The sequence below is a fragment of the Schistocerca serialis genome, chromosome 8, assembly GCF_023864345.2.
Source record: "Schistocerca serialis cubense isolate TAMUIC-IGC-003099 chromosome 8, iqSchSeri2.2, whole genome shotgun sequence".
NCBI classification, from domain to species: Eukaryota; Metazoa; Arthropoda; class Insecta; order Orthoptera; family Acrididae; genus Schistocerca; species Schistocerca serialis.
The window spans coordinates 544,558,641-544,702,819 of NC_064645.1; positions in this window are offsets into that span (position 1 = coordinate 544,558,641).

Consider the following 144,179-nt stretch of genomic DNA (forward strand, 5'->3'; position numbering starts at 1 on the left):
CGTATTCTTTAGAGAGCTTTAAGAGTTTTCACATAAGAAATTCGGAGGCATTAATTTTCATCACACTCTCGAAAGACTGGCATGAAAATGTCACTATCAGTTAGCTAGATTAGAAGTTCCTCATGGACGGGAAACATAAAAGTCAAGGAAATGTTTATTGGCTTAATGGGAACTGGGCTAAAATCATAAAACGAATTAATACGGCCATTTCGTATAGCGTTCCCAAACATAGTAATTGACGGTTCCAAGGATGGTAAAATAGTATGTACATAATATCAGAACGAAATAGGTCAAATATTTCCGAAACAGAGTGAGAGAACTGATCCTTTAACAATGACTACAAAAAATATGTTGAAATATGTGTAAATTCCTAAGGGACCAAACTGATGAGGTAATCGATCCCTAGACTTGCACACTACTTAAACTAACTTATGCTAAGAACAACACCCACAGCCATGCCCGAGAGAGAACTCGAGCCTCTGGCGGAACGGGAGATGCAGTCCGTGACATGGCGCCTCATACCACGCGGCCACTCCGCGCGGAAAATGACTACAGTGTTGTAGCACCTTATAGCGAAAAAAATTGGATTTAATCACGTGTTATATCCATACTGATGCCGTGTATAATACTAACATATGTTGACAACGATAAACCAAACCAATATTGTATCACTTGTACAAAATATTTGAAAGAATGTTGTCGAAACGCTTATAGCACGTGACTCTTCATAACTTCACAGGTATACAGAATCCAGACTAGCAACAGTCCTATATCTCAGGCTCTTAATCAAACCCGACTGATAGTGAGTTCAGACACGCAATATTACAGTCGACAAAAGCTAAGCCGGCCGTTGTGGCCGAACGGTTCTAGGCACTTCAATCTGGAACCGCGTGACCACTACGGTCGCAGGTTTAAATCCAGCCTCGGGCATAGTTGTGTGTGATATCCTTAGGTTAGTTAGGTTTAAGTAGTTCTAAGTTCTAGGGGACTGATGACCTGAGATGTTAAGTCTGCTTAGAGCTATTTCAACCATTTGAACAAAGGCAAGTAACACTGTCAATCACCGTAAAAATATATCACCCCCGCCTCAAACCATGAGACGTACAAACATACGCTTTCCATCTTAAAAGGAGACACCACCAAAAAATTGAAGTTTACTTCTGCTTCTACGAATTTCATCCGAATTTTAAATTCGAGGTCTCTTACGTCAAGATGAAGCACTGCTGTACGCTGGAAGCCCAGACTTTCATTTGCTTCGAGTTCTGAATTTTTAGCGTGATTGGGGACTCAGACCACAATTTTCGCATTTCAGATTTTTAGGTACATTCGAAAGACCTTCTTCAACAGTAACGCATTCATTTTATGAGAAATATTATAAACGGACTAATTAGTGTTTTTTCAATTTCAAAATTAAATATTCTTTAATTTTCGTTACATAAAGGGGCAAATAACCAGACAAAGGTTCATGGCACTCTCTTGCCCTTCGGCAAAGTGAAAGACTCAGCAATGACCAACTGCATGAGAATGCATAATACAATTAAAACTGTTGAATGAAAGACACAGGAAGTGTATCTACAGCACATGGAGCCTGTAACTGAAAAAGTGTACTTATCTCCCCATTTGCCAAGGATTCGGGATTAGTCCTCCATTCGGATCTCCTGTAGAGGACTGCCGAGGCGGAAATGACCATTAGAAAACACTTAAATAAACAACGAAAGGATAACATCCTACGCGTCTGGGCGTGGAATGTCAGAAGGCTCACTTCAGATGTAATAGCATCAGTGAAGTGAAATGGAAAGAAGATATAGATTTCCGGTCATAAGAGTACAGTGTAATGTCGACAGTAGCAGAAATGATGTATTGGGAGTGGGAATCGTTATGGATAAGAAGGTAGGATGGAGAGTGAGCCACTGCGAACAGTCCAGGGATAGGATTGTTCTCATCAGAATCTATAGCAAACCAACACCATCAAAAGTAGTTCAGCTTATCACCACGCAGTCGCATGCAGAAGATGAATAGAGAGTTAAGACTCTCTAGAAAGGCTGAAGTTTAAGAGAGTAGTCAGGATGAATCTACGCACAAAGGAATGCGATATGGTAGAACTGAGGAATTAAGAAATACGCTTGTTATTCTAGGAGGCTATAGATATTGCGATAATGAAGAACTCTGTAGGCAGTTCAGATGAAAAGGAATGGATATCTCTAAAAAGGCCAATCACAGAAGTTTGAGAGTAAAACGTAGGTACAAGGAGATTCACTGTGAAGAAACCATAAGTAACAGAAGAAACGCTTCAGTTGATCGACGAAAGATGGCACTACAAAAATGTTCAGGGAAATGCTGGAACACAGGAACACAAATCATTACGGAATAGAATAAATATGAAGTGCAGTGAAGCTACGACGAATTGGGTACAAGGAAAACGTGATGAAGTGATCGGCGGAAGGACTAACTCAGCGTATAGAAAAGTCAAAATAATTTTCGGTGAAATTAAAAGCATAGGCGGTAACACTAAGAGTGCAATGGAAACTCCATTGTGAAATGCAGAGGAGGGAATGGACAGGTGGAAAGAGTAAACTGAGTGCCTCTACGAGTGGAAGAGCATGTCTGAAAGCGTGATAGAAGAAGAAACAGAAGTCGATAGGGTACAGATAGAGATTTAAGTATTAGAATCTGTATGTAGAAGAGCTTGGGAGGACCTAAAGTTAAATAAGACAGAAGGGATTGACAACTTTCCATTGGAATTCCTAAAATCTTCGGGGGAAGTGGTAGCAAGAAGATTATACACGTTCGTGTGTAGAATGAATGAGACTGGCATATATTATCTGACTTTCGAAAAAAAACGTTATATAAACTATTTCGAAGACTGCATGGGCCGACAAGTGAAAGAATTATCATACGATCAGCTTATCAGCTGATGCATCCAAGTTGCTGGCAAGAATAATGAGAAACAGATCTGGCGTGCAGTTAATAATGGAAACAAGACTGAAGAAAAATCAAGACACATTTATAGGACTAGTCGACCTGGAGAAAGCGTTCGACAATGTAAAATGGTGCGGGATGTTCTAAATCCTGATAAAAACGGGAGTAAGTTATAGGTAAAGACGAGTAATATACAATATGTACAGGAGCGAAGAGAGAACAATAGAGTAAAAGACGAAGAGCGAAGTTTTCGAACTAAGAAGGGTATAAGACAGGGATATAGTCTCCGCCCCTATTGACCCATTCATCCAAGAAGGAGTGACAGGAATGAAAGTAAGGTACAAGAGTGATATTGTAACTCAAGTTAAAAAGATATCAGTGATAACATTCGCTGATTACATCGGTTAAACTGAAGCATTACGGTTGTAACGTCCCCTTTGAAAAATTATGAATGACTGTGCTGGTAAACTTCTACGTTATTTGATTTTCAAACAACTGACGAAAACTCAAAGTACTCAAACAGTTTTCTCTTTACTTATTTTGATCATCACTAAACTGACACAATATTTTTAGCGCAACGCAAACTGATTTTCAATAATCCCTACAGAAGAATGGCCCTGACTAACAATAACCTACACCTTTCATGAATCACTTACCTCACAAAAATCTTCGTTACTCGAACTACTGCAATACAGCGAGCGCCAGTACTGCCAGCTAAATAAAAGATTCTAGCTACTGAAGGCACCAACTACTGACAGATATAGTAAGCAAATGAAAGATTTTGATAGAGAACAAACAATATACTTACCTTAATAATGTTCAAAAGGCATCATATATAAATTAGATTTATCAATTCATGACATCCATGTTTACAAATTTCCTTTTCCTGGCGGACACACGTCCAGATCGTCCGCTTATAGTAACCTCTCAAAACTCTGGCATATCTCTCCCTACATCCACCACTGCTGGCGGCTTACCTCCAAATGCACAACGCTACGCCCTGTTCACATCCGATTTCCCAGCACTACAATAGCGAATATTCCAACAATGAGGCCAACCAGCCACAGACTGCACACAGGGCGCTACGTGGCGTTACGAACATAAAAACCTAAACAGCCTACTTACACAGTACTTGTTTAATGGAAGGAACAATGTAATGGGTACAGAATATGAGTGAGCCGTGGCTGGCTTGTGTTTTGCTTTGCATTAAACCTTGGTTGCTATTCTGTGATTAGTTTCCCTCTGTTATCGCGATTATGCTTGCTTTCCGCAAGTAGCAGCAGCAGCGTGCATCGATATTCGCACCCACGTACTATCTTTGGCCTCTCGCTTATAGTTTCCGGCTGTGCCGTGTCCGGGAGTAGGTCGGTTGGCGTGGAGCAGCGAGTGCGTGGCTCCTGTTTGGTTGGAGGCCATTGGCGGCGTCCACGCAGAGTCGGAGTGTGAGGGGCTGTTCCCATTGCTACGAGGTCCGTGGCTCACCGATCCCGGACACGAAAGTTGAGTCTTTACTTCATCTACCAGCCAGCCCCAACTGTTCAGATTGTGTCGTTTGAATTTCGTTGTGGTCCTATGGGACATTCCTGTGAGCAACCACGCGTGTTCTCAAGTTGGCGAAATTCCAGTCACCCTCATGTGGAGTTTAACTTGACTAGATTATTTTTGAAGTGCATCAGCGCAGTCTTCTGCCCTGTGCCGTTAACGTTCCGGTTACCTGCCCTGGGCGTTGACGTAAATTCAGGCAGTGTATATTCCCCGTCATGTTGTGCCTGTCCAGCACGGCGTGTAGTTTGACAGCTGAATATGTAACTCGTTGTGGGCGCTGATATCTTTTGTGTTGTTCCATTGAACTCCCTGTTGTGTGCTGGTTGGGTAAAGCGGATGTTATTCTGTTGCTTGGTCCGTTGACTGTCTGTCGGTCGGGTTGCCGTCGGATTGAGAATAGTTGGGCCGACTGCCTGTCTCACCTAAGCGGGCGTTAGTGTCTGAATTCCAGGCCGACCCTTGGAAACTTCTGAGCGCCGTTTGATATGCCGCCTTTTCTTATTTGTCCTTTTTCTTTGTTTATTTATGGCTTCTAGCCAATTTTAAATTAAAGTTGTTTTGCCCTTAAGGCACGAGATTCTTTGGGCCTTCAGCCTAATTTAGTGAAACGTTTTAAGATAAGGCCTTCTGCCTTTTAAATTAAAATTCCTGTTTTTGAGTCTTAAGTTATTGGCCCTCAGCCGATTTTAAATTAAAGTTGTTTTGCCCTTGAAGCATGAGATTGAATGGCGCATTTAGCCGGGAATTACGTTCTAAAATTAATGATTGGCTTGCTCTGTTCTTAATGTTTTCTTTACTGTTGTAATGTTTGTCAAATGACTAAAGAAGTATGTTTGAGTGCAACTGACAGCCACTCATTTTGGCCCCTTTCCACAAATTAAACTATCTGTCCTGTCCTGCGGGTATAGCAGTGGATCCCAATGACTGACAGGACATCGGACGAACGTAATGAGATGTAGCAGGAAAAAGAGCAGTGAGAAACTTACTGTCTAATTGATGAACAAAAAGTAGATGAAGTTAAGGAAGTTAGGCAGCAAAGTAAACCATGACGAAGGGAACAAGGACATAAGAATGAGGATAGGACTCGCAAAAAGTGCATTTCTGGCGAAGAGTAGCCTATCAATCACATATCTTCATTTGTGGTAGAATTTTCTGAGACTGTATGTTTGGGGAGTAGCATTGTATGTCAGTGAGACGTGGACTATGGGAAAATCGCAAAGGAAGAGAACAGAAGCATTTGAGATGTGATGCTACAGAATACTGCTGAAAATTAGATGAACTGATAAGGAATGAACAGGTTTCCCTTAGAATGCGAGGAAAGGGGTATGTTAAAAACACTGTTAAGAAGATGGGAACCGAAGACAGGATATTTGCTTAGACATCAGGAATAACTAAAGGAAACTGTTGCGGGTAAGAACTATATAGGAAGACAGAGGTCGGGTTACATTCATCAGTTAATTCAGGAAGTAGGTTGAAAGTGATATTCTGAAACGAAAAGGTTGGCACAGGTGAGGAATTCGTGGCGAGCTGGATCTAACTAGACATAAGACTGATGGCTCTAACGAAAAAGTGATAACAAAATTAACTTCTTGTTCGATAATATTAATGCATAATAATACGAAAATGACTCAAGGCTATTTCCTAAAAAACTTTCATTGAGTCTGGTTAATATTTAGTATAGAATAGTTGGCGTTGAACTTAGAAAAACCAACTTGCAGGAAAATGGATTTTATAATTTTATGAAAAAATGAAATCTAAGTCACATTGAAATCCACTATCACCTTACAGTTCCTTTCTGCTCCTGTAATACTTATTGTTGATGTAATTTCAAATCCAGGATGGACTTTTCCTTGATTTTTGTTCTCCGGGCAGCAGCCTGTGGAATGTTTGTTCCGTCGCTAACCTCTAGCTAAGCTGATTTTTTTTTAATTCTTTTTTTTTTTTGTTTTTTTTTTTTTTTTTTTTTGAAACATAACAGATGAGTGCTGCGAGTCTTGCTTCCTGCAGTCTTCAAACATCTAATACTGACTTTAGAAACGACTTCCATAGGAGCCATACATATATTTTTTCGGAAGGAATGGACATTTGGACCAAATGATACCCTGCAAACATTCCTTTGCATTTTAAGTCTTGCCATCAGTGCATATTGCTAGTAGTGCACCAGATGTCAGGGTGCCATAGCTCATTACGGAGACCATACCACAAATCTTACTTAGACACGCTTATAATTAGTACACAGCCAAGCCGTTTTGGGATCTAAGAGTAAACACTCCAAACGTGTGAAATAGCCACTAAAGTAAAAATTTTAAATTCTAATCTCGCCATACACACATGAACATCATTTGTTCTAAGTTCCATTACAAACAGTTAAATATGATGTGATGTTACGTCGTACCAAAAATATTTGAATTACAGCTGATCGTTCTTCGACTATCAGCATTAGCAGTGTGTGTAATAAGGAAAGAACCAAGATGAAAGTGAAGTCATGTTTCTGAATATTCAATGCCTACACCATTTGTCACAGTATATCATCTGGCATTAACTGATCCTCCAGAAATCTACTGATAGGTTGTGCCAGTGTGGAAATAATAGCCGAGGTTACCAAACCTAGCCATACGTTATAACGAAACATCTTTGAAACCTTTATGATAACCACTAAGAATTAGCAAAGAACTCCATCCAAAGAAAGGAAAGGAACATAGAAAGAACAGGTGGTAGAAAATATTAGCTGTCTTCAACCATATGAAGAGCTACGTCCTCTGTTGCGAATAGATGTGGACTACGTGGCGCTCCCTCAGTCGCCTACGAATTAGTATCGTAATATACAGTTGAACCGGATGTAACCTCCCAAAACGGGGATACCCAGTCACCATTACCAACTGTGAACGAACAGAAGCGCAATCCCAGGACCAGTAGTTCTGCTGCCGACTTTCTGCTGCACGCTGTTGCGGAAAAGATATACAGGGTGAGGCAAATAAAAGTGGCCCGGAATAGTGGATACGACTGGACGTGAATGTATGCATATAACCACACCCCGTGACTAGCACACCAAGTGCACACCCGTCACGTGATCCACAACGGTTCAGAGTGCAGTGCGAGTTGTTTCAGTGTAAATGTAGCAGTTCAAAGGGGACGAGGATACTCACTTTGGAGCAGCGGGTGTTCGTTATAAAAGTTACGTGACAACAAAGTCGTGGAAATGATGTGGTCAGTTGTGTGTTGACAAGTTAAGTGGTATCAAAAGGCCAGCAAGGAGTGCCATGCAACATTTAGTTTGAAAATGACATCAGGCAGAATCTGCTTTGAACAAGTCAAGAAACTTTCGAAACGACACGCACACCAGAAAATCAGGCTGCAGTTCACCAGAAACTGCTAAAGAGTTCTAACAAATCAGTCCGACGCCTGTCACAAGAGACCGACATATCACGCCGATCAAGCAGACCAGTATTCCACCTTCCGGCGGATTTGTGTCGAAGTCCGGTGAACCGGCCCGTTTGTGGATGGTTTTTAGGCGGTTTGCTATCTGCCTCGGCGAATGCGGGCTTGTTCCCCTTATTCCGCGTCAGTTACACTACGTCGGCGGTTGCTGCGCAAACAAGTTCTCCACGTACGCGTACACCACCATTAGTCTACCACGCAAAAACATATGGGTTACACTCGTCTGGTGTGAGACGTTCCCTAGGGGTCCACCGGGGGCCGAACCGCACAGTAACCCTGGGCTCGGTGTGGGGCGGTGGAGGAGTGAAGTGGACTGCGGTAGTCGTCGTGGGGTTGTGGACCACTGCGGCTGCGGTTAACATAGAATACAATACATACAATACTGCACCTGGACCTTTACGTGCATCCTTGCCGAGTGTCTGTTGTTCATGCATTAAAAACAGTAGACGCTCCTCAGCGCCTCCAGTTTTGTGAGCGACTTACTCTGAGATAACAACGAATGGCTTGGACATAGATCTGTTCTTTGTGTCTGACAAAGCCTGGTTTCTCCTGAGAGGTTATGTCATCCCACAGAATCACAGGTTCTGGGCAGCGGAGAATCCGCGTAACTTCACGAAACACGCGCTGCAAGATCAGAGCGTTGTGGTTATCGTGCAGCGTCTGGACGCCATGTTATTGGTCACGTCTTCTTTCATGAAACGCTAACTTCTGCCCGTTACATTGCTGAGCCGTGGCGCTCGTTACTGGCGCGCCAGTCTCTTGTATGTCTATTATCGATCCTTCGATGTTTCTTATCCTTCCTTGCCTTGTTGTTTTCCGCATTCGCGGGGCGAGTGGCAGTTGACGTTTGCTCGGGCTACCTGCGGAGACGCCGCGAGGTACGAGGTGGGAAGCAACCACGTATATGTGGAGTTGGTAGCACGCGGTCTGCCGGTTCAGCATGGAGGATATGTGTCGGCTGCCTGCCTGTCTGCTCTCCTGATTTTTCTCGCCGTGCCTTGCGACCGCCTAGCTTGGGTTGCTGCCTGGTGTATCCTACACGAGCCATACCGGACGTCCAGCAGAAGTTAAGCAGTCTTGCGTTTCTTTAAAGAAAAGGAGCAAATGTATATGACCTTTTGTAACCAATTTTGGTGGCCTCTTAAGTGTGGCCTTCACGTTTACACTGCCTTTGGGGAGAGCTGATTCTTTTACATTTAAATAGTTGGGATTCCCTGTCCTTTATAATCTTTTGGGGGTTTTATTTGAATTTTATCGTTGGCGTTCCTTCTTTGTGCTTGTTTAAATGTTTACTTGTATAGCGGGAAGTGACTCCTGATTAAAACTCGGAGAAGGTGTTTGATGTTACTGCCGCTTCCGGCATTTTGTCTTTTCAATTAAGTGTTGTCATCCCTTCGAGCGACCTGGTGTCATTCCTCGTTAATTAATGCTGGTTTATGTGTACTTAATTTTGAATTGGCCGTTTGAATTAATATTTTGGAGCGCAGTATATCTCTAAGGCAACCTCATTGTATACCACCTTGTGCCCCGGTCTAGTACCTTAATTTTTAGTGGCACGAGTTAGGTCCACTACCGGTTTTACTGATGTGCTCCCTTCAAAATCTGGTCTTGTATAAGTTTGCCCCATGCGTGTCTGGGAACACAGAGATGAGCTTTAGTGTGACTTCAGTGCTAGTTAGTTAATGGAATCTTCATTTTGGCTTGGCTTCCACTGCAGAGTTTGAGTGGAGCGTAGTGTGTTTGAGTTGTTATTCATTTAATTACTGTAAGTTTGTTTATTTAATGGGGAGAAAGACATTAAAAGACTGTCGGTATTAACTCCCCTAGTTGCGGGGTGTTGCTAATTCGTTCCAAATGGCGTACTACTTATTCAATGGCAAGGCTGTTGATTAGTTGGTTACTTTGAGTACAAATTCACGCTATTTATTTGTTACCGAAATTGTTGAAGTGTCTGTGTCGTGATTCAATCACTAGCTACGTGTTCGAGCTAAATTGATATAAACCTTACATTGCCTCCTTAAAATTTGTTGCCAGCAGAAACCCTTAAGGCAACTAAGTTTTGTCTCTGCTTATGTTAAGCTTTACTGGGAGCAATATGTCATGTGGTTACATTTTGTCTTAAAATGTATGGTGTCACCGCCAGACACCACACTTGCTAGGTGGTAGCCTTTAAATCGGCCGCGGTCCGCTAGGATACGTCGGACCCGCGTGTCGCCACTATCAGTGATTGCAGACCGAGCGCCGCCACACGGCAGGTCTAGAGAGACATTCTAGCACTCGCCCCAGTTGTACAGCCGAATTTGCTAGCGATGGTTCACTAACAAATTACGCTCTCATTTGCCGAGACGATAGTTAGCATAGCCTTCAGCTACGTCATTTGCTACGACCTAGCAAGGCGCCATTATCATTTGCTATTTATCTTGTGACGCATGTACCGTCAGACCGATGTTTACCAATTATGGATTAAAGTTAAGTATCCCAGAAGCTACGTACTTTTTTTACTAGACTCAACTCCTTTAACTGTTCCAGACCTCACGCCAGCCTGCGTGAGCTTAAACGCGTGCCTTTCGGCTATCTCCTAGTGGCTTGGCTGTCTTGCCAAGTCACAACAAAATGTGTATTTCTCTGATGTAATAAAAGAGTGATAAAGGGAAAAAGCAAAGGGGCCTGGTCCTTCCCATTGTGTCCGGTTTGTAACACGTATCAATTGCCAACATTTTGAAACCACTTCTGACAACAATAACGGAGGAGGAAAATTACCTCGAACAGGATGGAGCAACTGACCATTACAGCCAGCCGAACGTTGGATCACAATCTTCATGCCTGGCAGAGTTGTTAGCAGAGCTCAGGCTGGTCGCGGCCACAGCTGGCCACCCAGGTCACCTGATCTGTCAGTGTGCGATTACCTTGCGTGGTTCCCCCTGTAGTCTAATGTGTACCGCAACGACCCTCGTAGTCTTCAAGAACTGCATCAGAACATTTCGGATGATACTGCAGGAATTCCATCAGTCCAGCTTCTATCTGAATTCAGCAACTTGCTGACCGAAGCCCAGAAGTTCCAAGAGGTGCATGGTGGTCACTTTCATCATCTGCTATAATCAGATTAGTACAGTATTTCCTTTCTTGTGCTGTGTTTCCTTATACCACGCAGTTCTGTTCTCTGGGCCACTTTTATTTGCCCCGCCATGGACCACTGTTCAAGCAGCTACAACTGTTCTTAAGTTTGTCCACTTTAGGTCATCGATGAGGCAGTCTTCTTTGCTCTTATACCCCAATATGTTTACTGTAAACTTTTGTAGTTTCTATTTTGTGTTTCTGTGTATTGATGCTTCTTCACTAATATGAAAAATGTGTTGCAGTTCATCAGTGCCCATTTTTTTACTTAAGTATTAGCGAAACCTGTTGAGATAATTGAAGGGCGTCTCGGAAAACAGTATTAATCCAAAATTAAATCTTCTGCGAAACGACACGAAACTGTCTACCATCATAATGCAGCGATATATATATGGAATTTGGTGTCGCATAGGGATGCGTTTACACAGTAAGAATCATAATATCCATTTGCAAATACACAAAGTGTTATATTTCTCAAATTAGAACAAGAACTACGATGGACATATGTCATTTAAGCTTGAAAAATACAGCTATCACAAACTTTTTTTGCTACGATGCAGTCATAAGCATAACAATGTGCCAGAAACATACGAAAATGATATTACACTTAAAGTGCCTATTACATGTAACCCTCTGTGACACCATTAGACCGTACACTCTTAATCAAGGAGTCTTTAATACCATTTCCATGGACTGAACCTGCAATACACGCAGTTTAGATTCGTAGAACAGCGACTGTCAGCTTCTCATTCATCACACCTACTGCTGTTATCACAGTCAGTGTCAGCTTCTTCATTGTAGCATTCAGGTGCCAAGAAAAGTTTGTTATAAGATGTTCTGGTGTCGTGCTCGCCCAAATATTGCATCAAGTTTTGCAGGTCCACAATCTTGGCTGCTGGTATAGGTAAGCTTGCATTTTTTGCTGGTTTTAGTTCAGTTTCCTGTGAAAATGGAACGCTATTGCGAATGACGCTAGTCCTCCACGGACCTGAATATATGTCCCTGAGCCTTACAGCTGGACATAGCTGCTCTATCGTGTACGTTCTCACTGTTTTAATTTGCAATGAAGGTTTGTGACGATTCAGAAGATATGGCGCCGAAGTTGCTCTGAAATCATTAAAATCGCTATATTGAATTTCTTGTACATTAAATGATGATGATGGAGTACGCCGTGATCTTGATGTTACTTCCATACAGTTATTATGTAATTCGGTGGCATTCAGTTTTGTTTTCTGTTTTTCTATGAGGGCAAAGTCTTGATGATTTGGGAGGTAGTTGTGTCACCGCATTGAAAGTAAACATGTTATCCTACGAAACATTTCCAAGGCATGCACTAGGAAATACAAGAAATAGTTAGAAGCAGTTTTATATATTCTACTCTTTTACAAAGTAGAAATTTACGCGTAATTATACAGAGGCAGAAATAATTCGCTTCTTGGTGCAATGTCTTGCTATAGGTGCTCCAGCACGGCTAGTTAGAGACAAGAGAGTATGATAGCTTCGATGAGTTGGTCAAGAAATTCAAAGCAAATTATTTGTCGAAAACTCCACAATGGAGGCAGTTAATATTGTTCCAAGGAGCCCCAGAATGTCGACGAAATTCACTAAATATAATAAAGGAATATTTTGAATGGTTGTCAAGAAATGTTGGTTACACTGAAGTACCCATTTGTGACGAAGATTTGACATAAATCTATACACATAGGGTCCCCGAGAGAAGTACAAAGGCGCTTATGTTTAACGAAAATCGATTTTGATCGTAGAGTCAACGAGGTGGATACTTGGTACAGTAGGGAAAAAGGCTCATTTAAAGAGAAGGAGAAGAACCATGGACGAGAGACCAGGATTACTGAGATGCAAGTTATCATCAACAAGAACTACATTCACAACAGCAGCATACTCATTGCGTTTTATGAAGTGCAAAGGCATAACTTGGGAGTGCAACTCCTCAAAAACCAATACCGTCTGTTTGTGTGCTTTTCCACAACAGATAAGCAGAAGGCGAGGAGAAATAGTCCTTATAATTCTATGTAGTTGCAAAATTCGGTCAGGAATTATTGTTAATGCGTCAACCAAACTCAACAGTAATTTCATTTAGCTGTAGATCAGAAGCTACCGATAAGCAATAATGTAAAAAAAGGGGAAGGAAGATCATACTTAAACTTTCCGTCAACAACGACATCACTAGAGGTGGAGCACAAGGTCGGGTTACGATAGGGTAGGGAAAAAATCGAGAGCGCCTTTCTAAAGGAACATTCCTGCCTTTGCATTGAATGATTTAGGGAAGTCAACGAAAACCGAAATGTGAATGGTCGAGCAGATGTTTGAACTGTCGTCCTTCCGAATGCGAGTACAGTGTGCTACCCAATAACGCAAAGAGGATCTTATAGAACCCAGCAACGTAGAAAATAAAATGATGATCGCCACAGATATGAACTGTTACTGGACCTAAATTTCATTAGAACAATCAGTGCATCAAACATGTTTACGTTTTACAGAATTGAATAAAAGTAATCAGTGATGAAGCATGTTTAGGGATTTCTAATCAACAGCAACAGTTGTCTGCATAACAGGCAAATCTGAAATCCTATAATCCTCTTCGCAAAAATGGCTGATGCTAGGCCTTTATAAAGTATATAAATAGCTGTTTAGCTATGCTGTACAATTTTACGCTCAATTAGGATGAATACCATTGTTGTTTCATTCAAATTTAATTTATATGATACAACTGAATCACTTTGGTTCCACAGTTTTTTTTTTTTTTTCGTTTCTCTTATTTCTGTACTAGTAGTTCATTTAATTTTGTGCACGTGTGGATAGTTCAGGGAAGTACGTCATGCAGTTTTGCTGTAACTTTTCCAGATAGTTCAGTTGTAACAAATTAGCGTGTACAATGGACCAGTTGCAGTATGTGATTTTACACACCTGAGCAAAAATGAAGGAAAGCTTGTTCGAGAGGACGTCAGTAGCGGTATGAGTAAGTCAAGTCTGTGATCTTACAAAAATTTACAGAAGAATGAACGTGTATACTGAAAACAGAAAATTTCAACTAACAGTACAGGGCAGCCAGTTGGGGGATTTACTATGTTGTTTGTACGTGATTTTGAAGGAGTGTGAAAAAAGGATTGGAAAACGAGGAACATGCCTGGGTGAGACAGAGAAAATTACAGAGGTATAATATGCAAAGAGACATCCGTGAAATTATTGTATTTAATTTTCTAGCACAATCGATTTGCAGCACTTGAGTAAAACATAGAAATATAGAAAAATTTTGTTTTATTATAGTTTGATAAACATTAATAGAATCCATATAAGTAAAATGGATCAACATAATTTTTTATTTGTCAGTTTCTTTGTCAGTTGTTACTTTATCCTGACCCTATAAATGAACCAAGGTACTCAGGAATGAAGTTATGAGAGCCTAAGAAAGTTTTGGCGGTTGATATATCTTGTCCCGCGGGGTTATGATTGTAATGATTGTAAAATGTAACTTGTAGATCCTTGTACATAATCAAAGACCTACGGAGAGAGAGCCAAACAGCAGTATGGTAAGTTTTATAGGGTGCTTGAGTAGTTACGCATGGTCCGAAGTACAGGTAGAGGTAGCAGACGAGGCGAAAAGAAATCGTATGTTACTAAGATTCATGAAGACATCTTATAGAGTGAATACCATGTTGATATTAGTATTCTTCTAGCGCTGGAAAACTGTCTTTTGGAACAAGGAAATTTATATCATATTTATTCTGAACATAAATAATTAAAAAAATATAGCACAGTTATTAAATTGTTCTATTTTTATTTTTTTACTATTATTATCAGCAATTTGCAAGATTACATATTTACAGCTGTTCAGTACACATCTTTAGACCCTCAACAGCCTTATTTAGAGAATATAATTCTGTCCGAATAAGGTATTTTCCATAAGTTTTTAATAGCTGTACCCGGTTAGTGGTTATTTCATTGTAACTGTGTGTATCACGAAAAACAGTTTGAAATTTCATTGCTCATATTAAGCAAACCGATTATGTACGTAGTAACTCGCAACGCTCTACAAGATTGAATAAGCAAAGAAAATAAACTGATTAATCCAGGTCTTTCAGACAGACCCACTTTTATAGCAGCAGCCGGGGAATTTCGACACGTGTCCATAATGGAATCATAGCTGTTTTAATTGTGTTGGAGAGCAGCTGATCCGAAACCGCGCCAGATGTGTCCACCTACCACTCGGCCGGAAACCCCGTCGTTACCGGCTGAATACGCAAACCCGCTTTCGTGCTTGCAGAGTGCTTTTCGGTTACTGACTAAATGGTAACAGTTGGGGAGATTAGCAAACGGCCTCGCTAATCCGATGAAAAGCTTTCAGTAGCGCGTGGGAAGAGGAGTGGGCGGAAGCGGCCCTGACGCCCTTCTGATTGAAATTCCTTTCCGCTACGGCGAAAATTCGTCTGGAAATACTCGTAGCCTGCGAACTGTTAATCACAGTCCTCTTAAGATTCGTGGAAACAATTTGGGCTTATACTAATGTGAAATATCTGGTACTTGGAAGTCCTAAAGTTACAGATTTAGACCGCTACCTTGATCATAGAACAGAAAATAAGTTTTGAGCCATGTACTCCTAAATAATTGTCAAGTGTACTCATGATTGTTGAAAGTAAAAGAAATTTCAGTATAAAGTAAGAAATAAAACATGAACTAAGCAGCATTTTCTTCTAATAGCAATACATGTACGTATATTTATGATTGACCCTAGTCTAGTAACACAATATAGTGCTATACTATTCTGTTTACAATGATATTAAGAGGTCCTCTCCCACTCCAAATCTTTCTGTACTATCACAGGAAGCACGGAGTGTATCTTAAACCACATTATTTATAAAAAGAAGTTCAAGATGTTTCGTAAGCTGCATTTCGCAGAAAGATAGTCTGTCTAAATGTTAAAGAAACATACAATAGCGTAAGGTGCCATCAGTTACATGAAATGAGAATGCTGTGCCCAAACTATTAGAATAACGCCAGAGCTCGTAAAATGTAACACAATCCAGAGAAGACACATACACATAATAGAGGAACGAACAGTTACAAGAATGAGAGAGTGACTTCCGCGAAGACTGATGTCATGAAGATTCAATTGGAACTGGACTAAAGAAAATAGCTGTAGTTACGAAACAATATAATTAAAAGCATGATTGCCACAGCAACTCTAACAATGGTGGTTAGTACGTAAGAATACAGAAGGCGATAAGGAGTACACAGAGGATAGTACGTGTTTTATAGGAACAACCCGTCAAAACAATCACAATAATGTGACATGTACTTGTGCATACCTATAGTAAATTACGAACTGTGTAGTTATCAATGGACCAGCTGTGTACAGACAAGACATTAAGGAAACAATACAGACGATAAGACCTGCAGAGAGCGAAAATTAATGACTTACTATGACTGGAGGCTGGTGCCCTTAGGCGAACTGGACAGGGTGGTAATAATTAAAGTGCAACTACTCACAGATGTCCAGTGTGGGCTGTAATTATCGTACAGCAAGGAAACTTGATAGAAATATTAATCAGGAAACGAATTAAGCTTAAAAAAAGTCAGTTCCAGTTTTGCCCTCCATGTAGAAATCTGGCGCTCTGCATGCAAGATAGACGTACAAAAAATTTTCCATATCTAATGGATTACGAGCGGCCCAGCACCTGTTGGACAAAAGTGGATCAGTATTTTCTCCGCGGCGTAAATCGGTTTCGTATTACAGCAGTAGCATGTCTATGAATCTTTGCTGCCATAGGAAAATGACACCCCACAATTATAACCACCCTGTATCTTTCTCGCCTCCTGACCCCCGCTTCCGTTAGAATTTCATACCTCATTCGCACGCGTCCAACGTCTGTGCCACGAATTAACCTTAGCAATACCATGAAATTTTCTGTAACCCGTACTACGAAAGGTTGGAGAAGAAAGGGGAGGAGGGAGCGGCGAGTACTTTATAATTTAAAAAAAAAAAAACGAATTTCGTTAGTTGTTGTTAGTTTTTATCAAAAAGTTTCCTAATAGGTTCTCACGTATAAGTTGCGTTCAAGACCTGACAATATATTTTACGACAACCTTAACAATACCAACGTGTTTTTAAAAAGAATACTGATTTCTGTTTACTATCATATTTGTTAATTGTTTTCTCTGCCTCGTGATGACTGGGTGTTGTGTGAAGTCCTTAAGTTAGTTAGGTTTAAGTAGTTCTAAGTTCTAGGGGACTGATGACCATAGATGTTAAGTCCCATAGTGCTCAGAGCCATTTTTTGTTAATTGTCATCGGCTTTTGTTCACAACATACACTGTGTGATCAAAAGTATCCGGACACCCCCAAAAACATACGTTTTTCATATTAGGTACATTGTGCTGCCATCTACTGCCAGGTACTCCATATAAGCGACCTCAGTAGTTATAAGGCATCGTGAGAGAGCAGAATGGGGCGCTCCGCGGAACTCACGGACTTCGATCGTGGTCAAGTGATTGGGTGTAACGTGTGTCATACGCCTGCACGCGAGATTTCCACACTCCAAAACATCCCTAGGTCCACTGTTTTCAATGTGATAGTGAAATGGAAACGTCAAGGGACAGGTACAGTACAAAGGCGTACAGGCCGACCTCTTCTGCTGACTGACAGAGACCGCCGACAATTGAAGAGGGTCCGCAGCTCGTGGTCTCGAGGTCGTGTTCTCGCTTCCCGATCACGGGGTCCCAGGTTTCGATTGTCGGCGGGGTCAGGGATTTCCACCTGCCTCGAGAGGACTGAGTGTTTGTGATGTCCTCATCATCATTCGTGGAAGTGGCGAGATTGGACTGAGCATAGGTTGGGAATTTGTACGGGCGCTGATAATCTCGCAGTTGAGCGCCCCGCAAACCAATCATCATCATCATCATCATCATCATCATCAGTTGAAGAAGGTCGTAATATGTAACAGACAGACATATATCCAGACCATCACACAGGAATTCAAAACGGCATCAGGATTCATTGGAAGTACTATGAAGTACTATGACAGGCGGGACGTGAAAGAACTTCGATTTTATGGCCGGGCGGCTGCTCATAAGCTACACATCACGCCGCTAAATGCGAAACGACGCCTCGCTTGGTGTAAGGAGCGTAAACATTGGACGATTGAACAGTGGAGTAACGTTGTGTGGAGTGACGAATCAGGATACAGAATATGGCGATCCGATGGCAGGAATAGGTATGGTGATTGCCCATGTATGTCATCTGCCAGCGTGTGTAATGCCAACAGTAAAATTCGGAGGTGTTGGTGTTATGATGTGGTCGTGTTTTTCATGGAGGTCGCTTGTACCCCTTGTTTTGCGTGGTGCTATCGGAACACAGGCTTACATTGATGTTTTAAGCACCTTCTTGCTTCCCACCGTTGAAGAGCGTTTCGGGGACGGCGATTGCGTCTTTCGAAACGATCGAGCACCTGTTCATAATGCACGGTCTGTGGTGGATTGGTTACACAACAATAACATCCCTGTAATGGACTGACCTGCACAGCATCCTAACCAGAACCCTACAGAACACCTTTGGGATATTTTGGAACGCCGACTTCGCGCCAGGCCTCACCGACCGACATTGAGACCTGTCCCCAGTGCAGCACTCCGTGAAGAATGGGCTGCCATTCCAAAAGAAACCTTCCAGCATATGATTCACCGTATGCCTGCGAGAGTGGAAGCTGTAATCAAGGCTAAGGGTGGGCCAACACCATATTGAATTCCAGCTTTACCGATGAAGGGCGCCACAACTTGTAAGTCATTTTCAGCCAGGTGTCCGGATACTTTTGATCACATAGTGTACTTTTTAAAGGTATTTATATGTGGAAGAAGGGCCCTGCACTTGAAGATATGAATATGTCGTTTGTTGCGAAAAGTCGCATTCGCTACTTAGACTTAAATTTTTGGGTTACCATTTAAGGAAAAATTTAAAATAAGTGCGGAATCTGAAAAAGAAATCATTGAACACAATAGATAATTTTTCAAAATTTTAGGAAATAAATTACATGATTACATGACAAGATAGCTGTATTTTCGAAATGTGGGCATTAAGTATTCCTCGCCCCCTCCCTCCACCTTGCTATTGCGAAGTTAAAGCCACGAAATGGTATACAGAGCATATTCTCCCTGACGTGATATGATTCCTGTTCCTGTGTAGTCATTGAGAACCCACAGCAAGTTATTTGCAGTGGTGGGAACGAATCTACTCTCTTGATCCGTGAAAGAATAAGCCCCGAACTTTAAGCTATGCAGTAAGTGTGAACCTTCAAGCACCAGAATGCTGTCTGGAAATGCAGTCTTAAACGTAATGTTTTACACAATAGTCACATACACAGACACACATTTATCTAATTCAAGCGCGACTCAAAGTGGTTTAGCCTTGCCATTATTTCACCAGTAAGTAGCTACTAATGATTCATCAAGAAGCTGTTCAATAATGGAAATTTTGACTTGTGCTTTACGGGTCAGCAGTGCAGCTGAGAATTCCCTCAGATTTTTAATTGCTGAGTCTAGCTTAGAAAAATCACTTAAGTGCTACGATCAGTACACAAGTTAAGCATTAGTAAGGCACCCACTGACCTGTATATCGAGGTGAAATTCAATGACATAATAGATCACTCCGCAGTACATTTATAATGTAGCACTCGTCCTTAACAGCGGCCATATAAAACATACTTTCATGAAAAGGAAAGCTACTTAACGTTAGTCGTAACCAATTTCAAATATAATTCAGTAAATTGTGTCTCACACACCAGAATCTTTACGTGTCCCAACGTGCAGCAGTACCATAAAGAAAGTAACACTAAGGTGACCTGGTTTAATTGGAAATAATTCAGAAAAGGAGCGTATTAATTTTTATGTGTTGTTACCCAAAGGAAGGAACCGAATTACAAATCCACATGCGTTCGCAGAGCATTTAATCCGGAACTGAATCGCACGAAAGTAATTGTAAGACTATGTTGTCTGAAATCTACCTTAAACAAATCAACTACTCTTTCAAAGTTCGGGAGAGTGTTAACTTTGAATCTACAGCACATCCTATTGAAAATGTAATAGTCACCCCGTTAATAAGCTCGCATTTAACCAAAAATGAGCAATTCATGTGTTTCTAATTCACGACGAGTAAGAACACTTCTGCAAGCCGGAACACAGATTAACCAAAAGTAAACTGCATAAAACTTTAGAGGCATTACCAAGCTTCTTCATCACTGTACTATCCCAGACTATGACAGTGTTCGTCCAAGAGCAAAATTGCAACTGAATCTGACAAAACACGGCACCACAAAACCTAATAGGCCAGAGTCAAAACACAATGGTGGAAGCTGTGCCAAGATATAACGGTCTTGGTTTCAAAGCCGCGAAGGTTTCGCGTCAGTTAACAGAAAAACCAGCCCACCAAAGACTCGAAAATGCGAATTGGACGTGCAAAAGGAATTTTCAAAAAACATTATTTTGATGAATCCAAACTGAATAGGATAGACGCACGCCAAATATTGCAAAGTTGAATGTCGCAGTTTATAAAAGCAAAATATATTGAAAGAAAATAAAATATCCGAATGTAAAGGGAACTTTCACAACCCCTCCCCCAAAACATTTAAATAACTTTAACTAGGATTCTATCGCTGTTTGATTGGTTTATAATAACTAAGAGCTTTTTCACTTTCGAACTTGATTTCTCACTTACTGCAAGAGGTAATTGGTACAGCATAAGGCTGCTGAAATTTCCCACTGTTTTAATACAGTAGGGTTTACATGTATTGACTTATTCATACGAGGTTATTCAAGTTTTCTCCTTTCTTTTCCTTTCAAGAAACTTTGCCTAAGTTGCTGACATTCACTGGAAATGGAAATGAGCGTACGGCATTGTGGGATGGGGATGGGGATGAAATGATGATGAGGACAACACGGCACCCAGTCCCTGAGCGGAGAAAATCCTTCATTCACGCCGGGAATCGAACCCGGGCCCCATGGCGTGGCGTTCCACGGCGCTGAGCACTCAGCTAAAGTTGGCGGGCTGCTGACGTTCACTGAGTGTGAGAACAGTTTTTATTCATGCTGTAGGACAGTGTGCATGAGATATTTGTATCAACTCTGACAACGAAAACATCGCAATACTTGGTTTTAGATCTGTATTAGGATCGGGTATTGAACCAGCTGAGATACGTCAATTAAAGAAGGATGTAAAAATCAAGACCTCTGGGACGATAAGATTCTTTCTTACTTAAAACATATATAGAAAAATATCGACATTTCTTATACACGTTATCTCGATAAAAAGCATTTCCAAAAATTAAACTGGCCTGAGGCTAAATTAGAAGTTAATTAACTAAAAATTGAATTATTATTTATGTTGTCATTATGGAGTTCAGTCCAGGTCACACTAGGACAATGTTGACGTCAGCTACATTCTCAACAGCACCACTTTCAGATTAGGTTCAGGGCTGAGACATAATACAAGCAATGAGCATTACTGACGTTGAGTACATGTGACATAATTTTGGAAAAAAACTGGCGTATTCTCAGCTGAGAACAAGTGATCTTCTTACGTGCTTTTATTTTATTGTAATAACAATCACAAAAGAGGTGCAAACTGTGACACAAGAGTTTCCATTGATGGCACAACGGAAATGCAGCACGTGGATTTAAACAGCTTATTGATGTCCGTTGTCTAGCCAAATCCTGTAACTGCATTTTGTTTCTGTTGATGCAAGGAAGTAGAGGTACATGATGCCTCAGAAATTTTGAGATTGTTTTACAATGTTAATGCCATCGCTTACTTTTATATGTAACTGTTAAACAAACATTAGTAGTCAAAATTTGTCCTTTACTTACTCGCTGGACTCATGAACTGAATAACATACAAACATGATACCATAGTCTACAGATGATAATGAGGCTAAAAATTATATAAATATATTGTTCCAGAAAGGCTTTTATGCGTCGAACCACCTTTACATGCATATTTGGGGCTCGAAAAATTTGCTATGAAGTGGATTAATAATGACCGATAACCATTAGCTAAATCTCAGTCAGAGTTTTAGCAGGTCTTACTTTAAAATGTGGCTGAACAAAATACATCCCAACATTGGGGGACGTTGATGATATTGACCGAAATATAATTTTTCAGTTTATTTTTTATTTATTAGTAGAACTCGTAGACAATAATTTCCCAAAACTTTGATGATGAAATCACATCCAACGTGCCTAAAAAATATTTACATGTTTGATTCGACCTTCCTGTGACTTTTTGAAGCAACACTTCAATACTAGTTCGGAGAAGAACGATTTCTTGGATTACTTTCAAGCAAACTTGCACAGGATACATATATACGACTGTGATACATAATGATCATCAACGACTCTTGTCCATATGTTAAAAACAATAACAAACCAGCTGCTTTGTTTATGAAGGAGTTTTTGTTTTACTTCATGCTACTGACGGATTTCATCCAGAATTGCTACTGATGATGCACATTTTGTGTTTAATGATGGGAATAGACGGCGCCTCCCTCCAGCTGAAAAAACAGTTGAAGACCTGGTAAAGGAAAGAAGGCAGAAAAACCCAGAAGAGAAGCCTTGAAGGGAAAGAGGACCCTGAGTACAAATCTGGGGCATCTAAATAGGTAACAAAAGGAAAAAAAACCTTAAGTTAAACTTTAAATTGCATTTTCTGAAATTATTATTTTTCAGTTTATGTATGTTTTTCTTAGAAACTATTAACAATAGAATTATGAAATTTTGTACACTTATTTCGATAAATCCAATAAATGTTGCCTTAAGAGTAAAATTTGAAATTCTGAGTGTGGACTGAGCTAGGGGGCAAATTACTTGGAATTCTGGATTAATTATAAATTATACTTACAAACTTATAATTAAATAATTATTAAAATTCGCCGATTCAGCATACTCAGTAATGCTCATGAGGGAACTTACTATGTTCAAAGAGATTAGAAAGAGAAACTTTTGTAGAAACTCTTGAAAAATGTACATATACTATTTTTTGAAAAGAATATTTTTAAATTTCATCTAAATCATTAAATATACATAATCCAAGAAAGTTAAAAGTAAGTTTGTTAATTTCGTGTAAAGCATGGTACAACATGTCTTTGGAATATCTTCAAAATTGTGGATTTGGTGCCTCTTTTAAAATGTGTGTGTGTGTTCTTTTATGTCCCTCTTAATGTCACGATGCTTTCTCCGCCTATCATACGAATCGTACAAGAGAAGTAAACGGCGAACAGAAAGATATTTTCCAGAGCCGTGCAGACGATGTAAGTGCACGCATTTGTCTGCAGGCGCTCGGCAGCAGGTGGGGAAAGCGCGTCGCGTTTCCAGTCTTGCCAGCTAATCCGCTATGCCGCTTTGTCGCCCGAGGCTCGCAGGCTCCGCTGATGCGTGACACTGCTGCCAAGTTTCCGTCGCCGTTGTAACGCGCCAGCCCCAGTCCGAATACAATTTCTGTGCTCCGTCACCAGCCTAGTCGCAGCTGTAGCGGTTTACGTCTGTAACAGCATCTTGCGGCAACCAGCCTCTCCAGTTACCAGGTTGACGTATCTGCTTTCACCACCAAGTGTTGATACAGAGAAAGATTGAAAGGTGGCAAATCCTTTTAAGTTTTCTTTCTTTCACTCTAATTTTTCAAGTCGTGAAGACGCCTCCAATTACGGTACTTGTTATGATGACACTGTGAGTGATATGTTTACTGACAGGGGTTGCACACTAAGTTCTTTAACAGCTTATTGCATGGAGTAATTAGAGGTGACGGGTCTGCTTTTATGTATTGGTGGACATTACCAGGTGGCTACGTGAAAATAAGCTCGGTGCCTGTAGATAGCGAAAAATTTCGCTTTCTTGCAGTCTCTTCGTGGAGTGAGGGACGTCGACGCGGGTACGAGCCTACCGTCAGGCAGATTGAGGAATAGCGTCCCATCTCTAGGCTGCAATTGCCATCACAATACAGACTGCTGCATTAGGAATACTGCCACGCTCGGAAAACATAGGTAGAAGGCAGCGGCAGTAGCAGAATGCACCACTGACCACAAACATACAAAGTGATAAATAAGATATAAAGTTAAAGTGAACGGTCTTAATCATCAGTGAAAGCCAACTGTCGTGGGCAATATCTATAACGAGTATTGAAAGTGATAACAGTGTTGTAAAGCGTTGTGTGTAACGGCGCAGCCAAGAGCTGCAATATTGGAAAGTCTGTGACGCGAGCTTTAAAGTCTTCTTCATTAAAGCGATTATATTACAAAACGTTGTTAACCTTTAATAACTGGCATCCCGCCATTTCAGCAGGAGCACAAAACTACATTGAACCTGGCGCCTGAGTGCTACTATTGCGACGAGGGACCATCGAAGCACAGTAATAAAGAAACCAGAGAAGGAAGGTAGAGTCGCTTCCTTCTCGCTACAATGCCACACATAAGAAGGAGGGCTTGTAAGATCACTTTTTTCACTACCCTGTACCACGATCGCCAGTATTTATATATGCTGTGAACAGTAATCGTCCCAGAAACGTCTATGGGCTGCTTATATCTTCGTTAACAATGGTAAAAGAGCCACAGCTCTCCAGCGTAAGGCGAAGTGCAGATGAAGCATTTGTCTCGCTACTTCAAACTTCGCCGTTGGTTATCAAAGCAGTCAGTTACCATAAGTTACAACCACTTGCCAAAGCTGACATGGTAGTTTAGTAATAAACACCATATCATATCACCACAGATCTATTACCAGTGGCATATCAGACTGTTATGCAAGGGGACACCAGAAACTACCGATACAGTTGAAACAGGCATCAGCGTAGCCGCATTTTGGTGAGGCTCTGAATACCAATGGGCGACACATAACCCTATCCTTCCAGTCACCCACTCACCCAATGCGATACCATATGGTCTAAAAAATCAGCAATCTTAACATAATCGATAGCAAGCTGTCACGAAACACAAGCCAAATGCGTTGTAATTCTTGTAAAAAGTTTTCTTTTTTAAATTACCTTCTCCAATCGCAATAACATACTCACCCTCTGCATTTATTTGCAGACATGAATGCCTATCGACCATCTCCCTTTGAACTTGTATTTAATAAATCTCGATGTAAGTCTCTAACGCCCTCTCTGAAATCTCTTTTCTTGATTACACCTGCCACTACCTCCTTGATTTCTTTGTTACAGAATATTTGTGTTTAAAATAACTGACGATTATTTGGGATTATAAACTATCAATATCAATTACTTCCGTTATGTAGTGACACAGAAGTTTTGCAGTATCGCTAAGAAGTTTCGCGATTACACCATAAATGGTACTGTTGAGCCGTGTGGGCAAGTTTTAACATCAATAGTTTCTGGTAGAAGCTGACCTCGGGGATTCAATAGAACTGTTGGAACAGGCGAGTCAGTACTGACCCAACGACTTATCTTAGAAGACAGAGTAAGGAAAGGCAAACCTACGTTTCTAGCATTTGTAGACTTAGGGAAAGCTTTTGACAGTGTGGACTGAAATGCTTTCAAATTCTGAAGGTGTCAGGGGCAAGCACAGGCAGCGAAAGGCTATTTACAATTTGTACAGAAACCAGCTATAAGAGTCGAGGGGCAGGAAAGAGAAACAGTGGTTGAGAAGGGAGTGAGACAGGGATGTAGCCTATCCACGGTGTTATTCGATCAGTATATTGCGCAAGCAGTAAAGAAAAGAAAAGAAAATTTTGGAGTAGAAATTAAAATCCATGGAGAAGAAATAAAAACTTTGAGGTGTACCGATGACATTGTAATTCCGTCAGAGACGGCGAAGGACCAGGAAGAGCAGCTGAACGCAATCGACAATGACTTGAAAGGAAGGCATAAGATGAACATTAACAAAAGAAAAACGATGATAATGGAATGTAATCGAATTTAACCAGGTGATACTGAGGGAATTAGATTAGGAAATGAAATTCTTAACTAGCAGATGAGTTTTTCTGTTTGGGGAGCTATTATATCTCTTAAAAAAAAAATAATGTAACTGTTATTTTGAGGAAACACTCTCCTAGTAAATTTGTTTGTCCTTTGATTTATCGTGATCTGTTACTGATTTTTAGTGAAGTTAGTTTTTACGTTTAGCTTTCAAAAAAATACAAAAGAGATATAATAAGCAAAATAATGAATTTCGTAGGTTGCCAATTACGTATTGTATCTGGTTTTACCGAGCGCCAGGCTCCCTACAAATTACTGTAAATGCAATAGCGTAGTATTACTCAGCTCTGAAATTATTACTATCACAGAAAATAGACAAGTTTTGATAAAATTATTTCACTGGATTACTTCAATTAATCTCACTGAATATTTTTACGTAATTTCTTCCGGTCTGGCTATCAGACATTGTGCTGTGAAAAAATATTTTTAAATGTACCACGTAATGGCGGCTACTTGTTAACAGTCAGAGATTACTGTTACTCGCTCCGCAGCAGCTGGAAAGATGCTAAATAATTTTCATTAAATATTCTTTTCATAAGATAAATGTGGCGTAGGTTCTTGAAATAACACACGGAGATCACTTTATACTAATATATTCTTACTAAGACACAGTTTACACCATTAAATATTTGCAATTACGTTACGACAGAAACAAATGCCAGCGCAGCACAATAGCTTGCATACCTTATTCCAGCTAACACCAGAACGAACAGAATAAAACAGACTAGACAGAAGAATGAACATTGCATTGTGTTTTATACTCTTACAGAGATGATAATACTTCTTTTAATTACTTACACATTATAATCTCTTACACCAAAAATAATGTCTTTTCTGCATTTATCGATATAGACTCCTGGAAATTGAAATAAGAACACCGTGAATTCATTGTCCCAGGAAGGGGAAACTTTATTGACACATTCCTGGGGTCAGATACATCACATGATCACACTGACAGAACCACAGGCACATAGACACAGGCAACAGAGCATGCACAATGTCGGCACTAGTACAGTGTATATCCACCTTTCGCAGCAATGCAGGCTGCTATTCTCCCGTGGAGACGATCGTAGAGATGCTGGATGTAGTCCTGTGGAACGGTTTGCCATGCCATTTCCACCTGGCGCCTCAGTTGGACCAGCGTTCGTGCTGGACGTGCAGACCGCGTGAGACGACGCTTCATCCAGTCCCAAACATGCTCAATGGGGGACAGATCCGGAGATCTTGCTGGCCAGGGTAGTTCACTTACACCTTCTAGAGCACGTTGGGTGGCACGGGATACATGCGGACGTGCATTGTCCTGTTGGAACAGCAAGTTCCCTTGCCGGTCTAGGAATAGTAGAACGATGGGTTCGATGACGGTTTGGATGTACCGTGCACTATTCAGTGTCCCCTCGACGATCACCAGTGGTGTACGGCCAGTGTAGGAGATCGCTCCCCACACCATGATGCCGGGTGTTGGCCCTGTGTGCCTCGGTCGTATGCAGTCCTGATTGTGGCGCTCACCTGCACGGCGCCAAACACGCATACGACCATCATTGGCACCAAGGCAGAAGCGACTCTCATCGCTGAAGACGACACGTCTCCATTCGTCCCTCCATTCACGCCTGTCGCGACACCACTGGAGGTGGGCTGCACGATGTTGGGGCGTGAGCGGAAGACGGCCTAACGGTGTGCGGGACCGTAGCCCAGCTTCATGGAGACGGTTGCGAATGGTCCTCGCCGATACCCCAGGAGCAACAGTGTCCCTAATTTGCTGGGAAGTGGCGGTGCGGTCCCCTACGGCACTGCGTAGGATCCTGCGGTCTTGGCGTGCATCCGTGCGTCGCTGCGGTCCGGTCCCAGGTCGACGGGCACGTGCACCTTCCGCCGACCACTGGCGACAACATCGATGTACTGTGGAGACCTCACGCCCCACGTGTTGAGCAATTCGGCGGTACGTCCACCCGGCCTTCCGCATGCCCACTATACGCCCTCGCTCAAAGTCCGTCAACTGCACATACGGTTCACGTCCACGCTGTCGCGGCATGCTACCAGTGTTAAAGACTGCGATGGAGCTCCGTATGCCACGGCAAACTGGCTGACACTGACGGCGGCGGTGCACAAATGCTGCGCAGCTAGCGCCATTCGACGGCCAACACCGCGGTTCCTGGTGTGTCCGCTGTGCCGTGCGTGTGATCATTGCTCGTACAGCCCTCTCACAGTGTCCGGAGCAAGTATGGTGCGTCTGACACACCGGTGTCAATGTGTTCTTTTTTCCATTTCGAGGAGTGTATATTGTATGTTTTTACAGTTAAATCAATGATAAATCAATGTTTGCAATTCATTTTGAGTCACATACAGTCATTTTTATTTATGTTTCACCTCGATAAGGGTGAATATTGCAAAAGGGACACTACACGGCCCCCTGGGCTACAAGGAACACACTACTTAATGTTTCGTCCTTGTAGACCACGAGTGTCACCTTTCTTTCGTTCGTTGGTCACTTTCAGTTCACTTTACCGTGTATTAGTTCATGGATACACATTCATTTTGAGTCTTTTTCCATAACGTGGCTGGGGACAGTTGCAATTTAACAAGCTCTTCCATTTGGACGAGGGCCGCAGGGAAACCCCAGAAAAACCTCGGCAGAGCTGATAGATTTAACCCTTTGTGTTACTTACATAAATTGGTTCTATATGTTTTGGTATTACCAGTATTTGCATCAAATATAAAATTTTCTGATAAAGAAACAAACATATAGTTTTATACGAAAGTGCAAATTTTTTATATTGTGTTGGTAATATTTTGAGGTTTCTTTTATTTTTGTCGGCGAATTTCTCGTCGTGTGGTGTGGATGACGCTGTATGTCGCTACCGCGATGCCTCGTGCCCGTTGCCATGGAGCGTCGGCTGGAAACTGTTGTCTTCTTTCTTGCCCGTAGGCGGTGGTCAGGATATGGAGTACGGAACGACGCTATTTTGTCTGCGTGGTGCGTCTGCATTGTTGCGCACCGCTCGTTAAAGTTTTCAGCATGGGAGAGGATGTTGACTCGTGCAAATCATGAAACAAATGCACATATGTTATAGAACGGATTTTGTAAGATGTTATGGCTGTGGGTAAGAACTGATTAGTCAACATTATTGCATCATCGAGGCACAGGCTCAGTTACTTGGTATTTTCGTGTTCGTTTGCACGTACTGGTGCTGAATGATGCAGCAGATATGATGCTGAAGTAAGCACTGCACATCCCTGTTGTTTTCACTTCGTATGGAATATTTATGTTTCACAATTTTTGTTTGGCGGCGTTCCACCGTAGTTGCCATTGCAGTAACGTCCTACTACGTGGTCCGTGACGTCATATTAATTGTTGGCGCACAGGAGGTAGCGTCCAAACTAAAAATTTTGTCTGTACAGTTTCGAACGCACACTGATCACAGTTTTGTGTTTTCGGTCACTGCACACGGATATGTTTAGTTAATGTTTGTACCTCGGGTTTTTTCAGTTGTACAGCACATAAGTGTTCACTGTCCAAGTTGATCACTAATACAGTTCTCAAAGTTCACACTTCCTCCGCGAATACCAACACACTATTATAGTTCCTGTTAGTATTGCTTACAGCATGACTTTGATACAATTGTATTACATGATTACTGTTTTTATATATATATATATATATATATATCACATAGTGACACAGATGTATGTTCGTTTACACAATATGTTACAATGAAATTTCACAGATCAAAAGCACTTTTGTTCTCTTATTGCATACAATTAAGTGTTACATCATACATGCAACGGATTCTGACCTGACTTGCAATACTTTTATATTTGAGCATTAATAAATTTGTCATAGGGTATATTCATTTGGGGATTAGGACCGCTGCGCATGGGCTTGCTCCATAAGCTGTTAGCGTAATCGCGTATCCTATAAAAGGTTTGCAACTGTCAAAAACAGGCTCTAAGGTAGAGCTCTTATTTAATCTCAAATATTGTGGCTAGATGCTTATACTTTCTCTATTAAGGTCAAAGCACAGCATCACAGATGTCACATGGTATGTGCACAGTCTTTTGCATACACCATTTCTATTCATTTTTCATGTGGCGGATTAGAATATTTAGTGCATTCTTTAAATAAACAATTATCACACAGCATAGTAAGATTTATAGTTACTAACTCTAATAACCACTGAAAAACATCTTACACTTACTGATTATGTTTCTACACAAATTCTTTCATTGGACTGATGGTCCTTTAGCTTCTTTTTACTCATTTTTGAAGGCTGATGTGTAAATCATTCCTTGACATAAAGACAAAATATCTTACATAATAAGCACAAACAAAACATCAAATTCTTACAACTACACACAAATATATATTTAAGTCTGTGCAAAACCTACATATTACACAAAAATACGGTAAACCATTCATGTCCTATTGTCAGGTACCACAAATTTCTTTAAGTCCTTATAGGGATACAATCCTTTGATCTTCCCGCTCGTTACATCAGCTATAAGGTAGCTACAACCGTGCGGTATTTGTATAATTTTAAAAGGTCCATTATACAGCATTTGCCATTTCTTGTTCTTCTTTGTTATGAGTGACGACTTAGGATGGTTTCTTATCAAAACTAAGTCGTTTATCTGATATGGGACTGTCCGTTTTATTGACTTGTCCTATCGACTTTTTCGTTGGGATTCAGTTAGATAACATGATTCTTGTGCTTTGTTGTTAAGGGTTTCGGTCCAGCGAATCGTTTAGTTGTGAGCTACGTCCGAATAATATTCTCCCTGGCCCCTTAAATTGCTGCTTAATTGATATATGGGCATCTCTTTGCTTTTTACTCGTGCGCTCGGGTAATCTTTACCGGGTGTACTTACTGTTCGTGTTAAATACAGTACGATCTGCTTATTTTCATTCAGTAGGGAGATATTCCCGCTGCAGAAATCAATTTTTGCTTTCTTCTCGCTCAGAAAACCTCTCCCCAGGATGCAGGTTACTCTCAATCCTTTAACTACGAGAAAGATAAATTTTACGATATCTCCCCATTAGGCATAAATCTACCAGCACCTGATACTGAACGTTTTGTGCTTGTGCTCCCATGGCTCCAATGACACAGCAATTTTGTGCAGGAAATGTCGGTAAGTTGCGGTTTTGGCTCAAGGTTTTGAATAGATCATAACTCATAACATTAGTAGTGGCACCTGTATCTATATATATTTCTACTGGCAATTCTTTAATTCTAGCTTTTATGATGGTTTGTACTTCAGTTACTTCTTTTTTGTTACATTGGTTTGATTCCATAAGTAAATCATGTTGTGTACTGTTTCCATCTTGGTACCTCAGAAGCAATATATTATCTTGTGTATTGTTTATATTTGTGTCACCTGTTTTTTCGTCGACCATCAATTGGGAGCTTATTGTGGCCGTTGTTCGTTTGACGGTCTTGAACTACGGTGGTTTCCGTCAGTGGGCATTTCTACTATCCTTACGCTGCTATTCGAGTCTGTCCATGTTTGTGGTGTTGCATTAGTATTCTGCATAGAATTCCTATTGTCACACTGGTACTGGTTACCGTTAGGAGGCGGTGGTGGTGGCATAGAAGTTTGCATCCACTGCACCGGGTAAGTGCGGTTGTTGGCACTACTAATTTGTTGTGGCCATTGACCTTTATTTCTACTACCCTTACGCTGCTATTCGAGTCTGTCCATGTTTGTGGTGTTGCATTAGTATTCTGCATAGAATTCCTATTGTCACACTGGTACTGGTTACCGTTAGGAGGCGGTGGTGGTGGCATAGAAGTTTGCATCCACTGCACCGGGTAAGTGCGGTTGTTGGCACTACTAATTTGTTGTGGCCATTGACCTTTATTTCGACGTTTGTTATTGTAACTATTATTACTGTTACTGTAGCCGGGATGTCCTCTATCTTCCCACCTACGTTTTTGATTGTAAGATGGTTGACCGTTTCCGTTCTTCCTGTTTTGTTCTGCGGATTGATCTTCCTTTCCATTTCCGTGGCTTCCAAAATTGGAATTGTTGTTACCATTTTTAAACTTGCATGGTGAACCATTACTGTTCTCCCGGTCTTTATTTATCTTATTTTCTTCCTGGGAGAGATCGATTTCGTCCAGCACAGACAAGTACCGTTCCAGGTCATTTTCAGGTACATTTATTAACTTGTCTCGTATATGACCGGGCAATCGTAATTTTAAGATTCTGATCACATCACGGGCTGATATGCGGTCACCCCAATATCTAGTTTTGTTGATATATTTTTCAAAATATTTACGGAGTGTACCCTGTTTGTGATTATACATTTGTGGGCTGTATACTTCAGTCCTCAGGCGTTCTTGAATAGCCTTAGACCAGTATCTGTCTAGGAAAGATTTTTCAAATTGTGCCAGGCTATGGCAATTTTCTATGACTTCATTTGCCCATAAGGCAGCGTCGCCTTGTAGATGTGCGATTATGAACCGAATTTTTTGGCGTTCAATCCAGGCACTCGGTAATACATTTCGGATTCCTTTCATGAAGATTACCGGATGCACTGTCTTCTTTTCCGCGTTAAATACATGGAATTGTCTGTGTTTTATTAAGCTTTCATCAATGTTATTGCTTGTGGAAGTAGAAGCTGCCCCCAAGGGGTTATGAATAGGAATGCTTCCTGTAAATTGTGTTTTTTCTCCTTCCGAATCGCTTATTTGTTGGTATGAACTGTACGTAATGTTCTCATTACCGTACACGTACCTAACAGGCGTGCCAAAGTTGTTATTAAGTATTAGCAAATGTGCACGCTCGAGTTCAGCAATTCTGTGTGTCATTTCTTGCCGCCACGGCGGTACTGGCAATTTGTATCTCGCTTCGCTTTTTTCACCTGCGAGTGGTAGCGTGTCTACTGTGGGTTGTTTACATACAGCTGCTCCGTTAGTTACTTTTTGCAGAGCAGACTGTATTTTGCTTTCTTCACGTTCTGTGATATGGCTTTCTTTTTCAGTGAGCCAGTCATGGAACTCTTTTTCTACTTTCTGGGTTTGATCATTTAAATGCGTTTCCATGGTTTCTTTTTGTGTCATTTCTAAATTGTCCATTCGGTTCGCAAGCTGTTCTACTTCATCCCGGATGACTGTGTGTGCCGTCTGAAGCGTTTGCACATCTTGTGCTATGTTGCTTACAATGTTCGGCAGTTCGGCTTGGGCTTTCTTTATTTCTGTCATTTCTGAATGTATCTTATAGAACATTGTGCCTATGCTTTCTATTAAGACCTTTTCTCTTTCATCATTTTGTTCCCTTACCTGATTGACTAGCTGTTCGTTCTTTTTCTCTAATTTCCGTAAAAATTCAGCAAATGGATCCGGTATTGGTGAGCATACCGATGTGGTAGTTGTTCTAATCATTGGAAAATTATCACTAGCCCTGCTAGTGGTACCTATCGGTTTTACTGTTTTCGTCTGCTGGCTGCTTCCTGGCATATCATCGGAAACTACATTGTTTACATTTTCTCCCCCTCGATCACTATTAATATTTAGTAAGTCAGTGTCACTATCCATATCACTCAATAATTGCACATTATTTGTAACATTGGACACATTATCTGGTTGCAAATCTAACACGCGTCCAACTTTTCCCATAATGACGATAATTTTCACTGGGCTAACTACAAAAATTGTTCCAAACTACAAATGCGGACTAAGTTCACAAGTCAAACTGCTTATTGTTTCCAAAATCACACAATATTAATATCTACACCACTGTACACCATGTACCATCAATGATACTATACTTCGATGATACGGGCCTATGTAGCAAGCTTTTATGCATAGTGGTCCTTACCTTGATTTCTTTTTTCTTTTCTTTTCTTTTCTTTTTGCTATCTTGTCCTCTCAGGGTCTACACAGTTCTTCTCCGCTTTCCTCGTTCAAGATTATATATGAAATGGAATTTGATAGATGTTAGAATACATACAACACATGTTAACAATTACATACATACAAAGCCTAAAAAAAAATATTTTATCTCTTCGGGCCCCACGTAACAGGGCGTTATTTATTATATCTCTTTAAAAAAAAAATAATGTAACTATGTTATTTTGAGGAAACACTCTCCTAGTAAATTTGTTTGTCCTTTGATTTATCGTGATCTGTTACTGATTTTTAGTGAGGTTAGTTTTTACGTTTAGCTTTCAAAAAAATACAAAAGAGGTATAATAAGCAAAATAAGAATTTCGTAGGTTGCCAATTACGTATTGTATCTGGTTTTACCGAGCGCCAGACTCCCTACAAATTACTGTAAATGCAATAGCGTAGTATTACTCAGCTCTGAAATTATTACTATCACAGAAAATGGACAAGTTTTGATAAAATTATTTCATTGGAGTACTTCAATTAATCTCACTGAATATTTTTACATAATTTCTTCCGCTCCGGCTATCAGACATTGTGCTGTGAAAAAATATTTTTAAATGTACCGCGTAATGGCGGCTAATTGTTAACAGTCAGAGATTACTGTTACTCGTTCCGCAGCAGCTGGAAAGATGCTAAATAATTTTCATTAAATATTCTTTCCATAAGATAAATGTGGCGTAGGTTCCTGAAATAACACACGGAGATCACTTTATACTAATATATTCTTACTAGGACACAGTTTACACCATTAAATATTTGCAATTACGTTACGACAGAAACAAATGCTAGCGCAGCACAATAGCTTGCGTACCTTATTCCAGCTAAAGCCTGGTCCAAACGCAACGATCTGTCTGCGTAGACAACGGCGCAGATGTCTGTACATGCAAAAGATCGCTGCAATTGTGGTGTGTTCACACCACACAAACCCCAATCTACTACTCGCCCGCCATCTGTCGGTGTAGAAAAGGAATAGCAGTGGCAAGCGACTACGCTCCCCGTAAACGTCAAAAATGTAATTCAGTTATTTTGAAATATAGAAGTGGAGGAAGTTCTGTGTTCGCAACTTGTGATACAAAAAACATTCAGTCCAACCGCAGGAAACAGAAAGCAGTCAAAATGGTGTAGACAGTGGCTGCTAAAGCGAAAGCAGTTTTCTCACGTAAATTTACTGCGAGAGTTGCAGGGCGAACCTAACGACTGGCGAAGTTATTTGCGGATGGATGTCGAAACTTATAATTATCCCTTAAAGTTTTTAACCCCTCACATAATGAGAAAAAATACTTGTATGAGAAGGTCAGTTTCTCCTCATGAATGGCTGGGGGTAACATTAAGATTCCTAGCAACAGGAAGGAGCTGCAAGGATTTGGAATTTTCAACTGCAATATCGGAACAAGCGTTGAGTGAAATAATACCCAACACATGTGAAGCTATTTACACTGTCCTGAAGGATGAGTTCATGAAAGCAAGTCAAGTAAATTAAGTCTGTCAAGTTACAGATAATATTTTTGGTGTTGCAGGCGTGTTTAAAACACAGTAGGCCTATATTATTAGAGATTATATACCTACATGGCCAATGAGCTATGGTTTACTTTGTTTCTGAGTAGGCATTTTCAGTTGGCTACTGTATAGAAGCAACCTGTTACAAACTTTTGTTCCAGGATACAAAACTCCTACATCAGATCTTCTAGATTTCTGAACTTTGGATAACTCTTTTCGGTAAACAGTTCGCAACGAATTTATTTTTTTTATTACTGTTTCTCTGTTTGCCGAGGCGTCAACTGTCCGCAGTTTTTCAATTAGAGCATTGTATGCTGCTGTCTTTTTGTCTCGGTCACTATATTCTTTACTGTTAATCTTCCACAAACATGGGTGGTTTCTATATATTTCAATGAATTCACTTATAAACTGACGAGTATCAGCTATTTTAATGCCCTGTGCGCACTAATACAAGCACTAGACTGAGCAAACAGCTGTTTCGCGCCAGATTTGCGGCGATCTCCTGTCCACACGCTCCAACTTGTCTGCACAGATGTGGTTTGAACCCACAAATTTGAGAGGTTTTGCTCAAACCTCCAACTCCAACTTCCAGGTTTGCATACACCTCAGGTTGGTGCAAATCTTCTGTTCACACGCAACGATCTGTCTGCGCAGATGTGATGTGCGCAGACATTTGCGCAGACAGATCGTTGCGTGTGGACGGGCCTTAACACCAGAACGAACAGAACAAACCAGACTAGGCAGAAGAATGAACATTGCACTGTGTTTTATATTCTTACAGAGATGATAATAATTCTTTTAATTACTTAGACATTATAATCTCACACACTAAAAATAATGTCTTTTCTGCATTTATCGATATATATTGTATATTTTTACAGTTAAATCAATGATAAATCAATGTTTGCAATTCATTTTGAGTCACATACAGTCATTTTTATTTATGTTTCACCTCGATAAGGGTGAATATTGCAAAAGGGACACTACAGAGCATAATAACGGATGATGCTCGAAGTAGATAGTATATAAAATGTAGACTAGCAATGACAAAGAAAGCGTTTCTGAAAGAGAAATTTGTTAACATCGGGTATAGATTTAAGTATCAGAGAGTCCTTTCTGAGAGTATTTGTATGGAGTGTAGCCGTGTATGGAAGTGAAACATGAACGATAAATAGTTTGGACAAGAAGAGAATAGAAGCTTTCGAAATGCTGTGCTACAGACGAATGCTGAAGATTAGATGGGTACATCACGTAACTAATGAGGAGGTACTGAATAGAATTGGGAAGAAGAGGAATTTGTGGTACAACTTGAAGAAGGGATTGGCTGGTATGACACGTTCTGAGGCATTTAATATTGGAGAGAGAAACGTGGAGGATTAAAATCGTAGATGGAGACCACGAGATGAACACACAAAGCAGATTCAGAAAGATGTAGGCTGCAGTAGTTACTCGGAGCTGAAGCTTGCACAGGGTAGAGTAGCACGGAGAACTGCATCAAATCAGTCTCTGAACTGAAGACCACAACAACAGCAACAACAACAGTTTACGTTCATTATTGGCACCTCTGACCGCTTCTTGAGCGATCTGTCGCCTGCAGAGGGCTTTCCTGTGGGTCAGCGTTTAAAGCCGGCCGAAGTGGCCGTGCGGTTAAAGGCGCTGCAGTCTGGAGCCGCAAGATCGCTACGGTCGCAGCTTCTAATCCTGCCTCGGGCATGGATGTTTGTTATGTCCTTAGGTTAGTTAGGTTTAACTAGTTCTAAGTTCTAGGGGACTAATGACCTCAGCAGTTGAGTCCCATAGTGCTCAGAGCCATTTGAACCATTTGAACCAGCGTTTAAGAGCTCTCGCGGGCCAGGAGGCGTTCTCGAAGTGACTGGCGTGACTGGCTGTTGAGCGGTGTGTTTGACAGAGGCTGGTGTAAGCGTCATGCTCGATAGTATCTTTGCTGAAAGTTCCGTTCTTGTCGACTACGGCGTCAAGATTGCTTGTTGAAAGAGCTGTCTCTGGACGATGCATACAACCCGATTTGTACTCGGCATTTGAATTTCCAAGACGCCAGTGTGCACTGTGGTGCCTGAGTTGGGTTGCTGTCTGCCAGTTTAAAAAAAGATGGCTCTGAGCACTATGGGACTTAACATCTGAGGCCATCAGTCCCCTAGAACTTAGAACTACTTAAACATAACTAACCTAAGGACATCACACACATGCATGCCCGAGGTAGGATTCGAACCTGCGACCGTAGCGTTCGCGCGGTTCCGGACTGAAGCACCTAGAACCGCTCGGCCACACCGGCCGGCACGCCAGTTTCAAGAACCGGTTGCAGGGACATCTTTGGAATAGCATCCGTTGGGTCCTAAATCTCACCAAATCCGTCGTAACACCTGCCTGATGGCAGCCCTTGGTCGAGCTTATGCTTTGATCTGCAAGAAACTATGGTGAGTGTGCAGTTAGCAAGTGCATGATTATGTTACGTCGCCCAGCAAATATTCTAACTTGCTATCCTCTTTATCCATCGCGACATGCAACCATCGTTCGCGAGTACCTTAAATGACCTCACTCTAGTTACGATTCAGTGAATGTGTGAGACTACGCTAGTAGTGCTTCAGTTGCTTGATCAAATATGGCCCATAATTAAAATTTGTTGTTTATTTTGAAATCAGGTGCCTCATGAGCAACTTCACCTTTTTCCAGTGTATTTACGGTATCTGTTTGTGCTGTAAAGCAGATTGTTGATTAGGACTTAATATGTTACAGGATAACTCTATGTATCTGTTGTTTGTATTGTGGGTCCAGCCGAAGAGGCCTGTGTACAATAAACACCTTTACTGGGAGTGTCTATGTAGTGGCGATCGCCATCAAGAAACAGAACTTGCTTGGCTCTGTATCTCTCAATTGCCTTATACTTTCAATTTAACGTTATTCTACTTGCTTGGAACCCGTGGTCACCCTTCTGATTATCTCACAAAAGTCACGTGACAATGGATGGCTGATGTTAGTGACCTGTTAGCTATTTTCAGTATGTTTCTAAAACTTGTAATGTGGGATACGGAGGTTAATTTTATAGACTTTTGATCTGATTAGACCTCTGTGCTAGGCAACTACAATTTTTTTAACTTAATGTTGTTCTCAATAAATGATTTTCGCCTTTGTTTTATTCAGTAATTATTGAAAGTTGTGTAATAACTACCAATAGTTGGACTTTTGGAAACTGATATAACTTATTTTGCAAGTAGATGATCAGATTGTCTTCCTATGTTTTGACAAATTGGTTTGCATTTTTGTTAAATACGTCAGTAAATTAGTTGCCCAGTATCCTTCCATTCTGCACCAGCTCCCTACCACATGACAACTGTATATTTGATCATCTTTGTTTATGATGTAATGTTGACTGATTCAGTCATTTTTTATTAAAATTTATCAGCACGACGTGTTTCGACAGCACGCTGCCCTCATCAGCTTCATTACAGTTCCTGATGCATCACATTTATGTTGAGTGTGATCAGGTTCATTTCCTGGGTATGCCACTGATATTATTTACTGAAATATAGCCCCATACAGAAAGATACATTTATATTAATGTGTATCATAAGTTCTACTATTGTGCTTCGCATGGTACAAGTTAACACAACAAGAAGCCTGAAGCTACATCACATCTTCTGGGGCAATTACGGTTTTACATCAAAATTAATGAATCAGTATTTAAAGTTATGTCTTTACTTTAAAATTAAAAAAAAATATGCTGTCTCTTTATTGTAGCTCTCAAATGAAGTATGTTTTTATGGACTCAGTCAAGTCTTTCTATTATGACACCTACAGTCATGTATCACTGGTGAAAGGAAAATCAGTTAAAGCGTTTATGAAACATCAGTAAATCATAGAACCTTACATACTACCTCATATATCCAATAAGAAATCTTGTCTGTTATGAGATATGGTTAGATGCGCATGAAAAATTGTTGAATGTTGAGAAGTCCTAGAAGTTTGAAGCATATATTTAGCTTAAGAATACTTCGGAGACGAATGTTTACGAAAGAATAATTTTGTATCAATGACAGGAAACAGGAACATACTGTTTCTTTATTAAATTTTTACATACGGAAGACCTTAGGAACATTAATATGTTATATTTATGTTGGAAAATATTAAATTCAAATATAACTGGTAGCTCAGAAACCGACGAGTTACCAATTTGCTTGAGTGCCTGTTTAAACAGCGTCGCTGTTTGTTTGAGAGACGCGCAGTGACCCCATTGCGGCAAGAGCAGACGAAAAGGATGATCAAAATGACTTGCAAAATGATTTAGATAAGATATCTGTATGGTGGCAATTGACCCTGAATAAAGAAAAGTGAGAAGTTATTCACACGAGTACTAAAAGATATCAGCTAAATTTTGATTACGCGATAAGTCACACAAATCTGAGGGCTGTAAATTCAACTAAATACTTAGGGATTACAATTACAAATAACCTAAATTGGAACCATTACATAGATAATATTGTGGGTAGAGCAAACCAAAGACTGCGATTCATTGCCAGAAGACTTAGAGGGTGCAACAGGTCTACCAAAGAGACGGCTTAGACTACGCTTGTCCGCCCTATTCTGGAGTACTGCTGTGCGGTGTGGGATCCGCATCAGGTGGGACTGACGGATGACATCGAAAAAGTACACAGAAGGGCAGCTCGTTTTGTATTATCGCGAAATAGAGGAGATAGTGTCGCAGACATGATACGTGAATTGGAGTGGCAATCATTAAAAGAAAGGCGTTTTTCGTTGCGATGGGATCTTCTCATGTAATTTCAATCACCAGTTTTCTCCTCCGATAGCGAAAACATTCTGTTGGCACCCACCTACGTAAGGAGAAATGATCATCACGATAAAATAAGAGAAAACAGGGCTCGCATGGAAAAATTGAAGCGCTCGTTTTTCCCGCGTGCCCTTCGAGATGGAACGGTAGAGAGACAACATGAAGGTGGTTCATTGAATCCTCTGCCAGGCACTTTATTGTGAATAGTAGAGTAATCACATAGATGTAGATCATAGGCCAGTGAAACGTTGTGGAAAAGTTTGTAAGGACACGCGAAAGAGAAATAACGAATCAACCATTGATAAAAACATATTTTAATTTCCATGAGAGAGAGTGTTATTTGTTAATTGTCTACCATGTTTACATTCCAGGTTACAAATTTTGTTGAGTATGATCATCTGCATGCACGACAACCTAGAACAGCGCTAGAGATTGCTCGACTGCTGCCAGACGCATCTCAGGTTGTACGAGGGGCTTCCAGAAAGTAAGTTCTGATCGGTCGCGAAATGGAAGCGACTATGAAAATCCTATACAGCTTTGCACAGATGTGTTGGGCAGTGTCTATAGTATGACCCCAGACAGCATCACGTCGCTCTTCTCATTTCTGAACTCAAAGTGAGCGCGTAAAGATGTCTAGAAAATAGTGTCTCCCGCCAAGTAAGAGGTCCTGGTGAGAAATTTCGCCTGAAGCTATGCAGCCAACATTACATAACTGTCGTGCTGTTTCTTCTTCAAGACAATCCTCAGCCGCATTCTGCAGGGGCAACGAAGATGCTCCTGCATCGTTTTCAGTTGGAAATGTTTGATTACCCACAATACAGCCCGTAATGGTCTCCCTCTGAGTTTCATCTCTGCTCACATGAACCGCTGGCTATGCAGACAACATTTTGGCACAGACAACGAGCTGTAGGCCAGCGTGGAGAATTGGTGGAAAGCACTGGCGGCTGCCTTCTATGATGAGGGTTTGGAAAAGTTGGTACAACGCTATGACAAATGTCTAAGTCAGAACGGCGACTACGTGGAGAAGTAGCCAGAAGGTGTAGCTAACTGTTACAAATAAAACAATTCTGATATTCACTGCGGTTTCCATTTAGCGATCAATCGGAACTTACTTTCTGGACAGGCCTCGTATTTAGGACCATGAGATTTTCACCTCTAATGCCATAGCTCGTGCACTGCTAGAAGGCCACACATTGCGTCAAGCATTCTTAGCAAAGACGACTTCTTCAATAGTTTATGGTGTAAGTGGCAGTTGGCCTTTCCCCCTGACGAAGTTTCCCAAATCCTCAGTTAATTTTAACTTTCGAACTATGTTCTTCAACCGCGATGGTGAAAGATGACCTCTCAGTATTCCTTTAATGTGTTTATACTTGTGGAGAGCAGCAGCACTACTGCTGTTGTTTTGGTGAAACACCTTTACGAGTAAAGCTCTGCTCACCTTGTCCAGATCTGTTCCATTGTCTGCTACCGTAATGCACACTAAAGTTTCTGTTTCAGCTCTGTGTCGCCGTACCAGAACCGGCGCCTAATGGCAAGTCTTGGCACTAACACAACTTAAATGCTGCAGCGTACAGTCAACACAATTTCTATAAAGATGGGTACCCATACGGTAAATTGTTTTCTGTCTACACCAGCTCAAAACACGTAAGTTTCATTGTAAACACCCTTCAGTTTAAAAGCTCAAATAAGTAAATCAGACGCTATAGCCTTCCATGGCTGTAAACCCAAGAACTGACAGAATTCCAGTTAAAAGGGTCAAAACAGAATTTATTTGTAATACCAAAACCAAGCTAGTAACTGGGAAGTCAAGGCTTCACCCTGAAAACCTCGTTCAGAAGAAGCTGACATGGATATATTTACAATTAGCACCGGTCCCAGCAGGCCGTCCCACTAGATTCAAACGAGTAAAATAAAAGAATTAAGTTTTAGAGCTCTAAAATAGGCTCTAAGCACTATGGGACTTAACATCTGATGACATCAGTCTCCTAGACTTAGAACTACTTAAACCTAACTAACCTAAGGAAATCACACACACCCATGCCCGAGGCAGTATGCGAACCTGAGACCGTAGCAGCAGCGCGGTTCCGGACTGAAGTGCCTAGAACCGCTCGGCCGCAGTGGCCGGGTCTAAAATAGGGAAAAAAAATATTACCGCACATACTACAACATCTGAAACAGCCGACTTCCGCAAGAAACACACGAGCGTGTAGATCTTCCTGTATACTTAACAATATAATGAATTCAACGCAAAAGGTCTTCCTGACCGTTACAAACAAGTAACAAACTTTATAAGTAGTTCGTAACAGGAAAATAAGTTTACGACCAAACGCAAGTACTTACAATACAAGTCTTGACCGGCCGGAGTGGCCGAGCGGTTCTAGGCTTATCAGTCTGGAACGGCGCGACCGCTACGGTCTCAGGTTCGAATTCTGCCTCAGGCATGGATGTGTGTGATGTCTTTTGGTTAGTTAGGTTTTAGTTCTAAGTCTAGGGGACTGATGACCTCAGAAGTTAAGTACCATAGTGCTCAGAGCCATCTGAACCAGTCTTGGTTGACGAAACAACACAGTGAAAGCTTCTACACTCAGAGTTAGTTCTCTACCAGTTTGACTATCTAATGTTTAAGTCCTGGCTCTCCTTGAGCTACGCACATTTGAAGAGACTAACACGTTACGATCTGTACGAATTCACAATTTCTACTGTCTTGCCAAATGAATCTTACAGAATACCAGTTGGCCCCCGAGCTCGTTGCCGAGATCCCTTGGCGGCGAAGTGTGTGTGCGGTCGAGGCTGTCTGTATCGTAAATGCCGTTATCGGCGCGGCCGCGTTCCTAAATAACCGCAAGGCTTAGGTACACTTCCTCCTGATTGACTTTATGTGACATTGTCAGATGCAGCGAAGGGTTAGTGGCAGCAGCGACCTCTTTTGCTGATTCACACGCCCTCTGTGCTTTGGTGCGGTGTACGCAAATGCCTTACGCGGGTCGCGCTACAAATGGTGGAGTCGCAGAAGCTGAGCTGTCCAATAACACGATGGCGGTGGGTTGCAGCGAGGAGTCGGCGCCTAATAGCTTTTGCGACACGCCAACATCTTGAAACAATAGCATACATTTCAAGAGACGGAGCCAGTTCTGCACCCTTCCCATAATTTAATAGCGTAAAAGACTCTACTAAACAAGTATTCGAGTACTCAGTTAACTATACGCCACTTTGACCAAGAAGCTCATATTTAACCGAGTGCCAGTATAGGCGGTTCAACACTAAAGCACTTTACTGTAGGAAACCACCGAGGGGATTCGGTATGTACAGATAAATTTATACCACAAGAACACACACAACTGACGGCTTTCACTCCGTTTGTAGCCTGCAGTGCAAGATGTCAGATTTACATCTACATCTGGATGGATACTCTGTAAATCACATTTAAGTGCCTGGCAGAGGGTTCATTGAACCACCTTCACAATTCTCTATTATTCCAATCTAGTACAGCGAGCGGGAAGAATGAGCACCTACATGTTTCCGTGCGAGCTCTGATTTCCCTTATTTTATTTTGGTGATCGTTCCTCACTATGTAAGTCGGTGTCAACAAAACATTTTCGCATTCGGAGGAGAAAGTTGGTGATTGGAATTTCGTGAGAAGATTCCTTCGCAACGAAATACGCCTTTCTTTTAATGATGTCCACTCCCAATCCTGTATCATTTCTGTGACTCTCTGTCCTATATTTCGCGATATTACAAAACCTGCTGCCTTTCTTTGAACTTTTTCGATGTACTTCGTCATTCCTATCTCGTAAGGATCCCACACCGCCCAGCAGTATTCTAAAAGAGGACGGACAAGCGTAGTGTAGGTAGTCTCTTTGGTAGGTCTGTTACATTTTCTAAGTGTCCTGTCAGTAAAAACCAGTCTTTGGTTACTCTTACAACATTTTCTATGTGTTCCTTCATATTTAGGTTGTTCGTAATAGTAATACCTAGATATTTAGTTGAATTTACGGCTTTTCGATTAGACTGATTTATCGTTTAACCGAAAATTAACGAGTTCCTTTCAGCATTCATGTGCATGACCTCACACTTTTCGTTAATTATGGTCAACTGCACTTTTCGCACCAATCCGATATTTCTTCTGAATCGTTTTGCAGCTTGTTTTGATCTTCTGATAACTTTATTAGTCGGTAAATGACAGCGTCATCTGCAAACAACCGAAGAGGGCTGCTCAGATTGTCTCCCAAATCGTTTATATAGATAAGGAACGGCAAAGGGCCTATATTACTACCTTGGCGAAGGCCAGAAATAACTTCTGTTTTACTCGATGACTTTCCGTCAATTACTGCGAACTGAGACCTCTCTGACAGGAAATCACAGATCCAGTCACACATCTGACACGATATTCCATAAGCACGCAATTTCACTACGAGCCGTTTGTGTGGTACAGTGTCAAAAGCCTTGCGGAAATCCAGAAATACGGAATCGATCTGAAATCTCTTGTCAATAGGACTGAGCCCTTCATGTGAATAAAGAGCTAGTTGTGTTTCACAAGAACGATGTTTTCTAAACCCATGTTGACAGTGTGTCAATAGACCGTTTTCTTCGAGGTAATTCGAACACAGTATATGTTCCAAAATTCTGCTGCATATCGACGTTAACGATTTGGGCCTGTAGTTTAGTGGATTACTCCTAGTACCTTATTGGTGTGACCTGTGCAACTTCCCAGTCTTTGGGTACGGATCTTTCGTCGAGCGAACGGTTGTATATGACTGTTACGTATGGAGCTAATGCATCAGCATACTCCGGAAGGAACCTAACTGGTATACAGTCTGGACCAGAAGACTCGCTTTTATTTAGTGATTTAAGTTGCTTCACTACTACGAGGATTTACGGGATCCTTGTGATTAAGCTTACACACATACCACATAAATCTGACACATTGTACCGCAATGGTTCGTATCTGATTTCTCAACTAACAATACCAATAGAGATACATAAATGAAGGGGCTGCCCAGATCCATTGAGCACTATGATCACTGAGTCGCGCTAGTAATACATCCATTCGACTTTAATGCAGTTAATCCTCGACATGATGTAATACAGCAGATGGGAGCTCATCAATAACTTTCGTTGTCTGATGATAGTGACTGCCACAACCGTCTCACAATAGCTACACGCTGGTGATGTAGCTTCTTAGTGGAATTAGGACATGGATTTACCGAATGGAAATTCTCCAAACCAGCAAAGGAAATGCAGCAAAGAGCCCGACGATTTGTATGTGGCCACCCATCACATAGCTACCTCGAAGCTTGCCGACATTCGAAGTTGGCCTTGTTACTGTTCTGGCCAATGTTGACGCGCTCGTGGCAACCACGTGATTTCCTGATGCATGTGCTGCTCTAGACCCTCGATCCATACTTCGCCTACGCACAACCGGCGCATGTAAGACTCGCGTCCTGTCGTGGCGTGTCAACGAAAACCCTAAACACGCCAAGTCGGCCACGGCCTCTAACTTAACCAAAAATATCGATATGAACGAATCAATATTTAAGACATTAATATTGGCACTTGTAACATTAAGAAGTCCAGGACCGGAACTATGATTAAATACGCGTTGAACAACATCATGTTTTATTTGGTCATGTGGGTGACGTTGTATTTTGTATCATGAGTGGATTTTTGATCGACACTTGCACTGTTCGGACGCTTTGGTGGAAAGCTCCCGAGCTCAGACTGTCCTTTTGGTAGTATTTGGCATGACCCTTTTGACACCTTTTCAGGATCAGGTCACTTCATTTATGGGAGTCGTATGACCTTAAGGTGCATGTGGTACGTTCCAAGATAAGGCTTGTGAGATTATCACTATTCTAATTAACATATATTACAAAAATAGATATATGTGTGTCTATGTACAGGTGTGTGTGTGTGTCTGTGTGTGTGTGTGTGTGTGTGTGTGTATCTGTGTGTGTGTGTGTGTCTGTGTGTGTGTGTTCGACACCTCCTCCTACACCAGCGAACCGATTTCACCCAAATTCGATCTGTCAGACAAGAATCTCTGCCGGGTAAGTACCTCCCTATCATACTTCAGGATACTTGAGGAGCTATGACGTCATACACAATGAGATGCGTGAAAAACTGCCACATCATGCATGACGCTCCACTTTTTACTTCTTGGCTTTTATGTGTATTCGCAACATATTTCAATAGCAGTTTCCTCATGTATCGCTGAATGTACCTATATAATTACATATGTCATTGTACGACACGTAATTGAAGAGATAGGCAACATAAAAATTGTGATACGTTAAAAAGTTCCGAATCATGCATGAAGTTCTAATACATTTATGCGTGACACACTCTTTACCACTAGGACAGTTGACTCGACTTAAGGAAATACCTGACATTTGGCAAGCACTTTTGATAGTTTTCAATGCGAAGGGCAAACGGCTGTAGGTGGAAACGACAACCGTCTTTATAGCTACGAAGAGGCGTTGCCATAGAAACGTTTCAAAATGGCGTTGTAGACACGGGAAGCAGCTGCGCTCAGCGTACAGAAACAATCCGGGATCATGTTTCTTAATTTGGACACTGTATTTATACATTTGCACATTATGCATATTTCTGTGTACGACTGTTTCACAATTTTAAAGGTGTTTTACTAATATATAAAAATGAAACTTTTTTCGATGCAAATACATTTCATTTTCTTGTTGTTGTTTCTATTATAAAACTGGTAAAATGAATACTGGGCAGGGCCGAGTTTTTGAGCAAGTTGCATACACGGGATGAGTGACTAAAGCCTTCAACACCTACAAGGCAAATAAAAATATTAAATGTTAGAATTACATCTACTCTTATTTTTTCCGGGACATGATTTCAGTAGTGATCCTTTTCAACATACAATCAGTGTCCCACTGATGCTGCAAGTTTCATCATGAAGAGTTCCGTCGGCCACAGTTGTACACACGGGACTGACAATAGTCAGTCACTGATAATAGTACTGGCATTTCTTGAAACTTGTAAAAGCACATTCTAGAGAAGAAAGTTTATTAAATTCTCGATTAACTACCGGGATTTAGGTTTCCTTTAGTGTGTTGTGTTCCGAAATCATCCTGTTACTTGTGAAAAGCGCGCCTGATTTTCTTTCCTATTTTTATCCACAACAGGGTACTTCATCTCTTCCACAGCTATATGACGACTTCCAGTGGACCGACTGGCTTTAACGTGTCACACTGACACAAAGCTTTTGAGTCTCCCTAAGTTCTGAATACAGGTTTCGAGGCTGCAAGTAAAGGTCAAACAATTTCATATCGTGAGAACGCTGATTCAGGCACGCTTTTGGCTCTGCTATTTTAATCAAGATAGAAACCTAAGGTATAGGTCCCCGCAGCATACCGAATGCCTATAGGATCTATGTAGATAGTGTGAGAATCGTAGAACGTAGATCACTAAGGCTGCGAAAAAGGACAGAACCTAGCGACTGGCTGCAGTACTTAGAAAGAAAAAAATAGCCGTTTCTCAATTTCGATTCACTAGCAAAAGGAGGAGATATGGGAACTGTTTTGCAGTTTCCATTGTAGGACCATTAAAAAGTGAAAAACCTTCAGCCGGCGCACAGTGCTAACGCTGCGTGAATATGGATCACCGGAAGATTACAGCTCTGATGCTCTCGTAGAATACACCATTACCTCGAACACCAAAAGTAAAGTCGAATTTTCTGAAAGAATTAATCGTCACAGTCATTCTTTGGGGTCATATGTGTCGTATTTTTGAATATTTCAGTCAAGGTACCCAGCATATTTTCGGCTCTAAAACGTTCCATTTAGTTCCAACAAGGTGTAATTTCATGCAGATCGCTGTTCATGAAGCGTAATTTCCTTACTGTGCCCCCCTCCCTCTTGACGTTTCCGTTCTGACAGTACGAATGTGTTCAGAAGAGGCATCTACATTCATTCAGTGAACACGGCACTCATAAACCAAACCTCATAAACCTCGACATTGTCATTTAATTATTTAATAGTCCTTGTTAGTAACATGCGCTTTCAATTGGTTTCAAGTAAGCACTTAAAGTGCTCAGTGGAGAAATACTTATTTTCAACGCCAAGAATTTTACCCATTTGATGTGTACATGAGATTCATTTAATTGTTGTTGTTGTGGTCTTCAGTCCTGAGAGTGGTTTGATGCAGCTCTCCATGCTACTCTATCCTGTGCAAGCTTCTTCATCTCCCAGTACCTACTGCAACCTACATCCTTCTGAAACTGCTTAGTGTATTCATCTCTTGGTCTCCCTCTACGATTTTTACCCTCCACGCTGCCCTCCAATACTAAATTGGTGATCCCTTGATGCCTCAGAACAAGACCTACCAACCGATCCCTTCTTCTGGTCAAGTTGTGCCACAAACTTCTCTTCTCCCCAATCCTATTCAAAACTTCCTCATTAGTTATCTGATCTACCCATCTAATCTTCAGCATTCTTCTGTAGCATCACATTTCGAAAGCTTCTATTCTCTTCTTGTCCAAACTATATATCATCCATGTTTCACTTCCATACATGGCTACACTCCATACAAATACTGTACTTTCAGAAATGACTTCCTGACACTTAAATCTATACTCGATGTTAACAAATTTCTCTTCTTCACAAACGCTTTCCTTGCTATTGCCAGTCTACATCTTATATCCTCTCTATATCGACCATCATCAGTTATTTTGCTCCCCAAACAGCAAAACTCCTTTACTACTTTAAGTGTCTCATTTCCTAATCTAATTCCCTCAGCATCACCCGACTTAATTAGACTACATTCCATTATCATCGTTTTGCTTTGTTGATGTTCATCTTATATCCTCCTTTCAAAACACTGTCCATTCCACTCAACTGCTCTTCCAAGTCCTTTGCTGTCTCTGACAGAATTACAATCTCATCGGCGAACCTCAAAGTTTTTATTTCTTCTCCATGGATTTTAATACCTACTCCGAATTTATCTTTTGTTTCCTTTACTGCTTGCTCAATATACAGATTGAATAACATCGGGGAGAGGCTACAACCCTGTCTTACTCCCTTCCCAACCACTGCTTCCCTTTCATGTCCCTCGACTCTTATAACTGCCATCTGGTTTCTGTACGAATTGTAAATAGCCTTTCGCTCCCTGTATTTTACGCCCCTTTAGAATTTGAAAGAGAGTATTCCAGTCAACATTGTCAAAAGCTTTCTCTAAGTCTACAAATGCTAGAAACGTAGGTTTGCCTTTCCTTAATCTTTCTTCTAAGATAAGTCGTAAGGTCAGTATTGCCTCACGTGTTCCAGTGTTTCTACGGAATCCAAACTGATCTTCCCCGAGGTCGGCTTCTACTGGTTTTTCCATGCGTCTGTAAGGAATTCGTGATAGTATTTTGCAACTGTGGCTTATTAAACTGATTGTTCTGTAATTTTCACATCTGTCAACACCTGCTTTCTTTGGGATTGGAATTATTGTATTCTTCTTGAAGTCTGAGGGTATTTCGCCTGTTTCATACATCTTGCTCACCATATGGTAGAGATTTGTCAGGACTGGCTCTCCCAAGGCCGTCAGTAGTTACAATGGAATGTTGTCTACTCTGGGGGCCTTGTTTCGACTCAGATCTTTCAGTGCTCTGTCAAACTCTTCACGAAGTATCGTATCTCCCATTTCATCTTCATCTAAATCCTCTTCCATTTCCATAATATTGTCCTCAAGTTCATCGCCCTTGTATAGACCCTCTATATACTCCTTCCACCTTTCTGCTTTCCCTTCTTTGCTTAGGTTTCCGTCTGAGCTCTTGATGTTCATACAAGTGGTTCTCTTATCTCCAAAGGTCTCTTTAATTTTCCCGTAGGCAGTATCTATCTTACCCCTAGTGAGATAAGCCTCTACATCCTTACATTTGTCCTCTAGCCATCCCTGCTTAGCCATTTTCCACTTCCTGTCGATCTCATTTTTGAGACGTTTGTATTCCTTTTTGTCTGCTTCATTTACTGCATTTTTATATTTACTCCTTTCATCAATTAAATTCAATATTTCTTCTGTTACCCAAGGATTTCTACTGGCCCTCGTCTTTTTACCTACTCCTCTGCTGCCTTCACTACTTCATCCCACAAAGCTATGAAACGTCCCCTTAGAAAAGTTATATACGTGACTGGGCTTAAACTGACACACAATGTTTTTAGCGCAACGCAATCTGACTTTCAGTAATCCCTACAAAAGAATGGCCCTGACTAACATTAACCTATACCTTTCACAAATCACTTACCTCACAAAAATCTTTGTTACTCGAACTACTGCAATATAGCGAACGCCACTATTGCCAGCTAAATAAAAGATTCTAACTACTGAAGGCATTAACTACTGATAGGCATAGTTAGCAAATGAAAGATTTTAATAGAGAACAAATGATGTATTTACCTTAATAGTCATAATATATATAGCAGTTCATGACATTCAGTCTTACAAATTTCAAAACTCCGCCATCTCTCTCCCCACATCCACCACCGCTGGCGGCTCACCTCCAACTGCGCAACGCTACGCGCTGTTAACATCCAGCTGCCCAACAGTACAATGGCAGACAACGATGCAAACTAGCCACAGACTGCACACAGCACAGCCAGTGATTTTCATACAGAGCGCTACGTAACGTTGCCAATAAGAAAACTTATACAGTGTACTTACAGCTACACATTCTTCTTCTACTTTATTTCTTTCCCCCATTCCAGTCAATTGTTCCCTTATGCTCTCCCTGAAACTCTGTACAACCTCTGGTTCTTTCAGTTTATCCATGTCCCATCTCCTTAAATTCTCACCTTTTTGCAGTTTTTCAGTTTTAATCTACAGGTCATAACCAATAGATTGTGGTCAGAGTCCACATCTGCCCCTGGAAATGTCTTACAATTTAAAACCTGGTTCCTAAATCTCTGTCTTACCATTATATAATCTATTTGATACCTTTTAGTATCTCCAGGGTTCTTCCATGTATACAACCTTCTTTCATGATTCTTAACCAAGTGTTAGCTATGATTATGTTGTTCTCTGTGCAAAATTCTACCAGGCGGCTTTCTCTTTCATTTCTTAGCCCCAATCCATATTCACCTACTACGTTTCCTTCTCTCCCTTTTCCTACACTCGAATTCCAGTCACCCATGACCATTACATTTTCGTCTCCCTTCACTATCTGAATAATTTCTTTTATTTCATCATACATTTCTTCAATTTGTTCATCATCTGCAGAGCTAGTTGGCATACAAACTTGTACTACTGTAGTAGGTGTGGGATTCGTATCTATCTTGGCCACAATGATGCGTTCACTATGCTGTTTGTAGTAGCTTACCCGCATTCCTATTTTCCTATTCATTATTAAACCTACTACTGCATTACCCCTATTTGATTTTGTGTTTATAACCCTGTAGTCACCTGACCAAAAGTCCTATTCCTCCTGCCACCGAACTTCACTAATTCCCACTATATCTAACTTTAACCTATCCATTTCCCTTTTTAAATTTTCTAACCAACCTGCCCGATTAAGGGATCTGACATTCCACGCTCCGATCCGTAGAACGCCAGTTTTCTTTCTCCTCATAACGACATCCTCTTGAGTAGTCCCCGCCCGGAGATCCGAATGGGGGACTATTTTACCTCCGGAATATTTTACCCAAGAGGACACCACCATCATTTAATCATACAGTAAAGCTGCATGCCCTCGGGAAAAATTATGGCTATAGTTTTCCCTTGCTTTCAGCCGTTCGCAGTACCAGCACATCAAGGCCGTTTTGGTTATTGTTACAAGGCCAGATCAGCCAATCATCAAGACTGCTGCCCCTGCAACTACTGAAAAGGCTGCTGCCCCTCTTCAGGAACCACACGTTTGTCTGGCCTCTCAACAGATACCCCTCCGTTGTGGTTGTACCTACGGTATGGCTATCTGCATCGCTGAGGCACGCAAGCCTCCCCACCAACGGTAAGGCCCATGCTTCATGGGGGGGAGGGGGTGCATTTAATTGAATTTTATTATTTTAATACTTCTTACTGAATGGCATGAACGAAATATTATCTAATAGAAACTCAGTGACGTTAACATAGGATTTATTTCAAGTCAGCCATCTACATACGAAAGCCCTTCGATTACTGTAAATCATTGTAGCCAAATACGAAAATGGTTCGTTACAATATTGCATTTATAAGAAGCTTTTTGTAATTTAAAATTAGTATTATGTAGAGTCACACTATTATTATTGTCACTGTAGTATATATTTAATTATTACGCTATGTCTCATGACCGTGTGATGATATTATAGTGCTCTTACGATGGAGTTTGAAAATATCTTGGCACTTACGTCAGGAATTACTCATAAAAATGTAATGAAGAGTATAAATCCACACGTACTTGCGAAGCGTTCCGAGTTACTAATACCCTCGTTATCTCCATAGAAATTATGGAACTACAGTGGCCACAGGAATTTTATAGATATTACAGTGTGAAAATGTGCAACAACAGATATAATATTAAAATTAACTGTGAAGTTGGTATGAGTCAAAGAACTTTTACGCCAATAAATGCTGCAACAACACTTACATAGTCTGTATCCTTCTATTTCGAAATGTCTCAATGCATATAGGTATCACGACGTAATTCATTCAAAAATTTAATTTATCGCAAAAAACAATAATCGAAGAAAGGCATCGACAGAATATTATACAACAGTAAGCAATATTGATTACATATGTCCGAGAACACAGAAAACATGTAAGTAGGCTGTTTAGGTTTTTATGTTGGTAACGCCATGTAGCGCTCTATATGAAAATCACTGACTGTGCTGTGTGCAGTCTGTGGCTGGTTTGCATTGTTGGAATTTGCTATTGTAGTGTTGGGCAGTTGGCTGTGAACAGCGCGTAGCCTTGCGCAGTTGGAGGTGAGCCGCCAGCAGTGGTGGATGTGGGGGGAGAGATGGCGGAGTTTTGAGAGCGGATGATCTGGACGTGTGTCCATCAGAGACGGTAAATTTGTAAGACGGGATGTCATGAAATGATATATATATTATGGCTTCTGAACACTATTTTGGTATATACATTGTTTGTTCTGTATCAAAGTCTTTCGTTTGATAACTATGCCTTTCAGTAGTTAGTGCCTTCAGTAGTTAGAATCTTTTATTTAGCTGGCAGTATTGGCGCTCGCTGTATTGCAGTAGTTCGAGTAACGAAGATTTTTGTGAAGTAAGTGATTCATGAAAGGTATAGGTTATTGTTAGTCAGGGCCATTCTTTTGTAGGGATTTTTCAAAGTCAGATTGCGTTGCGCTAAAAATATTGTGTGTCAGTTTAGTGTTGATCAGAATAAGTAAAGAGAGTAATGTCTGAGTACGTTCAGTTTTACTCAACTGTTTGAAAAGCAAATAGTGTAAGAGGTTTAGCAGCACAGTAATTCATTAATTTTTCTAAGGGGACGTTTAATATGAATGAATTACTGTGCTGCTAACACTCTTACATTATTTGATTTTCAAACAGCTGAGCAAAACTGAACGTACTCAGACATTACTCTCTTTACTTATTCTGATCAACACTAAACTGACACACAATATTTTTAGCGCAACGCAATCTGACTTTGAAAAATCCCTACAAAAGAATGGCCCTGAGTAACAATAACCTATACCTTTCATGAATCACTTATTTCACAAAAATCTTCGTTACTCGAACTACTGCAATACAGCGAGCGCCAATACTGCCAGCAAAATAAAAGATTCTAACTACTGAAGGCACTAACTACTGATAGGTATAGTTAGCAAATGAAAGATTTTGATAGAGAACAAACAATGTATTTACCAAAGTAGTGTTCAGAAGCCATAATATATATATATCATTTCATGACATCCCGTCTTACAAATTTACCGTCTCTGATGGACACACGTCCAGATCATCCGCTCTCAAAACTGCGCCATCTCTCTCCCCACATCCACCACTGCTGGCGGCTCACCTCCAACTGCGCAATGCTACGCGCTGTTCACAGCCAACTGCCCAACACTACAATAGCAGATTCCAACAATGCAAACCAGCCACAGACTGCTCACAACACAGTCAGTGATTTTCATATAGAGCGCTACATGGCGTTACCAACATAAAAACCTAAACAGCCTACTTACAAGCACTACACGCGTCGTGAATGTAGTATTAAATCAATAAGATGAAACTACGAACAAAGCTACTTCTATGGCGAAATGTATCCTCGAACGACAAAGTGCAGAGCACGGAAGACAAAACCACCCGTGAATGCAATTACGCACAGACGAAGTTATATAGCGGAAAAGCAAAAATTAATCTGTAATCATTTCGTAACCATCGCACGGTAGTAAAATGCACAACCCACAGTAGCAGATAAAGAAATAAGCAATATGTCAACGTATGCTATAACACTAATATCCCCTTAGCCAGCAAGAAGAGGAAGAAATAAGATTAAGACGACCTCCATCTATTACCATCGTGATTCATAGGATGTCTTCTAATAAATCGAAATATTCAGCTAATTCACGTGATTCATGTTTCAGGGTATGTTCGTATTGTGGTGAAACTTTCCCTAACCACATAGCGATTTGATAAAAACTAGTCTGCTTTAAGAATTAGACTTATCCAAGAACAAGACATCAGACGCTATAAAGGGCTACAGCGCAGTTAAAGTAAATGTTATTTGAAACAGGAAGGCAGAGGAAGACGAGACTGGGTTTATCGTCGTAATCTGCTGACGCAAGACGGCTGTTAATCACCGAAGGCATCTTCTGTTCCCTTTTGACGAATTAAATAACTTACAACCTTATACCGGCTGCGTCTGAAGCGCGTGATGAATAATCTTCAGCTATTTACACAACATTAATTAAAAGCTGCCTCATTCATTTCCTGTTGCGCTCGAAATTAAGCCAGCAATTAAGAAAACAGTCTCTCGAGTAATGCTTTCTGTCAGAAATGTTTCCTGTTTCCTAAGTCCCAAAAACAATAAATCACACCATATTTTTTTTATTTGTTCTGAGCACACTTTGTTTTTCGCAAATGTGTCCGTCCATAGGCTACAATAAATGAAAATTTGAACACTGTTCTACATCTCACACTACTTTTGTAATTTTTCAGATGTTTTTATCTCCAAGAATTAGGCTAATAACATTAGGTATTAGTACCAATTGTAATGTCATGTCAGCCTCACTGCCCCTTTTTTTAATTAATTTGCGCCCGATTTTATCCTGAGAAGCTCAGTAATGTATCTAAATACTCAAAATGTGAATGTGATTCAAGAAGTACTTGAAGTGAAGTGAAGCGCAGCTGGGCAGCAAGAAACTCTTTAGCACGCAATCCCCGCAACGATAGTAATTGTGAGTCCTTGAGCATGGACGATTTATTAAAAAAGAAAAGGAGGTCTGTGGATCTGTATCTTGTGGAAAGAGGACGTGTTGCTGGGTCGTCGCTTTAGAACGTATTGTCGCATTTAATGAAAATTGATATTTCAGTGATAAAACCGAGTATAGTATGTGTAAGAGTTGCCAAACATTTATGTATACAAGTTTTCTGGAAGTGAAGAATAGAAATATCTTGTTTTTGGAAAAGGAGGTGAACTTCATTGTCGTCGCCGTCTATCAGTCGAGAGAATTGTAAATGCACAAAGTTCACTAAAATACAGGAAAAGAAATGGATTCTCTATAGTTTTCATTCAATAAGTAACAACCTCTGATAATTTCTTAATTATAGTAATTGGATCATTTTCTTGTACAATAGTTTGGTGCTAAACTCCACTGACCGATTTTGATGTAGCAGGACGTGTAGTCTGAAGGAAGTTTGTGTGCCAAGCAATCTTCTTTTCTCACGAAAATCAGTTTGCTGTTTGATCTTATTTACTTACAACAGTGGTCCTTTACGTATGAAAAGCTACGAAAACTTGGTCTCAAAGCTATCCGCAATACGCCCAAGTAACTAACAGAGTCGTATTTTAAACCTTAAAGATCAATAATTTCCTCCAAATTATAATGCGGCACCATCTGGTGCAGAGGCTGATCATTCAAGGAGGCAGCAACCAAAATTTAGGTACCGGTTACGACTTAAAATGCAGATCTCAATCAAAAATCAATCTCTCTCTCTCTCCAAACACATATATAAATATTCATACTATTAAGATAAATGTCATTATATATTGGCGCCGGAACAGATACTTGAACCCTGGATACAGTGGTTAGAAACTGGTCTATTAATTTCGAAAAAATGTTTTTAATGTTTTTTGGACTGTAACAAAGTTTTAATTCAGTTTACGTATCCTTATAATACTGGGAAAAATTTAATCTCGTTTGTAAACCATTTAGCTGTAACGAATTGGTATGAAATGCAGGCCAGACTGTACCTTCGAGTCCTATTCTAAGAAGTTGACCACGCAACGTGTGGTTTCGCTCTAAATGACATATTCTAATTGTTGTACACTCGCACAGTGACAAAACTAGCACAAGGGGAACAGATTTAAATTTTTACATACGGATTTAACGTTTGAGATAGTCATGTGCGTAACTACAATAGTTACAAGGAACCAACATTAGGAATGTCGTCGGAAGTTTCTTTTTCCACACAAATTATGGAATTCAAGATTCTTAAAAAATTTTAGTCATACAAGAAACAAAGGTAGCTTGAAAATGCTCAGAATAGCTAAATCTCGAAATAAAGTGATTATTTCAAACTAAGACAGATTGTTGTAAATCTACCTGCTGATGCAGTTTGTAGGGTGTATTTGCCCTATGGTATCATCAAACCGATGCCCTGTTGCGACCTTCACTTTGTGTCTGAAGGTACCTCGCACATTTTTCATGGTAGAAGGTAAACCTTTTGTGAACGGAGCGTCGTGATCGAGGAATACACTGAGGTGATACAGGTCGTGGGATACCTCCTAATATCGTGTCTCACAACTCCCTTTTCCCGGCGTAATGCAGCAACCCCACGTAGCACTGACTCAAAAAGCTGTGGGAAGTCCGCTGCAGAAACATTGAGCCTTTCTACTTCTATAACCGTCCATAACAGCGAGAGTGTTGCCTATGCAGGATTTTGCGCACGAACCGGCCTCTCCATTATGTCCCATAAATGTTCGAAGTGATTCATGTCGGGTAATCTAAGTGGCCCACTTGAATTGTTCAGAATGTTCTTCAGACCAGTCGCGAACAATTGTGGCCCAGTGACATAGCGTAGTATCATCGGTAAAAATTCCGTTGTTATTTGATAAAATGAAGTCCGTGAACGGCTGCAAATAGTCTCCAAGTAGATGGAAGAAACCATTTCCAGTCAATGATCGGTTCAGTTGGGCCAGAGGCCCCAGTCTATTCCATGTAGCCAAAGCACATGCCATTATGAACCCATCACCAGCTTCCACAGTGCCTTGTTGACTAACTGAGTCCATGGCTTCGTGAGGTCTGCGCCACATTCAGCCATTACCAACTGAAACCGAGACTCATACGACCAGGCAAAGATTTTCCTGTCGTCTAGGCTCCAACCGACATTGTCACGAACCCAGGAGAGGCGCTGCAGACTACATCGTGTTATTAGCAAAGACACTAGCCTCGCTCGTTTGCTGCCATAGCCCTTAAGCCCAGTTTTTGCCGCAGTTGCCTAACGGATACGTTCGTCGTACGTTCCACGTCGATTTCTGCAATTACTTCACACAGTGTTGTCTATCTGTTACCACTGACCACTCTATGCAAGGACCCTTGCTCTCGGTCGTTAAATGAACGCCATCAGCCACTTCGGTGTCCGTGGTGAGAGGTAATGCCTGATATACTATTCACGCCACACTGTTGACACTGTGATTCTCGGAATATTGAAACCTACACAACGTGTACACTCTAATCAACGAGGACTTAAATTTTGTCTCGACTGGGAGCCACTCGGTGATAAGAAACTTGAAAGGAATGAGATTATTTATAATGTGCAAGAGAGGTTGCTTTTCCAGTTTCAGGTAGACATTGAAGTGATGTCTAAGCATTGATAGAACGTTGCCACGATAGCATACATGCAACATAAATCTCATTGGATTTAGGATTTTCTTTCTGTTTTCCATATTTTGTGGATCGGTAGACTATTTGATACAGTACCACACGTATACTTAGAGAACGGTCTCATGCAACATCGGACCCACTGAATGAAGTTTGCATTGGGATCCTGCCGGATCACGCAGTGATTTTACATTCACTTTTCTAATCTTCATATGGCTCTTATTCTCTCTCGATGAACTACATTTCTTTCTTCATTCCAATGATTCGTGGGTGTTTTGAAAGCTGACTATTCCATGCCATCTATCTGGTTCTTTTTCCCTTGAGGTACTCTTTGACTTGATGTGTAATTGATATGGTTGACGTCGGAAACTCCGCGAAACGAATCGTGGGTAAAGCTATTTTATATAGGGAAGTCATAATGCTAATAAACTTCAGCAAAACGCAGAGAGAGCTGCAGATCATTGATGCTTGGTGCAGGTACTGGAAGTTGACCCAAAAGCACAATAACCTAAACTTATTATTCGCAAACAACTGAACCGACCATACCGCTGGGAGTAGATGTCTTAAAATAGTAACAACAATATAATATGTGGGAATATGCGTACGGAGCCAACGAAGGAGAACGACCACATTAAAAAAATTATGCTTGAATCAGACGACACACATTCATTGGCAGAGTATTGTGTAAATGCAGCTTTTCCACAAAAAAAAAGTTCAAATGTGTGTGAAATCTTATGGGACTTAACTGCTAAGGTCATCAGTCCCTAAGCTTACACACTACGTAACCTAAATTATCGTAAGGACAAACACACACACCCATGCCCGAGGGAGGACTCGAACCTCCATCGGGACCAGGCGCACGCTGGCCTTAGACCGCTCGGCTGCTTTTCCACAGAAAAGGTGCCTAACAAAGATGTTGTGCGACCGATTGAGTATTGTTCGTCAGCTTCTGAAAATTACTGTCTGGGATTAAGAAATCAGATCCAGAGAAGACTGACATGTTTCGTCGCGCATTCCATTAATGAACGCGAGACTGTCACGGAGCTGCTCATCAGTATCCAGCTGCAGACGTTACATGAGAGCTATCGTCCATCACAGAGAATTTCTCTATTCAAAGGAGGAGATCGTATGTTCGGAAAAGTTTAGGCAGTCTATTCGGTCCTCCTAAAAACATTTCGCGGAACGAGCACAAAGGGAAAGAATCGCACTTGTTGCACCCTCTTAGCTGAGTGGTCACTGCGCACTACTGCCATGCAGGGGGGCACGATTTCGTTTCCCGACCAGATCGGAAATTTTCTCCGTTCGGGTACTGGATGTTGTGCTGTACTCATCAACACTTCATCATAATCGACAAGGACGTCGACCAACATGGCATCAATTGAAAAGCTGCGAAACTCGAATGCCAAACTTCCCCAGGTGGGGACTCCCGATGATTATTGCCATACGATCATCGTCGTCATCAGAAATGTGCAGGTTCGTATAGAGATTTACGTACGTCTCGCAGTAGGAACTGGATAGAAGGTGGATGTTCGCATCTAAAAGCAGCCCCTGAACACTAAATTCACTTATTTTCTGCGACTTTTGCGATGAAAGAGTATTTTAAATTCTTCAAATTTTGAACATTGAATCGCTGTGCAATCCACTGTGACTGGGCCACCGACCGTCAAGGATAAATCATGCTGCTAGCTAGAGAACTTCCACCCACACATCTTGGCATGAGATTTGGAGCCCATATGTAGATGTGGATGTGGCGATAGTCAAAGATTCTTCACCTCTGGAAAATAAAGTTAATTTACCAACTGTTTTGTTTTCACGTACAAGTCTGCAGTCCTAGTACACACTGAGATTTCATAGCCACGATAATCTAACGCGCCGCTACAACAGCCACATCAAAATGCACATCCAAATGATAAAGTAAAATATCGTGAGATAGCTCGATTTTAACGTTTGAAGTGGAACAATGGTGCAATTCACTCTAACGTGGATGAAGTGTAGGTGAACAATGCACCACTATATAGCACAGTAGTTAGCTACCTCAGACGCTTCCAGTGACTAAACGTTCAGATAATTTCATTAACAGTTTAAAGGAAATGAGCGTGGGCCTGGATGATATCCTCGTCAGTTTTGATATTGTGTCGTTATTTACCATGATTCCGGTAAACGAAGCCATTTTATGCATAGCGGATATTTTCCCTACTGATTTTGTGGCACTATTCCGACACGGCCTCACCACAACCTACTTTCAGTACAATAGAGACTTTTATTAACAGAGCCGGCCGTTGTGGCAGAGCGGTTCTACGTGCTTCAGTCCGGAACCGCGCGACCGCTACGGTCGCAGGTTCGAATCCTACCTTTGGCATGGATGTGTGTGATGTCCTTAGGTTAGTTAGGTTTAAGTAGTTCTAAGTTCTAGGTGACTGATGACCTCAGATGTTAAGTCCCATAGTGCTCACAGCCATTAATCCGAAAATCCAATTTACTATTGAGACGGAGAGTAATGGGCAATTGAATTTCCTGGATCTGTCTGTGAATAAACGACGGGACAGAACGTTGGGGCATAAGGTGTGTAGAAAAGGCACAAATACTGATCGTTATCTGCATAAAGATTCGAACAACCACCATAGACAAAAAAGAGGTGTAATGAAAACCTTTGTAGACAAGGCGTAAAAAATTTGTGAACCTGTTTATTCAAAAGATGAGACGGAACATCTTCGGTTAACTTTCGTGAGGAACGGCTGTTCTAGCAAGGATATAGATCGAGCACTTCGCTCTAGGCAAAGAATCAGGAGGAACGACGAACAACAGTCGCCCAAGAGCAAGGTTTTTCTTCCGTTCATTAGTAAGGTCACAGATCGCATTGTGAAAGTTTTAAGCAAATAGGGGTTAAAACTATTTTCAAACCCATCAGAAAAATAAAATAATATTCAAGATCGGCAAAAGATTCACGACACCGTTTGGCTACACCGGGGGTATATAAAATTCCTTGTAGTTGTGGACAGGTTTATATCGGTACCACAAAGAGAAATGTGAACACCTGTCTTGTTGAACATAAGAGGAATTGCTGCCTGGGTCACACGGATAAATCGACCGTAGCATGTTTACCAGGAAGGCGGTTATGAAATAAAATTCAGCGAGACAAGCATCATATCTATAACCTCTAATCATTATGCGCGCATGTATAGAGAGGCTATCGAGATTGATAAACATCATAATAATTTTAACAGGAAAGACGAAGGTGTCAAACTGGATAAAATTGGGATGTCAGCGTTGTACCGCAAGCGTGACGATCGGTTACGTTCAATCGAGAATGTTGGCATTACCAGAGACAATCTCATAGCCGACGCCACGTGATCGACAGTGGCGCCCTCTGTACTGCGTATATAATTAGCGCTTCATCAAGTTCTCTTCGCAGTTCGACGCTTTACCTCGGAGGATGTCTCCCGCTGTCGGAGACGAAACGCCAGGGGAGAGTTTTAAACATCGACCAGCCAGGAACTTTTAAGTGAAAACAATACGGGCAGTGAGAGCCTACATTGTATGATCAGGTTCCAGTATAGTTACACAAGTCCCAGTGATGAAGAATGAAGTTGCAGAAACGGCGCTCGAACACGGATGTATCATAATCAAAGCGAGGCCGGAAGCTGTGAAAACCAGTATTAGGGGGTCGGTTTTATATATTTTGTGCGACATTAAGAATTTGAGAAAGCGTTTTTTATAACTTATCTTATGTCTTGACCACATTTTTACTTTTTAATACATTTACGCGTTTCGACTTTCCGTCATTTTCAAAGGCAGTGTTATGTCAGTCATACACACTTTTTCATTAGATACATTGTGTCACGTCAACATTCTCGATCACGAGACAAATGCAAGTATGTGAGTCTAATAACTGACATAACACTGCCTCTGAAAATGTTGGAAAGTCGAAAGACGTAAGGTTGTTAAAAAAATGACTGTGGGGTCAAGACAAAAGAAAAGGTATAAAAAGCGTCCAAATGGCCGCGCCGTCTCACTGCATTTTCATGCAAATCGCAGCTGATATGACAAAGGCCGCCACCCACTGGGTTTCGCGAAATCTCACACTCATTGAGGACGCTCGTCGAATCGATACAGGAGAGTAAATGATGCTCTGTACGGGTGCCACACTTGACTGCTTTATACTCCTAAAGTGCTTCAGGCATCACAATGAACCTCAGATACGGAGGCAAAGCAAACTGTGGAGAGATGCGGGGTGAACAACGTCGGACTGTGTGTCCACTTCGCTACATAGGTTATATCTCAATTTGTATTACAGGCTTCTATCGTTTGTAAAGGGGACTTCCCAGGGGAATGCGCGTAATCGTCATCACCGATTTAACATGAGCTGATGGTATACGCATGACTTGGCCCGAAATGAAAGTTACTGAAGTGGGAGCAATAAATGGCGAATCGTTTAGAAAAAACAGCATTTTTGGCTCTGGTCGGTTTAGACAGTATCAATTTAAGTCAGCGTAGTTCCAGGAGGCGGTAGGCGTAGCGGGGTGAGTACAGTAATCTCATGGGCCTAAGGTCGAGCAACCATACGAAAACATGCTTTATTTTTAATTTTTACGTTACCTTCATTGTAAATAAACCGAGATAATGTTCAGTATACCGTATTTATTTTCTTGCTTTAAACGGCAAAGGAGTACTTGGGATTGCAAATTTTCAAGGAGGGATTGTAAATAAAGAATCCGACCAAACAGGTATGTCAAGAATTCTCGTTACTCGACGTCGGACGATTTATTTTTAATGTTATGCATAAAGAGAGTATTTCTGTTTAATACAAACAATAATCTGAGCAATTTTTCAGTGTAAGCGCAGTGTTAGTAAAGCAAAAAATGAGAAAAAAGGAAAATTCCTCATAGGGACTCGACATCATGACCCTCGGATTACTGTTCGTATTCTTTCCGCTGCACCAGCCGTCTCTTCGAAACTACACTAACATAAATGGTTCAAGCCCGCCCGACTGCCCCAAAAACGCAATTTTTTTCTTAACGCTTGGCCATCTGGAGCTCTCACTTCTGCACTTTAATTTTTGGCCAAACGCAAAAAGTACCATAAATTTGGGCAAAATCGGCGAAAACGAGCAGGTGTGGTCCCCTTCTTAGTAGCTAAGGTTTGGATGGGGAACCCTCGCCCTAAAATGTACCATTTCGACGTAAAATTACTTTGAAGGTCGGACCGATTTCGAAGCTCCGCGCACAGCAGAGCCAATGAGCTCTGGTCGTTGTGCTGTGCAGGAGACCACGGCATAGGCGAGGTCCCTTGTACTCGTCGTTAGTGCAGGGCGTCTGCCGAGCGCCACAGTCAACCAAAAATGTTCAGATGTGTGTGAAATCTTATGGGACTTAACTGCGAAGGTCATCATTCCCTAAGCTCACACACTACTTAACCTAAACTATCCTAAGGACAAACACGCACACCCATGCCCGAGGGAGGACTGGAACCTCCGCCGGGACCACACAGTCAACCCTCACAGTTTCAAACATGCCAGTTCTCTGCAGCTGTCGTTGCAGTCGGATGAAAATGGTATGTTATGTCACAATTACAACAGGCACTGACGAAGGCACTCTATTTTCAGTTGCTGTGTGTAACGTGAACCGAGACATTTGAAAGTGATCCGATCTTCAAGCTTATTTCATTTCCGAACGGTAAATTTCAGGACATTGATTCCATGTCAAGACTGTATCCACAAAGTCCCCTCTGCAACCCTGGAAGCTTCTAACAATACTTGTGAAACATCCTGTATACCACTTTGAAACGTCTGATAAGAATTAGTGGCGCACAGCACGGTAAAGTCACGTACTGTTCGGCAATTGGCACCAGGGCTGATAATGTGTTCCCCTTCCGCCAGGGAGCATCTGACACATCGAAACAACTTCAACACGAGGTTATCAGAGGGCTTGACTGGTAGCAGTTTGCAGTCTCGTGTGGCAGACCGAAACTGCCACAACTTGGATCCAGCGGAACTAGATTTGGGCTGCTGTGCCATTACAACACCTAGAGAGCAGCGTCGGTTCGTGGATGGCGCATCGTACGGTGAAGTTACGTCCCATAGTTACTGGTTCTCAGAGTTGCGGGCGACAAAATGCACCATCTGGTCTTTGAGCCGTCACAAGGCGACACGAGTGACGGCAGCCAGCTGAGAACACAAGACAGAGATGTTGTATTCTAGGAGCATTGGCCCGCCTGTGCTGTTTCGTGGTCCGATAGCTCTTCGGGCAACAGTAGAGCCCTAGGTCCGGTACAGGGTGCTTGGGAGGACGGGTGGCAGGCTGGTAACCTGTGACGGCTCAGGCGTGGATAATCGGGTGGCTGCTGCTATTCCAGGAACTGCCTGGAGACGTCAGCCTGTGGAGAGCTAACAAGGAAGGGCAGCAAGGGAGCAACAGAGAAGGGCATTACCAGTACAAGTGGAGCTGCAAGTTCATTTGGCCTGCCGGATGTTTGGGATCCAGACCTGACCGAGAGGCTAGGGCAACTAGTTATCAACAAGCCAAGATTTGTTCCTGTTCCGGGACGGCGGACGGTGCGTGCTGTCTTGGCTCTAGGGAAACTCGTACTGGCTAATGTTAATAGTAATGTGGCACTTGGATGGTGGTGCACGAGAAGCGAGTCATGCAACTCGTCTGTGTTCCGGCTGTGATTCACCTAAAGCCATCGGCACAAGGAACGTGCATGCGAACGTTGAGCACTGAGGGTGCCGAGTTTCTGGCGTCATGACGTGAAAAAGGGTGTAGCGGCATCTTTCCGAACGTCTAGGGCAACATCTACTATGTCAGACATCCTGAACCTGTGTCTGAATATAGACCAATGAGATGGAAGAACGCCATCTACATCAGAAGATGCCAGTTGTGACATAGGTGAATGACTTCCCTTTGAAACAAGAAGCGAAACTGACACTGTTTGCTGATGATGCAAGCATCAATATTAATCCAGTAAAAGAAACTCCAAAAGAAAATGATACAAATAATGTCTTTGGAAAAAGTGTTGGGTTTTCTGCGAATGGGCTAGCTCTGAACTTCTACTGCAAGGCTCACAGCTCCCTCAATAAATATAACACATCTACAGGTGTCAGTAGCCAGGGTAGAGCATACTAAGTTTTTGGGTGTAATTATAGATCAGAATTTTAATTGGAACATTCATATTTTGGATTCCCTAAAGCGGCTAGGCTCAGCAACTTTTGCAGTCAGAATAATTGCAAATTGTGAGGATATAGAAATTAATAATCTAATACACTTTGCATTCTTTCACTCTCTGATGTCATTCGGAATAATATATTGAGGTAGCACAACACTTAGGCAAAAAACATTCACTTCACAAAAGGAAATGTTTGGAGGCAACCCGGTCAGGTTGAACGCCTTAGACACGCTGTCCAGCGAGTGCAGCAATGTGGAGGTTCCCTGCTGTTTTGGGGTGGCATTATGTGGGGCTGACGTACGCCGCTGGTGCTCATGGAAAGCGCCGCAGCGACTGTACGATACGTGAATGCCATCCTCCGACAGATAGTGCAACCATATCGGCAACATATTGGCGAGGCATTCGTCTCCATCGTCCACATCTTGTGAATGACTTCTTTCAGGATTACGACATCGCTCAATTAGAATGGCCAGCATGTTCTCCAGACATGAACCCTGCTGCACATGTCTGCGATAGATTAAAAAGGGTTGTTTATGTACGACGTGGCCCACCAACTACTCTGAGGAATCTACGCCGAATCGCCGTTGAGAATGGGATAATCTGGACCAACAGTGCCTAGATGAACTTGTGGATAGGATGCCACGACGAATACAGGCATGTATCAATGCAAGTGAACGTGCTACTGGGTATTAGAGGTACCGGTATGTACAGCAATCTAGACCACCACCTCTAAAGGACTCGCTGTATGGTGGTACAACATGCAACGTGTGGTTGTCATGAGTAACAAAAAGGGCGGAAATAATGTTTATGTCGATTTCTGTTCCAGTTTTCTGTACAGGTTCCGGAAGTCTCGGAACCAGAGGTGATGCAAAACTTTTTTGATGTGTGCATATGCTGTTTCTAAGCATCAGCAAATTGCAGATCTCTCGGAAATCCGTCGCTAACTGTGCGGCATATTTTCATAATAAGCAATATCCAATAATTCCTTAACTACCAATATGATGTTTCCCTGCAATTTTGTTACGACAAATTGTTGAGCTTATTATGAAAAATTGTAATAAAATTACAGGGAAATGTCATATTGGTAGTTAAAGAATTATTGGAAATTGCTTATTATGAAAATATTCCATTCCAAAGGCCACCGAATATTGATAATCCACCATTAATGTATTCTTCTTAGTACAATTTCTTGTAAATAAAGATCTATGATTTAAGTTTTCGTGAGACGGAAAATGATTGTAGATCATGTATGGTCGGTGTAGTGTAATGAGTAGCGACGAAAATCACACCCAGGTGGACACAGATATGTTCTTTTTTTTACTAATCTCTACATTTTCTAATGGCTTCTGATAGTTTCTTATTAGTTTAATAGAAGAACTATAATATTCGATGTTATGTAAACGTGAGTTCTTTATGAGCAGTGAGTCTGTTCGATTGGCTTTATGTACAAGATATTTTGCACTACTTGCATTAAGATATTTTGTACTTTCTTGTCTCAGGTTTTGTGTTTAACATTTTATAAAGATTCTACTTCTGAATAAGAACAGTGGTATACTACGAATGACTTTAGGGTCTTACTAAATAGTGAGAATGTTGAAATAACTTTTATCTTATGTGAAGAACTGTTATAAAGTTACATCGAACTATTAGTAATCGAACTTTTATAAGTCCATGTCCCTATTAACTTTATAAGATAGTTTCCATTTTGTCTTATACCACGCTCATCGATACTGAAATTATTGCTGATGTAGCCTACGGGCAGAACAGTAAGACTAGAATATGGACAAGGGAGCAAATGAGCAATTTAACAGAGATAAAGTAGGAAATTTACGTTCCTTCTGTTCACAAAGCAGCGCGATCGCCGACCACTTACAGCTGAAAGCTTATACCACGCTGAGGCACACGAGCCGTATGCACAAGCCGCATCGTTTCTGGGCATTCAGCATCATGTAGAACACGGCACGCTCAGCGTTAACGTTTGAAAGGACAGTCCCTGTGCCGACGGCCTTAAGCCGTACTAGTAGCTGAGCTGCATAGTTCCGTGTTCTTCTGTTTACTGTGTTTATTACTATCATTGCGGCTGGGTCATTGCTTTTCGTAATTGTATTTAGCTGAAGTACGTTTCAGTTGTACGAAAAATTATTCACGTAAAAAAACTTTTGTGTCACCCGTATACATAGAGAGATAAAAGAAAAACGACCCAACACGAATGATTTATCCGAAGGAGTTGGAAGTCGGCAGATGTGACGTACATGTACAGACAAATAAATGATTACGATTTCAGCTGGAAGGAACAATAATAAACAAAGGTTTATGCTTCCAAGCACAGGACACATTTCCCAAAAATATTACAATGATAGCTGACGTAAGACACCCAAAACGTAATACTAATCCTGCCAGTCAACAACAGTTAGGAAGATAGAAAACTTAAATTAAGCCAGCCGCTGTGGCCCAGCGGCTCTAGGCTCTTCAGTCCGGACCCGCGATGCTGCTACGGTCGCAGGTTCGAATCCTGCCTCGGACATGCATGTGTGTGATGTCCTTAGGTTAGTTAGATTTAAGTAGTTCTAGGTCTAGGGGACTGATGACCTCATGTGTTAAGTTCCATAGTGCTTAGAGCCATATGAACCATTTTGAACTTAAATTAATATTAATTTGGAAATCAGAAACAGTTATCAAGTAATAGGCAGTTTAAACAACACAGAGTTAGCCTACACGTTGCCGGAATACAGGATGAGTCACTAATTGCAGGCAACAAGAATAACCCCTAAAGTATGATAGCTGAAACGATTGTCGGACAAATGTTGCATGGGACAACGGGGACCATAATATGACGTTGGTTTTTGGTTGCTAGGTGGGGTCGCATCAGTGATATGAAGGGCAACTTGTGGTTTTTTGTTTTTTTTATGATGCTATAATTTGGTACTTATTTCTGACAGCAGCTATCGAGAGGAATCCAGTGATGTGTAACAGTAGGGTCTATGAAGGTCAACGAAGGCCACAAAGGTAGTATGAACGTCCATTTACAGAATGTCTTCGAAGTGATGACCATTGGTATCAATGTAGTGCTGGAATCTTCTTATCACGGATTGAGTGGTATTCCTTATCACGGCGGCTCTGACAATTCTCTCTCGTATATTGTGCAAATAGTAAATATTCGCCGAATACAGCGTATACATCCAATGTGCGATTGACACTAAACACCATTCGAAGGTTTCGCAATACAACACTAATAGGAATGGCAAGACTAATATTGTCGAATCAAGCGAATTTGAACGATGTATTCCTTCGAAGAACAAGTCGATATGCCTCTCATTTACGGAGTACGCTAACGAAATTCAATGAGAGCTAGAGACTCATACGCTGAAAGATATCCTCAGCGTCCTCACCCTACACGTCGTACATTTAAATATGCGTATGGTAAACCGAGAACAACTGGATCTTTAACGCATCGGAAACATATCCGGCAAAGGAAAGTTACTAACAAGGAATCGGAAATTGGCACTCATGCCACAATGGTTCGAGATCCTTGTGTTAGTTCGCGTCATATCGCAAGGGAATTAGGCATGAGCCAGAGTACTGTTCTGCATCGCCATATCTATCATCCTTAATATATCAGTTTACACCAAGAATTAATTGATACGGATTGTATGTGACGCACTGAATTCTGCCCATGGGCTCAACTTCAGATTCAGAGGGATGACACATTTATTAATTGGCTTTTATTTACTGACGAGGCTACGTTCACGAACCATGGAAATGTTTATTTGCATAACATGCATTATTGGGCAACTGAAAACCCATGTTGGCTGCGGCAAGTTGCACGTCGAAAACCATGGTCGCTGAATATATGATGTGGGATCCTCGAGCACGGAATTATAGACCCCTATTTCATCGAAGGAAATCTTAATGGTAGGAAGTACACCACATTCCAGGAAGAAATACCTTTAGGAACAAGGAACAGAATGTGGTATCAACACGATGGTTGTCCGCCACATTTTTAGCTGATGGCCAGAAGTGAGTTGCAGAGACAATTCCCAAATCGTTGGATTGGACGCGGAGGAGATCTGTTGTGGCCGGCTCGTTCACCAGACTTGACGGCTCTGGATATTTTATTGTGGGGATTCGTAAAAGACATTGTTTATAAAGACGTTCGAACTACACCTGAAGATATACGAGAGAGAACAGTCAGAGCACATGCTTCGATAAGTGCCGATGTGATAAGGAATACCACTCAATCCATGATAAGAAGATTGCAGCACTGCATTGATACCAGTGGTCATCACTTCGAACACCTTCAGTAAATGGACGTTCAGAAAACCTTTGCGACCTTCGTTGACCTTCAAAGACCTTACTGTTACACATCATCGGATTCGTCTCGATTGGCGCTATCAGAAAATAAGTACTAAACTATAGCATACCATTTACAAAAACAAAGTTCACCTTCACATCTCTGAAGCGACCCTGCCTAGCAACAAAAAACCAATGTCATATTATGGCCCTCGTTGTCCCATGCAACTTTTGTCCCACAATCTTTTCAGCTCCTATCATACTTTCGGAGTTATTCTTAGCGGCAATACTTAGTGACTCACCCTGTACAACGTACTTGGATAGAACACAAAGCGAATCGATTACGAAATAAAATAAGTCAACCAGTTAACGTCACATAACCACGCCAAAGAGCAGATACTTCTTATCTAATTCACATACACACATTATACGAAGTTCTGTATCGCCCGCCTTCATTTCGAAATTCGTGGCAAAGAAATAAAAAGTGCCTCTCTGGCGTGCGTATACACTCATTTGCAGTGTGCCCAGATCACGTCCAGATCACTGAATCAAATGGGATTTCTTTTTATGATGAACAATATCGTCCATTTATTATAGGAGATTTCCCACAGAATTCTTGAGAAACATCAGTACGTGGTGGAACGTCACACTTCTCGGATACAGGCTTCAGTCCGCCGTGACATACCATCGATGAGATCCTGAAGTCGACACTGATCCTAATTGTCCCATCCTTCAATGGTGCTTCAGCGTAAGTTGCGCGAAGCACGTACATCTACTCGAAGTCGAAAAACAGATCGTGTCAAGGGTTCCCACACATGTTCAGTTGTCCGGAGAACAGTCAGGTAACTTCATTCTGGTCATCCTATCATTTTGAAGGAACATGATGACGAGAACAGCATGATGAGAACGCAAGTTATCATCTATCAACTTGAAGCTGTCACCAAAATGTTGGCGGTAAGGTACCACTAATATTTGTAGAATGTCGTTCCTGAACCATAGGGAAGTGAGATTGTCCTACATAACCACGAGAACTGTACGCTGCCCCAAGTAATTCCAGCCCAAAACATTACTCCTCGACCACCTTGCTGCACCACGGGAACAAAGTGTTGGAGACATTGGAGATTATGGGGCTGCCTCCAACCACATTTTATGATCGCAGGTTCGAATACTGCCTCGAGCATGGATGTGTGTGACGTCCTTAGGTTACTTAGGTTTAAGTAGTCCTAAGTTCTAGGTGACTGATGACCTCAGAAATTAAGTCCCATAGTGCTCAGAGCCATTTGAACCATAGTGAACCATCCAAACACATTGCCTACGATTATCGCGGTACAAACAGATCTGAATTTCGTTTGTAAAAATATCCGAATGTAGACCTGGGCCGTCCATTCCACCTGAAATCTTGTCTACGTATAACGTAGTCCATGGTGGTGTGGCGTAAGACACGGTGTTCGTATGTTCGTCGGAAATTTGCATAAAGCAATCAGCTCCTAAGACTCTGAATCGATACATGGCGTCCTGTAGCCTCTTCGAACAGCGAATTCATTTCTGGAGCATTCAGTCTACGGTTCCTTCAAATCAGAAGACGAAAATATTGACCATCCTGTGCGTTTGTCCAATGTGAATGACCTTTGCGGTGTACACTACTTGTCAATTGAAAACGGTTCTATGTCCGCACCAATTCACCCTGACTTCAGTGTACATGTCGAGCAGCTTCCCTGATTGCGAAGTCTTCTTCGCGTAACGTGATAATGCATGCCCTATAGTTTACTGCGATTGTTCTGCGTTGTATGATGGATGTTCACTTTACTGTTCCACAGCCGTGAATTTCATTCGAGTGCGGCTTCTACCTGTAGGTAGCATTCAGAGTAAATGCGTTTATATTGTTGACGATAACATCAGGGTGACTTTCCTAATGCTACGGAAGCATCACAACAGCAACACTTCTGCACGACATACACTCCAAGAAAGAAAAAGGAAGCACTACGAACGTATTATTAGAATGGGACGGATATCGAGCTTAAGAAACTGTGCAAGTGAATGAAACGTTGGCCCAGCTCTGACCTTTATCCATGCAGTTATTCGGCTTGGCATCGATTGACAGAGTTGTTCGATGTCCTCCTGAGTGATATCGTACCATATTCTGTCCAACTGGATCCTTAGATCGCCAAAATACCTAGTTGGTTGGAGGGCCCTGCCAATAATGCTCCAGATGTTCTCAACTGGGGACAGATCCCGTGACTTTGTTGGCGAAGGTAGCGTTTGGGAAGCACGGAAACAACAGTGGAAACTCTCGCCATATGCGGTCGGGGTTTATCTTGCTGAAATGTAAGCTCGGATGGCGTAGATCGTAGCTAATCGTCGACGTACCGCTATGCAGTAAGGGAGCAACGGATGACAGCCAAAGAGGGTCCTGCTATCAAATGAAATGGCATCCCATATCATTACTCCTGGTTGTCGCGCCGTATGATGGGCGACGGTCGGGTTAGTATCCTTCTGCCGTCCAGGACGTCTCTGGACACGTCTTTGCCGGTCACTGCGGCCCTTTTCGATGCCGGACTCATCACTGAAGACTATTTTATTCCAGTCAATGAGCCTGCTGGCCGAAGACGTTTGAGCTTAAAGCACAGAAAATGTAAATATATTATAAAGTAAAGTAATATAAAAACATACGTGATGCGTGAGGGGTAGTTATGAGAATGTAATTCATTAATTGAAAAGTTAAATGTATGATACTGCTATACCAGAGCCAAGGTAGCCCCTGAGGGCCGGCAACCCTAATAACACAACAGAGGATGAAGTTGTCTATACCCAAGGCGTACCCAAAAGCACCATGGTAAACACCGGCTATTTACATACAAGATAATGGAAACAGACATTCCGAGCACTACTTCCTGCAGGGGGAAATCGAGCCACGGCCTACAGAAAGTATCACTACGCCGAAACCTGACTGGCTAGTGACAGCTATTTAGGGGCTAGAACAAGGCCTGAAGTTCAGTTCACGCCGGATGCCGACCTCGTGTACTGTGACCGTTGAAGATTACGTCATCGTCTCGAAATTGGACAGTTCCTAATGTGTGACTGTGTTACCAGGAACATTTCTGGAAAATTAGAAGTGAACTTTTGTTTGCCTCAATTAAGAGACTTTTTTCGTTATTGTTACCTTTCGTTTGTATGTTCAGTCATCAACCTTGAGAACTTACATCAATAAATGATGTGTTCGTGAAAAATTGCGAATTATCAGTCACAACAGATACTAATTCTTGTTTTCTTATTCGTTTACGATATCTACTCTACTGTTTGATTTGATGTTGAAAACTCTGTACTTATCTCATCAGGAGTGCTGTTCCTACCGACACTGCACTCGATAAATTCCCACAATACCTAACTTCGATCTATCCATTCCTGTGTCTGAATTGTATAACCTAACTACCAGATAAGACCTCTAACATATTCCGCTCCGAAACGACCGCGTATACGAATGGGTGAGGGGGGAGTATTTCACCTTCAGACTATTCTACAAAAGAAGTTGCCATCAACATCAAGTCATCCAGTAGAGCTAAATGCTCTCTCGATCACAACCACTGCAGTTTCCCCCTGCTTTCAACTTCAAAATGCCTTGTATGTGGGGGATTGAGCATCTTGTCCAGAAATTACCTTTGAAGCATCCCACATCCTTTAATTCCTGCAATCGTTGTACGGAATGCAGCTCAGTAACGATAATCGTAGGCCCCCACAGAAATGTGCAATAAAATCTACTCTAATGTCAGTAATACGTCCTCGTATAAACAGCGAGTAATTACAGATCAATTTATTCATGTGGAAAGTCGATAATCATACGATACGTAAATCAAATTTATAATGAGGAAACAATGAACAATTACAAAGTGGCGCTTTGTTCACTGAGTCAGACGGTTATCCCACTACTGAACAACTAGTCAATAGCAACACAACCCTGAATCACCCCAAACCCTGCTAAATTCAGAAAAGCTGCGCAAGCTATACTGATTAATTATCGAGAAGCAACGTGCAATCAACAGAGCTACCGTGGCTCTGACACAGAAACTCGTGTATGAGATAAAACGCAATGGAATGGTTCAAATGGCTCTAAGCACTGTGGGACTGAGGTCATCAGTCCCCTTGACTTAGAACTACGTAAACCTAACTAATCTAAGGACATCACACACATCCATGCCCGAGGCAGGATTCGAACCTGCGACCGTAGCAACTTCGTGGTCCCGGATGGATGCCCCGAGAACCGTTCGGCCAAAGCGAAAACGCAATGGAAGTTGTTTTCCTAGGAGTCGATGCTGGGAATTGTGCTTTGGGTTTGCAGCAGAAGAGATGGCGTCGTCACTATCCGAACACTGCACGCTTGTGTGGGAGAAGACTTCGGACTTTGTCTCAAACCGATCTCTTAAAACGCGACATGTCTGCAACAAGACACAGCGATACTTACAATCCAACCTCTCTCCATGAACGTGGAGGCCGAATCCCCAATTTACCGGGCACATTCACGGGCTCTACAGATTCCTACCAATGTACGTTATTCCGCCAATCATAAAAAGTGAGGAGATCGCAGCTCTAATGTCTTTAACCCCATGTCTACGAAAATTCTGTCAAGACAATGCGCCTCTAAACAAATCCTGCGGACTTTAGGAATCCACTTCTAAAAATCAAGAGGTTCAGTAGCGTCTATTTGACGTCACTGAACCCTCTACCAATGGGGCCTTCTTGGGACTTTTTTCTAGGTTCGCTGCTGAGGGGCTGAGAATTTACACCAACAGAGATACAAGGCTAGGTCCTTGTAAAACACAGTCGAACGCAGCTCTCCGTTAACGTTAGAAAACTAAACACGTCGTAGTTACGGCCTTCGGCCTGCCCCTTAACATAAACGGGCAGGTGGGCTACGTGACTCGTCACTACCTCGGCGCCAGACTTCCGTTATGCCGAGTCGTTCCGAGGCCGCTCTCCACATCAAATGAAATGAGCGTATGACATAAGTGGTCGGCATGGCCCTTCCGGGGAATCCGGCCGCCTGATGCAAGTCCTTATAGTTGACGCTACGTCGGTGACTTTGTGCTGCTAAATACTGAAAAGTCTGTAGCTCCTCTTCAGGAAAAATCAGTTATTAATTTGCCCCTCTGTGGTCCCTCTGCTCTGACTGCAGCTTTGGAAAGGCTTATTTACGTTGTTGACGCCCCCATATAACCCCACCACGTAAATTTGCGTATTTGGTTAGGGGCCTCCTGTACCCATTCTATGAAGTGACCTAGACGTAAAAATATCACATGTGGTCGAACACATACAAAGACTTAGTGACAGTTTTTTCCCCCTCTCTTCCTTCGTACTATTCGTGACGCCAATAAGAGATGGTGTTAATCGTAGCTCTACTAAACGTATCCTCCGCCACTCACTGTGACTTATCTTGGAGAGTATAAATACTGATTTTTATACTCTCACGTCACGTTCAATTAAACACCATATGAGTTCGATAGAGTTGAAAACTGGTGAGCTGGGAGGGAGGGGATTGTTGGCACATCAATTGGAACTCGCCACTGTGTCCCTCGAACCATTCCATTATACTGCAAGCCTTGTGACATGGCGCATTATGTTGTTGAAAAATGTCGCTGCTGTCGGTAAACAAGACCACCATGAAGTGATATACGTGGTCTGTTACCAGTGTGCGATACTACTTCGCCGTCATGGTGCCATCCCACCAGAAAGGTGTCAACCAGTTGTTCCCCTAGAATAAGACGGATTCGTGCCCTCCCATTATCGTGATAAAGAAAGTACAGGGATTCATCAGACCACGCAGCGGTCTGTCACTACGCCATCGTCCAGTGCTGATGGTCAAGTGCTCATTTCAGTCGTAGTTGCCGATGTCGTGGTGTTAGCATTGGAACATGGTTGGGTCATCGCATGCGGAGGCCCATCGTTAGGAGTGTTCGGTGTGCTGCGTGTTCAGATATACTTGTACTGTGCCCAACATTAAAGTCTGATGTTAGTTCAGACACAGTTCGCCGCCTGTCCTATTTTACCAGTCTGTCCAGCCTACGACGTCCGACATCTGTAATCAGGGGCGGCCGCCCAACCACACGAGGTCTGAACGCTGTTTGATCTTGGTTTCACCACGCGTTGAAGACACTCACCATAACACTCGTCGAATCAACCGACAACTCGTGCAGTTTCCGAAACGCTCGTACCGACCCTCCGAGACATCACAAGCTGCCCTCGGTCAGACTCAGATAGATTGCGCTCATTCCCCATTCTGCTGACGGACAGGCACCGTGATTATGTTTGACTAGCGGTCATTGCTCACCAGGTGAAGCTGCTATCGCCGGGACGAGTTTGTATTGGTAGCAGGTCGGTGCTCATAATGTTCTCGCTGATCAGCGTAAATGTGGGAGTAGAGAAGGTTGTTACCTGCCGATGCTTTGTACGTATGGGCCGTTTTTAATTGACACTGATTAAACATGCCGACTTGCTGTGTCGAAGGCATTCAAGTTAGGTCACCAAAGAGCAAAAGAGACCCGTAGAGGGCTTCTGTTCCGACGTTACTGAGTTAGCTGGCCGCTGTGTCGTTCGCGTTGCAGTGCAACGCGCGACGCTGCACGTTGAACGAGAGAGTGCGTAGCCACTGAATATGTAACAAGCCGCTTAGGGCGTGCAAACACGGGAGCGCGCGCGCTTGCCCCACAGATACACACTCACTCACACACACACATACACGGATTCTCTCACACACACACATACACACGCAAACACACACACAGAGAGAGAGAGAGAGAGAGAGAGAGAGAGAGAGAGAGAGAGAAACACAAGCACACACTCACACGTCCCTATGACAGCTCACCAGGCCTCGAACTCTCTGCTGCAGGCCCCGCGAGACACTCCGCAATAAAATGGCACTACCAGATTTCATTTGCACCGAATAATTGGCAAATACTGAACAGTAATGAGGTTCAAATGTTTGCAAATGGAGCCAGCTGTTTGGGGACTGGCGTCCGCGTCTAACGGCTGACGCGTCGCTCCCACAGTTGTGGCATCACACACACGCACACACACACACACACACACACACACATACACACACGCACACACACACACACAAACGCCGTATATGGCCCCGCACACGTGTTTTGTAAGCTCACCGCCCAGCTGTAATGGGCGCGAATTACAACTTTGCCGCTCTAAATACGGCCCATTCCGTCCCGAATTATTTGCATTGGTGAAAAGTCCCTCTCCTCTCCCCCTCCTTCCATATCAAGCCTGGCGTTTAGAGCTGGCTCTATAGTGGTGACCTGATTCCCGAGGCATTTACTGGTCGCATTGTCAGCCCTTGCCAAATTTAGAGGACGTTTGTCCGATAACTGCAGCGCATTTCGCGTCTAGTCGAAGTCAACTCCGCTAGCAAGCCGTGCCAATTCACCATTTTTAACTTCATATCTGTCACTGCTGCGGTCGCCATATTAGGCAGCCTGCAGTTCTGCTATTCCTTCTGTAACAGCTTTGCAGAATTAACTACAATTCAGTCCGGAACCGCGCTGCTGCTACGGTCGCAGGTTCGAATCCTGCATCGGGCATGGATGTGTTTGATGTCCTTAGGTTGATTAGGTTTAAGTAGTTCTAAGTCTAGGGGACTGATGATCTCAGATGCTAAGTCCCATAGTGCTTAGAGCCATTTGAACCATTAACTAAAACTTTCAGTTACTAAATCTCTACTACGAAGGCTTCTCTTTGTTAAACTATATCTTTGTTATTTTCTTCGATCTGGGAACTACATCACGTATTACAACATTGTGGAGTGAGGTCATAGTTACTTTATTCGTCTTTAATAACTAGACACAAATCTATACATCTTAGGTAGCAGATCTGTGCTGCAATAAACATTTCAAAGATTTCCTACAGTTCAGTCAACACCAGATTATGAGAGTCGCTTTGCTTCTCCTTACTTTATACGCTATCTTGCGAACCATAGATGAAGGACAACACGAAAATTACATACTTCTATAGGTCTGTAAAGTATTTGACGCAGTGCCCTTTTTCAAGAACGTTAAAGAAAATTCGAGCTTAGAGAATAGGTTGCCAGACCTATGAGTGGTTCGAAGATTTCCCAGTACATTGTCCTTATCACAGCCGTAGGTGTCGGCACGAGTGCTCCGGAGATGGATGACAGAATCGCTCTGGTCTCTATCCAAATAAAAGCTCTCACGGAATGGATAAGAAGGAATCAGCCACTGTTTGCTGATGACGCAGTAATGTACGGCAAATGCGGTCGCTGAGTGACTGTGGGAGATTACAGGACGACTTAGACCGAATTTTTGATTTGTGTGATAAATGGTAGCTTACTCTAAACTTACAAAAATCTAAGACAAGTGCCATGGGTAAGAAAAACAATAGAAAAATTTTTGGGTATTGTATTAGCTGTATGCCGCATGACGCAGTCAAGTCGATTAATTGTATAGGCGTAGTGTGGCAAAGTGACATGAAATGGAACGAGGTCGTAACCTCGCTAGTATGGTAGGCGAATTGTCGACTTCCGCTTATTGGAAGAATTCTAGGGAAGTGTAACTGCTCTATGTAGGAGATCGCTAACAGAACACTAATACGAACAATTCTTGAGTATTTGTGATTCCCACCTTGTCGGATTAAAGGAACACATTGAGAGAGTTCACTGGCGCCCTGCTAAATTTCTTTCAGGTACGTTCGATCAACACGCAAGTGTTAAGGAAATGCTGCATGAAGTCCTGTGCGAATCCATTAAGCAAACGCGACGATATTTTCGCAAAACACTAGTGAGAAAATTTAGAAAACCGGCATTTACGACAGACTGCAAAACAACTCTTCTGTCGTTAACCTATATTTCACGTAAGAACTACGAATTTAAGAGAACAGTCCACCCACCCTATTTGGGAGTGGAAAAGAAAGAGAATAATTAGTAGAGGTACAAGGTACCCTCGGCCATCCACCATAATCCTGGCTTTCGGAGTATATATACAGGTACATATGAAGAAATAAATGAAAAGGTGTAAGCTAAGGATCATGTCGTCCTTGCCAGGATAAAAACATCAATAATCTGAAGAGCGTATTAACAACACGGATTAAAAATCACATAAACTCGTTTGTTGTTGTGGTCTTCAGTCCTAAGACTGATCTGATGCTCTCCATGAGAATCTATCCTGTGTAAGCTACTACACCTCCAAGTAACTACTGCAAACTACATCCTTCTGAATCTGCTTAGTGTATTCACCTCTTGGTCTCCCTCTACGATTTTTACCCTCCACGCTGTCCTCCCATACTAAATTGGCTATCCCTTGATGCCTCGAACAAGTTCTACCAACCTATCCCTTCTTCTAGTCAAGTTGTGCCACAAATTTCTCTTCTCCCAAGTTGTATTCCCTACGCGGCGCTCGGGGACCACAGCACAGCTACGACACCTGAGGATGGGCTTATAACAGTCCGAAACCGGTCGTGTGAAAATAAAGTAATTTACAACTGAAGATGTATTTTAAACCTCTGCTTATATACTCTTCTTGAAGTCTGAGGGTATTTCACCTGTCTCATGCATCTTGCTCACCACATGGTAGAGTTTTGTCGCGGCTGACTCTCCGAAGGCTGCCAGTAATTCTAATCGAATGTTGGCTACTCCCAGGGCCTTCTTTCGACTTAGGTCTTCCAGTGCTCCGACAAACTATTCACGTAGTAAAATATACCCCATTTCATGTTGATCTACGTCATCTTCCATTTCCTTAATATTACCCTCAAATACATCACACTCGTATGGGCCCGTTATATACTCTTTCCACTTTTCTGCTTCCCCTTCTTTGCTTAGAATTGATTTTCCAGCTGAGCTCGTGATATTCTTATAAGTGATTCTATTTTCTCCATAGATCTGTTTAATTTTCCAGTAGGCAGTATCTATCTTACCCTAGTTACATGCCTCTACATCCTTACATTTGTCGTCTAGCCATTCCTGCTTAGCCATTTTGCACTTCATGCTGCTCTCAGTTTTTAAACGTTTTTTATTCCTTTTTACATATTTTATTTACTGGATTTTTATATTTTCTCCTTTCATCAATTAAATTCAATATCTCTTCTGTTACCCAAGGATTTTTACTAGCCCTGGTCTTTTTACCTACTTGATCCTCTGCTACCTTCACTATTTCATCTCTCATAACTACCCACTCTTCTTCTACTGTATTTCCTTCCCCTGTTCTTGTCAATCGTTCCCTAATGCTCTCTCTCAAACTCTCTACAACCCCCGTTTCATTGAGTTTATCTAGGTCTCAACTCCTTAAATTTTTCACCTTTTTGCAGTTTCTTCAGTTTTAATGTACAGTTCATAACAAATAGATTGTGGTCAGTGCTCACATCTTGAAATGTCTTACAATTTAAAACCAGGTTTCTAAATCTCTGTCTTATCGTTATATAATCTGCCCGAAACCCTCAAGAGTCTCCAGGCCTCTTCCACGTATACAACGTTCTTTCATGATTCTTAAACCTATGATTAAGTAGCGCTCTGTGCAAAATTCTACCAGGTGGCTTCCTCTTTCTTTCATTATCCCCATTCCATATTCACCTACTACTTCTCCTTTTCTTCCTTTTCCTACTGTCGAACTCCAGTCCCTTATGACTATTAAATATTCATCTCCCTTCAATATCTAAGTAACTTCTTTTATCTCTTCATACAATTCCTCAATCTCTTCGTGGTCTGCGGAGCTATTTTACACATAATCTTGTACTACTGTGGCAGGCGTCTGCTTCGTGTCTATCTTGTCTACAATAATGTGTTCAGCGCGGGGTAACCGCTCGGTCTAGGTCGTCGTGTCACGGCTCGAGCGGCTCCCCCCGTCGGAGGTTGGAGTCCTCCCTCGGACGTGGCTGTGTGTGTGTTGTTCTTAGCGTAAGTAGTGTGTAAGCTTAGGGTCCGATGCCCTCAGCAGTTTGGTCCCATAAGACCTTATCGCAAATTTCAGTGTCAATTTCAATACTGCTTTCACTGTGGTATTCGTAGTAGGTTACCCGCGCTCGTATTTTTTCATTCATTATTAACCCTACTCCTGCACTATCTCTATTTTAGGTTGTATTTATAACCCTGTATTCACCGAACTTCACTAATTCCCACTATATCTAACTGTAACGTGTCCACTTCCCTTTTCAAATTTCCTAACCTACCTGCCCGATTAAGGGATTTGACATTCCACGTTCGTATCCATAGAACGTCAGTTTTGTTTCTCCTGATAACGACGTCCTACTGAGTAGTCCCCACCCGTAGGTCCAAATGGGGGACTGTTTTAACTTCGGAATATTTTACCCAAGAAGACGCTTTAATCATTAACCGTACAGTAAAGCTGCATGCCCTCGGGAAAAATTACGGCTGTAGTTTACACTTGCCTTCAGTCGTTCGCAGTACCAGTACAGCAAGGCCGTTTTGGTTAATGTCACAAGGCCAGATCAGTCAGTCATCCAGACTGTTGCCCCTGCAACTACCGAAAAGACTGCTGCCCCTCTTCAGGAACCACATGTTTGTCTGGCCTCTCAACAGATACCCCTACGTTGTGGTTGCACCTACGGTCCGGCTATCTGTATCGCTGAGGCACGCAAGCCTCCCCACCAACAGCACTGTCCATGGTTTACACTCGTTTAAAGTTCACATATTATCCACTTCTCGCTGTATGTCAGAAGCTGTCACTGATCCATGCGAGTGTGATTATCAGTGGTTACTGTGCTCACATATGTTCGCTCAGGGAATTCTGTGGCTTTTCTGGCCGGCCGAAAGAGGACAATAACCGTGACGTCGATTTAAGCTATTCCGCTGGCGAGGAGAAGCAAGTCCCCGACTCCAGTGACCACCGACTGTTTTCATCGTTGCGGCCGGCTGGTCACAACACGGGGAGTCGGCTTAGCCAGTGACTGTGTGTGAAGATTTACACTGTCGTTCGTTTTCAAGCGGCGCTTATTATGTGACACTGTCGTTCAGAAAGGAAGGCAGCCTGGACTTACTAATGTTGCTCAACGTCTGTAACGAACGCGGATTTGATGTCGCCGAGAAAAGACTTCGTGGTGAGCAGTTTGTAAGCTTTATACTCCCTGTGCTGCTGCAGGTGGTTAACGAGGATGATTTAAATGTTCGGCTTGCCATTTATTTGTAGTTGCTATCACTGATTAATAGCTGATTCGCCTTCTATAACGTGTCGACAAGTTGCTAAAGCAAAAAATAATACGTTAGTTCGCATATCCTGAGAGTTCTATTTTCTTCTGCGCCAGGTTAATAAGACTTATGTGTGGTAATTGGATAAATGTGCTTCCCAGGATTTGGTGTCTTAATTCTATGCAGTTTAACAGTATATAATTAAATCTTGTGTTTACTTGTGTTTTATCTATTGTGGTACTGTTCACTGTTGTCTGGTTTGTGATTAATGTTTTTTCGAGGGCTTTTCTAGCCGGACAGTCAAACCCAGTTAATTTGACGTTACTATAGCGCATAAGCTCGTGAAACGCTATTGGCTGGGTGTCATGTAGTTCACTGTAAATTTTGAATCGTCACGAATAAGCGCAAGCAATCTATGGTGGCTAGATTTTGAACGTCCATGGCGTTGAAATAAAATAATTTTACTATTTGTCCTTTACATAAACCATTCATTATTCAGTTTGCTGAGGCTCGGCATTTCGCCAGCTTTGGTATTTCTGTTTTATTCCTTATCTTCATAACATAATTTGTTAATGCTGTAAATTGGTTTCTGCGCAATTTGAGTAGTCTCATGTTTCAACAAAATTGTCTTTCACGTATATTTCTTTTAAAACAGTATTCCTTATTGTAGCTGAATAGCACTGCCTTTCATTTAATTATAAACATTCAGCTGATCAGTCCATGTGTTTTCATTTAATTTGGTTGCGTGTTCGTTAAATTGTTGTGTTATTATGGACGCAGACCTTCAAAATTTTATAACTTTGTTATCCTCTAAAGACAGTAAGTTGCCTTTTGCGTAGTCTTGGGAAATAGTAATTGTATATGAATTGCACTACCCTCTGACTCCTTTGGTCGCCTTTATGTATTCTATTACTATGTACTGAATTTTCATCAGTATTTTTGAAATCGTTATCTATAGATCTTTTGTATAAGTATTTTTGTAAAGTTATGTTAAAAAATTATCAATAAAGTCTTGTGTAGTATTCCTGGCAAATAAATTTATCCCTGGAACTTTCCACCCTATCTCCCCTCCCTTATGAGTCAGCGAAACCCGATGATTATGTAAAAGATTTCGATCTATGTCTATTTATTACAGCCAATAAAAAGAACATTGGAATCATTCAATAACTCTTCTTGTATTTAGAGTCGCTTAACTGTCCATTGAAACGGGAAACACCAATCATCACCATCAGTAATGTTTTCGAACCTCATGATCGTAAGAAGAGTAAACGGTTGCTTACATGTTGACCTTAAGTTGATTTCAGTTGTACTACAACTAAATGATAACTGGAAGACCTGAAATTTATACCAGTCAATTATTTTTAATATACGTGTTTCAAATTGATGAGGAACAATATTTTTTCCCTCTTAACGCACACACGTAAGCAAATTGACGAAACGTACACGTCACAAGCTAATGTGAGCTCCGTCACAATTGAAACCGTAGGCATACGTACTCCGTCTCTGTTTTGCCGTCATATACTAACTTTTCATTTATAACTGTTTCTCAAAAATGCTTGCTTAATAAATCAAGGCGCTGAATGATTAGGTTAGATTCTGACCGCGCAGATAGTAAGCAGTAAGCTATATAAATGTAGGTGATCTTCAGCTTGTAAGATCTTCGTTGTGGTATTGTCTCGTAACGCGCATTCTTAAGCTGTTACATTGAACAGGTATAATATTGTCGAGAAAAAGACAAACTGCCCAACCCTCTCCCTTCTTCACTCCTTGTCTCCAACCCCCACACACAGCCTTGGCGAGAAACAGGCTGTGTATTAGTGCAGTTAAGCATATGTGTTTACTAGGTTTCCACTGTGATATAACTGCCCCTCCATAACCAAGCCGTATTACACGCTAAGTTTGTTGTCTCTGTGTCAACGTACCAGAACTTCTCTTTTTCATTATAATATATAGGAGAAGGAAACAGGATAATTCACAAGTATTTGTCAAATAACATACTTCTGACGAACTGAATTACGAGAAAGACACCTGAAACAGGATAGCAGCACAGCTGTTTCTACATCTTCATGTTTTCGTGAGTCATGAGCTATCAGTAAAAGAGTAACACATTACATTTCAGAGTGCAGAAAAATTTGTCTCACAGAGCGGCGAAGGGAAGGTTGTGCATTAAAAGAAGGAACGCTGATATTAGAACGATCTGAAAACCTATAGACTCGATATCCTAATGTTCGAAACTTAAGGAAAAAGCATGAACAGAGAAAGAGAGGCGCTGGGAGACAGTAACTGAATGAGTTTTTTAAAAGCACCATCAAGAGCTGTTCATAGATAGGAATTTTGCTATCGATGCAAGAAGAAAGACGTGTCTAGAGCAGACTTGTGTTTCAACGTTCACTAATAGCCGATTGTCTTTGTAACACACATCAACCGGGTTCACAGTTCCGTTCTGAACAAACAGTAATACATTTGTGAAGCCTACAATGTGATGGCAAAAAGAGGGCATTTGGACACTATTTCTCTGTAAAAAAACTGTCATGACATGGTAAGCAATCACGCGCGGAAAGCTGCCTCATTAGAGATGAATGGGGCGAAACTTGACAGTTTAAAGCAATCCGTTAGACTCTTCCAAAGTATTTAATTCATAAATTTTGCGCCTAATGGACTAGAGTACGGGAGCTCTGCAGATCGAATGCCCTTTGAAACTTCCTGGCAGATTAAAAATGCGAATCAGACCGGGACTTGAAATCGAGACCTTCGCCTTTCATGCTTAAGCGCTCCACCGACCGAGCTACCCAAGCAGGACTCGCTACCCGTCCCCATAGCTTTCTGTCCGCCAGTACCCCATTTCCTTCCTTGCGAAAGGCAGACGTCCCGAGCTCGAGAGACGGCCAGGCACACTATTTTAGTGTACCAGAAAGTTTCCTGTCAGCAGACAGTCCGCTGCAGAGGGAAAATTTCGTTCTGGAAACATCCCCCAGGTTGTGGCTAACCCGTGTCTCCGCAATATCCCTTCATCCAGAAATTCTAGTCTTGGAGGAGAACTTCAGTAAAGTGTTGAAGGTAGGGGACGAGGTACTAGCGGAAGTAAAGTTGAGAGGACGGGTTCTGACTCCTGGTTGGATAGCTCAGTCGGTAGAACACTTGTCCGCGAAAGGCAAAGGCACCGAGTTCGAGGGTCAATCTGGAAAGAAAATCTGCAAGAAAGCTTCATATCAGAGCATACTCTACTGCAGAGTGAAAATTTCACTGTTTGAACATCCTTTGTTATAAAATAAAAAAAATGTCACTTCGAAATAATAAGAGTACAAGTCAATATTGCTTCGCTTTATTACCCTTTTGGCACGTAACACACTCGGTAAGAATACTTAACGTCATTCAGGCTTGTATTAACAGTTTAGAGCATTTCGCACTCATACTTAACTAACTGTCCCATGCGCAATATACTCTTTGCTTTAACGCACACTATCGACTGGGGAACCCCAGTCAGTGAGAGGTGAGGAAGGGTAATGACTTATTGGCCGGCGGTACGTTTGGGGAGCAGCTACGTTTAAAACGATAGTCTGTGCTGTTCCTAATTGCCGGTGGTTTCTGTTCAGCCAGTGAGTGTTACACGGTGGAAACTTCCAACGTGACTGTAGAATTTTACTTGTACTGGGCATTTGAGTATCTGGAAGAACCCAATGCTAGCTGTGGCGGTGGGTTTGCTGCCTGTCAGTAAGTTCCGATCATTGGTTGCAAAGCATTGCCTGTGAATTACGTCCTGTTGGTTTCTAAACGACACCTATATGGCGGAAGCTCCCGCTTAATAGAAGCCTTTGTTATTTGAGGCCACTTGATTTATACACCGATTCTCAGAAATTACTGTTAGCATTATTTTCTGTTGTCAATGTTATTTCATTACGTAAACTTGTCATCTGTTTGCTTGCTGTCCTGATTACCCAAATTTTGTCAAAAACATGGTAGAATCAGTGAACCAGTTGTGTCAGATCGGTTATTAAATGAATTCCTAGCGTTGGTTTATGACTGATCTTGCAGTATTAGTGCAGCTGCTTGGCCAAGTGGGGTCGTGTTGGTTCAAGTTCATGTGCTAAATTGTAAAGCCTCGTGTAATTTCATTCCTATAGCGTAGCAGCTTAATTTTTACTTGTAGCTGATTATTGCACCTTCTGATGCGGAGATGCCTCTTTATCTAAAGGTGATATATGCTGTACATTTATAGTTTAATCTGTTGAAACAGGTCAATTGGGAGTTTGCTATTTGCATTTCTGTAATTGGTCAGAGTAGCTGTGCAGCTGGTAGATGTGTCTGTTTTGTCATCGCTGCTTGGCAGCGAGGAGCGCGGGAGTTCTATTGTTAGAAGTGGCAGCGAGACAGACGCAGAGCAGGGGCCTCCTAGCAACGTAGACATAAAATTAAGTAAAAGTAAAATGATTTGTATTTGAATATGGTCAAACAGAGGAGAAGGATTTGCTCAGTGATTTGGAATGAAAATAGCATGGAGGGGAATGAAGATAATTTTGGTTATTGTTGTTGGAACTGCAGTAGCGAATAGTTAGAAATTGTTGAATGAGACATTCATATCAAGAAAGCTTAGATTTTTCATTAAAGATCGAGTAATTTTCACTATAACGTATTTTTCATGTTTATTATTTATTTGCCTAACATTTGTGAGAGTAAGAGATTGGCATCAGTGTTGTCTGTTGTCACTGTTAATGAGTTTTATAACACGAATCTCACACAAGTAATAATATATTAGATAATTTAAAAAGAGTTTGTTAAAGAAATATTTTACCTCAGAGCATTGGCCACATATTCGATCTAAGTCAGTTTTATTTAAAGCGTGTCTCACTGAATGATGGGTATAAAAAATTCCACTTGTTGTTCGGAGAATTGCACTAAGCACTCAACAACTGTATTCAGAAACTTATAACTGGCGTACAGAGAGCAGCAAGCACACCGTTTCCAAGCAATTGCATTAGGAGGTAAGATATTTTCATTTCATGGTCAGTTACAAAAATTATCAGAGGACAGGGACCATTTCAGGAGCAACAATATTAGGCACGTCACTAGAGCATATGACGCACTTTGTTTAATTAGAGAGAAATTAATCGTAAAGATCTGGATTTAATCAGTTGCACATTTTTTTTTAGAAATATTACAAAACAGGACTTCATGACAAAAAAATTATAACCAATTAACCAAGCCATTACGATTTCAAACTAAAATCAAATTACAATTAATTTTTAAAGGAAACTTTCACTGTGACTCGAATGTTACATTAAGGGGACCCTGTAATTCTGTCAGATCATTTTGTATATGTCGTGACCCCCCCCCCCCCTCCCAAACGCAGTAAGCACGTTGTAGTTCTGTCTGCCCGTTTTGTGTACTTCGCGGTCCCCGGAACCGCGGTCAGAACGTTATAATTAACGCCTCCCTCAAACAAGTAGTTGATTAGCACGAAAAAGCCTTATGCTGTCCACCAGCTGTGCTAATGGAGCTACGCTGAGAAATTAATTAGGTTGGACCGCCGTTTAGCCTAGTGCTGCTAATTCAGGTTTCTGTTTTGGTTCCGTTTCCGCAGTCATCTAACGATTCCCTATTAGAGAGAGAATGACTTGCATGGTGCGCACCCAGTGACTCAGTGGTTACCGGGGGAGTGGAAGGACTGCGAAATGGAAATCTAACATCATTCACAATAGCAACACACTTTATTTAATCTCCTGGCGTGACGTACGATTAGAACACCATTAACAATACAACGGCAAATGACTGAATTACAAACAACCAAGTCGATCACGTGTAGCACCTCGGGAGACAGGAATCATGCCCCGACGACGCTCAGGTTGCGCCTCAGTACACAACGGATGAGTAAAGCCAACCCCGAATACTTCAAAAGCAATTACACACCGTCTTTTAAAAAATGAATGTCAGATATGTGAAAAAGACAGAGGTCGACAAGCCCAGTGAAAAATGGTATCGTAAAGACCAGTTTACAAATTATTCCTAAAAAAAAAAAAAAAAAAAAAAAAAAAAAGACCATAACACAGTGCTTACAAATAACGGACGTCCCAAAGTTGGAAATAACTACTGACCAATCAGAAAATTATCAAAAATTGTAAATACTGGACAAAAGTTTGCTACAAGGAATTCTACTCACTAACAAGACGGACACTATCAGCAAAATAAATTGTTAATGTCGTAGAACGTAATCTTCAGCCTTGGGAGAACCATCCCTGACAAAACTCTACCATCTGGTGAGCAAGATGTATGACACAGACAAAATACCCTCAGACTTAAAGAGGAATATAATAATTCCAATCCCAAAGAAAGAAGCTGTTGACAAAATACTAACACGAATTCACTACAGACAGATGGAAAAACTGGTAGAAGCCGACCTCGGGGAAGATCAGTTTGGATTCCGTAGAGATGTTGGAACACGTCAGGTAATACTGACCCTACGAATTACCTTAGAAGATAGATCAAAGACAGGCAAACCTATGTTTCTAGCGTTTGTAGACTTAGAGAACGCTTTTGACAATGTTAACTGAAATACTCTCCTTCAACTTTTGAAGGTGGTAGTGGTCAAATACAGGGAGAGGGAGGCTATTTACACTTTGTACAGAAACCAGATAGCAGGTATAAGAGTCAAATGGCATCAAAGGGAAACATTGGTTGGGAAAGGAATGACACAGGGTATAGCCTATCCCCGATGTTATTCAATCAGTATACTGAGGCAGCAGTAAAGGAAACAAAAGAAAAATTTGGAGTAGGATTTAAAATCCATGGAGAAGAAATAAAAACTTTGAGGTTTGCTGATGGCATTGTAATTCTGTCAGAGACAGCAAAGTATGTGAAACAGCAGCTGAACGGAATGGACAGTGTCTTGAAAAGAGTACATAAGATGAACATCAACAAAAGCAAAACGAGGATAATGGAATGTAGTCGAATTAAATCAAGGGATGCTAAGGTAATTACATTAGGAAATGAGACGCCTAAAGTAGTACATGAGCTGTGCTGTTTGGGGAGCATGGTAACTTATTATGGTCGACGTAGAGAGGATATAAAATGTAGACTGGTAATGGCAAGGAAAGCGTTTCTGAAGAAGAGAAATTTTTTAACATCGAGTGTCAGGAAGTCGTTTCTGAAAATATTTGTATGGAGTGTAGCCATGTATGGAAGTGAAACATTAACGATAAATAGTTTAGACAAGAAGAGAATAGAAGCTTTCGAAATGTCGTGCTGCAGAAGAATGCTGAAGATTAGAGGGGTAGATTACGAAACTAATGAGGAGGTAGTGAATAGAATTGGGGAGAAGAGAAATTTGTGACTCAACTTGACTAGAAGAAGGGATCCGTTGGTAGCACACGTTCTGAGGCATCAAGGGATCACCAATGTATTATTGAAGGGCAGCGTGGAGGGTAAAAATCGTATAGGGAGACCAAGAGATGAATACACTAAGCAGATTCAGAAGGATATAGTTTGCAGGAGTTATTTGAAGATGAAGTGGCATGGAAAGCCGCATCAAACTAGTCTCTGGACTGAAGACCACAACAACAACAATCTTCAGCGTCAGAAAATTTGCAACTGATGATACAGGTTATAAAGCCCCAAAAAGATGATTATTAAATATATAAACAATAACAGATAAACTGGTAGATAGCCAGAAAAGGACACTGGACAGGATGACAGAAGGGAACAGCTCCTTCTTGAACCTTTCCGATTTTAAGGCTGAATCAAAGGCCTCAATAACTACACCATCATAGTGGCTTGGGTGAACAGTACATGAAATAGAACATCAAAAACAGATAATTACGCACATGTCCGTGTAACTGGGACCAGCGAATAATGATTCAAATGCCACACTGTTACAGCAGAATAACAATTTAAACACCCCGATACAGCCTCACATGTTACAATTCCTTAGCGGGGATCTGCCTGCGACGGTAGGCTCTCTTAAGTGTTGTGGGCGTCGTCTCGCGGCGAACGGCTCTCCCTCCCGTGAGTTCTTCTCCACGCAGCCTCCTGTCCACGTCAGGACAGACGGAAAGTAGCTGAAGTGATGTCTTCCAGATGCCGGTGTGCTGACCATGCAGTAGAGCGGCCACAGACTGTTCGCGTGTCGCCCAAACGTATAATTTCCTGGGTTCGCCACTGGAGACAAACAGCTTACGCCGTATGGTTGGCCCCGTTTGCACGGCACAGGCGAACCCCCTCGCTGCACACTGGCTGCGTGCTCGCCCGCAGTCGACAGCGAACCCAGGACGCGGCGGCCCCGGTACAGAAAGCTGGCTTAAGCCAGAGATAAATTCTGCCGAAATTTTTACAAAGGTACAGACGGTGTTTAGAAAGGATAGATTGCATGCAACCGGTGGTGGAGTGTTCGTCGCTGTTAGTAGTAGTTTATCCTGTAGTGAAGTAGAAGTGGATAGTTCCTGTGAATTATTATGGGTGGAGGTTACACTAAACAACCGAACTAGGTTAATAATTGGCTCCTTTTACCGACCTCCCGACTCAGCAGCATTAGTGGCAGAACAACTGAGAGAAAATTTGGAATACATTTCACATAAATTTTCTCAGCATGTTATAGTCTTAGGTGGAGACTTCAATTTACCAGATATAGACTGGGACACTCAGATGTTTAGGATGGGTGGTAGGGACAGAGCATCGAGTGACATTATACTGAGTGCACTATCCGAAAATTACCTCGAGCAATTAAACAGAGAACCGACTCGTGGAGATAACATCTTGGACCTACTGATAACAAACAGACCCGAACTTTTCGACTCTGTATGTACAGAACAGGGAATCAGTGATCATAAGGCCGTTGCAGCATCCCTGAATATGGAAGTTAATAGGAATATAAAAAAAGGGAGGAAGGTTTATCTGTTTAGCAAGAGTAATAGAAGGCAGATTTCAGACTACCTAACAGATCAAAACGAAAATTTCTCTTCCGACACTGACAATGTTGAGTGTTTATGGAAAAAGTTCAAGGCAATCGTAAAATGCGTTTTAGACAGGTAAGTGCCGAGTAAAACTGTGAGGGACGGGAAAAATCCACCGTGGTACAACAACAAAGTTAGGAAACTACTGCGAAAGCAAAGAGAGCTCCACTCCAAGTTTAAACGCAGCCAAAACCTCTCAGACAAACAGAAGCTAAACGATGTCAAAGTTAGCGTAAGGAGGGCTATGCGTGAAGCGTTCATTGAATTCGAAAGTAAAATTCTATGTACCGACTTGACAGAAAATCCTAGGAAGTTCTGGTCTTACGTTAAATCAGTAAGTGGCTCGAAACAGCATATCCAGACACTACGGGATGATGATGGCATTGAAACAGAGGATGACACGCGTAAAGCTGAAATACTAAACACCTTTTTCCAAAGCTGTTTCACAGAGGAAGACCGCACTGCAGTTCCTTCTCTAAATCCTCGCACAAACGAAAAAATGGCTGACATCGAAATAAGTGTCCAAGGAATAGAAAAGCAACTGGAATCACTCAATAGAGGAAAGTCCACTGGACCTGACGGGATACCAATTCGATTCTACATAGAGTACGCGAAAGAACTTGCCCCCCTTCTAACAGCCGTGTACCGCAAGTCCCTAGAGGAACGGAGGGTTCCAAATGATTGGAAAAGAGCACAGATAGTCCCAGTCTTCAAGAAGGGTCGTCGAGCAGATGCGCAAAACTATACACCTATATCTCTTACGTCGATCTCTTGTAGAATTTTAGAACATGTTTTTTGCTCGCGTATCATGTCATTTCTGGAAACCCAGAATCTACTATGTAGGAATCAACATGGATTCCGGAAACAGCGATCGTGTGAGACCCAACTCGCATTATTTGTTCATGAGACCCAGAAAATATTAGATACAGGCTCCCAGGTAGATGCTATTTTTCTTGACTTCCGGAAGGCGTTCGATACAGTTCCGCACTGTCGCCTGATAAACAAAGTAAGAGCCTACGGAATATCAGACCAGCTGTGTGGCTGGATTGAAGAGTTTTTAGCAAACAGAACACAGCATGTTGTTATCAATGGAGAGACGTCTACAGACGTTAAAGTAACCTCTGGCGTGCCACAGGGGAGTGTTATGGGACCATTGCTTTTCACAATATATATAAATGACCTAGTAGATAGTGTCGGAAGTTCCATGCGGCTTTTCGCGGATGATGCTGTAGTATACAGAGAAGTTGCTGCATTAGAAAATTGTAGCGAAATACAGGAAGATCTGCAGCGGATAGGCACTTGGTGCAGGGAGTGGCAACTGACCCTTAACATAGACAAATGTAATGTATTGCGAATACATAGAAAGAAGGATCCTTTATTGTATGATTATATGATAGCGGAACAAACACTGGTAGCAGTTACTTCTGTAAAATATCTGGGAGTGTGCGTACGGAACGATTTGAAGTGGAATGATCATATAAAATTAATTGTTGGTAAGGCGGGTACCAGGTTGAGATTCATTGGGAGAGTGCTTAGAAAATGTAGTCCATCAACAAAGGAGGTGGCTTACAAAACACTCGTTAGACCTATACTTGAGTATTGCTCATCAGTGTGGGATCCGTACCAGGTCGGGTTGACGGAGGAGATAGAGAAGATCCAAAGAAGAGCGGCGCGTTTTGTCACCGGGTTATTTGGTAACCGTGATAGCGTTACGGAGATGTTTAATAAACTCAAGTGGCAGACTCTGCAAGAGAGGCGCTCTGCATCGCGGTGTAGCTTGCTCGCTAGGTTTCGAGAGGGTGCGTTTCTGGATGAGGTATCGAATATATTGCTTCCCCCTACTTATACCTCCCGAGGAGATCACGAATGTAAAATTAGAGAGATTAGAGCGCGCACGGAGGCTTTCAGACAGTCGTTTTTCCCGCGAACCATACGCGACTGGAACAGGAAAGGGAGGTAATGACAGTGGCACGTAAAGTGCCCTCCGCCACACACCGTTGGGTGGCTTGCGGAGTATCAATGTAGATGTAGATGTAGACTGTGGTAGACCCTTCTTTTGAGCAATCGGGTCCTGTCGCCAACTGTCCTCTCCATGGGCGCTCGCCTGCTAAGAGGGCTCGTTCCGGAGGCCACGCGCCTCCTGGCGGTGGAAGCGCTCCGAAATACTGTCTGAGAAGGCAAAATGGGTTGCGCGACCTATCGATTCCAGCGGCACGATTCAGTACTTGGTATACAGCTTTCGTCACGTTGAAATTTGAGTGCCTATTGTGCAATACGATGACTGATTGGTGGTGTGTAACGTTTGCTTTGGCTTTCTTTATTTAAAGGGGCCCTGCTGGTACGGTACTAACAGATATTTTTGCCCTGTAATCAGATGGACTACCCACCCTGAATTAAATTTAATTTTCACTTCAATTATCAGAGGTAGACTGACTTTTTAATTGCACCGGTGTGAGCCGTGCCGTGACCTGTCAATAAATCTTAGCAAGGTTCCACAAATTTGTGGTGAACAGCGGATAAATTGAATAACGTCCATTCCGGAGGTTAACATACGGCGTGAAATGTGCTCCCACTTGCCCTCCAGTGTCTTTAAAGCTCTATAGTTAAAATATACTTTGACAAGCGTTATAGTTTTAAAAAAAAATTATGATCTGATCTATATGATTTGAAAAATTAAAGATAGACATAACAGCGCCATCTTTCAGCCTTCTGCTATATACATAGTTCACTAGTAAGCAACTTCCCTACACCTACACACAATGGGTATAACGGAAGAAGACCCTAAATTCAGGATCTGTGATGAGGGTGAAGAAAGTGCATTAGGGTGAAGAAACTGCATCACACCTAATCTTCGAATGCTTGGCATTGGGGAGCAAAAGATACAGAATCTACAGAACATCTAGACCTGAAGAAACTGTGTCTAACAAAAAAACTGGTAAAGGGTCTCCTTGTTCTAATTGGTTGGTTCTGGTAGATATATACGGAGAGATACCGCACAACATACTCGGTTTCGGTGCGGGCAGTGGCAGGTTAGACCAAAGCTGTTTTAACTTCCCTGTCAAAATCAGTCAAATCAAATCAAGCACCTTCAAAAGTTCAAATGTGTGTGAAAACTTAAGGGACTTAACTGCTAAGGTCATCAGTCCTGAGCTTACACGCTACTTAACCTAAATGATCCTGAGGACAAAGGCACACACCCATGCCCAAGGGAGGACTCGAACCTCCGCTGGGACCAGCCGCACAGTCCATGACTGCAGCGCCCCAGACCGCTCGGCTAATCCCGCGCGGCACAAGCACCTTCCCTTGAAATGCTTCAGACATAGAAAACTTCACGACCTGACAGCATTGACCCAGTTTCGTAAAAGCTGTGGTTTTGAAACAGGAAGCATGCACTTAAATGGTTCAAATGGCTCTGAGCACTATGGGACTTAACTTCTGATGTCATCAGTCCCCTATAACTTAGTACTACTGAAACCTAACTAACCTAAGGACATCACACACATCCATGCCCGAGCCAGGATTCGAACCTGCGACCGTAGTGGTCGAGCGGTTCCAGACTGTAGCGCCTAGAACCTCTCGGCCACCTGCATTTAAATGCACGTTTATTACATTATTACGTCGTCGACACATATATCAGGCTAGTGCATTAACATAAAAAACATCTAAAAACATCGAGAAACCTATGATAGGTAATATTATTCCCTTTATCGAATTTATTTGTTCAAATAAACTGTACACATCACTTCGACACACCTTTTTTTTTCTCCCAAGCAAACTGGAACGTATGGACAGTACAATCACGACCAACAAATGCGGATATATATTCCCAATAAACACATAATGTGTTCTTATAACCCAGAGTACACTTCTACGGAGCACACTCGTACCGCCACAATGGCGTCCAGGCGAAAGTTAAAAATATCCGGCGACAGCAGCACCCTCTAGGAGTCTTTCTATTTATATAAGTTCTTTGATTCTTAGCCCGTCTCTGAGGCAACGATTCTAGTCCGCGAGGCGGCTCAGCGAGAGGGCGCGCGTGGAGTGGCAAAGAAGAATTTAACAGTACGGTGCGGTACGAGGCGGACCGAGTTCCGTGTCGAGTCGCTGACTGAAGGGGTGTGGAGTTAGCCGGAAGGCCTCCTGGCTTCCAAATCTGCCGACCTCTTTGCCGCCGCCACCCGCATCAGCTGTCTTCAGCTCTGACTAACAGTCCAGGGAGGACATACATTTTTTGGGTCTAGTGAAGCAGGGGATACAACCCGTCGACTTTGACCAATGACGTCATACATTACTCATAGATAATAACGTCTGCACTTTCAGCCATAGATAAAAAAAAAACAGTTATTGTGTTCTGGATAAGCGCTGTCATTGTACATTAAAGTAACTGAATGTGATTTTAAAAGAGATCACTACATATTGCTCAAAATATTCTTCGTGTGCATTTATTTAAATAATCGGTTGTTTACAATGTATTCGGTACTTAATTCCATTCTGGATGATATGAGGTAATTTGGACTATTTGTTTCTTATTTTAGGACAATTTTTAGTGTCTCATCTGCGTTTGTAGGTATGGATTTATCTGTTCCGATGATCCTGGATGATTTGAGAGGGGCTATGGGCGTAGACATTTTGGCCACTATTTGTTTTTTATAAATCTGTGGTCTCGTTGTCGAGTTTGTTCGATGCCGTAAATGCGGCGAACATACGACTTATTCGCATGGCGCAGCATAAAATTTCAGTTGGGGTGATGAAGTGTTTAAAGTAGTATCCAATCGAAGGAAGGAAGTGTTGATCAGCTTAATTGAACGTCACGTTCCAAAGGATTCCATTGTAATTTCAAATGGTATTTCTTCATATAGGGATTTAGGGGAAAGGGGTTCTCAGCATCTCGTAGTTAATCATTATCCACAAGGGCTTGCACAAATAGCATAGAGGGTTATTGGTCAGCTGTGAAATCTCTTGTAGGGAAGGGGGCACATTGCCCGATTACATGTTTTGTTAAACGTGTTGGGCAGATGTACCGTCCGAAATATATTAGCTAATTTCACATTAGGAGGGGGTGAATGTGTGTGTCTTTGCGTGTATGTGGGCCTGTGTCTATGTGTGTGTGTGTGTGTGTGTGTGTGTGTGTGTGTGTAATGTTTTGTTTGTTGTGTGTGTAGGTATCATTGTTGTATTACACCTTTACGTATGTTTTCGTGTACTCCAGTACGTAATAGAAATTTCGGAGCTGTCGTTCTTTTTTCGCTTCCCAGCACTAGTATCAATACGATTTTTTCGAATTTGTACTAGCAGTATTAAATGCCGAACGCCCGACATAACTAAAATTTGTATCCCGTCCTTCCGTTAACCTTTACACTGACACTACCTATTCGAAAAGAACGACATACGTAACACTGATGAGATTTACCTACATATGTCAACTGGAGAACAGGATACAAATGTTCTGTATAGCTATATAGCACAACTAAAGAAGGGGATACTTTTGTCACTGCTGTGATCAAAACTATAACTTTCAGTCGATACTATTAGCATCGAAGGCGAAAAAAAACTGTACCGCATAGTGAAGTACGGGATACAGATTGTATATGTGTCGTCTTAGTGCCTCTTCGCGTAGTTCAACTGACGTACAGGTTGCAAATATAACGTACGTCCATTTCCGTGTTTTCGCTAGCATTGCACATATACATAGGTCAACGGAAGTAAGGGATACAAATATTATGTACGTAGCTCCTTCTGCCATCGGTAGTACTACTATCTACGTAAGAACAGACTATTAGTGGTAGCAGAAGCGAAAGAAACAACACATGTAAAATTTGTATCCCGTGCATCAGTTGACCTATATAGTTCAACTGAACAACAGGATATTAATGCTAACGAAAACGAAGAAATCGACAAACGCTAAACTTCTATCCCGTACTGCACTTAACCAATACAGTTACAATTAGGTTCGGGAAATAACCCACATACGTGTGACGTGAGGTATTCTATGCTACCAATACTTCCATTCATTTATTTCCCTTCATTTTCCACAGAAATAATAAGATACAAGCAGGCGATATCCTTAACGTGAAGATACTACTTGCCTTGATATATGTCAACCAAATTTTTTGTCTCTCGTATTTTTTTGGTTCTGAACACTCTTGTCAGGTGTTACATCTGTGTAACAAATGATCTATGGCAAATTCTGACGTCATTGGTCAAAGCCGACGGGTTGTATCCCGTGCTTCACTGGACCCCATTTTTTGGTAATTTACAAGAATGATTACCTATCGAAGTCGCGATCTCCAAACGATACGTATCGAACGTACGATGTAAATCGATCATGTGACTCTGGTGGCGGGCGTTGTGATCAGTTATTTGTGATCGTCATTTTTATCTGTTTTTCCCTCGTTTCCTTAGTTGTTATAATTTACATACATCCGCGATTTGTTTGTGACTTGCTAGGGAATCCCAAACGATTTATGTCGTTAGTGAGTGGGATGTCTGGTGTTCTTGACGTTTCTTCTGCGGATTCTCTCACATGGAAGAATCTAATTCCATGTTTATCCAGCGTAGAAAATTGTTCGACTTTTTGTCGTAAATATGGAGTACTATCGGACGAGGAAAGAATGGACGGTGTAGACAGTCGTGGTGCGAAGTGTGTAAAACTTCTTAAGAACAGTTTCGCTGCTGAAGTACCGTTTACAGTTTCATTGCGGACAGTGCGGAAAACGAACGAGTATCAGGAAGAATACATGGTTCGACTCTTCCAAATCATCCATTGAGACCACCGTTATGAACTTTCACATGATAACAACAGCGACGACGAGTAAGTTAAGTCGTCTCCTTTGCAACTCTCTTCTTTTGTCGTTGCTGTAGCGACCACCACAAACATACTCATAACGCCATCAGAGACGCATGATCGATTTAGGATCGCACGTTCGATATGTATCGTTTGGACAGCGTGACTTCTATAGGCAATTATTCTTGGAAATTACCCTTTTTTTTTTAATCATTCGAAACAAGATTTCGCTTCTGAGCTATATTTAAGTGGTAGTTAGTTCGACGACTGGTTCATGGCTGCGACCCACAAGAATCATAACGGTGGCTAGTTGGACTGATGGTAGCCGATATTTGACTTAGTTCTATAGAACCGTCTTGCTTAGCCATCCTGTACCGTTAAGTGTTCCCTGATGAACGGAACTTCCGTCAGTTCTGGGATATTCTATTTATGACAGATTCTGAATACCGTGCCTGACCGGTCGTTAATTATTTGCCCCAATTATATTGACGCCGCTGATTATTTTCAGTTTAGGATGTTAGGGGTGCGGATATTGCTTATCCTGTGTAGTTTTGTACCTTAAACTGTGATACCAAGCGAACGTACTTGCTTTGTGCCATCCTGTTATGTAACATTGCTTCATTTTGACAGAAAGAGTATTAACGTATTTATTCTGGGGTGTGGTTGTTCAGTTTCAAAAGCAGTGTGAGTGAGCCGACTTAAATTTTCTGGCACTTCGTGCTACTTCTTGTGCGCCGCCTTCTCCAGTGGTAAATTTAGTAATTGGCCTTACTTAACCCCTTTCTAGGGTTCCTGGCGAGACGTATACTATTACGGGACAAGGAGAAGGAAATTACATCGCATTCTTAGCTCGCTCACCTGAAGATTTTGTTTCATCGAATCCACACCCGACATAGCGCTTGGCTGCTTAAATTGGTATTTAATTGTTAAGCGTATTTCTAAGTGAGTAAGTATATTGTTTGTCGCTGACATATGCTTAGCCTAAAAGTCAGTGCGGCAGATCAGCTGGCCCGTCAGAGCCGCAAGTGATACGGTACTTCCACTGGGCAGCTGCGGTGGTTTGTATTAACTCCCATGTATTGTTGTATCCATGATACAATTGTTGTTGTGTAACTTGTCTTTTTTGTAAAATTTTATTTTAGATTTGGCATAGCTATTGGAGCACTTGATCTTACCCATCTGGAACTCGGATTAATAAACTCATTTCTTGTTCCTGTAAAGTCTAAGACCTGCTTATGCTCTTGTTCGAGTAGATTCAATTTTCACGTTGGTTTGCCATTAGCATTTCAGACTGTTTTTTCAAAGATCTAACGAAGCCTTAACGACCCTTCTTCCATCATTTAGAGCCTAATTAAAGTTTTGATACAAAAATAATTTCATTTGAACAGTTTTATTTTTAGATTATCTAGTGGTAAATGGTATTTAGTTGATTTATTTTACCATACCCCATTATAATATTTGTAATAACAGATGTGTGTGTGTGTGTGTGTGTGTGTGTGTGTGTGTGTGTGTGTGAATGTGTGTGTGTGTAATGTAGCTAGCGTAATCTTTTATGTCTGAGAGAAGTACTTGTCTAACGTTGTAAGCGGACGTAATTGCTTTGTACACAGCATCCTTTCAACCACAGTCACACGCGCTACACGGTGGAAGAGAGAGTGGAGGGGGGGTCAGAGGCAGCTGTGAGAGGCCGATATTGTACATTGTTACATAAAGTCCACAGCGATTGAATTAACAATCTCGTTAGGCCACATAAAGCGCTAAGGGTTTTATATTCTGCGGCTGATAATGAATGCAGTATTTTGAAACTGATACGGTTTTGCCAGGCTTCTGGCCGTTATCGGACGGGAAAAAAGGTCGCCCGTTTGTGATGGGGATATTTAAAATTAATTACCGTTCGGCAGCTACCTTTTGTATGGTCCACCGTCCAGCGCTGATACGTTTGTGACGCGTGGCCTTTGACGAACAAACAAAATGAATCTGTTTTAATGGTGTCGTGGGACGTCAGCCACATGAGTTCGTGTGTATGTGTGTTCACGCATACATGTGTGTGTGTGCGTGTGTGCGCGCGTGTGTGTGTGTGTGTGTCTCTGCGTGTGCGAGCGTATGTCTGTGCTTTCCTTACGCACACACACACACACACAATGAGAGACAACAGTATATACACAGAGCCATATTGATGTATTATACTGTACTCACGTCAGTGTAGCACTTGCTGGTTCTAGTACATGTTGACGAGATAAGTTTTTGTAATATGTGATAGTACGCTGAAGATAATTTTTTTTTTTTTTTTTTTTTTTTTTTTGCTCTTCATATATATGATTCAGTAGTTGTTTCGTTTTTCAGAACGTGCAGCTCTGAACCAAAGTCAATCAAACTAATCTACCTTTTCTATTTAAGCCTTGGGCCCACTAAAAATGCTTTATCCACAACTCCTATCTCCTTTACCCAATAAACTCTTTTCGTCTAATAATTCATTATGTCAATGTCACCTAATTACTGCAGACATTCACATTGTAAAATATATGTCCTTTTCTATGCGAAAGGATGATGCGTATTTCATTAAAATATCCCTGAAGCTTACCATGCATATAGTTAGGGTTTATACATCACGAAACAATTCGTGCATTTGTATATCTTCTGAACATGGAAGCAGTAACAATTTACTGAAAATCGTAATGTAGATATCCAATTAGGCGAACCTCACATAATAAGTTACTACACTGACCGAAAAAAGTCGCAGTATAAAGAAGGAGTTGTGCGACATAAATGGAAGTTGATAGGCTGTTTCTACATACGAAAGATGACGTCTAGCAAAATTTCACACCAGTCACATAAAAGTGACGCTAGTTCTGCAGCTATCGGGATGCAAATCAGGTTGGCTTTAAAAGACGCTGGAATGGTCTTGAGTGTGGACTTGGACGTTGTGAGTTGGTGTTAGTGAAGAAAGCCTTTAAGGCGACAAGAATGCTATTACCAACAGCTCACTGAGTAATAGGGCCACGAGAAGCTGGCTGTATCGCAGAAAGGCGGTAGCAATATAGCGACTGTACATGACTGCTGGCAGCGGTGATCATGAGAACGTACGGTCGCAAGAAGACCTGTTTCCGGACGGTCACGTGGCACTACCGAGAGGGAAGGTCATCGTCTCCGGAGTATGGCTCTGGCACATCGTACTGAATCTGCAGCAGCAGTTTGAGCACCAGTTGAGAGCACAGTGACACAAAGAACTGTTACAAATCGGTTTCCTCTGCGGCACCATGCGAGAGCTCATTATAGGGCAGGGTGGATGTCTTGTAGTTTCTGATGAAAGCTTCTTCTGCCTCGGTACTAGTGATGGCCCTCTGTTGGTTACTAGGAGGCCATTTGAGAGCCTGCACCCAACCTGTCTGCATGCTAGACACACTACACCTAGACTTAGGGTTATGGTCTGGGGTGCTATTTCGATTACAACAGGAGCACTCTCGTGGTTATCCCACGCAAATTAGTACGTAAATATGGTAATACGACCTGTTGTGCTGCCTTTCATGAACAGCATTCCCAGGGATAATTTCTGACAGGATAACGCTTGTCCACCTGCCGGTATTGCAGTCCAACATGCTCTACAGGGCGTTGAAATGTCGTCTTGGCCTGCTCGGTCGCCAGATCTGTCTCCAATAAAACACATATGGGACACCATCGGACAACATCACCATCATCCAAAGACAGTATTAACGGTCTATTCATTAACCGACCAACTGCAACAGTTACGGAACTCCATCACAAAAACTGACATCCGGCACCTATACTACACAATTCATGCATATTTGCGTGTTTGTATTCAATATTCTGATGGGTACATCGGTTACTAGTCTACCAGCCTTTCATGTTTGCAATTGTGTATCTCGTACTTGCATTAACATGTGATCTCGCAATGTTAATCACTTATATTTGTCACCTGGACAAATGTATCTTCGGAATATCATCAACCTGCATTAACCATTTTTTGGCGTCGGGTCTTTTTCCGTCAGAACATATTGACATGGATGAGGTCATATGCTCCCATCTGACGATAAATCATTTCTTAAGCAACTGCTCTTTTATGCATGAGACTGCCTTTTCACTTTATCTACCCATACGTGTAAACGCGAGTGTTGGCCAGCCGTTTGGGATTTGGGGGTAGGTGCGTCGACCCCGGATCCGACCGGCTAATTACTGACGAGGGCCAGTCTGGCGACCAGCCTCGAAGTGATTTTTAGGCTGTTTCCCACATCCAACTAGGTGAATACCGGGCTGGTACCCAAGTCTCGCCTCTCACGATTCATAAACATTTGGGAAACGGTCGCACACTTTCGGAGGGATAACAACAATACTTGCAGGCAGTTGGGGTTCATATATTCTTCAAAGTGTGGTAACGAGGTGGTGACAGGAAACCCGATAACAACCACTCCGAACCCTTGTACATGCGGGACAAAGGCAACAGAAGAGAGGAAGACTCTTTTCATTTCATCTCTTCTTTTAGTCAGCCGGTTGGCAAATAAGAACTTTTATCACGATTCGATTCATTAACTCTTCATTAGTTACCAGATCTAACAGCTATACTTCCTTTTTTCAATAATATAACTTTTTGAAGTCCTTACATTTCACTTTCTTATAAGACTACCAATCTAGCAAATGCGTTTCGAAAATACGTTATTGCAGTGGCTGTGTTGTTGCGAATTAAGGCGCAGTGATCCTTCGGATATGCATGCATGTCAGAATTAACATGCACTACGGCGTCCTCATCCGTTACGAAATGCAAGAAATATATTCGCAGTTGCAAACATGGACATTCATCAACTGTCTAATGGAATCAGCTGTATCTTGGAATTCGCTCATACACATCTATGCAACCGTCGTTCATGATCTATGGCCGGTGGTGCACCATGACTACCTCGATTTTGCCATTTTGCCATGCACGGCAGACTTTAAGAACAGCGGCACTAGAACAGTTAACTAACTTAGCCATTTCGGAATGATACCGACCACGTAATAAAATTCGCCGACACGGAAGTTCTGGCTGTAGAGAAGCACTATCACACGCGCTTGTTCAGAGAAGTTGTAGAAATCCAAAAACACGCGAACAGTTTCAACAAGAAAGTGGAAAGCCTTAAGGTAAACGGATCATGGCTGCCCGTACTGCAGCGAACGACCGTCGCAGGTAGCAAGAGGAGAACCGCATCGGAAATGACCGCGGAGAAGCCCTCGGACGTTGACGCGCCAGGTACATATAGTCTGCGGCCGCGAGCTCGCCTCCAGTTCACCACCGGCAATGGAGGGTGAAGCTTTGACAATGCCAGCCACTCGTGCTGGCGAAACGTCAGAATAATCATTAGATGAACTTCGGCCGAAGAACCCGAGACAGAAGCCAATAGGCAGTTTGTCAACAAGTGGCCACGAAAGCCTTAACAATTTTGTATTTCGGAAATGCTTCCACCCTTGGCCCGAAAACGAATGATAGTGCCCCTAGGACGTCAGATAAATCGGTCCGTATGCGCATTACGCCAACGACTGCACTGTTTCCCCGACGTACTTTATACAGGGTGTTACAAAAAGGTACGCCAAACTTTCAGGAAACATTCCTCACACACAAAGAAAGAAAATATGTTATGTGGACATGTGTCCGGAAATGCTTACTTTCCATGTTAGAGCTCATTTTATTACCTCTCTTCAAATCACATTAATCATGGAATGGAAACACACACCAACAGAACGTACCAGCGTGACTTCAAACACTTTGTTACATGAAATGTTCAAAATGTCCTCCGTTAGCGAGGACACATGCATCCACCCTCCGTCGCATGGAATCCCTGATGCTCTGATGCAGCCCTGGAGAATGGTGTATTGTGTCAAAATCTGTCCACAATACGAGCGCGAAGAGTCTCTACATTTGGTACCGGGGTTGCGTAGACAAGAGCTTTCAAATGCCCCCATAAATGAAAGTCAAGAGGGTTGAGGTCAGGAAAGCGTGGAGGCCATGGAATTGGTCCGTCTCTACCAATCCATCGGTCACCGAATCTGTTGTTGAGAAGCGTACGAACACTTCGACTGAAATGTGCAGGAGCTCCATCGTGCATGAACCACATGTTGTGTCGTACTTGTAAAGGCACATGTTCTAGCAGCACAGGTAGAGTACCCCGTATGAAATCATGATAACGTGCTCCATTGAGCACAGAAAATCTGTGTTGATGACGTGATTGCACAATTGCGTGCGGATTCTCGTCAGCCCTCACATGTTGATTGTGAAAATTTGCAATTTGATCACGTTGGAATGAAGCCTCATCCGTAAAGAGAACATTTGCACTGAAATGAGGATTGACACATTGTTGGATGAATCATTCGCAGAAGTGTACCCGTGGAGGCCAATCAGCTGCTAATAGTGCCTGCACACGCTGTACATGGTACGGAAACAACTGGTTCTCGCGTAGCACTCTCCATATAGTGACGTGGTCAACGTTACCTTGTACAGCAGCAACTTCTCTGACGCTGACATTAGGGTTATCGTCAACTGCACGAAGAATTGCCTCGTCCATTGCAGGTGTCCTCGTCGTTCTAGGTCTTCCTCAGTCGCGAGTCATAGGCTGGAATGTTCCGTGCTCCCTAAGATGCCGATCAATTGCTTCGAACGTCTTTCTGTCGGGACACCTTCGTTCTGGAAATCTGTCTCGATACAAACGTACGGCGCCACGGCTATTGCCCCGTGCTAATCCATACATCAAATGGGCATCTGCCAAATCCACATTAGTAAACTGACTGCAAAACCACGATCGTGATGAACACTAACCTGTTGATGCTACGTACTGATGTGCCTGATGCTAGTACTGTAGAGCAATGAGTCGCATGTCAACACAAGCATCGAAGTCAACATTACCTTCCTTCAATTGGGACAACTGGCGGTGAATCGAGGAAGTACAGTACATACTGACGAAACTAAAATGAGCTGTAACATGGAAATTAAGCGTTTCCGGACACATGTCCACATAACATCTTTTCGTTATTTGTGTGTGAGGAATGTTTCCTGAAAGTTTGGCCGTACCTTTTTGTAACACCCTGTATACTTTCCACCGCTAATGCTGAGACCTGCCGTCGGTGTGTGGAGTTTAGCAGGTTGACGTCGAAGGTATGCTGTAGTCTCATTAATGTGACTGGAGCATGTACACAACAAAAAAGACTTGTAAAACATTTATTATAACTGTTTCAGTTGCAGAATGTCACAAGCAATGAGATCCGATCGCTTAGCGATCATTTACAGATCGCTGAATAACAAACTGTGAAAAACTATTTTTAGTAATATAATATATTCACATTTATATATTTCACAACTCCTGATTAACCAGGTGATCGTTACGTCACCAAAACCAGTTATTATTTGTAGCAATTTGCGACGGAGGCTATTTCTAGTAAATATTTTAAAAATTATACTATTGTGGTATCCCTTACGACAATATTACCTCCCTTGTAAGAACAAAGTAGTGTTACCTGGTAGAAATTCGTGATGGATACATAATAGCGAAACAGTTTACAGGTACAAAATACAATGAAGAAAATGGAAAGACTCCATGAAGCACCTGTCCGATATTTATGACACTTTGTGGAAAGGTTCATCACATAACGGTTATTAAATGATTCAACTTACATTCCTGCCCAACGGATATCCTTGTAGGATAATACAGATTTCTACTTTCCATAAAGTTGACACGTAAAGTTGCAGACAGGCACAGTTAAAAAACACTTACACATAGGCTTCCGGCCGCAGCCTTCATCAGAAAAGGAAGATAAACACAGCATTCATTCACAGAAGCAAGCTCACCTCATTCGCACATGACCGGTAACTACGGCAGCTCGAACCAGGGTGATCACGGTGCGAGCTGCCGGAGTTGCTGGTCATGTGTGTGAGGTGTGCTTGCTCGTGTGAACGGATGATGCGCGTTTATCCTTCTTTGTCTGACGAAGAATGTAGCGGGAAGCTTATGTGCAAGTGTATTTTAATTGTACCTCTTCGCAGCTTAACGTGTCATCTTTACGATAAGTATCAATCTACCATTTCCTACGTTGCTGATATTCCAACCTGGAGTATCCATTTTTCAACTGATGTCCGTCATCAGCATCTTCACAGAGTGCGATTTATGTTTGTTTTGGCATCGTAGCATAACAACACCGAATGTCGTCTTGAGTAATGTCTTGGTATATTCGAAACAGTTTGTCCCAGTTCAGGGAGAGTGCTGGATGAAGGCTGGTATGGTATGAAAGTATACATCACCCCATCTTATCCCAGAAATGATTTACGCATGGTAAATCAATCTTCAAGACGCCTGTACTGTAGCGTAGCATCTTGCATTATCCAGCTGGAATATGCCGTTTGGTCATAAAAGGTATGAGTAGAGGATTTACTATTCTTCTCGTACGCTGCCTAGAGCATTTATATTACCAACAATTATGAAAAGAGTCCTGTTGTCATATCCAATAGGTTTCCACGCCATGATTCCAGGAGTTGTATGGATCTCCTCCAACTATTACCAAACCGGTCCTGTTGTCATACCGAATAGCTTTCCACACCATGATTTCAGGAGTAATAATGGTCTAGAGAACCGCCGCTTCCTATGTCTTTCCCTAGGTCGTCCGTGGACTCATTGGAGTCGATCTAGCCGCCACAGTCAGAAGCGAGACTGTCACTGAAAACGGATCCCGACTTCAGGTGGCACATTACTGTGCTTGTACTCCCTGCTAGTCCCTATTCTCTGTGGTGCGGTGTGAGCGGTGAGCAACACAGGGCATTAGGAAATGTCAACCAGACTTACAGTAATCTGTTCAAGTGATGCACGGTGAAGCTCTGTCTGTAACCCCTGTCCTCATTTCAACTGCCTGTTCTGTTTTCGTCAGAGCCAGTCGAACTTTACAAAGATCTTCTGTGAGAATCACTCCCTACTCTTTTTGCCATACTGTTGTCCCGAGAACCTCTACTCACCACTCGTTTTCAGTCATAAAACTACAGCCAGTTGTGTTCCACCCTGTCAGAGCGATGCTGGTATGTTGCTCATGTCAGTTATTCTGTCTTTCGCAAAGTGAGAACCATGGCAGTAATCTACAGGAACACGACCTCTGAGCAGGATGAGTATACAGTTCAAGTAACATTACACACACACCCAGTGGCCATTAAGCACTGACACCATTCCCAGAATGAGATTTTCACTCTGCAGCGGAGTGTGCGCTGATATGAAACTTCCTGGCAGATTAAAACTGTGTGCCCGACCTAGACTCGAACTCGGGACCTTGCCTTTCGCGGGCAAGTGCTCTACCATCTGAGCTACCGAAGCACGACTCACGCCCGGTACTCACAGCTTTACTTCTGCCAGTACCTCGTCTCCTACCTTCCAAACTTTACAGAAGCTCTCCTACGAAACTTGCAGAACCAGCACTCCTGAAAGAAAGGATATTGCGGAGACATGGCTTAGCCACAGCCTGGGGGACGTTTCCAGAATGAGATTTTCACTCTGCAGCGGAGTGTGCGCTGATATGAAACTTCCTGGCAGATTAAAACTGTGTGCCCGACCTAGACTCGAACTCGGGAGTTCGAGTCTAGGTCGGGCACACAGTTTTAATCTGCCAGGAAGTTTCACTGACACCATTATTCATCAGTAGCAATGATCTTTCAGTTTACAGAAAATACGATGGAGTAACGATGAACTTCGATCAGCATATCCTATTTGCATGTATATACTGGGGTATCAGTTTGTCAGAGTTTGTCAGAATTCGTCAGTGTATGCACTAAAGTTCTTTTTTGTTCTACGGGAACGTTACATTGCTCGGGCCACGCTAAACACTTAGGACATTGTAACCGCCAGGAGTGGAAGAAATCCACGTATATCGCTTTGGAGAACAGTCAGTGGATATTGCAATTCGGTACTGGGGTTGGCTTTAGTCAATCTGATTTGTAACTGATATGCACTGAGTATCCCCGCTCACCGTCCAAGTCTTGCACTACCGTCTAGATGTACATGAAGGAACTACGCGCAAGGAACGGAAGGAAAGGTTTGGCCGTAAAACGTGGACTGTATTTGTGTGCCATGATTAGACATTAATAATTACTTAGTAGTGATGTTGACTATCAGTTGCTGTAATGAAATAAGAATTATAAAGCATGTACATTTATTGGTTCCTAATACATTGTTTGCCTTCAAGAGACAAGAATCAAATAATCCTGGCGAGGCAATGAGTGTGTATAAGGTTTTGACGTGTAATAATCGTGGATCATCGGTAGGATGGGACCAGAAAAGTTCGGAAAGAATAGACTAAACAGTCAAGAAGTCGTGTCAGTGGACTGATAATCGCGAAACTGAACTCGTCATGATAACTGAACTGAAAGTTTCATGAGAGAAGAAAAAGAGAACCTCAAAGAGCTACAATCGTGGGCGAGAAGTCACCATCCTGCTGCGAAATTTACATCAATTGTAAGAGATAAGGCATAGCAAGGACACAGGCGGAGACGAACGCTGCCATGGCGTGGTTCCTATGGTCGTGAATCTACTGCTAAGCCCATTTCTCCAGCTAGTACTGGTGGCGAGAAAGTGTACCCTTCCCTCCACACCTCCGAGCAGAAATGTGGCTGATACATTACTCTCCTTCTGCTTCGCGCTGTGAGCCCGCCAAAACTGCCATTTGGCCAGTCTGAAATTGCGTACGTTATTTCTTCAGTCCGATAGTTACTAACGGTTTTCTCCTTGAAAGTTCAGAGTCGCTTTTCGGAAGACTGCGGACTCCAACCCATCCTGACTCTTGTTTCAAAATCTTGCCGGAAGTGGCCTATGTCAAATCGTAGTTCCCAAAAATTGCGAACTCAGTTACACTGCTGGAAATTAAAATAAGAACACCGTGAATTCATTGTCCCAGGAAGGGGAAACTTTATTGACACATTCCTGGGGTCAGATACATCACATGATCACACTGACAGACTCACAGGCACATAGACACAGGCAACAGAGCATGCACAATGTCGGCACTAGTACAGTGTATATCCACCTTTCGCAGCAATGCAGGCTGCTATTCTCCCATGGAGACGATCGTAGAGATGGTGGATGTAGTCCTGTGGAACGGCTTGCCATGCCATTTCCACCTGGCGCCTCAGTTGGACCAGCGTTCGTGCTGGACGTGCAGACCGCGTGAGACGACGCTTTATCCAGTCCCAAACATGCTCAATGGGGGATAGATCCGGAGATCTTGCTGGCCAGGGTAGTTGACTTACACCTTCTAGAGCACGTTGGGTGGCACGGGATACATGCGGACGTGCATTGTCCTGTTGGAACAGCAAGTTCCCTTGTCGGTCTAGGAATGGTAGAACGATGGGTTCGATGACGGTTTGGATGTACCGTGCACTATTCAGTGTCCCCTCGACGATCACCAGTGGTGTACGGCCAGTGTAGGAGATCGCTCCCCACACCATGATGCCGGGTGTTGGCCCTGTGTGCCTCGGTCGTATGCAGTCCTGATTGTGGCGTTCAACTGCACGGCGCCAAACACGCATACGACCATCATTGGCACCAAGGCAGAAGCGACTCTCATCGCTGAAGACGACACGTCTCCATTCGTCCCTCCATTCACGCCTGTCGCGACACCACTGGAGGCGGGCTGCACAATGTTGGGGCGTGAGCGGAAGACGGCCTAACGGTGTGCGGGACCGTAGCCCAGCTTCATGGAGACGGTTGCGAATGGTCCTCGCCGATACCCCAGGAGCAACAGTGTCCCTAATTTGCTGGGAAGTGGCGGTGCGGTCCCCTACGGCACTGCGTAGGATCCTACGGTCTTGGCGTGTATCCGTGCGTCGCTGCGGTCCGGTCCCAGGTCGACGGGTACGTGCACCTTCCGCCGACCACTGGCGACAACATCGATGTACTGTGGAGACCTCACGCCCCACGTGTTGAGCAATTCGGCGGTACGTCCACCCGGCCTCCCGCATGCCCACTATACGCCCTCGCTCAAAGTCCGTCAACTGCACATACGGTTCACGTCCACGCTGTCACGGCATGCTTCCAGTGTTAAAGACTGCGATGGAGCTCCGTATGCCACGGCAAACTGGCTGACACTGACGGCGGCGGTGCACAAATGCTGCGCAGCTAGCGCCATTCGACGGCCAACAACGCGGTTGCTGGTGTGTCCGCTGTGCCGTGCGTGTGATCATTGCTTGTACAGCCCTCTCGCAGTGTCCGGAGCAAGTATGGTGGGTCTGACACACCGGTGTCAATGTGTTCTTTTTTCCATTTCCAGGAGTGTATATCAAAGGGCTTCCTTCCAAAATTTCCTGAGTTTGCATTAGGGGCGCTAGTGGTACGTCAGCGCGACACAAGAGACTCACCTGGGGAAGTGTTGTGTGACTGCTTCCCAAAACTGAGATGTTATCATACAGGACACGCCTTTTTGTGGGTGGTCTGATCATTCGGAGAAAACTATGTACCCATCTTCGCCACTAGGCCTGGGGAAGTTCACTGAACTCAGCTCACGACTGCTGTCTTTCTCGAGCGTAGCTAATCTTGCCAAAGACGCACGCCACCCTCTACTGCAAAGAATGCAACAGCGGGCGGCTGCTCACAGTAGCTCCAGCGGCCCATGTTTACCTCCCAGGACGCCCGCTTTGTCACTTACTTTGCTCGCCGAGGAAAGACCGAGGTTAGTGGAAAATGCATAGGTCATTCATTCATTCCCAGCTAACTACCCGAAGAATGAATTCAACGTGCATTTTAGAATTAAGAGAACTTAAAGAAAATACTCTACAATCATCACGCTCTCCAGTGAATAATATCACTCCTCTCTTATACATCCGAACTTATTGATTAATTACACCTATATAGAGAGAAATTAAGTGTGCTGAGAGAAAAAGAATGAAACACTAGGCTGGTTACAGCTCGACGTGTTTCAGTGTGTGGAGTGTGTTCTGAAGAGGGTTCATATCAGGAAGTTGCCGGCCATAGTGGCCGAGCGGTTCTAGGCGCTTCAGTACGGAACCGCGCGACTGCTACGGTCGCAGGTTCGAATCCTGCCTCGGGCATGGATGTGTGTGATGTCCGTAGGTTAGTTAGGTTTAGATAGTCCTAAGCTCTAGGGGACTGATGACCTCAGATGTTAAGTCCCATAGTGCTCAGAGCCATTTGAACTATTTGAAGGAAGCCTTTCTAATGCAGTCAATGGAACATTGGCACTCATGAGGTGTGCACGTTATATATGTCATGTAGTAGTTGTCAGTATGATTCACACGGCGTGGCATGTCTCTCATCGAAAAGAACCCCATGTAATTTCAGTGCCACTCTGTTGATCCAGAAAGTCTGTTACGACACTAAGACAATATCACTAGTACATCAACATTGTCCCTGGCACTAGGGTCAGTACAAGAAAATAGTTTTGCCTAACAGAAGCTTAGTTGTAAACTGTTATTATTTCTCATCCATTATTACCTCGTACAACGCCATGTTTCTTACTGAGCTGTCTGAAATTTGTCCGGAATTCCAAGTTTCATTACTCGTATGACTGGTAGGTTGTTCTTAGTACCACAGCGATCGTTACCTGACAGAAAATGTGGACCAACTGTTTTTTAAAATCGGTCCAGTGGTTTCGGAGGACATGGAGCACACACGTATACATACATGGCTTTAACTTTACTTTACTTATCTATTTTACGCACAACACACAACCATGCCCTTACCAGATAGTAGCAAATGGAGACCTTAAATGTGTTACACTAGATCGGTCTGAAGGGTAGAGAAATATTTTTCTTTGGAGTAAATCAGTTCATTTAACAACTGTGAGAGAGTATTAGTAATGGGGCTGTAAATTCGTATATCATCCAGCGTGCATAATAGGAACTTTTAGGAAGCTTGTCCGGGATCTTCAAAAATTTTATTATACTTTCAAATACACTCCTGGAAATGGAAAAAAGAACACATTGACGCCGGTGTGTCAGACCCACCATACTTGCTCCGGACACTGCGAGAGGGCTGTACAAGCAATGATCACACGCACGGCACAGCGGACACACCAGGAACCGCGGTGTTGGCCGTCGAATGGCGCTAGCTGCGCAGCATTTGTGCACCGCCGCCGTCAGTGTCAGCCAGTTTTCCGTGGCATACGGAGCTCCATCGCAGTCTTTAACACTGGTAGCATGCCGCGACAGCGTGGACGTGAACCGTATGTGCAGTTGACGGACTTTGAGCGAGGGCGTATAGTGGGCATGCGGGAGGCCGGGTGGACGTACCGCCGAATTGCTCAACACGTGGGGCGTGAGGTCTCCACAGTACATCGATGTTGTCGCCAGTGGTCGGCGGAAGGTTAACGTGCCCGTCGACCTGGGACCGGACCGCAGCGACGCACGGATGCACGCCAAGACCGTAGGATCCTACGCAGTGCCGTAGGGGACCGCACCGCCACTTCCCAGCAAATTAGGGACACTGTTGCTCCTGGGGTATCGGCGAGGACCATTCGCAACCGTCTCCATGAAGCTGGGCTACGGTCCCGCACACCGTTAGGCCATCTTCCGCTCACGCCCCAACATCGTGCAGCCCGCCTCCAGTAGTGTCGCGACAGGCGTGAATGGAGGGACGAATGGAGACGTGTCGTCTTCAGCGATGAGAGTCGCTTCTGCTTTGGTGCCAATGATGGTCGTATGCGTGTTTGGCGCCGTGCAGGTGAGCGCCACAATCAGGACTGCATACGACCGAGGCACACAGGGCCAACACCTGGCATCATGGTGTGGGGAGCGCTCTCCTACACTGGCCGTACACTACTGGTGATCGTCGAGGGGACACTGAATAGTGCACGGTACATCCAAACCGTCATCGAACCCATCGTTCTACCATTCCTAGACCGGCAAGGGAACTTGCTGTTCCAACAGGACAATGCACGTCCGCATGTATCCCGTGCCACCCAACGTGCTTTAGAAGGTGTAAGTCAACTACCCTGGCTAGCAAGATCTCCGGATCTGTCCCCCATTGAGCATGTTTGGGACTGGATGAAGCGTCGTCTCACGCGGTCTGCACGTCCAGCACGAACGCTGGTCCAACTGAGGCGCCAGGTGGAAATGGCACGGCAAGCCGTTCCACAGGACTACATCCAGCATCTCTACGATCGTCTCCATGGGAGAATAGCAGCCTGCATTGCTGCGAAAGGTGGATATACACTGTACTAGTGCCGACATTGTGCATGCTCTGTTGCCTGTGTCTATGTGCCTGTGGTTCTGTCAGTGTGATCATGTGATGTATCTGACCCCAGGAATGTGTCAATAAAATTTCCCCTTCCTGGGACAATGAATTCACGGTGTTCTTTTTTCAATTTCCAGGAGTGTATGTGTATCGTATTGAGTAGATGTAAACCGAAAGTTGATGTGCTGCAGAGATGTTTTCTTTAAACTCTACGTTGAAATAACGTCCAGTCTGTCCCAAATATTTTCTTCTCTAAATCCTTACGTTTGACGTTGTATATATCCTATTACCTTTGAGTAGACGACATTCCGTCAGAATTATTGATTCACTAGGAGAGCCAGCCACAGAAAAATTATACCATCATGTCTGCGAGATATATGAGATAAGAAAATACCCTGAGATAGGAAAATACCCAAAGTCTCCGGGAACAATGTAACAATTCTTTTTATAAAGAATTCAGGTACTAACGGTACTGAATATTACCAATCCGTCAGCCTAATAACTCACGATTGTAAAATATTGACACCAATTATTTACGGTTGAAGCCGATATCATAGAAGATTAGTCTAAGTTCAAGAAAAACTTTCCAACACGAGAGACCATGCTGGCCCTACGCTTACCTTAGAATGTAGGCTAACGAATGTCAAACCTACGTTTACTGCATTTCCAGGCTTAGGGAAAGTTTTTGGTAATGATAACTGGAATACACTCTTTGAAATTCTGAAGCTAGCAGGGACAAAACTTGAAACACGTATGTAACATAGCAGCGATGGCGAGGCATTGTAGCATCTGTGACCAGAGAGTATGCGCTTGACCGCGCGAGCGTTGCGAGTCTGTCAGTCAGTCAGTAGTCGTTGCGAGTCTGTCAGTCTGTCGTTGCGAGTCAGTCAGTAGTCGTTGCGAGTCTGTCAGTCTGTCGTTGCGAGTCTGTCAGTAGTCGTTGCTCAGTCTGTCAGTAGTCGTTGCGAGTCTGTAGCTCTGTCTAGTTGAGATCAGTACTCTGTTAGTAGTCGTCGCGTGCTGTACGCTAATAGTCGTCATGCAGAGCGGTCGGTCAGTGATAGCAGTCCAGTGCGGGTGATGTAGGCGGTCGGCAACACTGGTCAAGATGGTGAATAAGGTATACTGTTAATTAATATAATCATTAGATAATAAAAATTTTATTTATTGTAATTATTGTCCAACAAGTCCCCCAATAATAATTTTTATTTCAAAAGCATTTTTTCAAAAATTTAATTTTTTATTGAACTAAAGATTTCGTTGCACTTCCCATTTCATTCCACTTCTTTTAAAGAAAATTTTCAGTAAAATTACAGAAAAAAGAGAATATTATTATTTGCAATGCAGTTCCTCCAAGCGGTGCGCAACAACAAGAGCAGAAATGTGACATCCATTTATTCTGAGGTAAGACTTTAATTCTGATTGTTTTACACAGGGCCAAAGACCGATATTTCGGTTTAATTAAATTTTCTTATCACTGAATGGACTTTAATTTTTCATGAGGAATTTATATTTGAGTCAGATTGCGAATTTCACATTTTTGTTGCCATTTTCAATACCTCTCATTGTGGGCGAGGTTACAATTAGCGCAATGTCCATTAGCATTCATAATTAAATATTGTCGTGTTTCTGTTTCTTTCTTTCAAATTTTTGTGGGGAGGTTACACTCGGCTTTGACGACAATTGATGACGCGGGACGCTCTATTGTAATGAGCGCTGCCCAGCTTAACACACCCGATTTGGAAAATTCAAGTAACATACAAACAAATTTTTCGAATGAAAATGGTCAGTGTAGTGAAAGTACGACGGATTTATTTAATTCCGAAATAGGGTCTGACAGTGTATGTTTAACTGGCAAACCTTTTTGTAAATTACAGAATGACCAAATGGTCACGCAAAACGAGACAATTCCAGATCCACCATTAAACACCACAGAGAATAGAAATGCTAATTTTGTGTCGGATCCACTTAAGGCATTGTTGCTGCAAATTCTTGAAAAACAAGACAACAGTAGTAAAGATTTCAAACAACAATTTAGTGAACAGGATAAAAAATTTACTAAAATTAATGAGAAACTTGACAATAATGACGAAAATCTCAAACAACTTAGTGAACAGGTCAGACAACAGAATGAAAAATTAGACGACAATTCCAGACAGCTTAGTGAACAAATTAGAGCGGTTGCCGCGCAATGACATGACACTAAGGAACAGCTGCGCGCGGAAATTGAGGCTTGTTCACGAAAAAATAGCGAAGAAATTAAATCTGTTTCGCAAGAATTAAGAGAAATGCAAACAGCCGCAACAGAAACACTCAGAGACGAAATTAGCGGAGTCGCTAAACAATGCTCTGAAAAAGCTACACAATTACGCGACGAGTTTAAAGCAATGACGGTAGAACTTTCGCGCACAATGGACGCAAAGATAGACGCGAAATTCGAACAGCAGAACACTCAGATTAACGAGCGCTTTAATCAGCACATACAGAACAGTGATACGCGTTTCCGCAGATTTATTCAGGATCAAAACAAAGTAAAACGACAAGTCATGGAAACAATCACTGCACAAAGACAAGAGGACAAACGTAAAATATTCGCGAAAGCGAAGACGTATGTAGACAATAATATTACTACAGTGTCCGACAAAATTAATACCATAGAACAATTGAACGCGGAATTACGGGGTGAAATTTCTGACCTTAAATCAAAAACAGATACACACACAGTAAATATTCAAACAGTGACAGATAGATTCGAACAATTAGATCTAACACAGGATTGTGATGTCATCAAAGCTGATGTTAAAAAACTGAGCGAAACTACGCGTAAGTTGCAAAAACAGATTAATGCGTCCGATTCTAAAACCGATGATCAGGTTAAAATACTGACTGAAAGATGTGATGAATTGGCCAGTCGTATTGATGTTATAGAAAATGCTAATGACAATAAATCAGACGATACTGCATCGGTTTCATTTATCCAAACACCTGAATTTCAAAATTTACAGCAGACAATTAATGAGATCGATTCATCTCACAATACGTTACGTAGGAAGTTGTCAAATTTACGACAAGAAGTAACAGAGATGAAAAACATTTCAGTTAATAACATACCGCAACAGACGCCACTTTATGAACATGTGTCAGACTCACGCAGCGCGTATAATTTGGGTAATCTACAGAGAGTACGGGACTTAGATTCTGATCAACCACAGTTCAATAGATTCTCTTACGATCCTGAACCTGTTCCATCACACAGAGATGATAATTTCGACTACAAACATTTTCTGTCAGTGAGAAAGTTTAAAGTTTTTAAAAACGATAGAACGCAGATTCACCCACTGGATTGGATTCAACAATTTAGCTTTGCTCTTCCACCGAATTGGCCTGTAACACACAAACTTGAATTTATTTGCAGTTTTTTGGAAGGCGAACCGGCAACTCGCATGAGACCGATCGCAAGGCAATGCTATTCAGTAGAGGAATTTCAGAATGCTTTTCTGTCAGCGTACTGGTCGAAGACGACACAGCGCGGAATTAAAGACCAACTAATTAGTTTGCCAAACTATGAAAACTCAAATTTTCCCAGTGTAACGCAATTTTTTGAGCACATGGTACAACAAAACCAGTACCTAAGTGAACCGTACAGTGAATCCGCACTTATACAACTATGCATCTCTAAATTACCACGGTCATTACGAGTGTCACTTCTAACGGGCCAGCAAAAAGAAAACATTTCAGCATTCAGAGATCTTTTACAGCTCTTGGAAGTACAGCAATCCGATTATTCTTTTATAAACAAAAACTTTTCGAGTAACAACCAAGGTCAACAACAGTACTGCAATTATGATCAGGGACGTAATTTCAATCGGAAAGATAACAGACGTTTTAGGAACGACAACTACCAAAACTTTAATAACAGGCAAAATTCTAATTATCAATACCGTCAAAATTTTCAGCAACAGGAACAACACTTTAGTAACAATAGAGGTGTTTCACAACAACAACATCAAAACCAGCCGGTTAACATACCTAACCAACAATGGAATACACAAGGTCAACCAGGCTTTAATGTTTCGCCGCGTGGACGTATAGCCCCTGGTCCAACAAATAGTAACGTACGTCAGCAAGGAAACAACTACGTACAAAGAAGACAGTATTTCAATTCCTATCGTAATGCACCGTATAGGAATGACTATTACGACAGACGTAAAAATAATGAGGACAATTTTCAGCGAACATCTAACAACAGTCGGTCATACCAACAGCAAAATCATACGCAAGAACATATTCTCATGAATGAACCCGACAGTAGGTACCATCCAGAGCGTAACACGCCTGGAAGAAGTAATAGGACAGTTCAAATAGTCGAAATGCCACAGAATCCTCCTAATAATAATCACACGTCAGATAGAATCTGACTAAATACTGCACAGGACGCATCTTCTAATAACACAAGCACTACCTTAGACACGCAAAATGTTGTTCACGAAAATGTAATTACTTTTGACGACATCAGAGACACTCTTTTACAGGAAAGACCAGTTATTCAGAAAACCATTTCACATCCTGTTATTGAAATCAAAATTGGTTCTTCGAAATTTTCAGCAGTAATTGATTCCGGATCACCAATATCAGTAATAAATGAAGGGACTTTTAATGAGTGCAACAAAGAGAATACGTATCCGACATTACCATTAGGCAAAACAAAAGTGAAAGGAGCGGTACCGAGTAAAGGAGTAGACGTTAAACTACAGACGCATTTATCATTTTGTATTGGAGGTCATACTTTCCACTCTAATTTTTGGATTGTTCCTTTATTGACAACAGACATTATTTTAGGCACGAATTTTCTGGTACAACACGACGCAGTTATCGACTTTCAGAATTCTTATTTAATGCTAAAGGATGAAAATGTACAATTGGCTTTAGAGTTTCAGCACACTTTATCTACGGAAGAACAAACAATTAACCGCACAGAGGTCATTTCCGCAACACGTAACATAGACTGTAATCCCACATTGTTCACGGATACGTACGTACACAACTATAATACTCCAGACGAAGCTGACTACGACGTAATGCAATTGATTTCTGATAAAGTTAAAGAGAGCAGTGCAACTACAGACGACGAACGAACGCAGTTACACAAAATTCTTTTACAGCAAGCTCCAGTTTTTGACAATGTTCCTGGTACTATGTCCGGATTTATGTATGAATTTCAAGTGAAACAGCACGACACATTTAAAGCAAAGCATTATCCCATTCCATATATCCATAGAGAACAAGTTAAAAAAGAATTGCAGGATATGCTTGATCAGGGAATTATTGAACCAGCAGTTAGTCCGTACATAAACCCGCTACATATTGTTAAGAAAAAAGATGGCTCACTTCGCCTTGTACTTGATTCTCGTCACATTAATGACATTATTATTAATGAAACAGATCGACCACAGACACTAGAGGAACTTTTACAGAAATTTCATGGTACAGCTATTTATTCTACATTAGATTTGAAATCGGGATTTTGGCAAATTCAACTTCATCCGAACTGCAGAAAATACACCGCTTTTCTCTGTTTTGGCGACTGTTATCAATTTTGCAAATTACCGTTCGGCTTAACTATTTCTTCTGCAGCTTTTATTCGCGGTTTGAACACAATACTTCCGACAGAACTTAAGGACAGAATCACGACGTATGTAGACGACATTCTTATAGCAGAAGCTAATTGGTCTGAACACAATCTGGTTCTTGAACAACTGTTACAAACTTTTTATGCACAAGGACTTACAGTTAATCTTAGTAAATCGCACTTTGGCAAAACTTCTATAAAATTTCTTGGACACGTGATTTCAGCAGAAGGCATTGCGCCTGATCCAGAAAAACTTCAGGCTCTACGTGACATTAGTGTTCCTACGACGAAGAAACAATTACGCAGTTTTTTGGGCTTAATTAACTTTTTTCGTAAATTTATTCACCATTCTGCTTTAGACACGCCTAGACTATGCCAATTAACGGGTAAAAACACTATTTGGTCTTGGGATAAGCAAGCACATTCTGAATTCATGAACCTGAAAAATGCTCTGTTGAATGCTCCACTTTTATCGCACCCAGATCTTACCAGAAATTTTTCCATTGCTACCGACAGTTCCAACACCGCTTTAGGCGTACATATTTTCCAGGAAATTGAAGAAGGTGGTTCAATAGTAATTAAAAACATTGCATTTGCAAGTCGCATTTTGTCACCTGCTGAACGAAATTATTCTGTTACAGAATTGGAAACATTATGTGTTGTATGGGCTTTCACGAGATTTAGGCATTTTCTTTATGGCAGACATACCACAGTTTACACAGATCACAGAGCGATACAATTTTTACTTTCGGCCAAATTCACGCATGATAGATTAAGTAGATGGAAACTATATTTACAAGAATTTAATTTTACAATAGTTCACATTCCCGGTACACAAAATGTTGTAGCAGACGCACTATCGCGTTCTCTCAGCAACAATCAGCAAGACGTAACAACCAACTTCTGCAAAACAAATTTCAGTGTCATGTACATTCAACAAGTTGCATTTGAAAATTTTATTTCATCGTCATTACAGGACATAGCAAAGGAGCAAAATAAAGACAATGTGTGGAAAGAAATTAAACACCTTTGGCAAGATAGGAAAAATGTTACGATTAGAAACCATTACACTGTACGCAATGACATTCTGTTTCGCCGCTCTCATCCTGACAGCAACAATTGGTTATTATGCATTCCTGACGAACTGGTCAACAAATTAATTTGGTACACTCATTTAAGCTACGCACATTACGGAGCACGAAAATGTTTTCTTATACTGAGACAGAACTGTTATTTTACTAACATGGAAAAACGTATACGACGAGTTTTAGCGTCTTGTAAAATTTGCCAGAAAGCTAAATCAGACACCACTTCACATATTCCTCCTTTATATCCCATTATACCTGTTAAATTAAGACACATGGCCGCAGTAGATATTTTTGGTCCGATTCCCAGAACTAACAGAGGTTTTTGCTACATCTTTGTCGCTGTTGAGCTCACTTCAAAATTTGTTACTTTCACTCCGTTACGCAAAGCTACTGCTAAAACTGTTTCGAAAGCATTTGTAAAACATTTTCTATCTCATGTAGGGCATGTGATGAAAGTAATTTCTGACAATGGATCTCAATTTCGTAGTAGCGTATGGACACGCATGTTACGAGCCAGAAACATTTCTCCGATTTATATATCCAAGTACCACGCTTCTTCGAACCCCTGTGAACGGTTAATGAAAGAAATTGGTAAGCTGTGCCGAATATACTGCCACAAAAGACATATTGATTGGGATACACACATACTCTCATTCCAAGATGTAATTAATTCCATTCCAAATGAATCCACTATGCTATCTCCGACTGTTATACTGAAAAACGTTGAACCACCGAACAAAATTAAAGAATTAATAGAATTTCCCAAAAGTCGTCGCCTACGACACCACGAAATAATTGACATTGCGCTGAACAACATCAAACGTGCCGCAGAGCGCCGGAGAAGACAGCAAAAACAGGTTTGTACACGCCGCGTCTTTCACGTTGGACAGAAGATACTAGTACGTACACACTATTTATCCAGTAAATTAAAAGGTAAGTGCAGTAAATTTGAACTTCTATACGCAGGTCCGTATCGGATTCGCAGCATCCCTCACCCCAATGTTGTACACGTCGAAACTTTGAGAACCAGAAAATCGAAAGGCAATCACCATATCTCAAACATTAAACCGTTTATTGAGTGAAACCACTGTATGATTCAACACACTATGATGTCATTTACTAATGCAATTATTTCACGTGACTAATTACTGATGATTATCGTATTTTTTCTTGGCAAGTGCCCGGCAAGGTAAGGTTAGCAGGTCGCTTTTCTTGTCGTTTCACATCAGACCGTGCACATTTTCCATTTTTTTGTGTATATGATTGTACTCCAGTTTTGTTTGTATGCACTGTGAAATAGTTAAGATATAACACACACCAGTCGACTTTGACATTTTTTTGCCTTATGACATCTCAACATCGTGACTGTTTTACATTTTTTTTTTTTTTGCTACTGCATTGTATTATTCTGTGTACATTTTTGCATCTGAACACTGTCAACGTCTTTAACATATTACGTTTTCTGTCATGTTATGCTGTATGGTTAATTGTGTCACCATAAACCAGTCATTATTTAGTGGGTATATGATTTAAATGCAGGACATTAATCTTTGTTCATCAATTTCAGAAAGGAATGATGATTCTAAGAAATAAATTTAACATAAATGGGAATTTCACCTACGGAATAAACGAAAGGAGATGCAATAACTTTATGAGGAAGAGTAAATGGATCAGGATTAACAAACATTAACAAGAATATACTATACTCATCACAGAATAGCAGTCTTAACTAATTTTTTCTTTCAGAATACAAGGTGATTGATGCAGGCTGTCAGACTGAACTACACATCTTAATTTTAGTGATGAAATATGCTAGAGATAAGGAATAGTTGTATAATGAGTAATGAAGTGATTTTTTGCAGATGATAATGAATACTGATGAATAATGATGAAGGATATGGTATTATGAATAATGAAGTTTTTCTTTACAGGTGATGATAATGGTGAAGTTATGATGATATGGATAATGAAGTTTTTTTCTTTACAGATGAGGATAATGTTGAAGTTATGTATTTATGCTATGTAGTTATTTAAGTATTTGTTGCAGTTTGCTTTGACAGCAGGTGTTACATTGCATAGTAGGATGACGGAAAGTTTTGGAAAGGACAGCTATGGAACATATTTTATACACATTTCACTACCTGTTACTTCGAAGTTCACTACTTTTCAGCATAGTGTGCGTTTCTTCTTTCAGGTCAATAATCCGTTTTTGTATTTTCTCCAGGAGAAGCTTTTCATGATACTTACTAAACCTGTTACTTATTATACCTGTTCTAGTACTTGCATTTTTATATTTTTACCCATTTGTGTCTATCGTTTATAAATGTGATCACATGTACTGCCTTGTTACATAATCTTGCTACAGCTGACTCATGACGAATGACGTTACCTATCCTCATTTGCTGCAATAGGTCAAAAGCAAATAGTTATGTTTCAGCAACTAATTATCGATCCCAACGCAATGCATTGCTACCAAAAAAATGTATTACCAGTCCCACATAATGTCACTAGTTTATGATAATTCTGAATAATACTGATCAACTCTGAATAGCATGTCACTTGAGTAATGACCTCTTAATGAGACTATATTCAAAATAATGCTTTGTCACTAGCTAATAACTGCCACTGTTTATTGTAATGAGTACTTGTAATGCCCATGATTATTAATGCTATGACTGTAATTAACTTAATTTTAATAATGACTTCGTAATAATCTGAATAATACTGAATGACGATTCTATTCAATACTTGCTGGCCACTGAGTGCCAATAATTAATGTCACTTGAAGAATTGTGATTAATTATGCCATTGATTAGCTCTTGTTTCCAATGTTGATACTTTGTAACCAGAAAAGAATGTGACTGTTTAATAATGCTTTGTAATTAAAAGAAGGCTAATGATTCTTAATAGATTGGAATGACAAATGATTAATTAACTGTAATTAGGATGTTTTGTAATTAGAAGGCTAATGAATCTTAATTACTGTTTAATAATGCTTTGTAATTAGGAGAAGGGTAATAATTCTTACTAGATTGGAATGACACATAATTAATTAACTATGGTACTGTTTAATAATGCTTTGTAATTAATTAAGGCTAATAATTCTTACTATATTGAAATGACAAATGATTAATTAATTAACTGTAATTAGACAAATGATTGATTAACGACAAATGATTAATTAACTGTAATTAGACAAATGATTAATTAACTGTAATTAGACAAATGATTAATTAACTGTAATTAGACAAATGATTAATTATCGACAAATGAGTAATTATCTGTAATTAGACAAATGATTAATTAACGACAAATGATTAATTAACTGTAATTAGGAAAAGGCTAATGATTATTATTGGAATGACAAATGATTAATTAACTGTAATTAGGAGAAGGTTAATGATTCTTAATTATACTCTGTAACTGAAAAGAATGCGATTATTTCATAATACTTTGTAACCAGGAAAAGAAGGCTACTGATTCTATGTAAAACAATTAATGAACATTTTTCTGTAATACTACATACTTGGTACAGAAATGTTCAATAACTAGGCTATGAATGCCACAAACTACTAATTAAGTCTGTAATTGTCGATATTATGTGACTTTATGTCCTTCACCTCATAAGCTGACTACCCTGAATTACTGCAATGTCCATTTGTCCTGTTTATCCCAGTGATCATGGAGCACTATAATTGGTTTTGCACTAATTCTACGTTGGTGTGCCTTGTAAGAGTGTGGTGTTGACACGACATGCTGTCCACCACCATGAGCGATGAAGACATTATTATGGTCCCACTGTTTGGTGTACCTAATGTACTGCCAAAATGAAAACGTGGAACATCACTACGACAGTTCAGTGTCTTGGCTACACTGATAAATTCTGATGGGAAAAGAACTTCAAGTTGTGTCACTTGGTGTTGTACTACTGTGGAAAGATATGGACTTTCAGAACAGCTGTGTGCAATCTAAAGTGCTACAACCATGATGCAATCCTTCCCTTTCCTATCCTGATTCTTGTCACATAAAAACAAAAAAAAAAAATTTTTTTGGTAACATCATTTATGTTCATAGGTTATACATTTTTCGATTCGCTGAACTCCAATGCGAGTACACTTATGTCACTTGTCAACATAATATTTTTTGCCAGTCTGTTTATTTGTTCTGAATATGCTAAAGAATTTTTTCAGTGCCTGTGCACTTTGTTATCTGTCAAAAAATTTGTATATACATTTTTCTGATTTGCTACTATGTTTTGTATTCACATTTTGCCTTTGTCTGATATATTTTGTACTTAGTGCGTGTGCACAACATTTAAATATTCTGTAAGTTGTAGGATTTTGTTAATTAAAGAAAAATTTTGCCGCGCTTGGCAAGTCCAAATGACTCACCATCGCTGCCAAATTTTTGCCCCCCCAGTGGAGGGTTATGAAACACGTATGTAACATAGCAGCGATGGCGAGGCATTGTAGCATCTGTGACCAGAGAGTATGCGCTTGACCGCGCGAGCGTTGCGAGTCTGTCAGTCAGTCAGTAGTCGTTGCGAGTCTGTCAGTCTGTCGTTGCGAGTCAGTCAGTAGTCGTTGCGAGTCTGTCAGTCTGTCGTTGCGAGTCTGTCAGTAGTCGTTGCTCAGTCTGTCAGTAGTCGTTGCGAGTCTGTAGCTCTGTCTAGTTGAGATCAGTACTCTGTTAGTAGTCGTCGCGTGCTGTACGCTATTAGTCGTCATGCAGAGCGGTCGGTCAGTGATAGCAGTCCAGTGCGGGTGATGTAGGCGGTCGGCAACACTGGTCAAGATGGTGAATAAGGTATACTGTTAATTAATATAATCATTAGATAATAAAAATTTTATTTATTGTAATTATTGTCCAACAAGTCCCCCAATAATAATTTTTATTTCAAAAGCATTTTTTCAAAAATTTAATTTTTTATTGAACTAAAGATTTCGTTGCACTTCCCATTTCATTCCACTTCTTTTAAAGAAAATTTTCAGTAAAATTACAGAAAAAAGAGAATATTATTATTTGCAATGCAGTTCCTCCAAGCGGTGCGCAACAACAAGAGCAGAAATGTGACATCCATTTATTCTGAGGTAAGACTTTAATTCTGATTGTTTTACACAGGGCCAAAGACCGATATTTCGGTTTAATTAAATTTTCTTATCACTGAATGGACTTTAATTTTTCATGAGGAATTTATATTTGAGTCAGATTGCGAATTTCACATTTTTGTTGCCATTTTCAATACCTCTCATTGTGGGCGAGGTTACAATTAGCGCAATGTCCATTAGCATTCATAATTAAATATTGTCGTGTTTCTGTCTTTTTCTTTAAAATTACGGTGGGGAGGTTACACTCGGCTCCCATTTGTATTAAGTATTGTCATTACATTTCTTCCAAAATTTCGGTGGGGAGGTTACAAACTTTGGGAGAGAAGAGCCTATACAGCTTCTACATAAATGAGAATCCATTATTAGAGACGAAAGACATGAAATGGAAACGCTAATTAGGAAGGAAATGAGACAGAGTTATAGGCTGTCCCTGATATTATACAATCTCTACATTGAGCAAGGAGTAAAAGAAATTAACGAGAAATTTGGGAAAGGCATTAAAGGTCAAGGAGATGAAATGAAAACTTTGGGTTTGCTGACGACGCTGTAATTCTCTCAGAGACTGTAAAGTAACAGTAAGAACATCTGAATCGAATGGATAGAGTCTTGAAAGGGAGACGTAATGTGAACGTGAACAAAAAGAAAGCAAGGGAATTAAATCAGCGGGGACTGAATTCAGAAATGAGACAGTAAATGAAATATATGAAGTTTTCCATTTGGGTAGAAAAACTACTGATGGTAGCCAAAGCAGGAAGATTATAAAAGTGCACACTGGCTCTAGCATGGAAAACATTTCTGAAAAAGAAGTATTTGTCAATAATGAAAACGAATGTAAGTGTTAAGAAATTTTTCTGGTGTTTGTTTCGAGTGTAGCCTTGAACTAAAGTGAAACGTGGATGATGATCATTTCAGAACAGAAGCTTTTAAAATGTGGTGCTATATAAGAACACTGAAGATTAGATGGACAGACAGAGTAACTAGCGACAAATTATTGAATCATGGGCATCCATTCGATAGTTTGTTGGAAGAGGGGGCGGGCTAGATTTGGAGGTATGGAGTACTTTTAATGTATTGGAAAATCAAGGGCGAATTGTAAGTAGGCTAAGTTAGTTGACGAGAACTCAGCTGCCACTTAACAAATTTTTTAATTTAACTTCTGATTGAAAAGGCTGAAATTTATCTTTAGGACTAGAACACCGCTGCTAAAACCTATGTAGTACCGAATTAGAACTCATTTTCTTGACTGACAAACTTCTGAGAGACAGGGAGGGAGGGGGTTTGCGCGGCCCCCGCATCCCTTGCCACTAAGTATCGGCGCCCTTTTACTGAATTGACTTGTGATAGATAAAAAGGTGACACAACTAGACTAAAAGAAGACATCTGTTGATAGAATACTTGTCTCAGGCATCAAGGAACTGTCAGTCTGCCATTTAAGGGAACCACTATAACATAGCTGGTAAATTAAATGTGTTATGATATGGCAAAAAGATAAGACATAGTAGATATCCTGACGCTACCCACCAGACATTCAACTTCATTGTTGTTGTTGTGGTCTTCAGTCCTGAGACTGGTTTAATGCAGCTCTCCATGCTACTCTATCCTGTGCAAGCTTCTTCATCTCCCAGTACCTACTGCAACCTACATCCTTCTGAATCTGTTTAGTGTATTGATCTCTTGGTCTCCCTCTACGATTTTTTCCCTCCACGCAGCCCTCCAATACTAAATTGTTAATGCCTTGATGCCTCAGAACATGTCCTACCAAACGATCCCTTCTTCTAGTCAAGTTGTGCCACAAACTTCTCTTCTCACCAATTGTATTCAATACCTCCTCATTAGTTATATGATCTACCCATCTAATCTTCAGCATTCTTCTGTAGCACCACATTTCGAAAGCTTCTATTCTCTTCTTGTCCAAACGAGTTATCGTCCATGTTTCACTTCCACAGCCGGCCAGTGTGACCACGCGGTTAAAGGCACTTCAGTCTGGAACCGCGCGACCGCTACGGTCGCAGGTTCGATGTCCTTACGTTAGTTAGGTTTAAGTATTTCTAAGTTCTAGGGTACTGATGACCTCAACTGTTAAGTCCCATAGTGCCCCGAGCCATTTTTTTCACTTCCATACATGGCTACGCTCCATACAAATACTTTCAGAAATAACTTTCTAACACTTAAATCTATACTCGATGTTAGCAAATTTCTCTTCTTCAGAAACGCTTTCCTTGGCATTGCCAGTCTACATTTGATATCCTCTCTACTTCGATTATCATCAGTTACTTTGCTCCCCAAACAGCAAAACTCCTTTACTACTTTAAGTGTATCATTTCCTAATCTAATTCCCTCAGCATCACCCGACTTAATTCGACTACATTCCATTATCCTCGTTTTGCTTCTCTTGATGTTCATCTTATACCCTCCTTTCAAGACACTGTCCATTCCGTTCAACTGCTCTTCCAAGTCCTTTGCTGTCTCTGACAGAATTACAATGTCATCGGCGAACCTCAAAGTCTTTATTTCTTCTCCATGGATTTTAATACCTACTCCGAACTTTTCTTTTGTTTACTTTACTGCTTGCTCAATGTACAGATTAAATAACATCGGGGATAGTATACATCCCCGTCTCACTCCCTTCCCAACCACTGCTTCCCTTTCATGTCCTTCGACTCTTATAACTGCCATCTGGTTTCTGTACAAATTGTAAATAGCCTTTCGCTCCCTGTATTTTACCCCTGCCACCTTAGGAATTTGAAAGAGTATTCCAGTCAACATTGTCAAAAGCTTTCTCCAAGTCTACAAATGCTAGAAACGTAGGTTTGCCTTTCCTTAATCTAGTCGTAGGGTCAGTATTGCCTCACGTGTTCCAATAGTTCTACGAAATCCAAACTGATCTTCCCCGAGGTCGGCTTCTACCAGTTTCTACATTCGTCTGTAAAGAATTCGCGTTAGTAATTTGCATCCGTGACTTATTAAACTGATAGTTCGGTAATTTTCACATCTGTCAGCACCTGCTTTCTTTGGGATTGGAATTACTATATTCTTCTTGAAGTCTGAGGGTATTTCGCCTGTCTCATACATCTTGCTCACCAGATGGTAGAGTTTTGTCAGGACTGGCTCTCCCAAGGCTGTCAGTAGCTCTAATGAAATGTTGTCTATTTTTGGGGCCTTTTTTCGACTCAGGTCTTTCAGTGCTCTGTCAAATTCGTCACTCAGTATCGTAACTTCCACTTCATCTTCATCTACATCCTCTTCCATTTCCATAATATTGTCCTTAATTACATCGCCCTTGTATAGACTCTCTATATATTCCTTCCACCTTTCTGCTTTCCCTTCTTTGCTTAGCTCTTGATATTGATACAAGTGGTTCTCTTTTCTCCAAAGGTCTCTTTAATTTTCCTGTAGGCAGTATCTATCTTACCCCTAGAGAGATAAGCCTCTACATCCTTACATTTGTCCTCTAGCCGTGCCTGCTTAGCCATTTTGCACTTCCTGTCGATCACATTTTTAAGACGTTTGTATTCCTTTTTGCCTGCTTCATTTACTGCATTTTTATATTTTCTAGTTTCATCAATTAAATTCAATATTTCTTCTGTTACCCAAGGATTTCTACTCGCCCTCGCTTTTTTACCTACTAGATCCTCTGCTGTCTTCACTACTTCATCTCTCAAAGCTACCCATTCTTCTTCTACTGTATTTCGTTCCCTCATTCCTGTCAATTGTTCCCTTATGCTGTCCCTGAAACTCTGTACAACCTTTGGTTCTTTCAGTTTATCCAGGTCCCATGGTCTTAAATTCCCACGTTTTTGTAGTTTCTTCAGTTTTAATCTACGGTTCATAACCAACAGATTGTGGTCAGAGTCCACATCTGCCCCTGGTTCATAAATCTCTGTCCTACCATTATATAATCTATCTGAATCCTTTTAGTATCTCCAGGCTTCTTCCATGTATACAACCTTCTTTTATGATTCTTGAACCAAGTGTTAGCTATGATTAAGTTGTGCTCTGTGCAAAATTCTATCAGGCGGCTTCCTCTCTCATTTCTTAGCCCCAATCCATATTCACCTACTACGTTTCCTTCTATCCCTTTTCCTACTACCGAATTCCAGTCACCCATGACTATTAAATTTTCGTCTACCTTCACTATCTGAATAATTTCTTTTATTTCATCATATATTTCTTCAATTTCTTCGTCATCTGCAAAGCTAGTTGTCATATAAACTTGCACTACTGTAGTAGGCATGGGCTTCGTGTCTATCTTGGCCACAATAATGCGTTCACTATGCTGTTTGTAGTAGCTTACCCGCACTCCTATTTTTTATTCATTATTTAACCGACTCCTGCATTACTCCTATTTGATTTTGTATTTATAACCCTGAATTCGCCTGACCAAAAGTCTTGTTCCTCCTGCCAGCGAACTTCACTAATTCCTACTGTATCTAACTCTAAACCTATCCATTTCCCTTTTTAAATTTTCTAACCTACCTGCGCGTTCAAGGAATCTGACACTCCACGCTCCGATCCGTAGAACGCCAGTTTTCTTTCTCCTGATAACCACGTTCTCTTGAGTAGTCCCCGCCCGGAGATCCGAATGGGGGACTATTTTACCTCCGGAATATTTTACCCAACAGGACGCCATCATAATTTAACCATACAGTAAAGCAGCATGTCCTCGGGAAAAATTACGGCTGTAGTTTCCCCTTGCTTTCAGCCGTTCGCAGTACCAGCACAGCAAGGCCGTTTTGGTTATTGTTACAAGGCCAGATCAGTCAATCATCCAGACTGTTGCCATTGCAACTACTGAAAAGGCTGCTGCCCCTCTTCAGGAACCACACGTTTGTCTGGCCTCTCAACAGATACCCCTCCGTGGTGGTTGCACCTACGGTACGGCTATCTGTATCGCTGAGGCACGCAAGCCTCCCCAACAACGGCAAGGTCCATGGTTCTTGGGGGTGGGAGGGATAAAAAGAAAAAAAATGGAGAAAATGCAGTGAATGAAGCAGCAAAACGTATTCAGATGACATTGACACGAAACGCAAAGTATGAAATCTTGAGTGGCTAGAAGGAGATTGTAAAGCAGTAGAAGGGTCCGTGACTAACGAGCTAATGTAATATGACCACATTTTCAATAGGCTATTCATTCACCTATGCAAAACACGTAAAATGACATCGAGATGCCCTTGGTAGGATTCCGGAGGTATGTGGCACCAATATCTACGTACAGATCACACAAAGCTAGTAGATTAATGACCACTCGTTCTTGAGCGTCCCAGACGTTGGCTATCGGTTTTTATCAGCCATACTTGGTGACCAAGATATCGACGAGAGTTTGATATCATGATCGTCAAACCACTACACCATGATTCTGGCTTTTAGACATCGACAGATACCCACCTGAATAACGCCACTGCCATCGCTGTAGACTTCCGCCAACCTAGAATCAATTGGAAAGGCGATTTCAAACATAGAAGATTAAAGCCTAACACAGAAGATGGTAATATAGCACAGAAAGCAAATGAAGCATCCATTTACTCTTACGTAGTTCATACGGGCAAGGTATCTGATAAAATTGCTAGGTGCTAGCTGAAATATAAGATAATCACCAGTTTTAACACCGAGAATTCTCTTCAGTATAATATATTTACAGAAGAATGCGAAGACTGGCAGTAGATGGTTTCGGAAGTCAGTTTTGGTGCTGAAGGCTTGAAAGAACACGAGAGACAGTTCTACGATTGGCAGTAGAAATGAAGGTATGCACGTTGCCTGTAAAATTGTTCACATAGTCCACTACAGTCATGATCCCTGCGAATACTATCAGAGTCGTCCATGAAGTACTGTTGCATGTCCTCCTGAGCATAATACCGCTCCCACCAACTTATGCCAATGGTCTGTGCCGCGGAACATGTTTACCTGTCTGGACAAGACCACCAAGCGGCCGAAGCTATGATCGTGATTCATCCAACCAGGCAACGTGTTTCCACTAATGTAGGGTCTATTTTCTCGCAGCAATCATAAGTGACGAAATCGTTCGGTCAACATGGGTATACAAAGGGGCTATCTGCTACGAAACCTCATGTTCAACAGTCTACGCTGAACGGTGCCCTCCGAAAAACACTTTCCTGACCCTGAGTGTACCCTGCCGTCGCTGCCTATCCTGCTGTACATAGGTGGAAAGCCTTAAATCACCATGTTCCTTGACGGGGAGTGGGTGATCAACTCATTGGTACCTACTCGTGGTTTCACCGTTCTCCAACCGCTTTCCATAGAGACTCATGACAGTAGGACGTCAAGAACGGCCAGCCTCACCATTTCCGATGTGCTCCTTGCCTGGCACCGAGCGATACAAAATCTGTCGTTTGTCAGAGCCCCTTATGCCAATTGATTTACCCATTTTCGGCCCTTATCGTCGGTAGAACGATCCACAATTTTGTGTCGGCTCCTCTTATACACGAGGCGCAAACAGAATGTAAGTTTACAATTTTTTTAAAAAAAAGAGACAACATAGTTACAGGAAATCTTTATTGGCAACAGGTACAGCAAAGTTTGAGCTGTCTTTCGACGTAGTCACAGAAACAATTGAGACAAGTTTATATCGTGTCATCAACTTTTGTATTCCTATGACGTAGAAGTCTGCCACCTGTGGGTGGATCCACCATGTCATCGGCACTTCAAGTTGTCAAAATGCTGGCCGAAGGATAGGAATTTCTTGAGAGGCTAGAAAAGATGGAAATCGCTGGAGCGAGATCAAGACTGTGTGATGGATGATCAAACAGCTTAGTTTTGTGCTCGGGTGACAGGTTTTTCAGCATCCACGTGGCACACGATTTCTTGAACAGCGGGTGCTTAATGGCAACAAAGATGGGCATATCTGCGGAAAATGGCTCCTGATCTCCGTAACCGTGAGCCGACATTTCTCCAGGGTGCGGGTGGGTTGGGGGGGAGCGGTCGCCCACTGCGTTCTTCGTCGTGGACACCCTGACGAGCGTCGGAAAAAAGCCTGCACCAGCAGCTACGCACCATCTATTTTTGCTCATGATGCTCTGCCCTAGACCTGACGGAGCTGACAATGTATTTCGACGGACGCCATGTTTTGTGCATTAAGGAACCTTATCAGTGACCGAACCTCGCACACGGCGACAGAAAGAGTAGGGGCGTCATTTCGGGGCACTGCTGTCGCAATACTGGCGCCACGTGGGACCTGGCCGGCTGACATTTGATTGTCAAGTTTCTCTTCTTTTTTTTGTGAAATCTTATTGGACTTAACCGCTAAGGTCATCAGTCCCTAAGCTTCATTATCCTAAGGACAAACACACACACACCCATGCCCGAGGGAGGACTCGAACCTCCGCCGGGACCAGCGTCACGTTATAGATCTGTTGCACATGAGCCGTTTTCTCGGCTAAACACGTCTGCTTTAAAGGAAACGACATAGAGAAACTGTCTTTCTGGATGCGCCTTATGCTTCCCTTAATGCGTCACGTGACCGAAACATCATCAGAAGGCAGTGAGTCTTGTGACGGGCAGTTACGCAAAGTTTTGGCTCATCTGTGCATAGGAAACCATCTCAGAAAAGCGAAGCAACTGAGAAAACCCTAGAAATGGAGGAAACTCTTCAGACATGACGTACCCTAAATAAGTATTGTAGGACTATTATCTAGTGCATAAAGTTGGATGTTCCATGACGCTTTTCATGGAAGATGCTGTTTATAAAGAGAAGTCGCAATGCTAGATAACTGTAGCGTAATGCAGAAGACTTGCGGGAAATCAACGCTCGGGGCAGGGATTGGCAATTGACCCCGAATATAAAGAAAGGTATCGTACTGCAAATAAAGAGGCAGGAGCATCTAATGTGTTTGATTACAAGATTGTGGAACAATTGCTGAAAGCTGTCATATTCATATAGGAGTCTCCCTAGATAGGGATTATATTGGAACGACCACGTAAAACAGATCGTCGGTGAGGGAAATGCGAGACTGAGAGTCACTAGGAAAACCTTCAGAAAATGTAATCCCTCAACAACGATGGTTGCTTACAAAACTCTTGCAAGTCCTATACTTGAATGCTGCTCATCAGTCTGGGATACGTAGCCCATAGGATTGGTGGAGAAACAGAGAGGATTCAAAGAAGAGCACATCTGCATCTACATCATACTCCGCAAGCCACCTAATGGTGTGTGGCGGAGGGTACTTTCGGTACCACTATCTAATCCCTCCAATCCTGTTCCACTCGCGAATAGTGCATGGGAAGAATGACTATCGGTAAGTTGCTGAGCTCTAATTTATCAAATTTTCTCCTCGTGGCCAACACGCAAGATACATGAGGGGGGGGGAAGTAGTATGTTGTCGAACTCCTCATGAAAAGTGCTGTCCCGAAAGTTCAATAGTAAACCTATCCGTGATGCACAACGCCTCTCTTGTAACGTCTGCCAGTGGAGTTTGTTTAGCATCTCCGTAACGATCCCTCTCCATCCAAATGATCCCCTGACGAAACACGCCGCTCCTCATTGGATCTTCTTTATCTCCTCCATCAGTCCTACCTGATAGAGATCCAAGACAGATTAACAATACTTTAGAATTGAGCGAACAATCGCCGTATAAGCCACTTCTTTCGTGGATGAGTTACATTTCCTTAAGATTCTTCCGATGAATCTGAGCCTGTTGTCTACTTTTCCCACTATCGGTTTGATGTAGTCATTTCACTTAAGGTCGCTCTAGATATTTTACGGCAGACGCTGTCTCTAGCTGTTTGTCGTCATATTGTCGCTGTATAATAGAGGATTTCTGTTCCTGTGTATGCGTACTACGTTACATTTATTTACGTTCAGGGTCAACTGACAAAGCCTGCACCAATCATCAATTCTCTGATCTCATGGAGGAACGGATCGAGCTGAGTTTCGCAGGATCTCTGTGGAATCCATGCCGATTCTTATAGAGGAGATGTTCATTTTCGAAAACCGTGAAAGTTCTTGAGCAGAAAACTTGTTCCATAATTCTACAACAGATTGACGTCAACGATACAGGTCTATAATTGTGTGGATCTGTCACGGCTTTTCTTAAAAACAGGAATGACCTGCCGGTTTTCCAGTGGTTAGGTACCTTTCGTTGTTCAAGCGATCTATCTTAAATTACTACTAGAAGGGGAGCAAGTCCTTTCGCATAATCTTTGTAGAATCTTATAGGTATCTCGTCTGGTCCAGACGCCTTTCGACAACTAAGCGATTGAAACTGCTCTTCAGTTCCGCGATCGGTTATCTCAATATCTGCCATTTCGACGTTCGTACGACGATTGAAAGGAGTGGAAGTGTTACGATCTTCCGCGGTGAAACAACTTCGGACGACCGAATTCAGTATTTCGGCCTTCTCTCTGTTATCTTCCGTTTCGGTGCCGGTGTGGTCGCTGAGAAAATGAATAGATGGTTTTCATCCACTTACTGATTTTTGCATGCGACAAAAATCTCTTCGGGTTTTTACTCAGGTCGGTTGACAGCGTCTTACTTTCAAAATCATTGAACGCTTCTCTCATTGGTCTTCTTACGCTCATTTTCGCTTCATTCAGCTTTTATTTGTCCGCTGGGTTTTTTCTCCTCTTGAATCTGAGATTAAGTGCTCTTTTTTTACGTGATGCTTTTCTAACACGACTGTTAAACCATGGTGGATCTTTCCTATCCCTTAAAATTTTACTTGCAACATGCTTGTCTAGGTTGTATTGAACGATACCTTTGATTTTTTTTTCCATTTTTCTCCACATCATCGCCCTCATCACCGAATATTTGATGCTGACTGCTGTTATATTCTGACATTCGCATCCTATCACCCTTGCTGAGCAACTATGTCTTCCTACTTTTCTTTCTTAACATTTGTTGTAGGATCCGTCGTCACAGGTGCTGTCACAGCCTCATGATCACCGATATCTTCCTCTACGTTAACTGATTCCATAAGCTCAGGTCTGTTTGTTGGTAGGAGGTCTAAGACGTTACCATCACGAGATGGTTCTCTAACTAACTGTTCAAGGTAATTTTCGGACAAAACATCCGGAACAATGCCACACGAAGCCCTGTCTCCGGCACCAGTTTTAATGGCATAACACTCCAAATCTGTCCCTGGAAATATGAAGTCACCCCCTGTTACAACGGCATGATCTGGAAAATTACTAATGATATTCTGCAAGTTCTGTCTCAAGCGCTCTACAATTACAGATCCTGACGCAAGTGATCTATAAAAGCATCCGATCACCATTTTTGACAGTTCTTTGATACTCAATTTCACCCACGTTAATTCACATTCCGAATCCGTAATAACCTCGCTAGATGTTATCGAATTTTTAACTGCAATAAATACGCCGCCTGTACTGGCGACTAATCTATCCTTACGATAAACATTCCAATCTGAACTTAGTATTTCGTTGTCACTGACCTCTGGTTTCAACCAGCTTTCTGTTCCTTATACTATCAGTGCATTATAACCATCAGTAAGCGATACTAATTCTGGGACTTACCTTGGATGCTCCTGCTGTCTACTAAAATCTTATTAATCTTTTCTCTCTCTAATGTGCGAGGACCAAGATTCTCTGAGGTCACTGTGGCTGATTTAACAGGCAAATCGTCTTTGATCCCTAGGGAGGTGTTCTCTAAAGCTAAAATAGCTCCATTTGCACGCCACACGCACTCCGCTACCCTAGTAGCCGCTTCCTGCGTGTAGTGCACGCCTGACCGATTAAGGGAAACCGTACAGTTCTGCACCTGATAGCGGAGGCCGAGAAATTCGCATCCGATACCGTCGCAGTACCGTCTTTGCTGACGGTTTTACTCTAGTAGTACCAACGCATTTCACATAAACTGTACAATCAAAAGACGGAAGGGATGATTTAGACTCTTTACTAAATAAATTTAAAAAAATAAATTAATTCACTGATGTTTACTTTTATTAATAATTTGCTTTTTGAATAGTTTCTGATTTATAAGAAGGGTCCAGGACATGAAAATAACATTTACCACAATCTTCGCAATACCAGTGAATTTTCTGTAGTGTGTACACGGAGAGAGATGGGTACCCAATGACAACCACAAAAAAACTTACAAAAAATAAATTTCGTTCATTGTCACTGACTTTTATTCGCAATATACTTTTCAAAGTTATATAGATGTTTAAAAACATGAAAATAATATGACATTTGTTGCGAAAAGGTACATTAATTACTAAGATTTAAATTGTTGAGTTGAATTTTACTGAAAGAAAAAAAAATACGGAATCTGGCACAAGATATCATTAAAAACAATAATTACTTTTTCAAAGTTTTAAAGTATGGAGTACAAGGTAAGCTGACAATAATTTCAAAAGGTGGTCATAAACCACTCCCCCCACCACCTTCTTGGTATTGCAAGGGTTAATTTTGTGAACGCGGAGGCGTCACGGTAACGAACAGCTAACTCCAGTAGCAGATGTTCCAAGCATGGAGTTCTGTATCATGGTGTCGTCTTCGGTTAAAGTTTAGAAGAGCTGCCTTCCTAGAACAGCCAAAAATTTATCGCTTTCGCCTTCGTATATTTATCGAAAGTCCATGAATTTAATATCAGTGGGATTCAGACTCACACGGAGACTTGCCGACAACTGATCTTCCAGCGACTGGAACAGGGAAGGGAGTAACTGAAAGTGGTACAGAAAGTACACTTCGTAAGATGAAAATTTGTAATATCAGAAGGGGGAGTAGATAGTCTGATGCGAAATATGACACAACGATAAAAAATTTGATTAGCACTAAAAGACATAAGTCGAATACGACCCTTGGAACGCCGTAAGAACTACTGACTTTCTTGAGAGAGCTACTCTTGACATAACTAAAGCACCAGGTTTACACATTGTATGATATGGGTGGAATATTCTCAGACTTCACGGAGAATAACATACATCCAATTCCGAAGAAAGCAGGTGCAGATTTGTGTGAACGTTATCCATCCAGCAGCTTAATAGGGCATGGTAGGAAAAAACCATCCGTTCTAATCCTCCAATTCATTTTCTGTCTCTGAAGAATTATAGTGTTGCCAGCGACCGTTAATTTTTTTCTTGCACCTCCAACGTACAGACTGAATAAGGTATAATGGATAAGATACTGCGCTGTCTCACTCGCGTGCCAACTACAGCTTCCATTTCATATCCATCTCTTTCAATCACAGCCTTGCTTCCGTACAAGTTGTAGGGAAACTTTCCCTATGTGTTTTTTCCGTGACACCCTCATAATTTCAAATAGGGCGTTCCAGTCAACATAACCCAAAGTTTTCTCTTAATCTGCAAATTCCATTAACGTGCGTTTCTGCTACAAATCGTAGAATTGTCTCTCGTGTTATTTCAGTTCTTCGGAACCTAAACTGACTTTCGAAATGATCTTCTGCCAGTCTTCGTATCCTTGTTTAAATATGTCATACTGAAGAGAATTCTTGGTTTTAAAACGCGTGATTATCTTACTTTTCGGCTAGCGCCTGCCAATTTTATCGGATATCTTGCCATATAAATTATGTAATAGTAAAATTAGAAATTTGTTGTAAGTTCAATGGAACCAAACTGCTGAGGTCATCGGTCCCTAAGCTTACACACTGCTTAATCCAATTCAAACTAACTGACTTTAATTCAAAGTGAATCGTAAGTGAGATAACATGCCCGCCATCAAAGATTCTAATGGAGGAACAGAAGCAATGGAAGTAAATTTAAATTAATAATCTTAACATTCCATTTTAAAAGAAAATGTTACATGTCATGCCCTATTTTTCAGGATCACTGCGAATAAAAATTTTTGTAAATAAAGCAGCACCAACCATTCTGTTCTTGGTGTTTGGAAGGTATAGCGTAGACAGATACGAAAGTCAACTCGATTTGGCAACAGACTGCATTTCAGAACTTACTGGTGCTCCCACACAAACACGACATGGAATTATAGCAAACGTTTGAATAACGCTGGCAGATAAATCACGCACACTTAATACATTGCTCTCCAGCATATAGTAGTACCGAACGCAATCCGGGTAACAGAGGACTGGTACAGCGATTTTCGGTGCTGTGAGAGTGATAGATCACCCAGCATTTTTAATGGCAGCTCACAGCACGATCCATTACAGTTTTGACATACGACCTATCCCGTCGTGTAAAGCGCAACACGTTGCACGTGTTAAAAGCACCGATATTCGATGCCAAGTGTGATACCATCGTATCTCGTGTCAGTAGCTAGCTGTTCCTATACTTGTATTTTTTCAGAGTTTGGCCAGTCTTACATTTTACTCTCATATTAAGCGCAATAACAACAAAATTTTAATTAAGGGACACTGTCACTTATCGCACTATTTGTGTTTCAGGAGCCAAGAGAAGTATCTCCGGTTTTAATGTTAACGTGTTAAATACACTGGATGAGCTTTAAAGTTCAGGTTGCGAGAGAGGGAGGTGAATCAGGCTCAACTATATCCGAACAGGCGATTTTTAGACAAATGCTGAGCTGGCCCCCAAATCTAGTCTCACAGAATACAATACCCAGACAGTAAAAGTGTGGTAACTCACGGAAGAAAGTTTACATGATACACAGGCAGATAGTGCTCTAGACTCTCCTTCCTTAGCTTAACTTGACAGATTATGACTGCAGGAAGTGTATTCATCCATAAAATTTATCAAATCCGGCAAAAGCAGACCCCGTACTAGGCAGGTCAGAAGCTAGGCGGGAGAATCGTAACTGCACTGGACATGTGACAATGGGAAGGCATAACATTATTTTCCGCATTTTCGTTTGCATTTGATGAGTAGGAAAGTAGGAATTGAACTATATTGTAACTGTTCATTTACGTCTACATTCCCATTCTAATTACTAACTGCATCGCAGAGAGTACCAATTATTGAGCTAAATGTCAAGATTTCTTCTCTAGCATTTATCTGGCGGAGACTGCGAAGAACTGGTTTTGAAACACCTCTTCGCAAGGAAACGTTGACTATTATTTCTCACTTTCCTGTAAGTTCTCGTTAGTTAATTAATGATATGATAATGTTTAGCATGAGAATATCTTTTTATATATAAGAAAAATAAACTATTCCGTGGAGCACAATATTAACTCATTTAGCAGAGAGTATATTTAAATCAATGATATTTCCAGAAAAAATTCGTGGTCAATGGAAAGCCATGTAAAGCCAGAGAAAAATCTGAAGTATAAATCTGAGGTAAATACTGTAGAAATTTCAGTATGCTGGACTGAAGCATGCAGTTTACACACATGAGTACCATCCTCAATGTGGGTTTCCTCCGGTCGCGATTGTTATGCTACATTGAACTGCATCGTGTACAGAACATTAAATTAAATTCGTTCCTTCGAGAAACGTATTTTATTGCCATCTCATTGCTGAGAGTAGAATACAACGTCAAAACAAGGTATTGTTCTGTCAATTTTATCAGCACGATATGTGCGAGATAGACAAGTGGGAATATCAAGAATATGCATAGTTTTATAGTGAGTGGCGATAGCTCATGATTTTCAACCGAGTTCTCGAGACGAGATGTACTGCGTCCTGCCACGCAGGATTTTTGAACATTTCTTTAAAACCCTCTTGCCAGTCTCACACCGAACACGGCTTTCTTCGAATGCTTTCAATTTTTGCGATGTAATATGACTCCCAAGATCATGGACAATGTTCAATGGTTGTATCCGACCTCTATGTAGAACTGTAGTTTTCCAGTATGCTAAAAATGAATTGTAGCGTGTTACTTACTTTTCCTACATGTAAGCCTATATGTCATTCCACTTCGTGCCTGTTAAAAGTCTATGTCACATGGCTGCTTCTGATTGTGCATCATCAATCCTGTAGCCAAGCGAAACCATGCCGTTAGATATACAAAAGAGTATAAAATTCTGTTTCTCTACATCAAGAGCTAATTAGCGGTGTGTGCGTCAGACAGATAACTTATCGAGAACTGAGTAGATGCTATTACAGTTGTTATCGTATTGCATTTATTCATACATAATTTTAACATCTGGGAAGACTATGACTGCAAATACTACGACCTATTACAGGGTGACAATTATTGAATTACATGAAAAATACGTAAATTAATCACAAACTATGGCGTGTACACTCTTTGTTCAACATGTAGACGTCACCACAGCTATTCAGATTTAGATTATGACATGTTCGATTTGCTTGCCATCATAGGCGATGATGTGGCGCAGACAAATAGCGAAATTCTACATGACCCGTTGAAGTGACGGAATATCAATGCTGTCGCTGACCTCCTGAATGGATTCTTTCCGCTCAGCAGTGGTTTTGGGGTTATTTATGTAAACTTTCTCTTTAATATAGCCCCACAAAAAGGAATATCATGTGTTCAGATCCGGAGAATATGGTGACCAATCGAGGCCCATGCCAGTGGCCTCTGGGTTTGAGATTGCGGTCCGCAAAGTGCTCTTGCAGTACATCAAACACTCTCCTTCTTAGAAGGGGTCGATGCTCTGTCTTGCATGAACCACATATTGTCGAAATCAGGGACACTTTGGATAATGGGGGTGAAATAATCTTCCAAAACCTTCACACACCGTTCGGTAGTCACCGTGCCATTAAGGAATATCACACCGATCATTCCGTAACTGGACATTGTATACCACATAATCACCTGTTGAGGGTGAAGAGACTTGTCAATCGCAAACGCGGATTCTCAGTCCCTCAGAAGTGCCAATTTTGATTATTGACGAACCCATCCAAATGAAAGTGGGCTTCGTCGCTGAATCAAACCATGCATGCGCACACGCGCATACTAATTCCCATCACGATCCGCTGGAAGTTGTGCAGTTTCAACGTCCTAACGCACTCCGTTCGGAAGTTACGACGATTTTATTTCATATAGTTCAATAATTGTCACCCTGTTTGTTCCCATGGAGCAGATACAATAGTTATTAGTGTCTGTATGTGACCTCCATCAAAGACAACGCGATACATCATCTATATCAGGAAATTGTCGACCTAGTAGGAAATATTCTCATATACGCCAGAGGAAAGCTTTTAATTAAAAAAGTGTCGATTTGATACTGATTCAAAAGCTTTCTGGGGCTTACAGCAACTCAGTATAAATCTGGTTTCTTCATTAATCACGTCTTCAATATTTCGTCTCCATTGCTTTTCCCAGCGTCACCTCAGTAGGTTAACCTGATTCACTGTGCCGAATATCTGAAATATGGAAAAAGAATTATGCTAAATAAACAAGCATCGATATGTAACAAAGTTGCACAGGGGGCCATCAGACCTGTTCTGATGGCCCCCTGTGTCTAACGTGTCATAGATATGTAGTAGAGGAATCTATCCTGAGTACCTGACTAGCATCTTTTCTTGCAAGGGCTCCTAATTTTCCATATAATCGATGCTGAATTTCTATACGTGTAACGCTGCTATGATTTCGCCGGCGAGAACATAGCACAGGCGCTAAGGCTCACGGCTATTAAGCACGCGACAGGTGTTCAAATATATATATGGGGAACCTCTTATTTTTCAGTTAAGTCGTCAGAGTGTCATTAAATGGTACATGTTGCTGAAAAATTATTCAAAATACTTCTGTCGCAGTAATTTCGTTAAATAATAAATAAACACAGGAAACTTGCTTCAAATACGCTTTTCTGTTTGTTACAGAATAGATTATAGAATCACCTTGTTCGCTATCGCTTGCTGTACTACATCATAATTAAGGACGATATAGTATTTGTAATATAAGCAACTGGAACACAAATTCATAGACGACCACGCATTGAACGGAAACTACTGTCTTTTAGGCACACGGATTTTTCAGAAGCGGTCCTGGAAAAACCAACGCAATTTAAGAACAAAGAGAGTGTTCTTCCTTCGATCAGCGTCGAAGTGGATCACTCGCAATGGATCATTTCTGTGAACTAAGATTCACTAAATTAATGCAGGATTAAAAGTTGAATGTTTATGAAATCTTCTCACCAAATGATTTCTCTATTAGTCTTTAGCAAGCTTCGAACATTTTGATTTTTACATGAAAATTTGAACCTGCGTGTGAAAATATACAACGCAGAGTACATTCGGCCGGGATAGTTTTTTAATAGTTTTGCGTGGCATACGCTATTTAATGATATTCTGTAAGATACAAAATACACTGACAGCATTTTAACGTACCGATAGAGCGGTTGGCGACGATCTTAGCCTCTGCGCTACTTCGTTTGGTCCAGCAGAACTAACGTTACATGTATACACTGAGTAGCCAGAATATTATCACCACGTACCTATCAGCTATTATGTCCAGCTTCGGCACGAATAATAGCGACGACGCATCCCGGCATGGAAGCAATGACGCCATGGTAAGGCCGGTGGAGAGACTTGGCTCCACACAAGTTACCTAATACCAATAAATTCCGGATAGGGGGCGGTAAGCTCTGACGCCATACTCAATCACATTCCATATGGGTTCAATAGGGTTCAGCTCTGGCGAGGTGCCAGATCATCCGTTGCAATTCGGCATTGTGTTCCATCAGACTACTGGCCTTGTGACATGGCGCGTTATCTTGGTGAAAACTGCAACTACCGTAGGGAAACATGATCGGCATGGAGAAGTTTATGTGGTCTGCAACCAGTACACGATATTCCTTGGCCGTCATAACGCCTTTCACGAGCTCCCCCATGGATGTCGAAGTATATATTCGCCAGAGCACAGCGGAGCCGCCACCAGGTTGTCTCCGTCCCGCAGCAAATGTGTCAAGGAGCTGTTCCCCTGGAGAAGGATGGATTTTTACCCTCTTATCGGCATTATGAGGAAGGTAACGGGATTCGTTAGACCATGCAACTCTCTGCCAGTGCACCGCCTCCCAGTACTTATGGTCACGTTCCCATTTCCGCCGCAGTGGCCAATGTCGTGGTGTTAACGTTGGCACATGCATGGGTCGTCGGCTGCTGACGGCCATCGTTAGGAGTGTTTGGTGCACAGACTTCATTGCTACGCGGAGTACAAATGTGTGGAACACACTTCAGACACACTTGTACTCTGCGTAGTATTAAAGTCTGATGTTAGTTCGCCGCCTGTCCTGTTTTACCAATCTGGTCAACCTATGACCTCCGATATCTATAATGAGCGGTGGACGCCAAGCCCCGCGCCTGAAAGTGGTTTGACTTTGGTTTCGCCACCTGTTGAAGACACTCATCACAGCACTCCTCGAGCATTCGAAAAGTCGTGCATTTTCCGATATGTTCGTGACCGTCTATGGGCCATCACAATCTGACCTCGAACCCCTCCATCGTACTCCAGATCTTGTGACACTGCGCATTATATTGTTGAGAAATGTCACTGTTGTCGGGAAACAAGACCATCATAAAGGGACATACGTGGTCTGCAACCAGTTTACGATACTTCTTCGCCGTTATGCTTCCTTGAACGAGCTCAACTGGACCCATGGGCGCCCACGTCATTGTTAAGCGCACATAAGGTACGCCGCCGGTTTGTTTCCATCCTTCAGTACATGCGTCAAGGACTGTCCTCCTGGAATACAACGGATTCATGCCCTCCGATGGGTTTCATGAAGAAGGTATAGGAATTCGTCGGACCACGCAACCCTCTACTACTGCACTATCGTCCAGTCCCGATGGTCACGTGCTCGTTTCAGTCGAAGTTGCCGATGTCGTTGTGTAAACATTGGAACATGCATAGGTCGGCGGCTGCGGAGGTCCATCGTTAGGACTGTTCGGAGCACTGCGTGTTCAGACATACTTGTACTGTGCCCGGTATTAAAGTCTGATGTTAGCTCAGACACAGTTCATGGCCTGTCCTGTTTTACCTGTCTGTCCATTTTACGACGTCCGACATCTTGAATCAGGGGTGGTCACCCAACCACACGACGTCTGAAAGTGGTTTAACCACGTGTTGAAGACACTCACCACAGCACTCATCGAACAACCGACAAGTTGTACATTTTCGAACTGCTCGTGCCGAGCCTCGACGCCATCACAATCTGCCCTCGGTCAGACTCGATAGATGGCGCTCCATCCCCATTCGATAAAGGACAGCACGCTCACTAATACTACATCCATCGTGCGTGTGTCTGCCAAGCAATCAATCCTCGCCAAGTGACGCTGTTATCGTTTGGACGAGTTTATATCGATAGTAGGACAGTGGTCATAATGTTCCGGCTGATCAATCTTTAAGGCACGCGTAACACTTCAGCATCGACCTTCTTGGAAACTAGGTGCTATCGGAAGAAACGTCGCTAGAGGAGTACCGAGGTTCCTCTACGACATATCTAATACTCATTAAAATCCATATTAACAGATCTGATGGTTCACTTGTCCGTGCCCTGTCCCGTGAGTCGCGGAAACCCAGTGTTAACACTAATCTCCATCAAGGAGACCAGACGGGAACGGGAAGGATACTGGAAACAGGCACAAGTTTTCTCGTCCTCGTAATCGGACGTACTACATACGCATGAATGACTGAGCTTCATTATTGCGCGATAATCCGTGCTCCAGAAATTCAAGTGCCGTACGGAAACATTCCACACGAGGAGGGAAAGGTAGCTCGAGCTAATGGACAACAGTTGTAGACACTATAATAGATAACATCGGAAACTCCCTGAAGCTGTTGTATAAAGAAAAGTCACAAGGCTAGAAAATTGTAACGGACTTTGAGAGAGGACCGTTATTTGAAAATGGTTCAAACGGCTCTG